The sequence below is a fragment of the Dasypus novemcinctus genome, chromosome 14 (assembly GCF_030445035.2).
Source record: "Dasypus novemcinctus isolate mDasNov1 chromosome 14, mDasNov1.1.hap2, whole genome shotgun sequence".
Taxonomy (NCBI): domain Eukaryota; kingdom Metazoa; phylum Chordata; class Mammalia; order Cingulata; family Dasypodidae; genus Dasypus; species Dasypus novemcinctus.
In genome coordinates, this window is record NC_080686.1 from 96,683,074 (window position 1) to 96,824,056 (window position 140,983).

Here is a 140,983-nt window from a genome sequence, read left to right on the forward strand (position 1 = left end):
TGTCAGGGTGCTGCACCCCACTGTCGGCTGACAAGTCTGCACCCGGTGACATCAAGCTCCCAAGACGAGGGAGAATAAGTGTGGTGTTTGCCTAAGGAGGACACGCTGACTGTGGTCCTGGGAGCCCAAGCCTCCAGCAAGGTGGCGCCGAGCCTGGGTGGTCCCAGACCTCTCAGCGGGGTTGTGGAGGGGCTGTGGGTGCACTCAGAGGGTCTTGGTAAGCTCTCAGCTCTGCTTCATCTCCAGACCCCTTGGGGCTTCCTGCTCCAGGCACAGCAAGTACTGGAAACAACCTCTAAGACAATGCCTATTATAAGTTAATGACTTGCCCATCCTCGGTATATTTGTGTGTAAAGGGATTTTGTGAATCAAACCTTAAAACAAAAATTCTGTCTCTGATGTCCCACCTAGAGGTGGGCTGATCTCTGATTTATGACTTAGGATCTTAGGGTCTAGTTCCCATCGGGTACCTATCAGCTGCTTGATGGGGAAATGAGTTAACCTCACTGTGTCTGGCTTCTCTGTTGAGAAATGATGGGGATAATCCCTGCCCGTCCTAAAGGAGAGAATTGTCATTAGAGTAAAAGATGATATGAAAGCGTGTTACAAGATGTGATTTGTCAAAAAATAAAAGTCCTTAAGATAATACCAGTGCGGCGGGCTCTTCCAGAAGGGCTCCATTAAGACATGAATGCACTCTCCTTTCCCCTTTGAACCTGGGCCAGCCTTTGTGAGGGCCTTGCAGACCAGGATGTGGCAGAAGTGATGCAACGTGACTTTCCAGGATGGGTTAGAAAAGGTGAAACCGTGCCATCTGCCCCTGGGCCTGATGTAGGTGACAAGATCTTAGACCTTCATCCTGAGCCCCATGCCACCAGTCGATTATCTGCAGTGGCTCTCCTAAACCTTCAGGGAGACAGGCTCACTGCCCTCCGTCATTTAGGGTGGTTGAGATCAGGTGGCCTGTCTTGTGGGTGGGGGAATAATCTCATGGGGAGGCCTGAGAGAGGAGAGAGGACTTAGGAGTAAAAAGAAATTATCTGTCTATCTATCCATCCATCTGTAACAGGCTTACACCATAGAGTGAACCTAGTCTAGTAGATTCTAGTTCCTCAACAACTTTCAAATTCTTCCTCCTCTCCTTCTTATCACTATGCATTCATTATTCATTCATTCATTTATTCCACAAAAATCAACTGAGCACTTCCCATGTGTCTGACCCTGTTCTGGGGATAAAGCAGGTAAAGCCCTGACCTCAAGGAGCTAAAGTCTTGGTGGGCACACAGAAGGGAGTACCTGCTCCTCACCTAGTTTGACTTCTTGCTCCAGTTCCCTTGAAGAGTCCCAGAACGCATCAAGACTGTCATGCCTCTAAGTGTCCTCTCTGCCTGGAATTCTTTCCCCACTCTTCTCCTGTTTTTCCTCACTAACTGTGACTCGACTCTCACTTGAGTCACAGCCACCCTCCGACCTCACACCCTGGCTGGACTAGACTTCCCTCTAATGTGGTTCTTTCCCCTACCCTTAATACTTTTCTTCCATGTTGATGTTTATCACATTTATTTTTATTTTTTTTTACTGCTTTTTATTTTTATTTTTTATTTTTTTTAATTATTTATTTTTAAAAATTACATTAAAAAAAATATGAGGTCCCATTTAACCCCACCGCCCCCACCCCCCACTCCCCCCACAGCAACACTCGCTCCCATCATCGTGACACATCCATTGCACCTGGTAAGAACATCTCTGAGCATCACTGCACCCCATAGTCAATGATCCACATCATAGCCCACACTCTCCCACGTTCCATCCAGTGGGCCCTGGGGGGATCTACAATGTCCCGTAATTGTCCATGAAACACCACCCAGGACAACTCGACGTCCCGAAACCGGCTCCACATCTCATCACATTTAATTAATCAGCTTTTATTCAACTGTCAATTCTCCTAGAAGCTATGCCTTTGTATTCTGAGCACAGTGCCAGGCAGAGAAGTAGGTATTACGTAAATGTCTATCGTATATATATATGTATGTATGTATGGACTGAAGAATAGATAGTCGGATGAGTTAAAGAATGGCTGGATGCTTGGATGGGTGGACAGATGGATGGCAATGGCTGAGGTTAGCCATCACCACCCTGTACAATCCACTGCAATCTAGCTTATCACTGTAAACTAGAAATCTTATCAGGTCACACCCATGCTTTCAGAGCTTCTCTCCTTTGCCTACTAAATAAAGTCCAAGCTCTTTGTCAGACATTCAATGTCCTCTGCAATCTTGTTTCTTCCTTCTTCTTCGGGCATGTGTCTCAGAGCCACCCAGCCCTGACTCAGCATCTCATCTCTAAGCCTCTACCTCTCTAGGCTGAAATTATACCGGACTCTGAAATGCCACAAACATGGCCCCTACTAGCATCTTTCCCATCTTTAAGTTTTGGCTTATCCTGCTCCCTCAACCTCAATTTATTTCTCCAGCAGGACTCTTGGTTCCATGTAACTGGTAAGATTCACATTTTTCAGTATTGCATTTGAACAAGACTTTCTTCAGGAAATCCTTCTTGCTTACCTTCTCCTACTCTCCAAGAACGGATCTCTCCGACCTTTGTCTCTCTGTTCCATCTAGTCTTATCTTTGCATTGGAAACACTTTGGTTTGCTCATTTGTTTCCCTTGAAGTGGCCTGCAAGTTCCTTGAGAATGGGGCTGCATTTGCTTCAGCTGGGACAGAGGTAGTGGACCTGGCAGAGTCTAGGTTTCAAGGACTGTGTCTAAGATGTCATCATCACAGCCAGCCCTCATTCAAGAAACAGGGGTGAGAGAAGTGTGGGGGGGTGGCTCTCCTGGGGGTGGCCAGCGGTGGGAGGGGGCTCCAGGCCCAGCTCTTAGATGTCCCTCTGAATTAGAGGGCAAGGGTCCTTCATCTCTGCAAGGCAGAGATTCACTGGCTGCCTGTTTCAGGGTCGATTCTAGAATGATAATCTAGAACGATCCTAGTTGCTTCTTTATTCCAGACTCCAGAGGCAAGACTCTATCTGCCCTTTCCCTCCATCGCCATAGAAAGTCTCAGCACTCAAGAAAACAGCTTGGGGCCTGGAGGCTCGGCCTGCTGGGAGCCAGGCAGCCCCGAGGCTGCTCCTTGGAGCCAGTCACATTGCCCCCTCCTCAGCCTCGCTGCCCCTCCTCAGGCATGTTGCCCCTCCTCAGCCATGTCTTCCCTCCTCAGCCATGTCTTCCCTCCTCAGCTATGTCTTCCCTCCTCAGCCTTGCTGCCCCCTCCTCAGCCATGCTGCCCTCTCCTCAGCCATGCTGCCCCTCCTCGGCCTTGCCGCCCCCTCCTCAGCCTTGCTGCCCCCCTCCTCCCCATCCTCTTGGCTCCCCTGTTTCTGGCCTCCCACTGAGGAAGGACAGAATCTGGGTGCCAAGTCTGCCTCGGGCAGCAGCCAGGTGGGCTGAGGCTTTTCCCAGAAGTCTTCCTGCTGTGCCAGCCTTCTCCTGGAACCCACACGGCCCACCGTGCCAGGCACAATTCTGGTTCTGCAGCCCCGACCTGCCTCTGTGCGAGCAGGCGGATTCCAGGGCACTGAGAGGACTGGACATGGGCCACCACAGCTCTGGGTCAGGCCTTCCAGGAGTGACTGCTAAGCCGTGCCCAGAGTCAGCACTTGAAGTCTGCGCCCGGGCTCCAGAGGGGCACAAAGCACAGCAGGGGGAAGTGTGAATGATTTACAAAGAAATGGATGGGCTACCCCCTCATTTGCTTACCCATCAAATTATTGAAGCTAAGAAATATAATACTCGTGGTTCTAGAAGGCCCTGGAACAAATTTTCGAGGTATCAATTCAGCTTCATGTGTTATTTAAAATACTTCTTACTCTCTGACCCATGAATTCTACTTCTGGAGAATCATAATAAAAAGGAAAAACAAAAACAAAACAGAGATGTGAACAAAGATTGATGTAGAAACATTATCATTGCGATGTTCTTTATAAGGAGAAAAAAAAAGTCCCACAAATGTCAAATATTGGGAAACCGGTTAAGCAAATTTTGGTAATTGCAAGAAAATTTTTCTGATGAAGAATTATGGGAACAGAGCAAAATGAAAACATATCTATACTGAAGTATTCAATAAGGATATATCTTTAAGAAAATGCCAGAATGTTATGCATGGTTATCTCTGTGGCTGGGGTGGAGGTAAATTTTTATTTTCTTTCTTATAATTATCTGTGTTTTCCAAAATAACATTATATTAACTTTATGTTACTTTTAAATCAGAATAAACGTAGGTGTTACTTGTTTGATTCACATCAGAGGTATGCTGTCTTGGTCATTCAAAATACATGCCAAGTGTGTACTCTGTGGTAAGCATTGATAAGGTCAACTTTGCAGAGAAAATGATGGCCTGGTGTCCGAGTGCAGGAGATGAAGCCAGCTCAGGACATGGGACCCTGGAGGAGGCGCCTGTTTTTAGAACAAGCAGCCGGGCCGGTGGCAGGCACGCCGGGGCCCGCGTGTGCTCAGCTGCCTGACCAGGGCCAGGGCACCCGGCTCTCCTCAGCCTCTGATCCACAGGTGCCTTCCCAGGAGTGACGCCAGGCCCCTCAGGTGGGGGAACAAAGCTGATCTCACCTTTCCAGGGTCCAGCCCACCCCAGTGTGACCGTATCTTAACTAATTTCCATCTGGAATTGTCAAGCCAGGTCGTGCGCTGAGGTACTGGGGGTTCATGAGGGCCTCAGTACAATTCAACCCCTACCACTACCTGCCGGGACTCCTCCAGCCACGGGGCGCTCCCTACTTCCAGGACGACGCTTCCCGCTGGGGTGGGGGGATCTGAGGGCATGGGTGAGGACAGCGGGGCTGGCTAGGGGAGAAAGGAGCTGGCTTTGACCCGCACCCTCTAAAGGCCAGGCACACAGGACGGCGCTTCTGCCAAGCATCTCTTGGAGTGCTCTCAGCCATCCTGTGAAGAAGGACTGCTGTCCCCCTTTTGTGGAGGACATGGAGGCTCCAGGATTTGGGGGCTGCTTGCTTGAGAGGCGGAGTTGGGGTGCTAAAGCCGGGGCACCTTCCGGGGTGCCTCGTGCTGCGTGGCACACAGCCCCTTGGGGAGGTCGGAGCCAATCAGCTGTGTTTATACAAGGCAGGTGGGGAAGCTGGGATCCTGGTTACTCATTACATTTTATTAAATGCTGATATCACAAACGCTGGTAAGTAGGCCAAGGGGAACTGAGTCACTAAAGGCCGAGCAGACAAACAATGGCCTTACTGATTAACCAGCCCCCGACCTGCTGAGGCTGCCAGCTGCTCGGTTAGCCCGGGGGGAGGCTGAAACCGCCACCCCCGCCGAGGAGCAAAGGCTGGGCTGCTTTCCTGGGCCCAGCTCGTTGGGAACCTTGAACACCAGAAGTGGTAGAGAGGGCCTTGACTTTGGCACCAACTCCTGAGCCTCTTACAGGCGCTGGAGCCGGGTGTCCTTGAAGGAAGGCTCACCCCTTGGGTCCTGCTGCCTCTGACGCCACGAGGCCCACTGGGCAAATGGGCTCCCCCCCCCACCAAGGCATTTCTTGGGCTTGTGTCTTCCCCCCCACTGGACCTTGACCTTCAAGCTGGCCTGGGATCAGGGTACAATGTCTCCTCCTTCCCTGCCTCTTCCGTCCTTAGGCCCCCTGCAGGGCTGGGAGAAGTGCCTCAGCAGAACAGGCACTGCAGCCCCTGCCCTCGGGGTGATGGGGGCACCTTTGGCTCTGCAGGGGGTGGCACTCAGTGGGTGTGGCAGCGTGATATTGTTTATGAATTCCAAAAAGAGACATTGATTATGTTTGTAAACTGGTCTGTTTCTCTGGGCATGATACCCTTTGACTGATTTAAATTCAAAGGTTTTACGCTTACTTGAACTGAATCACGATTAGGGCTATGATTTGACCTCATTGTTAGGGTTGAGTCCCCGCCCCCTTGATGGACTATATAAACAGACACTCAATCAAGAAAGCAGAAGAAGAAATACACAGAGGAATAAAGAGAGCTCCACAGACAGTGAAGAAGAATGAACTTTGATCCTGCAGCCCCAGGAAGAGATGAGCCATTCGCCTGGTCATCTACAGCTGACCTTGTGAAGAGAGCAGAGCAGCTGAGCACTATGCCAGCCTACAGCTGAGATGGGAAGAAGCTGGGCCCACAAAGCCTTTAGAGGAAGGCTGAACCGTCACAGATATTGTCCGCTATTTGTGACATGTGGCAACAGACTTTGGGTGAGAAAATACCTCTTAAGATACCTTGAGTTGGACTCTCTAGGGCCTCGTAAATGTAAGCTTCTACCCCAAATAAATGCCCTTTATAATGGCTAACAGAGTTCTGGTACTTCTCATCAGCACCCCTTTTGGCTGGGCATCCTTGCCCTTGGATTTTGATGGAATTTTGGCCTCAATTTTCAACCATGTCTCATCTCTTGGTCTTGGGTTTGCAACTGAACTTGCCAAGAAAGAGCTGTGTGACTTGGACAAATGACTACCACCTCTGACCCTCCATTTTCTCATAGGTACAAAAGAGCCCAAAACCCTCTCCTCCCAAGGCTGCCATGAGGATGTGGAGAAATGGTGAATATACGCCCAGGTCTCAATCAAGTCTTCTTGACCTTGGGGCAGGAAAAGATCTTTGGAAAAAAACTGCAGCTCAGATTTTGGCATCGTCCTGCTTTAAACCTTCCGGCGGCTTCCCAGAGCACTTAAAAGGAATGTCCGAGCTCCCTCAGTCTGTAGGAGCCTGTGGAATCCAGGCCTTGCCCCCTCTCCAGTTTCACCCACAGGCATCCTGCCCCAGCCTGTGTGGCACCAGCCACCTTGGCCCACGCTCTCTAGTGCCAGTTGAGGTCCCACCCTGGGGTGTAGCTTTTCTTTCTGTCCAGAATGCCCTTGCCCCAGCGACCTGAACAGCTGATTCCTTGCCACTCTCGAGGTCTCAGACCAATGCCTTTCTTCAGACAGGCCTGACTCGGCCACGCAAGGTGGGCCCCCAGAATCTCCTGAGCGCTACACTGTATTTCCTTCCTCACATTCCTATTTACCTTAGTTTCCCCAGCTGCCATAACACAGTACTACAAATGGCATGGCTTAAACTGACAGAAAAGTGTTCTCTCGCAGCTCTGGGGGCTAGAAGTCCAAAAAGGAAGCAGTCGGCAGGGCCACGCTGTCAGGGGGAATCCATTCCAACCCCTGCCTTCATCTTCGCGTGGGCTTCTGCCCTCTGTGTCTGTGTTCAAGTTTCCCTCTTCTTAGAAGGACGCCTGTCCTGTTGGATTAGGCCTGCCCTAATTCCAGTTTGCCCTCATTTTACCTAATTCCATTGTCAATGACTCTATTTCCAATAAGGGTCACATTCCAGGAACCAGAGGTTAGGACTTGGGCATATCTTTTAGGGGGTGCAATTCAATTCATCCCAGTTGCTGCTCTGCCTCCTCCTGGGCACTCAGCCACACCACACTTGCCAGCCTTTCCTGCAGCGAGGCATGGTCATGTGATGGCCACACCGCACCTCCCAGCCTTCCTTGCAGTGAGGTGTGGTCATGCGACAAGACCCTGGCCACTGGTGCACAGGGGGCATGAGGTGCTGCCTCTCCTCCTGGCTTGTGAGGAGCAAGGTTCTCTGTGTTCTCTCTCGCCCCGTGTCTGTAAGACCAGTTACAGAGGCTCTGGAAAGGACTATGAGTCTCTAGCCCGTGGTTGGGGCACAGGTGGGAAGAGCCTGCATCCCTGAATCTGGGGGAAACCACCTGCTTGGCATTTCTATGTGAGTGGGAAGTAAATTTCTAGTGTGTTAAGCCACTGAGATTTGAGGGCTTTTGGCCAACCTTGACATATTTGTATATTTTTGCTTGCTTGCTTATTACCTGTATTTTTCCACTAAAATACGAACTCTATAAAGACAGAGACTTGGTCCCCATGGTCGTATCAGCTTCTGGCACAGTCTGAAGGAACGAATGAATAAAATTGGCCTGACTCCCCTTTCTATACTCTTTGAAAGTCCAAAGCCCAACTCAAGGTTCTGTGCTTCGTGGGGGATTAGATTCAAGGACTCAGCGCTCCAGTTCTCTGCTTTCCTTTCTGCTGAATTAAGCAAGTTTATGGGTCATCTTGCTGTTTCTTTGATATTATGTTCCATCAGATGTGGGACTCTGTCCCTTTTTTGCAAGACAGACACATACCATACTTTTGTGTGCACAGGATATCTGACTGAGGTTTGTGAAAGGTAGAGGGGACACTCACCCCAAGCAATATACACAAGTTCCAAATGAAGTAAAAGAGCCCATTTTTAAATTCCGGGGACCATACCACTCCCCCATGCAGGCATTTTTCACTGCCTTTTTCCCACACATTCTGTTATAACTACATGCCTGTTTCTAGTCTCCTCTTCCTCTTCCCCCTCTCCTTTCACCCCTTGAGACAAATTGCATTTTTCAAAGATGATTGCAGCAGGATCTCCCATCTGATGTCACCCTCCACCATGTGACCTTGCTATTTCCCCTCCTCTTGACTCAGGACAGGCTTGTGACTGCTTCAACCCAATAGAGCACGGAGAATGTAATGGAATGTGACTTTGGAGGATGGATCACAAAAGGCAATCAATGCAGCTTCTTGCCTATTTGCTCTTGTGGTAGTTTGAGGCTTTAATGGACCCAAGAAAATCATGTCCTTAAAGCTAATCCATTCCTGTGGGTGTAAACCTATGGTAAGTGGGACCTTTTGATTAGGTTACTTTGGTAGGATGGGGCATGACCCAGGGTGGGTCTTAATCCTCTTGCTGGAGCCCTGAATACAGAAGGAGACAGAGAAGAAAGAGCCATTGGAGCTGAGGGAAAGCCAGAGGAGCCAGAGTCGAAGGCGAGGAAATCCAAAGGGAGAATGGAGAGACTAGCAGATGTGCCTTGCCATGTAGCAGAAGAGTCCAGGATCACTGGCAGAGAAAGCATCGCGTGATGATGCCTTGAATTTAGACATTTTTCTCAGCCTTGAACTGTAAACTTGCAATCTAATTAAGTCCCCATTGCAAAAGCCAACCCTTTTCTGGTATGTTGCATTTTAGCAGCCTACCAAACTAGAACAGCTGGGCCTTGCTTTTAGAAACCTGGGTGACATATTAAAAAGTCTGACTTCTCCAAGACCACCATCTGTAAAGAAGCTCAGATGACTGATGGCTCCATCCACTGCCTCAGTTGAGAGCCCATCTGGGAAAATGTGCAGCATCAACCCCCAAACGTGTGAGAAAAGATTCCCCTGGATGATTCCAGTCTCCAGCTGTTGAGTCACCCCAGTCAGTTAAGTCTTCCAAGTTGAGACCCCAGAAATCCCGGAGGAGAGACAAGTCATCCCTGCCGTGACCTCTCCCAATTCCTGACCCACAGAATCCATAGGTACGATAAAGTGGTGGCTTATGTCGCTGGATTTTAGGATGGTTTGCTGCACAGTAATAGCTCCTGAAATGTCCCTCCCTTGCTTTCTCAGTGCAAGAAATATTTCCTTCATTTCATTTTTCTTAATATTTATTGTGGTTATATATATATATATATACATATACATATAGTTATGTGCAAACTTGCCCATTTTAACCATCTTTAGGATAAATTCTGTGGTATTCATTAACTTCAAGATGTTCTACCATCACACCATCCATTACCAAAAGTTTTTCATCACCACAATCAGAAACTCTGCACCCATTAAGCAATACCTCCTCAACTTCCACCTCTGCCTCTGGTCATTTCTATGCTGCTCTCTGTCTGTGAATTTGTGTGTTTTAGGTATTTTGTATAAGTGGAATCATCCTATATTTGTCCTTTTATGCCTGGCTTGTTTCACTCAACATGAGGCCTTCAAGTCTCATCCATGTTGTAGCGTGTATCAAGGCATTGCTTTCTATGGCTGAATATATCCTTTTGCATGCACATTCTGGACTTTGTTTATCCAATCATCTGATGATAGACTCGAGTTGCTTCCACCTTTAGGCTATTATGAATAACGCTTTTATGAACATTGGTATACAAATATCTATTTGAGTGTCTGTTTTCAATTCTGCTGGGTATGTACCCAGGAAGGTAATTTTCAGGTCATATGGTAATTGTATATTTACGTTTTTGGGGAACTGCCAGATTGTTTTCCACAGCAGCTGTACCGTTTTACTTTCCCATCAACAATGTACAAGGGTCCCTGCTTCTCCACACCCTCACCAGCGCTTATTTTCTGCTTGGTTTTGTTTTTAACATAATAGCCTTCGTGTTAGGTGGTATCCTGTTGAGACTCTAATTTGCATTTTCCTAGTGGCTAATGATATTGGCATCTTTTCGTGTGTTTGTTGGCCATTTGTATATATTCTTTGGAGAAATGTCTATTCAAGCCCTTTACCCATTTTAAAATTGGGTTGTCTTTCTGTTGTTTAATTGTAGGACTCTCGTTTTCTTAAGCCTAACAGTTGAGCAGTTTCTTTTGCTGCCGTGGTCCCTGCCCCGAGGGTCTCCCAGGCTTTCTCGAGCCAAGCCGGCTTGCCCAGATATTTTCTGAACGAAAGTTCCCTTTAAGAGATGTACCCTGAGGACAGCAATTAAGATAACAAAGTGTTCTGTCCTTGCCAAAGGTTTGAATACTTGGCACACACGATGCTCAATTAATGTTAGTTTTTCATTTCACAGCCTTTGAACTTCTGGGGTGGTGGAAGATGAGTAGAAGGTCGGGATAAGGGAGAAACTTTAGGACTCCAGAAATATGCCTTTGGCTCATATTGGATCCAGCCTCTGTAGCAATCAGGGCCCAGCCCCCCTAATAGAGGGAACTTGACACAGGGACTTGGGCTTAATGTCGTAGAAAAGTAGAAGCCTCACATGTAGAGTTCAGATAAAATATAAAATGCCTGGTTAAATTTGATTGTCAAGAAGAGAGTGAATTGTTTTTTCCATGTAGGTCCCATGTTATATTTGAGAACACTTATACTAAAACATAGCTGTTTATCTGAAATGCAAATTTAACTGGGGATCTTGTATTTTTATTTCCTAATTCTGGATACCCTACTCACGGGGAACTAGGATGCAACCCAGAAGTTAGCAACGGCAGGGCTGGAGGACAACGGAGGAGGAGTGTTTACCAAAGTCCCGGAGATGGGGCTGCCTGTGGAACTGGAGCCATGGCTGGGGTGCCTGGTAGGGGTGCCAGGCAGGGGTGCCAGGCAGGGTCTGGGTTCGGGGTGATCAGCAGCCACTGTCGATATGCTACCTGGGACCAAGGAAGAAGGGAAGACACCACCGCTTCTTGCTTCCTCCTGCCTTCCAATCTCCCCCCCGGTGCCTCCCATGGGCTGAACCTTACCGGGTACCATTTGGTCAAGGAGTCTGGGAAATGCAGTCTGCAGGAGTCAGCCAGGCACAGTAGGACAAGGGCACAGGTACACAATATAAATTTCACTCTATTCCTGAAAATGCAATATCAGGAAATACCTAGAATTTTAAAACTTCATAGAAATACAGAAAGATTACGGATGATAAGGGCTTGGCAGGGGAGGAATGGACAGTTGTTGCTTCATGGGTGCAAAGGTTCCGTTGGGGGGGTCATGGAAACGTTTTGGTAAAAAGGTTTGGATGTCAGTGTGAGTTTAATTTATGCCACTGAACTGTACACGAAAGAGTGGTTAGAGTGGCAATTTTTATGTTTCAGAAATGCTACCCCAAAACTTTTTGTAAGTAAAAATTAGACTTCTAGAACCTTTTCTTAAGCCCTCACTATGCTTGTGTCACGGTGCTGAGCAAGTTACATATGTTACCTCATTCAGTCTAACCGAATTATGAGGACAGTGCTATTATTATTTTATTCGACCACTGGAGAAATTGAGGCTCAAATTAAGGAATTGGCTCCAAATCCCTCACCGGAAGTATGTGGCAGGGTTAGAAAGGGTGATGGGGGACAAGGAAGACCGGGGAGGTTGGCAGGAGGCAAGTAAGTCTCCAGGGACTTGAACTTACCTTCAGAGGCAGGAGAGGTTTTGGAGTCGGGAGGGGGCTTGGGCACAGCTGATTCCAGGGTGCCCGTGGTGGCAGGGACGGCAGGGGCCAGCGGGCTGGAAGGAGGGCCCCCACCCCTGCTCTCTGCCCCGGGCACCGCCCCGCCCCACCTTGGTCATCGCCTGCTGCTTGTCTGAGTCCCTGCCTCCAGCACCCCAGTGCTCTGGACACTGCCTTCTGGAATGTCCCAGCCCAACGTGACCCCTTCCACCGGGCCGGACTCTGTTCTCGGCCCTGGTGCCCTGCTAGAGGCCAAGGCGGGTATGCATGACCTGCTTTCCCCAAAGCCCTCCTGGAGCTCCCTCTGCGTGGGTCCTTCACAGCCCCAGCCGGGACATGGGCTGGCTTTGGGGCCTTGGGTAAGTCACTTTCCATCCCTAAGCGTGGAGTTGGTGGCCTCTGCTCCCTGGCTCCGTGAAAGGCCGTGAGAAGCCCATGTGACTGTGCGCAAACTCAGATTGCGGAATCGTCCCTGGGGACTCCCGAATGCCAGGACGAGGCCTTCCCCGGCCTAGGCAGTGCCCCCTCCTTGGCTCTTCCCTGCTGGCCTGAGCCTTGGGCCTTGGGGGGCTCCCCTCCGTCCTACCCTAGGCCCCCAGCTCTGAGAATCGTAGCGGGTGAGACCAGGAAAAGAAGGGGCTTCCTGCATCTTGTCACCCCCGACAGGTGAAGAGACCTGGGATCTGACGAGGGACAGGCGGGCGTGTGGCTTGAGTGGCCCGGGGAGAGCCCACGCCCCATTCTTCCCTCCCCCCACCTCACCGCACATGTTAAAGAGTGGCTCCCTCTTCTGTCAATCAACACCTCCCGAGGCCACCAGGCACCCAGGGAGACAAAGGACGCAAAGGTTTTTGAGGACTAGTTCCCCGTCCAATGAGGTGGACAGGACAGAGTCACAAGTCTGATCCGATGAGGCGTCTCTGAGGGGGCTTGTTGGGCTGGGGGGCTCCAGAAGCCGGATGAGCAATGGAGGGGGTGGGGTGCAAGGAGGGGAGAGGGGCCCTGCCCTCCACCCCGGGCTGCACAGGTCGTGGCGATTTCCCCCCGGGGCCAGAGAGCCGCGGCCACCACCCGGGCGAGCTTGTGCCCAGCAGGCGACGAGAGCGCCCAGGGCAGCAGGGCTGGCTCAGCTGGGCTGGACGTGGGCGCCTCGGGGCCAGAGGCCTTTCCCACCGCACCCGGCAGCTGATTTGGCTGGGGGGTCTGGCACCCTGGGGCGGAGCTGGGCAGAGGCAGACCCTGACGCGCTTGGCTGCCTCTGACGCTGCTCCCACCTCGGCTTTGCCTCCGCGCCAGGTGACAAGCCTTCCACTGTCTGCGCCACCGTGACAGAGGCCGGGGACACAGTCTCCACCTTTACCCGGAAAGTTCAGCTGACGAGGGGAAGCCACGTCCGTGTACCAGGAAGCTCAGTTTCCAGGACATGCAAGGCCACCGCTGCTCTATTTTTGGAACAATTCAACGGGTTCTGCTTTCCTTAGAAACCGGAGCGAAAGCCCTGCGGACAATGGGGGGCGGGGGCAAGGGTCCACGTTTCTCTCTCCCGGTTCCTGGTCCGGACGCCCCCTCCCAAAGGCCTGCCTGCAAGGTGCCACTTCAGAAGACCCCCTGCCTCTTGCCCCCGGAGCTGGACAGTTGCCCCGAGACGCGGCCTTGTGCCACGCCATGCTCTGGCCACGGGGGCCAAGAACGGGGCGCTTGGTCCCTCAATTTTCCCTCAAATCGGGGGCAGTTAGGGGATCTGCGTCCACTCTTTCTGCTGCTGCTAATACCCTGTGAGACTTTGAGCAAGGCTTTCAAGGGCCCCGGGCCTTGGTTTCCTCATCTATAAAATGGGAGTAACACCTCCCGCCCAGCGCACAAGATTCAGTGTACCAGCGGAGAAAAGGTATGGAAAGGGGGCTGACTTTTAACTCTAGTTAGAAAGAAATCAAGAGAAAAGTCATAGGCACTGTGAGCTTTAGCACTGCCTCGTTTGTTTAGCTATGTTCTAGAAGCGATGCGAAAACCCATACTTGTGCTTTACCGATTCTCAAGGGATTATAATTCTCACTTTAGAGATGAGGAAACAGGCCTGGAAAGGCCTTGCATGTGCTTTCCTGCCTGCCTGGGGCACTCTTTTCTGATCTCCTCTAGGTCAGCTGCTGTCCACCTGTCACCACCTCCCTGAGCCCCGATGTCTGGGTTCCAGACGCCGTCTACCTCGTGGCTGTGCTCTGCTCTCACCTCTGGGACGTGGCATCTTCTCCTCCCTCTGCCTAGCACAGAGGGTCTTACTGACCACCCTTAGCCTTCATTTTTCAGCTTAATTGGTTCTTCTTCCAGGAAGTTCTCCCTGACTTCCCTAGACGAGCTCAGGACCAGTGGTCCATGGAACTCTGCAAGCTTCTCCGGCCACGGCACTTGTCCCGCTGCCTTCTGATGTCTGGTTTGACTGTCTCCGCTAGGAAATTGCCAGGGTTATGTTAGAGCAGTGGTGTCCTCCCCACTGACGCGACCCTCTGAGCCCCATAAACTGGGGTCCAATGATTACATGTGGCCCCCGAGGCTCGCCTGGGGCATCTGAATACTTAGGAAAGACCAAAGTCATAAATTCCAGGAGTCTGCAGTCAAGACTGGCACGAGGATACCCATGGAGGCAGAGGGTGGGAACAGAGTCCCTTCCCTGCTGACCGCCCTCCACGCCCTCCTGTCCAGCCTCCTGGCTCTGACAGGCTCCGGCCGGCCCAGTCCAGTCACCTGAGGCCAGACCTGGGACAGCTTGAAGCCGGGCTGCTCCTGCCCCATCGGACTCGTCTCTAACAACAGCCCTTCTGGAAGTAGCAGCCCTGATTCCCGGCCCTCTGCCTCTGGCCCCGCTTGCCCTCCCAGGAGCCCACCAAGCATCCGCCTTGCTCTGTCAGCACCCCACGGGGACCTGGGAACTGAGCTCTCCATCCAGAGTGACAAAGGACAGCAGGGCCGGGTGCGTGGCCGCTCTCCAGGCAGCTCCAGGGCCGGGGGGTCGGACCTCCAGGAGAGGTGGGGAAGAGGCAGGGCTCCTTGCCTATTCCAGATGTTCCCCCATATTTCCCGGCCTCCCTTGCAGTGTGTTTGGATAATGCGGTTAGTTCTTATTGCTAGAGCGAATGGAAGTGGTGGGTCTTGACTCCAAGTGGATGCAGTGAAGAGCTAGCAAGCCATCTAGCTCCACCCCGTCTTCCCCATCACGATGACCTTCGAGGCCACAGGCTGAAGTTGGCAATGTCACAAGATGAAAGCAGCCAGGGAGCCCCAGCCCCCAAGTGAAGGATGGCCCAAGTAGGGGAATTGCCAAATGCATCCGACTTTGACACCACAAGAAACAAACCTTTGTTGTTCTGTTTTAAGCCCCTGGGATTTGGGGATTTATTTGTTACACAGCATTAGCTTCTCCCAACCTGACCAATACTGAGTCAGATCTGGTCTTGAATCTGGGCTAACTGCTTATTAACTGTGTGGCCACAAGCCATACCTTACCCCTCCCTGAGCCTCAGAGGGCTCTAATACTATCTACTTCAGGCAGCCTTGAAAGAACTAAAGGAGGAAATGCTGGTTAAATACCCGGCACAGTGCCCAGCACACACGAAGGGCCCAGGAAATGGTGCCTGCCATCTTGGCTTGAAATGGAATGTGTTGCTTAATACCCATTTTACAGGTGAGAAGCCAGGGCCCCCGGGGTCAGGATTTGTCCCCAGGTTCCGCAGCTAACAAGTCACAGAGCGCCGGGCGGGAGTGGGGAAGGCGGTGCCTGCTGAGGGGCTGTGGTGTGGCGAGAGCTGGGTCAGCCGTGCTCTGGCCACCGGCCACCACGTTTATGGGTTTCAGCGAGTGCACATTGTGGCTGCTCCCCGCTGGACCCAGGCCTGCTCTCCCGGCTGAGAGGCAGAAGTAAGAAGAGGTTCTCCTTATCTGGAGGGGGTGGACTTGAAAACCCCTGGGCGCAAGCTCCTTTTCCTTCTGACACACATGTGCCCTCTGCTCCTGTGGTTTTCAAACCTCCTGGATCCGACGTTGAGTGGAAGGAAACCTGGCAGCTGGTGGGACCACAGCGCCCTCTCGTGGCCGCGTCACGCAGCAGGGCGGACTGGTCCACGCTCTCGGCCAGGGTCGGAGTCAGCTTGCAACCTGGAGGGCATTTGCAGACCCAGGCCAGCTTCCCCGGAAGCATCACCCATGGCGCTCACCTGCAGAGGGGCTCGTCTGGGAGCCCCGTCGCCTTCGGAGGGAACAGGCATATGGGGATGTGAGCCAGGACCCGCGGAGCCAGCACCGGGACTTTCACGTCCTGGCTACACGCTGTCCTCGTGGGCGAGCTCCCTTCCTGGTCCCCTGGAGGAGCTTCTTGCAGGGCCGAGTGAGAGAAGGGTAGGCAAAGCATTTAGCAGCCCCGGGAGAGAAGCAGCACAGCTAGCGATGTGCTCCCACCTCCCGTGGGGCGTTGCCGCTGGCGGAAGGTCTGTCTGCCCCCAATGCGCTGGCGACCTTCCCCTGGCACAGACCGTGACCCCATCCTCTCCATACCCCGGGGCCCTGGAGGCCCTCAGTGCTTGTCAAAGACATGCATGAAGAACATCAGGGTCTCCCACAATCTGGGAGGCAGAGCCATCAGGAGATCATTGTTCCCATTTGATACGGAAGGTTCTGGACCCAGGCCTGCGGATTCCCAGGTCCCGGGGCTGCCCACAACCCAGCTGCACCCCCTCTGCGGGAGACTTCCCAAAGGGAAGAAATCCTCCTGCAATCTGCAAATCCGTACCAGTGGGGGCCACTGCTTTGGGCAAACTCTCAGGGAAGCTGGTCCACAAGTTCTCAAGTGCCCAGGGCCGGAGTTCTCAGAGGTCTAAGTACCCAGGGCCAGCTGAATCTGCAGTTCTGCGGGCCTGAAGTTTCCAAATGCCTACACCCCTTCCAGAAGGCTCAAGGAAGGACGAGCTGAACTGGTGACATCACCACCTTTATTTATAGGGTCTTCTGTGGGCCAGGGGTCCTGGCAAGAGGAAGGCTCGCTGCCCCCATCTTGGGAACAGTCCCCTGAGGCCGAGCAGCCTCTGCCACCATGTCTGTCTGAGCCTGCCCTTGCTCACTCCAAGCTGTGGCATCGGCCACAGGCACGGAGTCCTCGTTGGCCCATGCTTCTGTCTCTGGACTTCACACCCCCAAAATACGCTTCTCTGCTGCTCCTGCCCTGTGGCTGCAGGTCCTTTCCCATTTCCTGCCAATGCTGTCCCCTTGCCTTCACTCACGGAAGGTTTGGCTAGCTGAATCACCTGCTCTCACCCAGTTTTTGCACCCTTGGTGTCCACGTGGAGCTCACACACAGCACCTGGGCCCCCAGAGGCTGGATCTTACTTCCTCCCCTTTCGTTCCATCACCTGGAACAACCCCATCCTGAAACCCACTCACTCAGACGCCCCGTGGTGGCCACAGTCTTCCAGCCTACCTGTGTGCAAAGTGGCTTCTGCCACCAGCAGGACCTCCAGGCACACGCCCTGCTCCTTGCCCCTCCTGGGCAGCCCCCTCCTGCTGTCCTCCCACCCCACCAGCTTTGACTCCATGCCCCATCACCACAGCCACCCCCTTCCCAGGGGCTTCAACCCCCTCGCCTCGTGGCTCTTCCCTCCCAGCAAGACGCCGCCTGGATGAGGTCGGGGGTCCGGCTGCCCACCCCTGCACCTGGGAGGCCGCTGAGAGGAGTCACCCGGCTGCACAGGTGCCGCCCCCAGCTCCTCATCTCCAGTCCCCCTGGGCCGGCAACACCGCAGCCACCTTACCGCTCCTTCGGTTAGCTCGTGCCCATCAGCCGCATGCTGCCCATGCCCCCTCCTGCCTGTGGCCCCCCCAGCACGTCACCTCCCCTGGCCCGGGGAGGAAATGAAGCTCCCAGATGGCAAGTCCCTCGACCTCGTGCCCCCAGAGATGCCAGCCGCTGGGAACCCGCCCTGGCCTCCCACCGCCCCCTTGCAATGGAGGTGGGGGTCTGCACCCCCCGCCCCTCCCCGGGGCCCCGTCCACCGTCACCACTTCTCTCTCCCGGGTCCTCTGTCCTATCCTGTGTGCCTCCCCCTTTGTGGCATTTAAGGCTGTGCCAGGCTCTTGCACTGAGAGGTGACGCCCCCCTCAAATACTAGATCCGTGTCTGCTGAGACCAGCTCCACAAGAGGTTTGCGTGAAGCGAGGGCGACGCAGAACTGAGGAAATGAAAGGACAGAAAGAAAGACATGAGAGAGGGAATAAAGATGGGACCAGGGGACTCCCAGCTTCTGGAACTCGCAGCATCGCATTTATTTAGGGACTAACAAGCAGCTGTTTGCTATTTACTATAATAAGGGACAGGCGCAACACTTACGATAATAAGGTGCAGGTCGTGCAAAGTTCAAACGCCTTCTCACACAAACATTTTTTCGTGCTGACCAGACGGTGTTCCATCTAGTCGAGGCCCGGTGCTCCTAAGCCCACGCTTTTTGTCTGTGTTATGGAAACGTTTCAACTTCAAACCATGTGCCTTACTGTTTTCCCACAACATCTTTCCATTGACCCCTGCCCCCTGCCCCCCCACCCTGGCTCTAGCCCTCCCCCTCCTTCTCCTGGGCATCCCACTGGCCTTATACCACCACTCTTTACATTCTGGTTTCTTACAACTCAAATTCTGGTCTGGCCTCGTCCTCCAGTCCCCCGCCCCACCTCTCCCCACCTTGCCAAGGCCACCTCCTGGGGACAGGTGACTCCAGGAGGTCTCACTTCCCCTTGAAAGGATCCCTCCCAAAGCCCCAAAGTCCCCGCATGCCCTGTGGCCACACCCTGGCCTGGTGCCTCCTCCTTGGTCCCCTCCCCTGACTTCGGCGAGCCCCAGCCCCCAAGTCCCGTCTCTGGCTCCAGGGGCTCGCGTCTCAGGTACCTGGTGGGGGAGCCTGAGGAGGTGGGGGGAAATGGCCCTTTTGACTCTGCTCAGCCCCTCCACCACCAGGTGTGACCTGCCACCGCCAGGTGTGACCTAACAGACCTGAGCCCATTAATTCACCCTCTAGGTCTGTCTTTGCGGCAGGTAAGAGGCTTAGGAGTGAGCCGAGGCCCACGGGGGCTTGGGCCCGGCAGCGCAGGCCGGTGGGTGGCAGTGGGATTGAGTCCCGGGTTGGCCCATCTCATTTCAGGTGCTCACGAAACACGCTAGATTGGGGAGGGAGCGAGCAGCTGACAATCGGCGTCCTGAGAAGCAGTTTGCCGGGGCTTCGCCGATTCTGCGGGCCAAGGCTTCAGCTGAAGACCACCACCGAGAGACCCCGGCTCCTGGCACACGGAGGATGCTTTGCCATAGCCCCGGGCCCGGGTCTGGTCAGGCCCTGTGGGGGGCATTAGAGTGGGGGAAGGACGGCAAATGAATACACACTTGCCTTCGTTCCCACGGACGGCCATGGAGGTGGGAGTGTGAACTTGACCCCCAGAGGCCTTGGACAGAATGGACATAGCAGCCGGCCCTTCCCTGCCGCGCCGGGGATCCACTCCCCCATCCAGGCCTTGCTGCCGGGTCCCCTAGAGTCCAGGCCTTCCGGACCTCACCTGGCCCCGGCTGCTTGGCAAGGGATGTACCTGCCGGCAGATAAGATATACTTTTTCATTTTGTGATGCAGTGTTCCCAAGTCAACTGCTGCAGACCTGAGGACAGCTGGGGAGGCCCCGGGACCCCTGCCACCGGTCAGTGGCCCTGTGGCCAGGCAGGACAGCCACAGTCCAGGGGTGCTGGCTCAAACACAGGGGTGCTAGCCTGCCGCAAATCTCCCATCACTGCAGAACATCAACCATCCCGAAAGAGAGAAAAGAGGAGCAGCCACGTAAGGCCACATCTGCGAGCCTGGGGGTGGGCCCACGAGCCTGCGTCACTGGCCTTTCACCCTTCTGCAGGTTTTGCATCTTCACAAGGTAAAAAGCAATTGGAGCGCTCTTGCGCAAAAGCCCCTTCCAGCCCGTTGGGTCTGCGTGACGCAGTGGAGCCCTTGGAGCAGCCTGGTGTTCCTAGGAGTGCTTCCCTGACTTTTCAGGGTTCCCAAGGTCATATCCCACCTTCTGGGGGCGTGGAGCAGAAGCAGGTGGGCTGGGCCTCTGGGCGCCTGGATCCAGGCAGGCGCCCGCGGCTTCCTGAAGAAAGGCCTTCGGGGCCTCAGGACTCTGCCCTGGCGGCCTTCTCTCCTCCAGGGGCTTCCGCCTGGGAGCAGGTGCCGTGGCTGCACCGGGGCAGGGCAGCCCGCCCAGGTGAGCGCGCCCCGCAGGTCCCATAGCGGCGCGTGGTGTGTCTCCCCCTTGTGGCCAGGTACCCACATCGCAGCGTGAATGTCAGGCAACCAGAGCCAATTGGAGCCTGGGAAGGAGTGGGGCCTCCCGGGAATGGCGGGGGGAGTCTGTTGATTGATGCCATCGGGGTTCTGGGAGGTGAGGACCCAGAGCTGTGATTGAGGGGGGAGAGTAGGGGGTTCACAGCCGAAGCAGCAGCTTGCACAAAATGCAGGGGCCCGGAGACCCTGGAGCAACAGGGTCAGAAAGAGGCCAGGAGGGAGGGGAGGGGGTGAAAGAATTGAGACGGGCACACCTGCGGGCCTCCCCGCTGGCTGGCCGCCCCTGCTCCCTCACGTCCCGCGTGTCCTCAGCGCTAGCACGTACTGACGCTTTCTAGGGGCCAGGCCCCTTTCTAAGCCCTTTGCAGGTGGAATTTCATTTAATCCTTAAGGCGTGTCTGTGTGGTAGGTCATGACATCACCCCACCTTCATGCAGGAGGAGGTTGGGCTCAGAGAGGTTGCGTGACATGCTTACACTCACACAGCTTTATTAGGAGGAACCCAGGCAGCCTGGAGCCCCTGTGCTGACCTCGGCACCGTGGAGGCGCTTCTCAGGTGAACTTGGGAGGTAGTGCCTTGGCTGAGCCCAGAGTGAGTACCTACAGGCAGGGGAGGGGCCAGGGAGCCCCAGAGCGGGAGGGAGGCCAGGCCTGGGTGTGGACCCCGCCCCTGTCTTCAACTGGCTTGACATGCTCTGCATCTGTTTCCGCAGCAGGGCTGTCGTGAGAATTCAAGCAGGCCACGGGCAGGGAGGTGTTTGGTCAAATAGGAAGTGCCACACAAATGGGGAGGCATGACTGGTATTTAAGCTCATTTGACATAGCAGCTCCAATGCTGGGTTTCTGGATCTATTTAAAAAATCCCCAACGAGAGCCTTGTGCCAACTCTGGGCCAGCTTCGAGCCCATGCAGGGATGTGCCCATCTCTCTGACTCTACCATGTTACCAGGGCAGAGGCTGGTTCATCCCATGAATGCTCTGATCCACTGGCATCTACTGCCCCTCCTGAGATGCTTTCCCTCTGACGGCCCATTTGACAGGTGAGGTTCAGAGAGGCTAGGGGGCCTGCCGCCATCACACAGCGGGGAGAGGTGAAGCTGCGCCGGAAGAGGGGCCTCTCCGATGCCAAGGCCAACTCGGTAGCGGTGGGCAGGGGCCTCAGGAGGTCCTCGGACGACGAGGACAAGCACGGTTTTCAGTCTCGAGCTCCTCGGAGGGGCACGCCCACTGCAGAATGTGGGATGTCCTTGCAGAAAAACCACAAACACACCCAAACGATAAAATAGCTCTTTTTTTAATCACTTAGATTCAGATCATTGGAAATGTTGGACAATAAATAAAACAGAGCAGGGGCCCGAGGGCCGACTCTTGCTCACTTCATTCAAAATGCATCCAGATTAACGCTCAGCGGCAAATCAAACACTGAGGCGGGGGGCGGGGGGGGGGGCGGCTAGAAAGCACATTTTAAAACACCAACAACGAAACACACAGGACCGCAAGGAAGAAAAAGTGCTCAGGAAACTTTGGCTTCGAGAGTGAATTCGGCGAGGTGCTACAGCGATTGGGCAGCTGGAGGACAAATGGCATTTCTGCACCTGGTAAAAGCTGCGAGGGAAGGCGTGGCTTCCACACAGGCAGGAACCGGCCTCACTGGCGGAGGCTGAAAACAGGAGCTTTGAAAGCAGCTTGGAAACTCAGTTCTCTTTTAGTATGAAAAGATATGTTGGTAATGCCCTGATACAGATGCACCGTGAGAGCTGCTGGCCGGTCCCTGCCTTTTCCTCCGAATCCCCCTCTTCTCACAAAGGTGCCAAGTCACACCCCAGGGACAGGGGACAGAAGGCTGACATGTTCATGAGCAGAAGAGGGGGGCCGCCTGTCTCAACTCCTTTCAGCCCAGGCCCCAAGGGGGGACTTTGGGGACAGCCAGCTCACCTTGGGCTGTGACCACCTTAGCCGTGCAAGAGGGGCAAGGCCGGTTGGGGGTCCCTGATGGCCCCTGGCTGGGGTTCGGCGGCCGCTGACTGGTGAGTAGCCACCCAGAGGGTGGGCTCCCCTGGAGAGGGCGTTTTTCCTGCTGACCTTCTGGGGGTGAGCAAGTGATTATGTTTCCCATTTTTCTGTGTTTCTGGGCTGCCTTGAAGAGAACCGTAAATATTCTGGGGTGCCAGGCCCCCTTGGACGGAGCTCCATGGCATCACGATGGCTGGCCCTGGCTGGTCCAGGCAGGGAGGCCGCCAGAGCCGCCCGCTCGGCGAGCCTCGTCCCCCGCCTCACTGCCTCTCCACCTCCTCTTCTGGTTTCCATGTTTTATGCCCTCGTTCCTGCTCCCCGGCTTCTCCTGCTAAGCCCACCCCACGGGGCTCGCCGGCCAGCGCCGACAAAGCTGAGTTCCAAAAGGCGTCCACTGAAGACCTCTCTTCTCCACCCCGGACCCCGTGGGGCAGCGGAGGCTGCGAACCTGCCCTCCTTCCTCCCCTGACGAGCGGGTGAGAGCAGAGGAAGGGGACGCGGCGGTCCCCGGGGGGCTCGAGGCAGGGGCTGCTGGGGCAGGAGCTGGCTGCCATCTGGAAGGTCAGCCCCCCGCCCGCTGGGGGCCGCCCAAGCCTGGCCTGTTGCTGAGGTCCCTCGTGCCACCCCCGTCGGGCCCTGCCTGGGTGGCTTCAGGTCCAGCCCCCATCTGCTGCAGGCAGGGACCCGTCTGCCCCCTGCCCGGGGCCCAGGGCTTGTCCCTGAGGAGCGCTGGTCACGCAGATTGGACCCGGGGGCCTCTGCAGCCAGCAGGTCTCTCGCTCTCCTGCCCGCGGGACAGATTCCCGCTGAAAAGCGCCTGTCCAGGTCTTAGCCCCCTGAAAAGCGCCTGTCCAGGTCTTAGCCCCCTGAAAAGCACCTGTCCAGGTCTTAGCCCCTCCTCCCAGGGATGGGCCCCTTGGGCTTAAGCCATCACGCTTAGCTTATGTCTGGAAAAGGGCCCACTGCGAAGCCGACGAGACACAGAGACACGCGGGCTGGGGCTGCGGGGAGGGGGAGCATCGCCGCCTCCCGGGGACCAGGTGAGAAGCAGACTCCAGACTCCCCAGGTTCGGGGGGCGGCCTGGGGGGGCTCCGTGGAAGGCAGAGCTGAGGGGGGTTCTGCTTACACTTCTTGAGATGCAGGGAGGGGTCCTGCTGGAAAGCCCCATCTCTGCAGCTTACACCTGGGGCCTGTCAGGTCCTATTCTTGCTCGAAACCTGTTTGAATTTGGTACAACTGGTTCACTTTTGCCAGGTGCTGCCCTTCCCCGGGCCTGGGGTTTTGCCTGTGTGAAAGGGAAGTGCTCGTTGCAGTGGGCTGGGAGATGCCCACAGCTTTAATGTTCTGGTGGGAGGAAAAGGAGATGGCTGGAGCCCTGGCAGCCACCCCAGGCTGTATCCAGCTCAGACAGGGATGTGTTTTTACTTTGGGGGAACCTCTGCTCACTCAGTAACACATGAACAAGGGGACTGCTCACACTGAACCCCTTCATCCCTAAAGCGGCTCAGCTTTTCAGAGGAGAAGCACTCAGGAGTCAACACTGCCCTCTGCATCAGCATCCATTTGCCTCAAGGCTCATTCTTGGGATCAACTTGCCAACTAGCAAAGGTTTGCAAAGTACATTGGGTCAGGTACAGCAGTAAGTGCTAGTCTTACCAGGTCTATTTGGAATAATAACCTCCCAGCCATTTAGGGGCCTTTATTAGTCAAGAGTTTTGACTTTTGGGGATTTTAAAGCTGGAATCCTTTTTTTTTTTGGCTTATTTTGTTTTTAAACCACTTTCTGGATCCCAAACCTCTTTGAGACTAAAGGCTATGGAACCTCTCCCCAGAAAAATGCACACATGCAAACTCAGAATCACACACACACACACCAGCATGGCATGCAATCTCTGGGGACCCTTGAGCACTGCCTGAAGCCATGGGGGGCCCCAGATGCTGAGCCCCTGAGCTCCCAGGACTCCACTATCCCAGTTCATAGATGAAGACATGGAAGATAGCAAGACGGCGACCTGCCAGGGAGCTCGGGGGAGCCAATACCTGTGGGCCCCGAGCCTGGCACTCTGCCAGGAAGCCATCGCCCCTCCCCAAGCAGCGCTGGCCTTTTAGGAAGGTGCTTCATGGGGAAAGTGGTTTCTGTGATGACATTTCAATAACTAGAGAAGAAAATCCCTGACCTCGGGCCCCTGGACACCCACTCCACCACCCAGCCCTAAGGGGCTTTGCTGCACTTCGGAGATTCCTAGCCCGAGGCTGCCTTCAAGTCCATGGTGAGAAAGGTGGCAGGGTGGGCTGGGAGGGCTCCAGGGCACCCCACGCCCCTGCCAACCTGATGCCACAGGATTTCTCCCAGTAGGGAGTCCCCAACCCTAGATATGCCCCAAGCTCCAAGCCTGAGGATTCGGGTGAACCTTCCTGTAAGCGCCTCCCACCCCTAAGTGCCTGGGGGAGCCACAGCAAGCTTCGTTACAATTAAGCACCGGAACCTGCAGCGGAGCCACAGTGCACAAAGTGTCAGGTGAATTTTTAAAAATATCAATAAATAATCAGGAAGGCTAGAAAGGAAGGAAGAGAGCAGTGGGGGAGTGAGAAGATGAGGTATGACATCCCCCGCTCTGCCCGCCCTGCGCCTGCGGCCACCTGCGCCGGCTCCCGGGACGCCACGGTGCGGACCTGCCATGGAGCTGGGTGCTCGGGGAGAATGCCAGGTGCCGAGGCCCCCTGGGCGCTCCTGGAGGGTTACGGGCACCCAGTCGAGGTGTCTTTAAAAGTAAGAGAGGATTTTCCATGGCTGAGGCTCTCTGGACGGCATTGAGTGTCATCAGAGCTTTGTCCCAACTCAGGCACTGGCTCAGGAAAACAGGAAAGATGTTCCCAGCTGCTGGGCAAGGGGGGGGTGGTGGGGGGGGTTTGCCTCTCCCAAGTCGGGGCTTTGGCCTCCTCGCAGCCAAGGCCTGCGTCTCTTTCCCCGACACGAAGGCACGTGGAAGTGGTCAGACCTGCTCTCAGCTGTGGTAAGGATGACAGAGTGAGGAGTCAGAGGACAGCTGTGTGCAGAGGAGACGTCTCCAGGAGCCAGACACGCTTTGCAAGGTTTTGGTGAAGACCCTGGAGGTGGGAAGGCCTCTCCTGGCCACAGTGGATGAGTGGTGGGCAAGGAAGGGAAGGCAGGCTGACCAGCCCGGGAGAAGCCGGGCTTTGCTTCCGGAAGGAAAGGCATCCGTTTGCTCCCCATCCACGCCCCCGTGATCCCACCTGGCTCTGTCCTGGAGGTGATCCTCACTCAGAAACATCCCGGGGAGAATCCAGAGCTGGGGTCAGCCCTGGGGCCCCCGGAGGTGTGGCCTCTCTGCTCGTCTCCAGAGGGACGGTGTCTTTTCCATCAGGAAGCAGGAGTTTTCAACACAACCTGAGAGTTCTGGGATCGGGCCTGGCCCAGCATTTCCCCGTCTTCCCCAGTCCCGAAAGAGCAGGCGGGAGAAATTCTCTCCACCCGAGAGCGGTTCAGAGGCTGGCTCCACAGTCCAGGCAGAGCTCGGTGACCGTGCTGAGCAGAGGTGGCCAAAGTGTGGGGTGCAAGTGGCTGGGAGGGGCACCGAGGTACACCCCTGAGGCTGGCCCTCCGAGCCTCCGAGCGGAAAGGCTCTGGCAAGAGGCCGGGGCTGGAGATGGGAGCAGCCGGGTGGCACGCGGGTCCCTGGCCCCTCCCAGCGTCATCTCCCCTTGAAGATTCGGATTCTGTGGATGGACGCCAAGGTGGCCGTCACGTTGGACTCAAAGTCTCCATCGTGCACCCCCGTCTTGCGAAAAGCCCCTGCCGACGGGTTGTTCTCCCAGTAGTGGTGCCAGTTTCCTTTGCTGTCGGCCCCAAAGCCGTACAGGTCCACCTGGGGGGCAAAGCGCAGGTGAGAACTGGTCAGCGAGGCTGCAGCAGCGCCACCAAGAAAGGGGACCCGTGGGCATCCCGGAACCCGAGGCGACCATCCCCAAGGAAGCACAGAAGCCCGGCTGTAGGGGCTTGGTGACGCCTCAATATGTTTAAGTAAAACTCAAGTCCAAGTCCAGTCTCAAAACCATGAACCGATACGTTCCCGTAGCTGAAGCCAGCCTGTGGTGGGGTATTGGTCCTAACAGTCTGGCAAGTTACGACAGTGGGACAGGGACTAAATGACCCCCACCCCAACCCCCAGCACAGAGGAGGGGAACCGTGCCCCACGCCGCTGGGTATTTGGCCTGGAGAACGGAAAGCTCTTGACGCACGGGCTGGGCCTTGGGACGTGAGAAGATGCGCAGGAAGGGGCAAGGGAGGTGCTTCCGGGAGGAGGAAATGCTCCCTGGGCTGCAGGTGAGGGACAGACCGGGGGCCGGCGACAGCTCCGAGGCCTCTCTGGGCGGGACCTGGGGTGGCCCTGGGACATGAGGGCTGGACAGGGGGGGAGCAGGGAGTTCTACTTCTGAGGCAGAACCCCAGGGGCTCTGTGCCTGGAGGGCAGGGAGGGTGAGAGAGGCAGACGCCAGCGTGGCCCCGATTTCTGCCTGCCCGGGGTGACCAAGGTGGTGACAGAACCACCAAGGCAGAGGCAGGGGACCCCCCCACACCCACGTCCACTCCGCCCTCCGGGATCTCCAACCATGAGCCTGGCGGCTGGGGTGGGGACGAGCTCTGCGTGCCAAGAGGTGACCTGAGGCCCTGCCCGAACTCTGCGGCCCCAGCCCTTGGCCAGCACTGAGCAAGCCGCCCCTATCGCTGAGGGCAGCCTGGGCGACGGGCCTGGCCAGCTCGAGGGCAAGGCCCTGCGGGAGGCCCTTCGCAGGGTCACTGGTCCTCCATCGTGGTACAGAGTGGCCGAAATGCTGATGACACTGGGCTGGCATGCGGCCTGGGCCCTGGGGTTGTGAGCAGCTCTGCAGACGATTCTAAGGGCCACCAAGACGGCGCGATGCTGGTGACAGCCCGTGAGCACCTGCACCCCGGCTGCCCCTCGCCTGAGCTTCCGGCTGTCAGCCCCCACTCTGCCTCGGGAGTTCGCACAGCGAGTGGGAACTCTTGCTGGGCAGTCCTCCCCATGTCCTGACCACTTTCTCAGGGGGCATTTTATTACTCCCGATGCCCTCAGGAGGGAAGCACTGCAAACCCCACCATAGAGAAAGGGGATCTCGATTTCAGAAGGGAGGGGCCCTGCTGTGACCCACCCCCGAAGGCTGGAGTGAGCCCCAGGCCCGCCTGGCCCCACAGGCTCCCCTGCTCTTGGGAACGTGGAGGGCCAGTCCTCTTCCCCCCACAGCCCGGCTGGCACGGGAGGGCTGGTGGTGTACCTCATCACAGATGTGCAGCGAGAAGATGACAGAGAGGATGCCCGTGGACGGGTACCGCCCGTGGCCCTGCAGCCAGCTGTCAAAGACGTACTTGATGAAGGCTGGGTGGTAGATCAGGATCTGCCGGTGGACATAGCCATCAGTGAGAGCTGGCCACAGGTGACGCTGACCACTGATGGTGGGGGCATGGCCAAGAGCAAAAGGGACAGCCGCCCCCATGTTTCCTGGCGCTTCCATGCCAGTGGGAAGAGGTGGGCAATACCCTAGATGGCTAAGCTATGGGAAATGCTAGAAGGTAAGGAGAGCTCTGGAGAGGAAAAAGCAGAGACGCTTCTAAGTGCGAGGGGTGGGGGGTAGCAGGGAAGGCTCCTTGAGAAGGTGATATCTGAATGAAACTCAGGAGGGCAGGGATTGCAGACTGTGGCCCTCAGGGAAGGGGGTTCCAGGGGTGACACAAGGTCGGGGCACAGCACACCTGCCACACAGCCCCCACTCTACTTGGTATAAGGCCTAGGTCATCTCCAACCTTTAAAAGGACCCTGAGCTCTAGGGTTCCTTCTCCTTGGGTTACAGATGAGGAAACTGAGGCACAGAGGCTAAGTGATGTGCTCAGTGTGATGGAGCTATTGGTGCCCGAGCTTCAGGCCTGGCCTTGGTGCCACACCTCCTCCTTTTGTCATCCCCCCCCACCCTGCTGTCACCGACCCCCACATGGTGGCCCTGGTTCCCTGCCCCTAATTCTCTTTGGAGGCTCTGCTCCCATCAGGAACCTTCCAAGCCCTTCCTGCACAGCCCCCCGTCTCCCGCAGCACCTAGAGCTGGGACCCCAGAGCAGAGAGGGACGGCCCGGCTGCAGGGAGCCCTGCACACACTGCCTGTTCACAGCCTCCCCCACTGGACGAGCCCCTCACTCCCTCGCACCACCGCCCCCCCACCCCGGCTCACTCCACATCCAGTGTGGGCTCCTCTCATTGCCCCTCTGGGTTGGGGGGATGGTGTCCCCAAAACTACATCCAAGTCCCCACTCCTGGTCCCTGTGAATGCCGTTTATTTGGAAAAGGGTCTTTGCAGCTGTAACTCAGGGAGGGCTCTCAAGGTGAGATCGTCCTGGACTAACGAGGGGCAAGTGTCCTCAGCAGCAGAGGAGAGGACACGGGCACGGAGGGGAGGCCACGGGAGACGGAGGCAGAGAGCGGCAGGGCTGCCACCAGAGCCGGGAAGAGGTGAGGGAGGGTCCCCAGAGCCCTGGGAGGGGTTGTGCTCCTGGGGACACTGTGACATCAGACATGCTAGAACCATGGAGCATAAATCCGTTGTTTTAAGGCCCAAGAGTGTGGTAATTCCTTGCAGCCCCAGGAGACTAAGCCAGCTGGCTAAAGTGCCCCCAGGGCTCCCACCTCAGCAGGTGTGCACCTGGGATGAGCCCACAGGTGTGCTGCTGGCGGGGACTCACTTAGAGAACCCTTCTGCCAGTGTGTCCCTCCGGGGAGGCTAAAGGGGGGCGGGGAGGGGGCAGCCAAGTCCAGCAGCCGGGAGGTCCAGGGGAGCCAGTGCTTTCTGCCCCAGCGCAGAACCCCAAGCACGAGCTGGAGTTCCCAGAACCAGGGGCTGGGGCCTCCACTCACCTTATTCTTTTTGACTTTGATCCTGGCCGGGACTGGGACGTAGGTGCTGCAAGGAGGAAGAGCAGGGGTTAGCGTGCGGAGGGGCTGGGCTGCCTGGGCGTGCAGCTCTGCGGTGATCCCCACCATCCAGCAGCACCACCGCCCTGCCCGGCGACCTTGGCCACCTTGGAAGGCTCTGCTGTCTCACCCCTCCCGCACGGTGGAAGGCCATCATGGGGGATCCGCTCCCTGCCTTTCACAGGGCCTGCAGGGGCACCCCCAGTGGTGCGGGCGTGGGCCAATGGAGGCCTGTGTCTGCCCCCGTCTTCAGTGAGGTGACATGTACCCATCCCCAGTATAAAGGTGGGAAAGCCTGCACCTGCCTCCAGCTGCACCTGACTGCCCTGTCTTCCTGCTGCAGCGCTCCAGCAGAGGGAGGCTGCGCTCAGACCACGCCCTTGCCCAGACCACGCCCCTCAGGCCACACCCCCACCCAGCTGCCCCGCCCACCCCCCTTCTCTCCTCCCTTCTCCTGGCAGTGCACCCGGGGAGCCTGCCCCTATTCTCCTTGGGAAAACTGGGCCCAGCACCAAGAGGCTTGGAAATCGGGGCACTGAAGCCGTTTTTTCTCAAAACGAGCAGAGAGAAGGTGCAAAAAGAGTTAGGGACTCAGGCACGGGTCCTGGACGGGAGCCCTGGGTGGGCTGGGTCCGACCTGGGGCAAGCTGCTTGGCTGAGCCTCAGTCTCCTCCTTCAGAGAGGGGATAAGGAGAACGACTTTGCAGGGCTGGGGCGAGGACTAAATGAGAGCAAGAGAGCCAAGAGGCCCAGAAAGTGTGCGTTCCCTTCACTGGCCAGCACACAAGTCATGACTTCTGCTCCCACGGAGGTCCACAGCACTGCCCGGGTCACGCCCCTCCACAGGGCCACTGTACAGCTCGACAAGCAGGCCCCCACCCCAGAAGGGCCAGAGAAATAAGGACGGGGTCAGGACTAACACGGCCTGCACACTTTCCCGGGCATCTCCCCCCCGGAAGTGTCCAGGGTGTCTGGGAGCGTGGATATCCATAGGAGGAGGAAGGCTAAAGCTTGCGACATGTTAAAAGTGATGCAAGAGAGTGGGTGTAGCTCAGTGGTTGAGCCCCTGCTTGGCATGTATGAGGTCCCGGGTTCAATCCCCAGGACTTCCTAAAAAAAAAAAAAAGTGCTACGAGCATCTGCACGCCAAGGCTCACGGCAGCCCTGTTCGAGCATCTGCACGCCAAGGCTCACGGCAGCCCTGTTCGAGCATCTGCACGCCAAGGCTCACGGCAGCCCTGTTCACAGCAGCCAAACGGTGGGAGCAGCCCGAGTGCCCGTCGACAGGCGACCGGCCGAACGAGATGCGGTCCATCCGTACAAGGGGAGTTTTTCAGCCACAAGAAGGACCAAAGTACTGATCCTTGAAAACATTATGCTGAGTGCAAGAAGCCAGACACAAAAGGCCGGATATTGAATGATTGCTCTCTAGAATAAGCAAACTCACAGAGACAGAAAGAAGCCTGGATGTGACCAGGGTGAGGGGAGGGGGTCAGGGGATCACTGCTTAATGCAGACAGAGTTTCTGTTTGGGGTGATGAAAACATCATAGTAACAGAAGGTAGCGATGGGAGGGCGGGGGGCACATGACAGTGGGAACCATCCAGGGAGGCGGCCTGGGCAGGTAGGCTCGTGCTGCCCAGGAGGGGGGAGGGGAGGCATGCGGGGTGAAGGGCTCGGTGGGGGGGGGGCATGCTGGGGAGACGGGAGGCGTGCCCCGTGTCCCATCCTGCCACCTCTGGGGACCTGGGGACTCACTGGGAGATGGTGCCCTTGGTGGTGGCGCTGATCACCCACTGCAGGTCGGTGGTCTTGAAGGGGACCAGGACCATGCTGACATTCTCCCCGAGTTCCCTGAAGCTCTCGGGGTACACAAGGTGGTGGGTCGTCTTGCCTCCCACGTCGGCCTCGAATCCCGCGGTGGGCGCCCTGTTCATCCTGGAAAAGAAGGGAGAGGAAGACCTGTGCCGCCCTCCTGCCCGAGGCCTCGTTTTCTTCACCTGTGAAATGGAGACCATCGGGACACAGCTCAAGAGCTTCTCCCACCCTCTCGAGGGGGCCCGACCGGGGCCACAGGGACTGACCACCTGCCAGGTGCAAGGGACTGCCACGGCCGAGGGTGCACGTCACTGAGGCTGGGTGGCAAGGAGCCAGTCGGTGCTCCACACCCATTTTATGACGGAGGGGATCGAGCTCAGAGGCTGCCCAAGTGCTAAACCGGAACGTGGAGTCTGAACCTGACCCTTTGGCCATGGACATGCCCGTGGGGCATCGGGGTATCTGAGGACAAGCAGTCAGAGGCCATGGAAACAAGAGGCCATTCTAGAAGCTACCTGGAAGCTTGCCAGCCCCGCCCCTGCTTGGGCTTCTCAACCTGGGCCATTGTGCCCTTGGTTTAGCGAGTGGTGTGACAGGGTTACAAAATGCCCAGAAGACCTCTATGCATCTTTCTGGAATATCTATTTTACTTGGTGGTACGGGAAAATATATTTTACATTAAAGGCAAATATGGTTCTCTTATGGCCAAGATTGCAAAATGGGGATGAATTTTAAAGCTAAAACAAGAGTCTTCACGGCATTCTTGCCCTCTCCATAGGCCTGTCTGTGCTCGACTCCTGAAGCTGTGGCTTCTTTCCTTTGCCCCCAGAGAAGCATTCCCAGACCATCTCCAGGTGGGGAAACTGAAGCCGAGGGTGTAGTGAGCGGTCTGGGGTCCCCCATGAGCGAGGACACACCAGGACTGGATCTCGGACCTCCTGACCCTGAGCTGAGAAGATGCTTCCTCTTGCTCAAGGTGCCCCATGGGCGCAGGGCGGCAGGCGCGGGGAGAGGGCTGGAGCACTGACCTCAGCACAAAGTCATGGCCATCAATCTGCGGCCCGTACTGGGACTCCTTCAGGTTCCCGGAGTTGCCCACGACGGCACAGCGCCGGCAGCCCACCGACCCCTTCTGCAGCATGGGGTCCACGTTCCCGGGCACCACGCTGAACAGCTCCTTGATGGTGTCGTTCAAGTTCTTGGGCTGCTTCTCCCGCTGGAGCTTCTGTGGGCAGAGGAAGGAGGGAGAACGGGTCAGCCTGGGCCGGCCGCCCGCTGCTGAGCCCCGAGCTGCCCGCTGGACACCGTTTCAATACGCCGCTGTCCACTGGGCACCTCCCGCGCCCCTGCCCCCTGTTGGGCTCCATGCCCCAGGGCTAGCCGGGGAGACAGAAAGGAAAGAGATGGTGCATTCATGCTGCAAAGTGCCTCTCCCAGGCACTTGGGATGGTGAGACTGGCCGATAGGGGCCAGGCAGGTGAGAGGAGGGACAGGGGAACCCCCGCCCCCGTCCTCTGACTGCAACTGCCCTCTTCGCTGCTCGCCTGGTCTCAAAGGCCCTCCAAATGCACACGTCCCACGTGAAGTTTGTCACCTTCCCCCACCTGCTCCTTGTTTGGGGTTCCTTTCTCTCCGAATGGTCCCGGCACCCACCTAGGGCCACAGGTAGCACCCCAGTGGGCCTCAGATCCCCCAGCTCCCCCACACCTGGACACCTTGTCCTGCCGGCTCCAGGATCCCATCCTAGCCTGTTAACAGCATAAGTGGGGAGTGGGTGAATTCTCCAGCCGCTCTAGGGTCAGGCTAGATGACAGCAGTAAGGCTACCCGAGCCTTCCGTGGCCTCTGCTTCCCCTCCCCCCTGCCACCTCCCCAGCTTGCCCCAGCCCAGGCCTGGGGGGCTCCAGCCAGCTTCAATGGCCAGCCCTTTGCCAGGTGCACAAAAGCCTCTGATGTCTGCCTAGCAAATTCTTTTCTCCTTCTAAGACCTAGCTCAGGGGTCAGCTGCCCCAGGACACCTCCTGACAACCAGGTGGGGTCAAACACTGGTCTTAGCCCAAGGGTGACCATCGTCCTGCCTGCCTGGGCTTCCCAGGATGCAGGCCTTTCAGTGCTAAAGCCGGGAATATCCTGGGCAAATGGGGACAAGTTGGGCACTATTTATTCTCCCCTTGCACTGCCCACATCACCCACATCTCAGCAGGGGCTCTGGCCACGTGGTGTAGCGACTGCCTGCTGAGGCCCCTGCTTCCTCATCCAGGTGAAGCCCTGGAGAGCTTTCCTAAGAAGCACTGCATTTGGGAAGTGGATTTGGCTCAACTGATAGGGCGTCCGCCTACCACATGGGAGGTCCAGGGTTCAAACCCAGGGTCTCCGGACCTATGTGGTGAGCTGGCCCACATGAGGAGTGCCGTGTCACGCAGGGATGTCCCCTACATAGGGGAGCCCCACATGCAAGGAGTGCACCCTGAGAGGAAAGCCGCCCCACAGTAAAAAGCCCAGCCTGACCAGGAGTGGCACTGCACACACGGAGAGCTGACGCAGCAAGATGACGCAACAAAAAGAGACACAGATTCCCATGCTGCTGTCAAGAATGCGAGTGGACACAGAAGAACACACAGCGAATGGACACAGAGAGCAGACAATGGGGGTGTGTGGGGGTGGGGAAGGGAGAGAAGTAAATAAATAAATAAATAAATCTTTAAAGAAAAAGAAGCACTACATTCGACTCGGGGCACAGGCCAAGGGGTCACATCATCTCATCTGTACACGAGCAAGGACGCCCCGGGGGCCAGGTGCATCGAGTGCCCCACACCACAACGAGGACTTTGGAAACACACCTGCCCTCTAAGGCCCAGTCCCTGGGGTTGGAGCTGGGGGACGGGGCCATGGAGTGGCTGGGAGAGAAAAGACTGGCTAGCAGTGGCTTTGGCCATTGTCCAGGAGGTGAGTAAGTAACCAGGGTGGGTGTAAGGGCATGGCTGGGGCACCCGGCACCCATCTCCCATGGAAGGGATCGGAACGCCCAAAGGGAAGGCGCAGGAGCCGCGTAGGGCACCTCCCGCGAGCACCATGGCGTAAGGCCATCATGTCCGCCACGCCGCGGTGGCAGGCAGCGGCAGCCAGGCTGTTTAACGCCTGCTTCTGGGGGCTCGGCCCGGGCAGCTCCACACACCTGCGTGCGCGCACCTCCGGGGACCTTGCGCGCGTGTGCACGTCCTGACTCAGCAGGTCTGGGATAGGGCTGAGACCCCGCACCGCGTGGAGGTGTGCAGCCCAGCCCCCTGCAGGAACCCGAGCGGGGTCCCTAACCACTGGGAAGGGGTGCGCTGGGCCACAGCCCCTCGCCTGTTGTCACTACCTCTCCGGGCCGGGGAGCTCCGCAGGTGCATGCTGAACTAAGGAACAACACTGCGTTCTCGAACTCGTCTTTCCACAGTGTCTACCCAGCACCTGCTGCCTGCTTAGCCACGGAGGCCCCGAGTGAAAAGCTCAAGGACGGCGGTGAAAGTGTCTTGAGCGCACGTTGTTGGCAGCACCTGCGGGGAACGTGCCCCGCCGCCCGGCCTCCCTGGAACAGTGCTGACTCACTTTTTTTTAGTGACTTGCTTAAACAGAAAAAAAGGAAAGGAGCTTATTTTAATAGGAAGCCTCACACCTCTACCCTAGTGGAAAGCTGGGATTCCTTGGCATAAGTAAAAACCTGTAAATTCCAGCTGGATCCTCCTGCTCACCCACACAGGCGGCCCTCTGTTAGAAAGAAGATGGCCAGGGCAACAGAGGAGTAAGATAGAACACTGGTCCAAATTAAAGTCCTTGTGCTGAAAGAGAAGTAAAACCGATGCGCTGTTCTTTAACGCCCTGCCCTGGTCCCCCCACTCCGGGAATCTGGGTGTTCTAATCCTTTGCTGGCAGAAGGGGATACTGAGGCCCAGGGCAGGGCAGGGGCTCTCCTGATGGCAGAGTGAGTGCACAGAAGGCAGAGTCAGGGAGACCTCAGGCGCCATTCTCAAGATTACCATCCCAGGGTCCACAGGCTGGAGGAACAGAGTATGAACTAGAGTGGACTTACTGATATTCTACTAGGGAACTGTAGTGATTAGTAATGGAAGAAATTGTAGCGTTGATGTGGAGAAAGTGGTCACAGTAGCTGCTGAGGGTAGGGAGAGGGAAGAAGAGATATGATGTGGGGGCATTTTCAGGACTTGGAGTTATCCTGGGTGGTGCTGCAGGGACAGATGCTGGACACTGTATGTCCTGCCATGGCCCACTGGGTGGACTGGGGGAGAGTGTAAACTACAAGGTAAACCACTATCCATGTGGTGCAGCAGTGCTCCAAAATGTATTCACTAGGTGCAGTGAGTGTGCCGCAATGATGAAAGAGGTTGTTGATGTGGGAGGAGTGGGGTGAGGGGATGAGGGGGGTTATGGGGATCTCATATTTTTTGGATGTGACATTAAAAAAAAATAGAAAAGAAAAGATACTAAAAAACAAAAACGAAAACAAAAGATTAACTCTGAAACCACCCACTCACCACCATGGGAGACTGGGCTGGTTTCCCTGGAAAGGAAGATTCTGTGCTTTCCTCTGACTTTTGTAAATGACAATAAATGTACTGCAGTCTACTGGCATGAACACACATAAAGATGTTTAGGTTAAGGTCAAAGATGGCCCATGCCCACTTCCTCCCCTGACCGTTTCCAAGTACGGCTGATTCTTTATATGCACAGTCATTAGGCTCTATAAAGTCACTCTGAGCACCAAACCTGGTACCTGGCAGCCTCTGGTGATGACATTCATCAACTGGCCAATACATAGACTTGTTTGACACGTGTTTCTGGTTAAGGACTTTAATGTACGTTGTTGATTCTTAAGCGCTGAGCTGTGGCCAGAAGCGCTGTAACTCCTGTCTGAGCGAAGTGCATCACCTCGCCGTCTTCTAGCACTTAGAGCTCTGGACAGCTGGGCGTTCTACAGGGCGTGGGCAGCTCCAACAAGACAGAACCACTGATCCAGAAGGTCAGTAGCCCTGAGGTGGAGGAGCCTGCCCTGCCCCTTAGCAGGCTTAGCTCACTGCTTCCTTCACCAGACACTCATCTTTGGGAGGGCAGAGCCCTGCCATCCTGCTCACTGTCCCCTCCCCAGAGCCCAGCTCAGGAGATTAGCAAACCAGCGGGGAACCCAGATCTTCTGAGTCACAGCCTGGGCTGTAGGTGCTTCCAAGTTTCACACACATTTTGTATCCTTTTCAGGTAGGCCATAAACGCCTTGAGTGCAGGGTGTGCTAAGAGAAAATGCTGCACAGGAAAGCCTGCCTCTTGCAGGAAGGCCTCCCTGATTTTCTCAGCCTATGCTCATCTCTCTCTTCTTAGCATGACACATAAAGGACCTCAGAAGCAGGGGTCCCTAACCAATCTGTGGCCCTGAGCACCCCTTTCCAAGGGTTAGGGACCCCTGCTCCTGCAGCTTGGCCCCATTGCCCCAGCACCCCATGCCTCATTTAGCCTCAATGTTCTCTGCAGCTGCACATACGTTGTGGAGAAGCCTCCCCCGACCTGGAGTGCCCTTCCTCCATCTCCCCGTGGACAACCTGATGGCTCCTTCATGAGGAGCTCGGCCATCTTCTCCTCCGGGAAGCCTTCCTTGACACCCAGCCCCTAAGGAGGGGTTAGACGCCCCCTCTCTGTGCTCACCTCTCACACTGGCTTGGACCTGTCTGCTTTCCCTTTTCTCCTCACCACCTCTGCAGCCCAAGAAGGGGAAGACTACCTCCTTCTAGGCTGGGCATTGGGCATGCAGTAGGAGCTCAGCAGATAAAGAATGAGTGGATAGTTCCTGCTCCCTCTTTTGCATCCAATGACCAGAAGTCCTTCCAAACTAGCTCAGCTCACACAACTCCCCTGAGCAAACGTTTGCAGCAGCCTCCTGGAGACACAGAATAAATCACAGACTCTGCTCTGTGGTCTTAACTTCCCGAGCCCCTCGTTGCCCTGCCACTCACCCACAGGACCCCTGCCCGAGCTCCTCTAGTCCTCCAACATGCCACGCTGACGTGACCCCAGGGCTCTTGCACTCGACATCCTCTTGGTCTACAGCACCCTGCTCTGGATCTTTCCATGGCCGGTGCCCTCTCTGCTCATGCTGCAGAGCTGCCTGTTGAGACGCCTCTGCTGGGGACCCAATTTGCCGAGTTCACTCTGCCCGAGTTTCTCTCCACTTCCTCTTCCTCCGAGTGAACCCCTCTTACCTGTTTCTTACATGTCTCTCCCTGCCAGGATATCATTCTGTGAGAATAAGGACCTTGTCTCTGTTTGGCATCGCAGTACTTGTGGAGGATTACACAGTGCCTCCTCTCCCCTCAAAGGGCACGCCCACGTCCTCACCTCCCCACCCTGTGACTAGGATGTTATTTGGGAAAAGTGTCGTTAAGGCTCTCCAGGTGGGACCTTCCTGGATTTGGGGTGGGCCCTGAAACCAGCGAGAGGGGTCCTCAGAAGAGAAAAGCAGAGGGAGACATGAGACACGGACAGCCCGGGGAGAAGGCCACATGAAGAGTGACTGTCTACAAGGCGAGGAAGGGCAAGGACCGCCCGCGATGGCCAGGAGCCGGGAGAAGCGGCACGCGACAGGCTCCCTCCGAGCCTCCGAGAGGACCCGGCCCTGCCGCCACTTCGAGCGTGGATTTCTGGCCTCCAGAACTGCGCAAGATGAAATTTCTGCTGTTTGACACCACTACCTTGGTGGTTGCCACAGCAGCCCGGGAAATAAAGTCACCCCAGCTCCGAGGGGCACGGCGCCGACCCTGCGCAACCACTGGCTGTGGGAGCGAAGGCACGCACGCCTCGGGTCCCCTGAGCCGGGCCCCGCGCGCAGCCCCGGCCCTCACCAGCCACCAGCTGTACGTGTCCTCCTCCAGGAGCGCGTTCTGAGCGGTCAGCAGCGGCGGCACGGTCTGGTTGAACCTCTCGTCGAACCAGGGCGAGACCCCGAGCTCCCCGACACAGCGGGCGCAGGCGCAGGGCCTCTGCGGGAACTTCATGAGCTTCTTGAGGCTCTCCGAGAGCTCGGAGACCACGTGCCTGGGGAGCCAGGCGGTGGGCGCGACGGTGTGCGCGTAGTTGAGGAAGAAGGAGGTGAGGAAGATGAGGAGCACCAGGAGCGTAAGCACCTGCAGGCTCCGCTTCCGCAGGGTCACCATCGTGGGGCTCCTGGCGGGGGCCTCCCCGCGACGGGCTGCAGGAGCTCCCGGCGGCCAGGGAGGAGGGAGGATGGAGGCGCGATGGGGGGTGAAGGCGGGCGGCCCGGCCAGGCCTCAAGGCCCGCTAGGGCCCACCCCGCTCCCGCTGGCCGCCGGCCGCCCCTGCGTGCGGGCCGCCGCCCCGTGGCACACAGAGCCCAGGTGGGCGCTCATGCTGGCGGCTCTTCCCGGGGACCTGGGGTTGCTGCTTCTCTGGCGATCCGTGCAGCGCTGACGCTTGAAGCTCACTCAGCAACAGTGATTTCCTTCCGCAGCCAGCGACGGAGCAGGAGCAGGGATTAACCTCTGTGCCGGTGTAGGGTCCCACAGGAAGGAGGACCTCGAAGGGAGGGTGTCTGGTGAGGGGCGAGGGGCCGCTGTCTCTGCCACCCTCCTCCTGGAAGAAGGCCCCTCGAGCTGCCTCACTGGAGCTCTGTCTTTCCGGGCCGTGGCCGGCGAGGTGGCGGTTGAGAGCCCGCTCTAAGACGGAGGCCCCGAGAGCTGCCCACCATCTGCGGGAGAGGGGGAAGAGAACGGGGTGAGATCTGCGGCCTGGCCGGCAGCCCTTTCTCCCTCCCACCGCCACCGGGACGCATTCCCTGACGGGCCCCCAGCTGTCAGGTGGCCGGGTGGCCGTGGATGAGTCAGTTCATCCCTTTGGGCCTCAGGGTGTCAAATGGCAGGTTGACGCCTATTTTGCAATGCCACCAAGGGGCCCAAAGAGGGCCCGTTCATCTTTCTTGCAACCAGAACCTGGGACGTGCGAGCTGAGCTGTCAGTGCAAGTTTGTGAAATGCATCGGTGGCACCTGTGCACCGGGACGCAGGCAGGGGCTGCGCCCACAGTGCTTTCCTTCCTTTCTCTCTCCTTCACGCTCTCCTGGATCCTGAATTTCAACAACCGATCTGCCCCAGGCTCTGCCTTCCAGCTCTCTACCCTGGCCGTCAAGCTCTGCCACTCAACCGCAGTTTGGCAGGGCGGGTTTTAGATGGCTCGCCTTCAAATTCTGGTTTAAAAGCTACGTGGCCTTGGGAGAGCTATTCAGCTTTCCTGGACCTTGGTTTCCCTTTCTGAGAAGAGGATAATAAGCCCTCTGTTTTGAACTAAATCCGGTCTCCCACCAACACACGCTCAAGTCTTAACCCCAGGTCCATTTGTAAACAGCATCTTTGAACACGTTTGTAGTTACAGTGAGGCCCGACTCAATCAGGGTGGGCCTAAATCCAGTATCGCTGAGCAGGGGTTCTTAACTGGGGGTCCGTGAGCTTGAACTTAAGTCCAAAAATATATTGTTCTTGTGGGGACGCGTTGGTGCGGGCTTGATTTATTTATTAAATGCTACACCGTATAGTGTGGACTTAATAAGGGGCCTGTGGTTTTCTCCTGACTGGCAAAGGGGTCTGTGAAACAAAAAAGGTGAAGAAGCCCTGTCTTAGAGGAAACAGGACAGTGTAGGAGTGAGGAGGCGACAGGAGACAGGCGGCAGGTGACGGAGGCCGAGCTATGGATTGCCGGAAGCCCACAGGACTACGGAATTCAGAGGACGCCTGAGCCTGCTGGCACCCTGACTTTGGACATCTAGCCTGTGGGACGATACGTTCCTTTTGTTTAAGCCAGCCAGTCTGGCATTTTAACAGCCCTGGCAGAGGTACCCTTTAATCACACAGGGGCTGGGAAGATAAAATAGAACGACGTGCGCTTTCTCGTAGCTACTCAGAGGTCTCTCCAGTGGAGTTCCCTTGGTGATACAGGAAGGCACGCATATTCTTTCATGATCTGATAGGCCCCTGACATGACCGTGTGTTCACACACATCTATTTCTTCAGATTATCCTCAAAGGACTGGGAGCTAGATGCTTGTTTCCCATCTCGTCCTTGAATGAGGCTGAGACTCAAAGAGACGCGGCGCTTCGCCCAAGGTCCCAGGGAGAGGAGGAGGGCTGCTGGAATCCCATCCACAGTCCTCTGCTTCCGTTCACTGCCTCCCCACCCAGCCCCCTTGGGAACCTGGTTGGGACTGCGTGGGGCATTAGCCTGGAGGGGACAGCTTGTGCTGGACTTCAGCTCACCAGAGCTGGAGGGACACAGAGAAAGGGGAGTACACCTCATCAAAGAAAGCCATCGGGGACCCTCTCGAATGCCACAGTTTCCCAGACTTCACCTACTCCCTGGGGCTCGCCAGTTACTGTCACAGCCCTGCACTTGAGCATGCTTTCCTTGGAATGACTCCCCCCTCCATTCCTATTTGTCTCATCATTTCCTCAATGTGTAAAGCAGGGTATTTTTTTTCCAAGGAAAGTAAGGGTTGGAGTGGGACTGAATAGCTTTTAGTAGGAAACAACAACGGTGACTTCCTGGAAACATCCAACGTGTGTTTGGTGCAACCCCTACAGCTTCTGTATCTCCAAGTCCAAGCTCAAGGCAAAGTCCAAGCTCCTCAGATCAGCTGGCCAGGGCACCTCGGCCTGGCCCTCCTCCTGCTCCATCTTTCCCTTCTCATGGATGCTTGGTTCGTGTTTGGGACCCCGTGGGACCCCAGTATACACAGGTGCCCCTTCCGCCCTCCCCATCAAGAAGCAGCGCTGCCTTTGGAGTTGATTCACCTCCTCTGCTTCAAGGGCAGACGCTGGTTGGCTGGGCCAGTCCGAGGGCTCCCGCCGGCCTCAGCACGGCGACGGCCCCGGGGCAGGCATGTGTGCTGACTACGGAGGCCGAGTGAAACCTTGGCATGGGTGGGGAGCGAGGAGACCTTCTTTTGCTCTGCCGGGTCTGCTGTTTGGATGCAAAGCACAGGCCGTTCTGCTAGGTCCTGTGGCAGAGGCTCGGAGTTGAATGAGGCCCTGATAAATGGTGCTGAAACTGATCTAGCCAGACCTGCAGGCCACCTACACCTGGACTTTCCAGGTATGGGACGAATATGTCCCTATTACTGTAAAAGACAGATTACTAGTAACTGGAAGTACTTTTTCCTCCTGCCGTGGACTCCTGCCCACGGTGTCCCCACCGTCCAGAAAAGTGACCCCACCTCGCGTGGCCAGCTGGCTCCTCCTCGTTCTTCAGGGCCCCGCTGGTGGGGATTCCTGGAGAAAGCCCTGCCCAGGCCCGGGAAGTCTTAGGGCCACTCCTGGCCACTACGGTGCCTGGCTCCCCTTCTGGCACTCTTTACTTATCTGTCCCCTCCCTGGCCTGGGAGCTCCATGACAGTACATTCTCATCATCATGTGGCCTGTCACCTGACACACTCTCAGTGTCCCATGGCTGCTTCTGGCATGAAGGAACACTGAAATGAAGGGAAACACATGGGCTGATATCTGAGTCAGGAAAGCACAGGCCAAGACTTGGGAGATTTTGGGTCTAATCCAGGCTGTGTGACCTTGAACCAGTTATCTAACCTCTCTGAACCATTCTTTTAACAGGAAAACAGGGCTGATCATAGAGATTCCAGTCACTTCCTTGAGTGGTCAACTGATGACGGTCTGTCCATTCATCCAATTTATTCACAGGTCCCTGTGTTGGGCTCTAAGGGGGAGCTTCATGGGCACAGACAAGGCCCCAGAGTTCACGTGGAGGGGAGTAGCAGGGGATGAGACCAGAGAGGAGCCAGGGTGGGGGACCAGGTGGGTCTGAGCAGAGGTGTGACGGGATCTCCCTCCCATCTGGCTTCTTTGCAGCACCTAGAAGCCCAAGAAGCTCTTCCTGACTGTCCCCAGTGCCAAGCGCAGGGACAAGTTTATCTGCTGCTGGGCTGCATGGATTAGGGAAGGTCCTGGGTGAGATGTTAGGGCCTCCACAGCCCTGGCTCTGCTGAGGGACCTTAACGCTGGGGTGGGGTGAGAGCTGGGACAGAGGGCACGCATGAGCCGCAGAAGCGGTGGGACCAAGACGCCCTCTCCCGTGCAGCCTGGTTGCTGCATTTCTGAATCCGGGATGAACATTTGGATCCCACAAGCCAGCAGAGGCTTCTGGCCTGGTGTCTATTAGTGCTTTCACCAGGACTTAAAAACAAACAAAAAACTGCAGTGGAAAAGGAACTCACGCTACCCTTTCTCGGCCCCAGGGGAGGCACGAGGAATGTGTGCGTTGCCTGCGCTCTGGTAAGTGTGAAGCAGCCTGCAGCTCCTGGGGCAATGCCAGCTCTGGCTCCCTGCAGTGCAACCCGGGCCAAGACGCCACGGGGCAAGATCTGTGGTGCCAAGCATGCGGTGAGGCCAGCCACGTCTCCCAAAATCATGGGGGGAGAGGAGAGGGAGGGGAGTGGACAGGCAGAACGGCAGCAAGCTCCCGCCCAGAGCCCGGGAACTTTGCAAGGGGCAAGGAGCATGCGTGCAGGCTAGAGTCTATGGGGGTCAGCGGCACAAGGGAGTCAAGTCTTTCCTAAAGAAGGTTCTAATGAAGATAATCTGCTCTGTGGTTATAGGGGAAGGGGGAAAATGTCAGGCTAAAGAGAAGAATTGTTTCAAACTCCATTTTTGTTATTAGCAGGTTGCTTGGTACTATTCCACCCTCTAATAAAAAGCTGCCACAACTGTCTTCATGTGTTCCTTGCCTCACCTGGGTGAGGCGGGCTATTGTCAGGTTTGTTTCCCTGAAATGGGCAACAAATTCTAGGGAGCACAAGTGCCTTGTCTAAGTTCATACAGCGAGATGGTGGCAAAGTCAGAGCTACGTTGCAGGCCTCTGCCTCCTCTCGTGGCTTTCTATGCACTGATGGCTATTTGTTCTATTTCATTATCTATTATTTTCACTATTTCCTTTCTTGAAACTTCTTTGATTTTGATTTGCTGTTATTTTTTCAACTTCTTGAGATGAATACACCCTCAATAATCCTTCCTTCTGCTATGTGGAATCGATTTGCACCATATATTAAGTTTTTCATTTCAGTTATTGCATTTTTCAGTTCTAGAAGTCCTATCTGATTCTTTTTTTAAAAATACATGTTCCAGTTTTCTTGTGAAATTCTCCATCTTGCCATCAATCTTCTTAAACCTATTATTCAGTTATTTTAAAGATCATGCCAGATAATAGATAAAGTGCTCATTGTCTATTTTTGATTCTCTCCCTTAGGCCATCTGGCTTGCCTGGTAATTGTCAGCGCTGTAGAAGGCAACATTGTCAAGGCTCTGGAGGAGGCACCTCATGTGGGAGGGATCAGTGCTCCCCCCGTGGACACAGACCTTGCTCCACCGGGTGACCTGGGGGAGGGGGCTGCAGTTCAGTCCTTGGGATGGCCAGTCTATTTCTGCCTGCCCTCACACCTAGTGGGTAGCCCCTCTCAAAGGAAAGCCTGGGATGCCCGCCCAGGCCCCTCCTCCGAAACAGGCTCTGATCTCCAGCATTTGTCTTCCCTATTCTATGAGACTGCCCCCAAGTCAGCTCTCCCACCTGCTGCTTGCTGCTTGGCTTAGGCTCTGTCCCTGCATCTCAGCTGCTGGCAAAGGCCTTCTAAGGAAAAAGAGGAAGAGCAATGAGCTCTCTTCTCTGTAGTTCTCTTTGCTCTGGGGTCTTGGTCCTTCAGGCCCCAGCTGACCTGGTAGTTTTGGACTCCATTAAATTTTTTTTTTTTTTTTTTTTACTTCAGTCTTGTGAGATTTCCAAAGCCTCAGAGCTGCAGCTCTCTGCTGGTCCTCTGGACAGTTTTGCTCATACAAATCAGCCTACCCTTTGTGCAGGCAAGAAGCAGGAAAACTTCCCTTCTAGGAGGATCTCGGCCCCTGAAGTCCTGGCTGCCTCAGTTGTCCTTTAATGCCTTTGAGAGCTGAATTTTTATTTTATCCTGCTTTGATCGTTCTCCCTACGACAAACTGTCTGACACAGTTTCTGCCACTGTCAGAAGTGGAAACCCCTGCAGCTTTTGTTTGTCCCTCTGAGGTCCTGGGGCCTGGTATGATGTTCAGTCCGTATGTGGGATTTGGCAAACTCTGGGAAGAGAACGGGATCCAGAGAGGCCCCAAGTGCCACGGCAACCTCCTAACCCCAGCAGAGAGCGAAGGTGATGGGAGGGCAGGAAACAATCACTAGGCCCAAAGGGTGTGGCTGCGGCTCTCCCTGCACCACCTCCCAGCACCCTCAGACGCCAGCTCCAGACGCACAGCGAGGGCCTCCTGGCTAAGCCGTCTCGAGAATACCATGAATGCTTGAGCGCTTCCAGATCCTTCTGACCTGCGGAGACAGATCCTGCCATGTCTGACCTTTGGGGTGCAGGCTGGCTTCCTGTGGGGACTGGAGGTGGCAGAGAGTAAGAATTGAGGAATGAAGGCCCCCGAGCTTGTAACTGAGAAGGAAGGCTCTGTCTCACGCTGCTCCCCAGACCTGGCCTGATGACTGGACATTTACAATCCTTCTTATTCTGGTTCTGCAAAGCACTTGCCAGTGGATAGTGACCAACAGTTGGAACAAACCTGGACGCTCCCCATTGCTGGCTGTTGCCATGGGCGAGGCAGTGCACCCCTCTGATACTTGGTTCCCGGGCCACTCTCAGAATTACCTCCTGGCTTCCTGGCAGGACTGGGGGCCGCCGTGATCCTCGCATCTTCCTCTGCAGTCTGCGATACACAGGCATGGCCACAAGCCCTCTGAGCCTTTGTGCAACTCCGTGTACAGGGGAGCGACCAGAACACGGGCTTCAGGCTCAGCCAGGCCTGGTGTGGCTCCAGTTCAGCAGTTCAGGCTGCGCAGTGAGGGATGCTGGGAGGATGAAGTGCAGAGCTGCCTGGCACTCACTTAGGGGCTCAGACGTGGGAGCTCCTTCCATGGCCAAGTTATGGATGAGAAGACTCAGGGAGCAGAAGCAACTGGATTGAGTATGTACAGAGAACGGCAGGGCTGGCCTCCCGGCCAAGACCGAGGACTTTTCCAGACTTGGGATCGTTGTCCAAACCTCCCCTCCCTTCCTTTTTTCCTGCCTCTCTTCCTTCCTCTCCTTCTTTCGACAGTGACATATTACTGAGTATCTCCTCTGCCCCAAGCAGTTTCCAAGAAGGGGGCTGCCCTGTTCCCTGGGCAGAGGCCACAGGGCGGGGGCGCCTGGCTGGTCTCAAGGGCCCCCTTCAGAGAATGAGCCTAACGAGAAACCAGCGCACAGTGAGTCAGAGCTGGAGGCTCGCAGCAGCTGGGAAGTCTTGCTGGGGTGGGCAGGGCGCTGCCCTGCCCCGGGTCCTGCCCCAGGCCGCCTGTTCCTGGCCTCGGAGCCGGCAGTGGCACAGGGCCACCTCTCGGCCCGGCTCTGAACCCTCCTGGCTCCCTGTCTACCGCTCACTGCAGGCTGTCGTTCAGAAACCTCCCAGGAGAGGGGCCGGGGCCGTGCGGCCTCAGAGTCCACATGGTTCCGACCCCTTGGTCAAAGGCTCGCTCCGGGCACAGCAGCCCGGGGGCTCCTGAGGGCTTTGGGACATCTTGTCTCTTGCTGCTGGAGAGCAAGGGTCCCTTACCCGACCTACAGGGGCTGGCAGCCTGGCCACCCTTCCCAGCTTCCCCGGCCCAGCTCTCTGGATGCCATTGAGATCTGGCAGCGTTAAAAACCATCCCCCCTCCACGGAGCCCGCACAGCGGTGACATCAGCAAGGGCGAGGCCCTCCCGTGCACGGACGGCTTCCTCTCTGCCAGATCCTGTTCGAAGCACCACGTCGGGTCCAACAGCCTGAGCCCTCCAGAGTCTCTTGAGCTGGGACAGTTTGTCCTGCGTAAACCCCACCTCGAGGAGGCAGACACAGGACCCCCGCAATCTGGCCACCCATGTGAGGTCCCGCCGTTGGCAGGAGGTGAAGCTCCAGGGTCCAGCGCTTGGTGTCAAGGTTTGGGGTTCACGTGCCTTCTTCCCTGAGTCTTGGGGCCTGCAGCTGGAGAAGGGGGCTGGCCACGACCCCCGCCTCTGGGGTGGTGGGAGGAGGCGTGAGCGATGCACAGGGCTCGCCTGAGATGCCCGAGTTTGGGGTGAGCGTAAATGCTCCTGTCCCCCCTTCTGTCTTCTCCTGGTCTGCTCAGCTCGCCCCAGCCCAGCTCCACCCACTGAGTCACCCACGAAGCCGGCATTTGCATGCCCAAGGCCAAGCCCAGAACTGGGCCCTCTCAATGCATCCCTCCTCCCCCGGGTGAGGAGGGACCAGGTGTCACAGCGGGTGGACCCAGGTCCCCCCCAGAAAGCACCATCCAGGAGGAACCTGGCCAGGTGAGGCTCACCTGAGAGGTGTTCCCAGCCACCATCTTCCCATCACTCCTGGGTTTAGGGGTGGCTAGTCCCCCTTTGATAAAAACAGGCCCCCAAGGAACCCAGCCGCTCAGCTTGCTGCCCCGAGGACTCTCTCCTTCCCGTGCCTTCCAGGGGATGAGGGGCCAGGCCCTGCCGTGGGGCAGCAGCCCCTGATCCAGAAGGCCAGGCCACGGAGCCACCTCGGGCCTCACGACCAGGCCACATCTCAGTGCCTGGGTTCCTCCTCTGTAAAATGGGGACCATCACCCAGGCCTGCTCACCCCAGACTCAGCTGAGCTAACAAACGAACGGACAGTTGGCCCTGGCAGCCACTTCCCCAAGAAAGAGCCCTTATATTATAAGACTGCTATTTCATCGAGTATTTAATACACGTCAGAATCAGTGCTAAGGGTTGACCTTAATAAAGGATATTTGATATCAGTATTGATATTAAAACAATTTCACCCTGGCCTGGTATCACCCTTCCTTTGAGAAGTAAGAAGTGTGTATTGATGGCATGGTTTAGAATGGAGAGGAAAACACATTTGTTGAGTTGAAGGTCAACTACCAGATACTTTCCACCTGACATCCCATTTTATCTTGGTAACACCCTCGGATTTCGCCTCTCGCTCTCATTCAACAGCTACGTACGGGGCATCTGCTCTACAGCAGTCACTCTGTTAAGTGCTGGACATGCCATGGGTGGGGAAGTAAAATAACCCTCACCCTTGCCCTCTGGAAACTTAAAATTGTGGGGTGGGGGAAGGAAGAGGTTAAGAATCACCCAAAAATCGGAGAACAGCTTTTGAGGCGAGGAAGGAGAAGCCTTGGGCAGGCCTCCTGGGCAGGCATGATGGCCCAAGGCACGGGGACTGGAGACAGGACACGCGCAGCCCCCTGGCAGGGAGGGCGGTGGGTTCCAAGGCCTGTCCAGAGAGGGGGGTTCTGGGGAATTGGAGGAAAGAAGTGGAGAGCAGCCCAGAGGAGACCAAGACGGGGCGGCAGGGCTGGGCAGGCAAGGCCTGGGGCCCATAAAGACAGGGTGTGGGAGGCCGGCAGGCCACCCCCCAGAGGGCCACCCCATGGCCTGGCGCCCCCTGCCCATGTCTGTGGCTGCGGCCTTGCAGCGGGGGCTCAGGCCCCACACCTGTTCTCTCCTCCTCCTCCACCACCCTGTGCCCAGGAGACTGACCGCAGGGCACAACAGGGGGCAGCTGCTGGCTGTGGTCAGTCTCCAGTAGAAGCTGGGAAGGGGCTGAGCTCAGGCCCCACTGTCCTCTCCTCCACTGGCCCTTCAGCCCCAAGGCTGTAATGTCCCACCACTTCCATCCCCCAGGGACCCTCCCGCCTTGCGGTTTCCCAGCACCCTACCATTAATCTCCCCTCCACTGTCCTGCCGGGAAGGTGACCGTACGGTAGCCCCTCAGTCCCGCCTGCAGCACTGCTGCGAAGGGCGTGTGGACATGGTGCTCTGTGCAATTAGCACACCCTGGAGGTGTGCGCCCAGGCAGCCCTGCTGCCCACCCCAAGAACCAAGCTGCTCATCAGCAGCCCCCACAGCCTCGGGATTCGCAGGAAGAGGATACCTGGATACCCCGATAATGCGCCCTCCAGCGCCCCAGCTCCCCTCCCTGCCTCAGGTGGCACTTCTTTATGGAATCCTCCACCCTTGGCTCCCGCGGCTGTCCCGGGAACTCATCCAGCAGCAGGCTTTGTCCCTCTGGGCTCAGCCCAGGGCCCGTAGGGAGCAATTTAACGAGGCCCGACCACCAGCCCCTCCCAGCATCGCCTCTGATACTCAGCCAGGCCTGCAACAGCCAGCGGTCCCTGCTGCCCGGGGCTGTCCCGGGTGGTGACTTAGGTGTGACCACCTCCGGCTGGGCCCCCAGCCCCTCTGGTCCGATTGGCCCTGCCCTCTCCAGCTAGTTTGCTCCCTGCTCCTGCTCTTCTAGCAAAGTGGTGGCAACAATCCTGTTCTCCCAGCACCAAGGTCACAGGGGACTCTAGCCGCACGTGGTGGAGCCCCCTGCCCTCTTGCCCTCTACCTCAGTACTGATCTGGCAGCCCACCGTGTCCCCGTCCCGGACAGTGCCATCATGGAGCACAGCGTTTTGTGCAGGCGCCTGGCTATGGCGACCGGGCTCTGTGGGCAAGTCCCACTGGCTCTCCTTTGCAGACGCGGCGGCCGTGGCGCTGAGCAGCTGAGCTTTCCCAAGGCTGTGCTGCTCCGTGGGGACTAGCCAGGGTATGAAACGGGCAGTTTCAGGTCTTATGGGGGAGGAGGACTATCAGCCCCATTTTACAGATGAGGAGACCCGAGGCCCCTGGAAGAAAGCAACTGCCTCGAGGTCACGCAGCACGGAAGGACGGGGGCTGGTTCCGGAGCTTGCTCTTCCCTCCCTCGGGGACAGGCTGGGCCCCTGCAAAGCAGCTCCACACACACCTGTCCGTCCACACCTCCTCCCCCAGCACCCGCTCCCAGCGCGTGGCAGCCGTACAGCCGGAGAGGGGCCTGCGCCTCCAAGGAGGTGAAGCCAGGGTCCTGGTGATGCCCAAGGGACAAGCTGGGGGCCACCCAAGGAAGAGGGAGGGCCCCGGGAAGGAGGTGGCTGCTGGGATGGGTCTTGGAGACTCAGGGCTCTGATGGGGGAGAGAAGAGAGAGGCTGGGAAACAGGCATTAGAGCAGGTCCCCCCAAAGCACAGGGTGCACCAGTATGGAGAGCAGGAAGGCCTTCAGCCTGGCTGAGAGGGGCAGGGCAGGACGGCGGAACTCTTAGGAACGTGGACCTGGGATGACGGCCTTGGGCGGCCCCGCTGGCCTGTGAGCAGGGGACTGCGGTGACTGGAACTGGCCTTCCAGCGGCAAGTCCACCTCCACTGGGGCCTCGATTTCCCCGTGAGCTCCCCCTGCCCTGACCCTACCATTTCTAACCTCTGAGAAGAGCTGGCAGAAGCTGGGGGAACCGTCTCTTGTGACGGCAGAAACTATGGGAACCCTCTCTTGTGTTGGCAAATCTTGCGCTTTTGATGCTGGTACATCCTGTGGATCTTTTCCTGGGGAGTTGGGGGAAAATAAGGATTCCCTTGAAGCATGCTTCAGAATTGGCGGTGTGGAGAAGCACCCCGGAGAAACGTGCTCGACAAGGATTAGGGTCACGTGAGAAGGAGCTGGCTGTATTTTCAAAGTTTGAGTTGCACAAAAGGAATTTAACTCCACAAAACTCGTGTGTGGACTGAGAGGTGCTAAATGTGGACTCCAAAGACATCCGAACAGCATTAGAAGCATGTGACCCGACAAGGAATTTCAGGAGCGGCGCTGGATGTACACCCACCTGCCTGCAGAAGACAAAAGAAGTCCACGGATTTGGGTGGCGCTGGAGTCATGACGAGGAAAGATGGTTTAAAATGATTAATCTCCCCCACTCCTGCCCCGGGGGTCTGCTGGCTGGATCCAAAGAGCTTGTGTCTATGGGACCTGGGGTCTGCAGCTGAGACTAGCCAGGCTGCCCTGGCGCTTAAAGGGGAGCCCTCTCCCCAGACTCCCTGAAGAGGGGCGGGGGACACATCCCTAGTGATGTCTGAATTGGGGTTCAGACGGCAGCGTCAGCCTGGCTGCTCAAATGGCCAGAGACCCAGCACGTGACGAGGTGGGCATCTGCCTTGAGCCATCCCCCAAATCAGTGGGTGGAGGGGTGCCGCAGTCTCCGGGGAGCCCAGTCCCATGGGTGCCCCCTCAGGAGGAGCGGGAGGGCCACTCTCGTCACCGAGACCTGCCCGCTCAGCTCCGCTGCGCTCTGCACCCACGCCAACTTGCTGGGGCCCCTCCTGAGTGCAGCCCTCGGGAGAGGAGTGCGGTCGTTCCCACTGGACGGAGGGCGGAGCAGGCCACGGCGCGGCCTGTGGGCTCGGCGGCCGGAGCGGCAAGGGCTGGCATCGCGGCGGGGCTGGGCCCTTCCAGAGCGGCTGAGACCAGGGAAACAGAACCCACAGGAGATATCTGCAAACAGCACGAGATTGTATCAAGTTCTCTCACGCGACAGTGGGGACGCGCCGGGCCAAATTCAGCAGGACAGGCTGCCAACCAGGGGCTCCGACGGAGCTCCCCAGGAGGCGCTGGCTGTCTCAGGCAGGGATGGGAATTCTCTCTGTGGAAGCTGAAATCGCCTCCCCTTTGAAGGCCTTCGGCTGATTGGGTGAGACGTCACTCACTGCTGCCCGCGATCGCCTCAGCTGCTTGTAGCCGTAACCAGCCGTCTATGCCAGCGGCTCCCTGATGGTTCAAGACCATGAAATGCCCTTGGATCACAACAGCCCAGGGCTTGCCTGGCCAAACAACTGGGCACCATGACCTGGAGAGTTGACATTTTAGCCTTACCACACACCAGGCACCCACGCCGAGGCTCAAGGCGGAAAAGGAGGGTGAACAGGGCAGGCCAGGCCCACGGAGGCCCAGAGGACCCGTCCGGAGGACAGAGGCTGCTCTGGCCCAGACCCAGCACTGGGGACAGGGAGGCCTGGCACCCAGGAGGGCTGCACGCGGATGCTGGGAAGGTGGAGTGGTGACGTGCACTCCCTCACACACTGGCTGGGAACAAGGCGCTGAGCCGGCGCTTTTCCTAGGTCAGCGCATGTGATTTTCTCAGCAGCTTGGCAAGTGCGGTCAGACTTCTTTCATGATGAAGAAATGGAAAGAAGGAGCCCAGCTAACTGCTCCAGTCACACGGTGAGCCACGGGCCCAAGATTCAAACCCGATTTAAACCAGACCAGGAACGACACTGTCTGCGAGTGTTTGCACTTAAAGCCATGAGGGACGATGTCCAGGATGGAGAAGCACCCGAGCTGGAGCTTTACCTTTCCTACCCTGTGCAACCACCAATGAGGAAGAAGCGTCTCTGTGCAGCACTGCTTTGGCAAAGGGCTCAGGGAGGTTAGGCGACTTGCTCAGAGTCACACATCTGATAAGCCGCGGCTCCAGGGAGCAGGTGGACAGTACATCTCCCACAGGGTAATGTGGAAGGTTCCAGAGCCTCCTGCCCCACCGACAGCTTGCACCTGAATGCAGTACAGGGACCGCAAGCAAACCTGCAAGGACAGGCCGAGAGAATGAGGCCCCTGGTCCCTGCAGGCCTCGCAGACGCCCTGTTTCCTTCTCTATCAATCCTGCTAAGGGCAGACACTCACTGTGCAGCCTGCGGAGGGCAGTGCTGGAGCTGGTCTAAGAGCTTGGCGTCTGTCTACTCATCGAGTCCATTCACGTGCCCATTTCACAGTAAAGGGGAATGAGGCCCCAGACGTGAAGTGACTTGCCCAGGACCACCCATGTGGTAAGGGACTGGCTCTTCCCAGGAGCTCTCTGCCACTGACCCTGCGCCTGCGCTGCTCTCCCAGCCCCACCCCCCAGGCCCTCGCAGCTGCAGCTCACTGTCCGGCCAACTGAGGAGGTGAGTCGGGCAGGAAAGGAGCAAGCAGTGGGCTGCAAAAGAACGCCAGGGACAGGGACACGGTGAGACAATTGCTGCGGGGATGTAGCCGGCTTGCCCCAGCTCTGGCCCAGCCAGTCACAGGCTGAGTTCCCCGACCATCCCACGCGGAGCTCCCTCCTGAGGCTGGGGGCTGAGGACCGCATGGCTTTTTCCCTAGGCCCATCAAAGGGCCTCCCACTTGCGGAGCACAGCCTTTTAAAGACCTCTTGTTCTGCACAATTGATTTTTAAGCACAGGTGTTGCTTTACCTCTTCCAAAAATGCAGAGGTGAGAGGCTGGCTTTGAAAAGCTGGTGGGCTGGAGGGCCACCCTTGGGCCTTGGAAAGAAACTGAGGCTGGACAGGGAGGCCTGTCTCCCAATGCATCTGGGGGAGATGTAACATATGGCAAGAAAGCACCATCTCAGTTCTAGCTCTAATGTTTGGCCAGCTATGCGACCAGCTCATCTAGAAAATGGGCTGATGCAAATCCTTGTCTGTGAGCCTCCTGGGGTGATGAAGGGACCCCACACGTGGGCACATGAGTGGCCCTGCCTTGTACACTGCACAGCTCTCTCCAGGAACGTGGCAGAAGGTTGCAGAGAGGCACACGGTCTGAACAGGGGCCACTCCAGCTTTTCTTTAGCTCTGTCCTTTTGCCCTCTGATAGGCTGACCCTTTTGCCTTCTCCTTCCATCTCCTAAGGAGTGACCAGCGCCACTTCATCAGGGAGGGTGCGTTTGTGTGCATGCCTGTGTGTGGCTCTGTGAGCTAGGCCTACATATCAAACAGGATTGTTCTCAGTTAGGAAAACAGATATTTGTAAACCTAGAAGGTCGGATCATTTAGGGTGAGTTTGCTTGTCTGCTTTCTCTTACCAAGGCAGATAATCAACACATGGTCTTCAAATTCAACTTTTATTTACCAGAACGCCCACAGCCTGCCTGGGTGCCAGCTCCTCCCTCTCTTACAGGTACAATACGTAGGCTGACAGCCATGACCTGCTCTCTGAGCTCAGCAACTATCCAGAGCCAAAAACTTTCCGAAAATTTAGCAGAGCTTCCTGCCCTGCTCCACTCATGCTCCTCTCCTGCACAACACTCTCCGGTGATTCCTCCACACCCAGAAGGAAATCCAAGGTTCTTGGCCCACATGGACTGGTCCTGGCCTCCTCTCTGCCTTCACTGTTCACACCTTTTGCTTTGCTCACGCTGCTCCAGCCACACCAGCCTCCATGCTAGCCCTCAAGGAGGTGGAGCACAGGCTCTTTGCATAGACTACTTGTCCTGCCTAGGATGTTCTCCCCATAGACATTACTTAACTCAGGATGCTGGGTCAAATGTCAGCTCCACAGCGTGGCCTTCCCTGAACTCTGTGTGTCCCTGAATCTTATATGTCTGCTACCTTCTGCACTTTTCCTGCCTTGGCATTCTTTACTGCACTGATTACTAGCTGACATTATATGTTTCTGTGACTTTCCATGCAATTTAAGTTCCCTGAGCTCAAGAACTTTCTTTCTGTACTGTGTTCCTAAAATAGTGATCTCCTGTCATCTTTAACAACCACCTGCAAGGTAGGTATGTTTTCATTTTACAGATAAGGAAATGGAGAGTGAGGGAAGAAGAGTGATTGTAATTAGTGTCGGATCTAGGATTAAAACCCAGATTTTTTTTTTTTTTTGGTATACCAACAGATTGTTAGGAGATGCCCCTCCATGGACCTCTTGCACGTCTATGCATCTTTCTAGATAAGCAAGGCATGCAGGGCCCTGGCTTCTCTTTATCTGGATCATTTCTAAGTTGTGTTTTTAGGGACCAATTATGAGACATGAGGTAATATCTCCCTCTGGGAATAAAGAACAGACTTGCCTATTGTTGCCACAAAACAGGGCATTCCCCCAAGTCAGTGTTCCTGATTTTAATGCAACTCACTGCATGTGCAGGCATCTAAGTGGGTCCTGTGGGACTTGGGGGGTGACGGAGAACCCACACAAACAGGAATCTCGTGCTGCTTGCTGGGCTGTGAGAAAGCCCCTTGTCTCTGAGCCAGGGATCTTGTGTCTTCTGCCAGGATCCATGAATCACTAACAGGCTAACTTAGCTTGTAAATAGGATAAAAATCAAATCCCAGAACTTATACCTGTACTGTGCTATTTTCTACACACTTAGAGTCTTTTGTCATCATTAAAAGTGTCCTTGTTGGTGGAGTGACTGCCTTGTGCCTCCTCCTAGCAGGTGGACTTCACGTCGCCCTCCCCAGGGGCCCGTCCCTGCTCTCTCTTTCCTTCTCTCCTTCCCTGAAGTCATATAATGCTTGGATGTACTGGACGGTGTGGATCAGAAGAAAACTCAATTGGAATTAAAGAGAGACATTAGGTAGATTAGTAAACACAGAGCATGTTAAGCCAATGAATTTGGGGCTGATAGGGGAGAAAATGGACAGAATCGTTTCTAATTGCTTACATTTTTGTGCCCTCAACAGTGAGCTAAGCCAAGAGCTCTCTGGAGTTTGGCCAAAGGACAAAAGTGGTCAGGTAGAACTTGAACTGCCCTTGAGGGCACAGACTGTGACTTATTTCATTCTACCCCTTGGTACTGTGTCCTTGGCCTGACCCAGAGCAGACCCTCATGGGGGCTGGCTTAATAGATAGCAGGCAGACATAATCTAGAAGCGCTGACTGATGATGGGCCTGCTGGTCGACCCCTGAGCTCTGAGGCCCATGGCACAGGGGAGTTTTAAGTGTTCTGTTTGAGAAACTTTCATGGTGCTCACAGGCCAGTAGCTAGACAGAATGCTCTTCTGAGGATTCTTTTACCAGCTAAACAAGGTTCAGTTAATGAAGGCTTAGTAGGTCCTTTGGGGGCCCGGTGAAAGAGAGACATTCTGCTGGGCCCAGGAATGAGTTTCTGGCTCTGAAGCCACAGGGTTCAATGCCTGGAGCTCTTACTTGGCTACCCAAGGCAGGCCCATCAAGGTCCTGCTCCCTTCGCTGGGTGTGTCTGCTAAGAGCCAGAGATTTACCAAATCACAGGGATACGGACCCAAGACTGTCCCCTGCCCATCTGCTACCAGTCTGGGACGCAAAGGCTTGCGGATTTCAGCATTGGAAAGGACCTTAGGTATGGGCACACCTTCTTCCTTGTTGTTCCAGGTAAGGAAACTGAAGCACTGGGATGGGGAAGTGGTGTACCCAAGGTCACCCATTGATCTGAGGGGTTACCGAGGGTAGAACCCGGGATCCCTGATGTCCTAATCATATTCCTTCCAGCACACCTGGGCCCATGTACTGCTCCAAGGTCACGGCCCACTAATGGCCGTGCCAGGACAGAGCTGACCTCTGTCTGCCACACTTGCCTGAGGTCAATTCAAGATCACTGGTAGAGTTGCAAAGCTATTTCTTGTTCTTTTTCTGTAGTTTTTGATTATAGGCTCCTGCTCTGCTGGGAAAGAAGGGTCTGAAAGTGTCAATTATAGTATGCTGAAAATTCATAGTCCTGGTTCAAAAACATGTTTTGAGAATAAATGCAAAACAAGAATATGGACCTATTCCAGATGCCACCAAAGAATGAACTGTACAAGAAGGATTAAGACAAGTGGTTTCCTGGTAGAGATACACCTTCCTTCTGTTCTCTTCTACTCCGTGTGTTTTTTTTTTTGCTATACAACCCCCCCCTCCTGCCCCACAGGAGGTGACAGATGGTGGGAACAATGGTGATAAGCAGTAAAACTGTGTTAACGGGAGGTTGGGCAGGAAAACACTCAGAAAATCAAAGAACAGGATGGTAAGCCAAGCATGCCCTCTGCCTCAGGGCCTTCGTGCGCACAGTTCTTTCTGCCTGGGCCAGTCTTACCCCAGAAGCCATAACACTTGCTCCTTCATTGCTTCATGTTTCTGCCTAAATGCCCTTGCCCAAGAGGCCATCCCTGCCCACCCTAAGTAACTCAACGGACACTCTGTCCCCTCGCTCTGCTATATTTTCTTTGCAGCCTTAATGACGACATGCCACTTGATTGTGTACTGAAGTACTTGCCTGTCTCCTCCGACCAGAATGAAAGCTCCAGGAGAGCAGACTCACCTGCCTTGCTCACTGCCTCGGACACCGTTAGAGCCTCAGCAAATCCTTTTAGCCTGACTGCAGACTGAACTGGGACCGCCAAGTGTGCAAAGCCCCTGCTTCGTGCAGAGGGCGAGGCGGGGGGCTGCCTGGGACCTCTCTGGGCCTTGGTGTCCTCATATAGAAAACGGGATGACGACAATCGCAACCTTGAAGCAGCCCTGCCCACGAAGAGCCCGCTCGGAGCAGGGGTCTCCAATCCTCGACCTGGCGTTTGAGGGTCCGCTCCCCTGGCTGAGTGCTGCTTGACCCCCACCAAGACAGGGCTTGGGCCTGCAGACTTCCATTCGCTTTTGCCAGAACAACAAAACCCAAAATAAAACAAAACCACACCGTGTGTCTGCGCAGCTGTTCCAGAGCCGGGGCAAGCAAGGGTGCTTCTTGCTGGGCCCCGCTGCGGCTGGGGTAGGATGTGGGTGCACAGCATCGGGGAGGGGTCTCTCAGCTCCTGCTGGGGTCCACAGGGAGTCACCCTGACGTCCCTAGAGTGCTGGAGCCTCAGGGTGACTTCCCTAGGGCGGTGGGTGGAGCCCCTCAAACACAGGCCTCCGCAGGCCACGGAGGGCCCAGTCCCAAGCCCAGGTGGCCGTGTGGCTCTGGGTTTGTCCTGAGCAGGGCACTCGGGGGGGCTGCTGTTTCATTAAATACCACCCCTCTCGTTTCCCTGCCCAGTGGATCTTCCCTGCCAACCCAGGAAACTGCGTGACCTTCGGCCAAGGTCAATGCTGCCCCAGCTGGAAACCCACGGCCGAGGGAGAACCATGGCTGTATTTGGTCCATACCCTACTGGGTGGGTGGGTAAACCGAGGACCACGAAGGGAGGGGACTTGGCAAAGACCACAAAGCGTGACGTGCCAAAGCCAGGGCTAGACGCCGCTTTCTGGATTTCTGAACAAGGATGCTTGCTGCTAGATAGTGGTTTTTAAACTTCCTTATGATCTTAGCTTTCAAAACAGCAACCGAAAGAGACACACGCAGCCCTTGACCGGCTGAGACAAGGTGGGGTTCCCCAGGCCTGGGGCCTCCCCCACATACTAAGGTGGTTTGACCAGCACTGCCCTGGCAGCCACGCCCAGCCCGTGCAGGGGCCCCACAGCGTCACGCCCACTCCCCCCCCAGACGGGGCTTTCTCGGGCGCCTTCCAAGAGACCCGACCAAACGCTGAGTGAGGTCCTGTTGCTAAGTGAGGCTTGTCCGCTCAGAGACAGCCTTGAGGAAGCTTCTGTAAAGAAGCTGGTGGGTTTTGAGGATGAGGAAGAGGACAGGGTGTTCCTGGTAAAGGTAAAGAGAAGTGGCAGGAGCCACTAGGAGCCCACTGATGTGGTCACAGAGCCAGGGATGTTCCAAAGAGGGACGGCTGGAGAGTCGGCATCGAGTGGGGACACGACTGGATTGGGGAGAAGGTGCTGGGGTCTGGGCCAGGCCAGCGCCAGGTGGGACCCCACCGCCGCCACCACCTGCCTGCCCTCTGTCCCTCCACCATGCCAAGCGCCCTACATTCTGAATCAGCAGAGAAAGACACAGCCATCTGCTGGAGAGCCTAGAGAACCATGTAGCATAGGCTCTGCCTTCCTTATGGCTGGGAGCCGGGTGCATCGTGGCATGTGGCGAGCTCTGGTGACTCAGCAATGAACTGGAGAGAGGCAACCCTTGGTTAACGGAAACTTTCCAACGAGTAGAACATCCCTTTCCCCTCCTCCCCTAGCCAAGTCGGATTGGGAAGGACTCTCTTGCAAGAGTCCTGTGTTTATGGAGCACCTGCTGCTTCCTGGGCAGGGGAAGACATGGGGAGTGAGACGCTAATAAAAACTCGGTTTTCCGTTTAGGGAGCCCACACTGGTGGTGGAGACCGTCCTTTCAACCGGGTTTAAGGCAGAGAAAGCAAGGCAGTTAAGAGCACAGATTCTGGAGTCAAAGAGCTGGGTTCAAACCCCAGCTCTACCACTGACCAGCTGTGTGACCCTGGGGGAACTCTTGAGCCTCAATTTCTTTATTTGGAAGACAGGAAAAAAAAAAATATCTGGGCTTCATGCCGGGAGAGGGTGCAAAGGTCCAGTGAGAGGGCACCTGTGACGTGCTTGGCTCAGGCCACAGTGGAGAAGGGCAGCCTTCCTGGGCAGCCCGTGTGCAGTAAGCACGGCCCTGGCAGAGTCAGGGACCGGGGCTCGGGGCATCCTTGTCCCAGGCTGTAGAAAGAAAGCCTTGGACTGCAGAACCTCTTCCTGATCTTTTAAAAAAATTCCTGATCTAAAATTTCCCCCTTGCTGATAAAAAAAATTCTAAATGATGAGTGCTGGCCCCCAAAGAGCATCACGCCAAGACGGAGTTAGCAGGGGGCCGGAGGAGGCCAAGAACTTCTGCTCGGTGCTCTCCTCCCCTGCCCGGCTGGGCTGCTTTTAGGCGGGAGGCTTGCAAGGCCACCCAGCTTGTGGCTTGGGCTTTTAGATCTCAGCTGGTGGAGCCTGTGCTGAACAAACAGCTCCACCTGAGCAAGGCCAGCTGGGGGAAGTGGCATGAATTAGAAAGGAAAGAAGAGAGCAGGGTGTTTGAGGGCTGTCCTCAGGTCCCACATGGTTATGGAGAGTCTGGGTGCCAGCTGGGAGAAGTGGCATGAATTAGAAAGGAAAGAAGAGAGCAGGGTGTTTGAGGGCTGTCCTCGGGTCCCACATGGTTATGGAGAGTCTGGGTGGTCAGGTCTGTGAGCGGCTACTCAAGATCAAAAACCACCGGGTCTCACAGGTGAGACTCAGAAAGTTCTCCTCATGGCCGTCCACTCCAGCTGTGTCATGCGGGGCTCATTGTGGTGCATTGGTGGGGAATGTAGTCTGTGGGACAGGGTTTTGGGACTCACAGTCAATTTGGAGTTTATAACATTTTAGTATTAGAGAGAGATTGCTCTGAGTGAGCTTTATCATCCCACTTTACAGATGAGGAAACTGAGGCACAGGGAGGAGAAGTAACATGCAGAAGGCCACACAACTCATAATAGACAGAGCCAGAGCAGATGCAGGCATCTGGCTGCAGAGCCCAGTGGCTGGTGGTCAGTTATCATGCTCTGGGGGGCTGCACCTCTCTGCACCTTCCATGTTGGGTTCAGCCGGGAGACTTGCTTTGGCCAACAGAGTATGAGAAGCTACGATGTGTGGCATCTCTTAACAGAATCTGACCGTGGTTTAGCTCTGTCGTGAGAAAGGTAAATCCCAGATAAGGACAACTTTCAGCAATGACCTTAGACTTAAGAAAACACACGGAAAAGAGCTGAGCCATAACTGCCCTGCGGTTGGCCCAGAGCCCACTGATAATGTGAGTGAGAAGTAAACATTGGTTGTAAGCCACTGAGACTCAGGGGTTGTTACGCAGCGCAAGTCATGGGCCTGGGCTTCCTTTTGCAGTTATTTGATCCCCTCTCAAAAAAGATTGGATTTTTAAGAACGGAGTAGGTGTTCAGAAAATCTGGCTTCCAATCCAGGCTCTGCTATTCGTCAGCTCTGTGGCCATGGAGAAGACACTCCACCTTTCTGAGCCTCAGTTTCCTCATCTGCAAAATAGGGATGGCACACGTACCCACCTCTTGGGGTTGCTGCAAGGATTCCAGGTGAGAACTGATATAAAGTTCTCAGCACAGTGCCTGATACACAGCAAATGGCCAGTACAGCTGGCAGTAAGGATGACGACGGTACAGAGGCTGAAAACGGATGGGGCAGTGCGTGCTCTTTCAACACATCCGGACAGCAGCAGGGTGGTGGCTGCCCAGGAAGAAGCCAAGTGTTCTCTCGGCCAGACAGTGTGGGAGATCTAAATTCCATGGAAGGAGGGGCTGGGCTGGCTGCAGGAAGTTGGTGTGGGAAGGGCAGAGGGGCACTCAGTTCTCAGGAAAGGAAGGCTGGCCACTCCCAGCCCCAAAACGCAGAAGCCTAGACAGTGTGGGACGACCCCTCTCCGCCTACAGATGAAGAGCTGAGGCCTCAAGGGACGCGCCTTCCCCCAGGCGATAGAGCAGGCTAGCATCAGAACTTGGACGAGGCCTGGTCTCCTGGGCCCAGCCCAGGCATCGGCTCTCCTGCCTCGTGCTCTGATAGGAGGAAATGAAAGGCATTCCTTACGCTGGCCTGGAAAGCTGGCCTGGAAAGCAAACGTCAAGTTTCTCTACCCTGGTGGGTGGAGTTCCCCAAACTCAACCCAATTTAAGCAGCTTTGCTGTGAGTCACTCCAAAACGTCACCCTCCCTTTCTGGGAAAGGCATCCAGCCCATCCTTGCGCTCACTGGAACTGGAAGGGGAAGTGGGGCAGTGAAGCGTAAAATCAACTCAGGGCACAGACTGGGAGCTGGTGGCATCTAGGTTTGCCTTTTAGGTCCTTGTCTGTTTGTACCCCAAGCCCTGCAATAGGCAGCATGAGGGAGAGTGGGGGCGGGGGGGGGGGGGGTACAGGCTCCGCCCCCAGAGCTGCGAGTTGAGAGTAGAGATGGATGAGAGAGGGAGAAGGGCCTGGAAAGATGGGGAGAATTCGGCAAGGCAAGGCTGAGGGGAAAAATAATTTCAGAGTCTTGCAAGGTTAAGTTCTGAAAGGAAGTGAAGAGGGTAAACATCTGTTTTTGCTGTTTGGAGGAGTTGGTTATGGGCAGGGAGTGGAACTGGAGAGACCCTCAGTTTATTCATCCACAAAACAGGAGAAACTGATTCTTTCTCCACAGTGTCCTAGGGGTGGTGACCAAAATGACACACATGAAACATCCCAGAGAGCGAAGGCCCTGCAGGTACATCTACGGCTGCACTGTCCGATGCGGGAGCCACTTCTGCACACTACAGGAGCCAAGGCAAGGGCAGCTCTCGTCTTGGACTATCCTCTCTAGGATGCACAGAATGACTGTAGGTGAAGGAGCATTTTCATCCAGAAAAGAGGTCAGGTTTGCTTACTGTTCGGAATAATAAGATTGTGTCTCCCTCCAGGGAAGCAGCTAAGTAGGTTTGCTGACAGCCCATTATAAAAGATCAGGGTTCCTCAACAGCAATCAAGCCCCTGGGGCTTGGAGGGCAAATGGAGCTGCCGTGCACATGAAGCTCAGGCTGCCGGCTGTGCTGAGAGAAACACATCCCTTGTCTCTGATCTGGGAAGCTCATGTCTTCTACCCGCATCCATAAAACTGGCTGGCCAAACCGCCAGCTTGCAAGTAGAGCAGCATCTCAGGCCTTTCACGGTTTTTCTTTACAGCTCTTAGCCACATGGGGCTATTTTTAGTTGAGATCAAATGAATTAAGAAGTACAGTTCTTCAATTGCACGAGCCAAATTTCAAGTGCTCGGTAGTTACACGTGCCTAGTGGCTACTGAATTGCTCAGTAGAGACAAAGAACATTCTCATGCCTGGGAAAGCTCTATTGGACAGTGCTGCTCTAGTGGGTGAGGGCACAGGGTATGGGGGCAGCCTGGGTTGGGTTTGAGCCTTGGTTCCACTATTTCTGACTATGAGATGTGAAGTTACTTAACCTGAGTTCTTTTCCCTCATCTACAAGATGAGAAAAACTGGACTGGCTCACAGGGTTCTGGTGAGGATTGCACAAGATAACACATACAAAGTGCTCCTCGCAGCCCCGGGCACGGGGCCAGGGCCCCCTAAACAGGAGCTAATATTTTTAGGTGTTAAGCAAATGCCAGTGTGGTGGGAAGTGGTGGTGGGCAGCACTGAGAGAGGGAAGCGGATAGGAAGGGAAGGAGAGTGGCAAAATACAGAGTGGCCTAGAAAGCCAGGCCCAAGGAGTGACGTTACCCCAAAGGCAGTGGAAGCCTCAGAGGACTCGGGGACCAGGGTGTGGAAAGAGAGGAATCCAGTAATTCAATAGAATAAATCCGTTTGCACGCTGGGTTCTGCACCCTCCAGCCAATCTGATGTCTGAGTCAGAGCCTGGGTGACAGAAGGAGAAAGGAGGGTGTTTCCATCCTTTTTGGAGGGATTCAGTTTTTCACTTCCACAATTTATCAATGGGAAAACCATGGAAAGGGGCCCTGGTTTGACTCCCTCTTTGCTCTGCTCCACGGGGCTGCAAGGAGAAAGAGCAAAAAGAAGGACGCTGTGTAGTGAAGCCTCTTCTCTCCCAGCCCAGTTCCCCGAGGCAGGGAGGGAGGGGAGAGCTCGGAGGCTTGGGCCCAGAGGACTTGGGTGCGAATTCCGACACTGCCCCTTTCCAGCCTGAGGGTGGGGAATTTTAAGGCAGCGAGCTGTGGCTTGGGCCCCGCAGACACGTGCAGGGTAAGGCCACCACTTGGAGAGGAGTCATTGGGAGATTATGATGAGATGGAAGCGCAAAGCTGCCGGGGCACTAGGAGGACCCATGGCTGCTTCTTTCTCCGGGTGGCCCAGAGGCAAGCAGGAAACACGAGCTGCGCAGAGGGGCAGGGGCTGGTAATCGAGAGACGCTGGCCCTTCCCCAGGTAGCAAATTACTCCGAGTGAACCTTGGAGTCCCTTCACCTGGAAAGGCAGGTTTCAGGTTTTCATTTCCTCGGGCAGGGTCAGGCTAACTGGAAAGGCACCGGGCTCCCCGAGAGGCAGATGCTGTTGCCCACCCCCCACCAGAGTTTGCCTTATCGGGCTGGAGCACCCACCCCTGCTAACAGCTCCTTTCTCCAGGGATCTGCCCCTAGCCGACCGGGAGCTGCCTTGTCTGGGGAGCCGCCCGCCTCCCCCTCTTCATGCCCCGTCATTCTCGGCAGCCCACGGACAGGGACCGAGAGACATGGGGAGTCCCGGAGCTTGCCAGCATGTGGGACCAAGCCCGTGGCACAGTGAGCCCCAGGGCTCCCCGTGGGCTCAGGCTGAGGCCGACTCCAGCGGGAGCACGTCCTGCTGCCCCTGCCCTTCTCCTGGAGCCCGCCCTCTGTAAACCCTGTGCCCCCAAGTCCCTGCTGGGAGCACCGAGGCCCCCGGGTGAGGCTGGTCTGAGCAGGGACCACCAGGGCCCACCCGCCTCGGAAGCAGGGCGCTCTCGAGCTGCAGGACTTTCTCCAGAGCAGGGAGGCTGCTCAACAAACCCCTGGTCCAAACTCTTGGTTCTCTAATGAGGGACCAGCAGGAGGCATCGGTCACTCAGCAGAGGCTCCCTGGGCCCCAGGAGGTGCCAGGCTCTATTCTGGGTGCGAGTGATGCCACAATGAGCGAGACAGAGGCCCTCTCCTCCCGGAGCGTAAGGTACCCGGAACAAAGCCTCAAGTAAAAAACAAAACAAAAACAGAGCAGGTAACGGTACACACGCTTTGCACGTGATGGTGAATTACAGGGAAGGGGATCCCAAATGACTTGGTCATGCGAAGACGGAGCGAAGAGGGCCAAGTTCAGCAAGAGGGGACAGTCCACGCAACCCGAAGGCGGACGTGCGCGTGGCTCCCCAGGAGGCCGGGGCTGCAGGCGAGCTGGTGAAAGGGATAACTTTACAAGTGAGCCAGAGAGGGGGCAGGCCTGGTCACGTCACCTCGGGAGGGCAGTGACACGCCACCCGCCAAACTAGCGCAGGTAAAGGGCTCTTCACCGTTTCCCTTTCCAGTCACTTCTACAGGCTAAGCTCTGTCCTCGGGAGACCACACCACGCCTCCCCCCCAGGGCTCCCCCAAGAACGTCCTTCACTTTGATCTGTCAATGCTGAAGACTAAGCCTCGTGATAAGCTAGCCAGTGGTCTTTGGAAACACCAGCTCCGCTTTCCAGAGCGTTTCCGTGGGCTGTAACGTGCAGGCGCCCTGCAGACACATGGGCACGATGCCATCGGCCCCCATCTCATCCCACATCAGAGGAGACACGGGCTGGAAAAGCTGGGGGAACCCCGAGACGGACCTAATCGGAGAGAATTAAGGCCCCGCATGAGCTTGCAGAGATGACTGCAAAGGCAGTCCAGTTGCTGGTAATTTTGTTGGGTTGCCTTAAACACTTGGACCTCGGTCTCCTCCTCTGTTAAGGGGGAAGGCTGGGAACAGCGAGAGAGTGGATTTAAGGTGACGGGCAAAGTCTGAGCCCAAGTCCAGTCTTCTTGTCATTCCTGATAGCATCGCAATGTGACCAGACTTGGTGGCTCTACCGCTTCCTCCTGGAAAGCCACCAGAGAACAGAGTGAAGTCCAGGGCCAAGCCCATCGCTGTGCAAGGGCAGGGAATGAAGGCCAAGTCTGCGGAGGGAAACTTCCACTCTTTTCCCTTAGTCCTCACAGGGTGTGAGTCACATAAATAACCAATGACCTTTTCAAATAGGATTTTAAGTGATAAACGGAAGTGTTGACAGCCACAGCAGAGAGAGGGCAAAGAAGCATAAACCCTTGTCATCTTTCCTCTTTAAATCCCCAACATTGTTCTCTGGTGCCTGAATTAAATCCTTTTGATACGCTTGCATATTTTTAAAAAGATTGACAAACACATTTTGAAAATTCTCATCAAGCCAAAGCTTGCTAAGACCAGAAAAGCAAGGTTATCTGTGCTTGAGGACTTGAATTAGCACTGTTTATGGGCAGGTGCAAGCTTCGCTAAAGCACCACCGCTTAATGTTATAGGATTGCTCTAGCACATCCTTAAAACACAGAAGGGAGATTGTTTTCACTGAACACCTACTATGTGCAAGGTACTTGCATTCAATAGCAGTTGACGTTTACTAGCTTCTTATGTATCCAGTTCTAAAAGCTGTATATGAATTAAACCATTCAGTCCCCCCAAACAACCTGTTATTAGGTGCTTCACTGCCACCCCATATTTCAGATGAAGAAACTGAAGCACAGAGAGGTGAAGTCACACACCCACTATCACACAGCAAGAGGATGGCTGAGTCAGTACTGGAGCCTGGTCTCCAGGTTCTGGAGCTGATGACAAGAGCAACACATTATACCCCTAAATTACCTTTCTGCCACAAACTTATACAGTTACATATAATCATCTCCATTCTGAAGAGTACATTGAGACCCAAAAAGGTGAAAGGGCTTTCCCAGGACACACGGCCACCTGTGGGTCAACACGGGGTCTGGACAGCCCTGAGTCCCACCCCCGTCCCGTCCCTTTTCCCAGCATGTCCAGGGCCGGCCAAGCTATGGGTGGGAGGTAAGAAGGGCGGGGCTGGGGGAGAAGGGAAGGGAAGCCCTTCAACGCTTCAGTGCAGACCACCCAGTGCCCCTCCTTGTCTGTCCTCTGCAAAACCCGTTTGGGATGGGAGTTCATAGCTAACGTCGGCGATGGGCAAGGTGCATCCTGAGCGCTGCGCCGGCTCTAGGCAACACGTTCAAGGCTGGATCAGCAGGAAGGCGTCGAGCCCCTGCTCGCTTTGTGTAAACTTCGCGTGTGATTACTGAGGATCAGGCTGACGGCCCAGCCCTCGGAAGGGTCCAGATGCGCAGGCGAGGGGTCTGGGAGGGAGGAAGCCGTGGGATGTCCCTGGGGTCCCGCTGGCGGGGCGGCGAGGCCCGGCTGGCTGACCGGACGTGTCTCTCGAGGCCCCGTGGGCCCGGGCCGGCACGCTTTTTTTCCAGGTCGGCCGTGAGAGCGGAGGTCGGGGTCGCTTTACCCGAGCCAGGTGGCGGGCCACAGAGGGGAAGCAGCTCCCCAGGCCGCGCTCCCAGGCCGGCTCCCAATGCCCGCACTTGACCTCATCCAGGAAAGGGCAATGGGGTGGAGGGGCCTTTCAAGAGGGGGCCAGAGTCCACTCTGCATCACTCCCGTGGGACGGACATTTCCTGATGGTGGGCAGCGGGCCAGGATTTGCCCTGTGCCCAGTTCCCAGTTAGGCTTTTATCAAACCATTCCAGGGTCATTTTTAGCCACATAGTAGGCTGGACGGTCCCAGGGATGAGGGCCCGAAGCCCCAGCCCTACTTTGGACTCTGCCGTGACACGCTGTGTGGCTTTGAGCAGGCCACTTTCCTTCTCTGGGCTGGTGGAGAGGAGGCTTTCGGGTGGTGGGCTACACTCCCCAGTTTGAGACTGAAGGACTCGTGCTTCACGCCCCCCGGAGTCATGAACTGACTCCCAGGGGCCCCGGGCAAACCTCCAAATTCCCTGTGGCTCAGTTTCCCAGTCCATGCAAGGTGGGACAAATCAGAGGCTATGGAAACGGGCCCTGCACACATGGTTTGTCTCTACCCTACAGCGCTTGTCAAAGATACAAATTGGCTGCAACCTTTAAAAATCAGAAAACTTCACATAAAAATTTGAACCTCTGCCTTCTTTGAGAAAGGGGAAGCCCAGGAACCCTGGGCTCACATTCCCAACAGAGAAAATCCCCTGGTGCTGAGCAGTAGCCATCAGTTTTCTGGTTAGCCACAGGCCCCACCACTCCCTATTGTCACCCAGCCCTCTTTACTTCTTCCTACGTCCCACTTGGCGCCAGGGAGCATGTGAAACTATGACTCCTGGATGGAATGGTCTGAAGCCTCCTCTGCCCTGACTGTCCATGACCGTCCCAATACTGTGCACGGGCCACTGGATGCTGCCCTGCCATCCGGGGTCAGACGGTGGAGGGCGGCCAGCTCGAGCCCGAGTCCTCCAGGGCCAGCTCCCGCCTCCCTGCCATAGGGAGAGGCCCGGCCTCTGCAGGATCCCGAGGCCGAGGCCAGCGGAAAGTTGATAGCGTCTGCAAGGCAGCGACCAGCCAGCGGCCTCTGCCGCAGCCTCCTACGATTACCTGCACCAGGTAATGCAGGCCCTGCTTGGAAACCTTAGAAAGGCCCCTGCCAGGAGGACGTTTTCCTTGGTAAATTCCTGCTCAGAAAATTTCAGGGTGGCAAGGGACTTTAAAAATGCATCTGGATCCACCCATCCTCTGATGCTTACGTCTCCTCCAGCAAGGCTGACCTGCTTTGTTTGAGCGCTTACTATTTGCCCAGCACGGCTCAGGCCTGAGAACACAAAGATAAACCAAACACAGCCTTCCCCGGGAGCCCTCCTGGGCTGTGGAGGCCAGTCGGGTGACGAGATGATGACAACACAAGGGGCGTAACGGCTTTGAGACCCTAAAGGTACCAGTTACTCGGCCACATGATGTGCCAACCACTTTGCAGGTGAGAGCCCCAAGGCTCAGAGAAGTCGGGGCCCTTGAAGGGGGCTGCACAGCTTGCAGGTGCCGAGCAGGCTTCTGTCCTAGCAATGGGCATCTCGGGCCAGGCTTGTCAACACCACCTTAGCCTGCTAGGCTAGGAGGGCAGCCCTGCCCGGGGGCACAGTGGGGAGGCCTGGGACAGAGCCTCCTCCAGGGCAGATGTCGTGCACGCCGAATCACGAAGCACAGGTAGAAGAGGGGGCAAGCCCAGAGTGGGGTGGGGGGACGGAGGCCAGCGAGGCCAGGTTGAGGGCGGCACACACACAGGTAAACTAAAACACGAAGCAACAAGGCTGGATGCCCAGCAGCCTGGCAAAAGTTAGAAGGCACTGGGAGGCCAGGCTGGTTAGCTCTCCTGGGGAACTGTCTTGCAGTATTTGGGCAAATTACACACAGATGTAAGTTTGCTCTTGGTGAGTGCCAGAGCTATCCACAGCAGCCAAGGAAGTACCCAGCAAAAGGAAGGAAAGTTCTGCATTGGGACTAACGCCCACAAAGTGCTTAAACCAGCACGGAGCAATGCTTCTGTCACAAAGCCAGGGGGGTAGAGCCAGGTCACAGATGGGACAAAACCAGAAACCACCTCCAAGAGTAACCTGGGAAATACCTGCCAGGCACACAATCAGCACTAAAGAAATGTGGTCAAGCACTGTTACTTCTAACAAATGTGTTTTGGGATAAGTATTTGCTGGATGCCTGCCATGGGCCAGGTCATGTTCCCAATGCTAGGGCGGTGGCAGGGAACAAAACAGGTGAATGGAGGGGAAACTCTGGGAAGAGAGCGAGAATCAACGAAGAAGGAATTGCATCATAGGTTGGGTGCTGATCAGGCCAAGGGGACAGAAGGCAGGGGAGGGGAGAGCAGGGGCTGTAGGGCTCCAAGCCTGTGTGCGCCCCGTTTGGGTGCCTCCTGCTGAGTCTCTGGTGGACTCCGTCCTGCCGGAGGCAGCCTCCTGGGTCCTGACACCTCTGCCTTCCTAGTGTTCCTTCCTGGCCCGAGAGGTGTCACCAGGAAGAGGTAGAGCCCACCTGGTACCTTCCCCTCCGAGTCAGGAGAGAGAGGGACCGCCGGGTTGACATCCCAGTTTGGCAGCATCACCAGCCCCTGCAGAGAAGGGCTGTTCCTGCCTGCTCTGCCCCAGCACAGCCTTCGGGCTTAGCAGAAGTACGTTCACAAGGGGCACCCCAAGCCTCAAGAAGTGTCCCTCTGCCTCCACCCAGAAATCCCCCTTCCAGGAATGGAGTCTAGGGAAAGGCTCGACATGCAGGGTTTTGTGCCCAGTGATGTTCAGTCATCATGTTCTTTTTCATGGCCAAATGCTCGAGAGGTCCAACACGCTCTGCCTGGAGGACACTGTTAGGTGAATTATAATACATTCAAATATGTTGTAGGATGGAGAATACTGCATCACAAACAATGCTCATGAAGAATTTAAAATAACCCACAGAACTGTCTACTATATGGTTAAATTGAAAAACACAAAGGTAACAATTTCAGAATCCTACTTTCCTTCCTGCATGGTTTAACTATAAAGAAAATAAAACACAGCGTAGGGCGAGGGGCAGGTGTCGCTCAGTGGTGAGCGTGTACTCAGCATGCACGAGGCCCCGGTTCAACCCCCATCACCTCCCCCCCCATATAAACAAATCAAAATAAAAAGGATGCCGCTTATTGACGTCCTGTAAAGAAAAATCAGTGCAGGAAAATATCCTAAAACGCTTGGTGTGGTACTTTCTGGGAGAGGTGGTTCGGCTTGTTTGTTTCCTGCTACCCTGGGTTTTACACTTTTCTTTCTTTTTCAGAGTTTCTTTGTATGGATCAGAAAATAAAAACTACTAGAAAAGTAAACCAAAAAATGGAGGCACTGTTAAAATCTTCTCCGGCTCTCAAATGCCAGCTTGGGAGACTGCCCCTGTGATCTTAGCTTGAGCAATCTCAAAGCCTTTGCTTAATGCCCGCCCCCCGGCCCCCCACTGTGTCATTGCAGGATTTAGGATTTCATTTCTGGAGGCTGAGGTCCAAGGCAGAGGGGGAAAAATAGGAAGTGATACAGGAAGCCAGCAAGAGCAAGGCGAGGGCCGATGGGAGAGGCTGCAGGCCTGGCAACATTGAAAAAATAAAAGGTATATAACAAGAGCTTGCCCAGATGGGGCTCAGGGACACTGGCCCCAGATTCTGAGGCTCCCCAGGGAACGGGCCTCTGAACGGCCCTCTCACAATCCCCAACTGAGAAAACTGCAAGGCTTAAACTGAAAACTCCCACCACCTCCGCCTCCCAGGCCCTGTCCCTCCCCCCGGGGCTCAGAGCCTTCTTTAGAAAGCACGACATAGACATAACAGCAGCTTAGGAGGTTTAGCTCCCTGCATGATCGCTGGGGGAACGTATCACAATGCCCATGTCACAGCGCAAGAGCTGAGGCTCAGAGAGCTCAACCAACTGGCCTGGGGCCACACAGCTGCTGAGGGACAGAACAGGCTCTCTACCGCACACTACAGCTGGCCCATGGGCCCCCAAGCCCTGGGTTCCGATCCCACCGGAGGCGCTCGGTGGGGTGGGCTCCTGGTGGTTAGTGTAACCTCCAGGAGACTGGGTTCATCTACAACCTGGGGACGAAGCGCCAACCGCCTTAACAGGCTCACTGTACAGCGCGGGGCCCTGAAGCACGTGGCGGTATTGACCTTGTTGACCACTCTGGCACCACTGTCCGGCCTCCTGTGGCTTCAGGGGGTGCCCCTGGCGCGGTGCCTCCTCCTTACCGCCCCCATGGGACCAGGAAAGGGTCTCCTCACGTCTGTCCAGGGCAGAGCCCAGTGCGGAGGAGGGGCTGGAGGAGTGAGCAGGGAACGGAAGAGGCTGGGGCGGACCCGCGAGAGGAAGCCTGGGCGGACCCGCGAGAGGAAGTCGGGGCGGCGCGTTGCCAGGCTCTGCTGCCGGGCTGGTGGCGGCGGCTTCTGGCCAGCTGTGCGCAGTTAGCCTCTGATTCCAAACAGCTGGGGCCGCTGGGCCGCCCGCCCCAGGAGCCCAGAGGGCAGCACGCGCCCCACCTTCCGACTGGTGGACAGGGGGCTGCCCAGCTCTCTGCGTGTGTGGGGGTGTCACAGCCTTTCCTGGGGTGTCCAGGCCTCCGAACACCACCACCCGTGGGCACCTGGGCACGCGAGGCATTCGCCGAAGGAGAAGAGCCCCTCCCCGGCCCCGCGCACGCCTGTCGCAGCACCCGTGGCCGTGGCAAGCACACGCGAGGTGGTGGAGCCTGTGGGTTGGTGCATGGACTCTGAAACTGGGACTCCTGGGTCTGAATCCTGGCCCTGCCCAATTCTTGCTGGACACCCCTGGGCAGGCCCCTCTACCTCTCTGTGCCTTGGTTTCCTGCTCTGTACTGTGGGGGTGGAGAGATAAAGCTAGCACTGGGCCCTCCCTCAAAGGACGCCGTGAGGGGGGGGGCCGAGGCAGGGCCTCAGCCTTAGTGGGAGGGGCCAGTGGCGATCGCGGCGGGGGTCACAAGCAGCCCACACCCGCCATCCCTCGGGCCACCTGGAGGCCTGCACTGGGGTCAGCACCATCCTCAAAATATACCAGCTGAGCCGCTTGCTGGGGGGGTAAAGTGTGTGTGTGGGGGAAGGGGGGTGTTGGAAACAGCAGCAGCATGTGCTGGCAGGCCCCCAGGAAGGAGCGAGCGTGGCCCAAGTACAAGCCAGGGGGCTGGTGGGGGGAGCCGCGGGAGCTGGGCTGGGCTGCCACGTCCTCGGTGCCTGGATCTCGGGGGACCCCGGGGCAGCGGTGCAACACACAGTTTTCCGCAGGTGCACCGGGGCCGCCTTGCCGTTCTTTATCCTCCCTCTGGCTCCCGGGGATTGGCGGGACGCAGAGGGGGATGCTAGGGGCAGGGAAGCACTTGGCAGTTTGGTGGGATCCAGGGTGGATCCAGGCCAGCCCGAGCTCCTCAGGCTCCCAGGGCCTGCGCTGGGTCTGCGGAAAGGATTGCTGCTGGTTCTCTGGTACCCAGCCGGGGCTCACTCTGCACAAAGACTCTGACCACTTCCGTCCTTTCTCTAAGCACGGTTGACAAATGCACTCAGGCCACTGGAATTGTATGGTTGCTTGTTACACAGCAAAAACTGACTGATACATCTTTTCTGCTAGATTGCACCCCTATATTTTCCTCTGGCTAACCCTCTCAGCTCGGGCAGAGAGCCTGGACACAATAATAAAACCCCTACATCTTCAGGTTCCATGAGTTGTTATTATCACAGTGTGAAACACAGCAAGGATAAGAACTTGTCCAAGGTCACCCGGCTCATAAGTGACAGAGGCAGGACACAAACCCAGGCTGCCTTCTCCCCCGAGCCACAGGCAACACTTCCACTTCCAGGCGACGACGTCACCGTTTTGCACACAAGTGGATCCGCCTCTTCTTTTGGGTCTCACAAAGGCACCGGGAGGCCTGAATCGGGGCACTCTCCAGAGCTGAGGACTACCCTCTGTGCAAACACGATGACAAGTCTACCCAGCTCAGGGGTCACCCAAGACCCTCAGTCTCTCGGTGCTCATCACCAGCTAGAGTCTCAAGCCTGAGCTCCTTCAGGTTGTTCTGGATCAGGAGAGGAGGCAGAAAAGATTTCCCAAGCCCCCCAACTGCCCGGAGCCCCAGGTCCCTGGGGAGGCTTCCTCAGAGGGCTCATTTAATCCTCCTTTGCTTCCTCAAGCTATTGTATTCCTTTTCACCCAGACGTCTGTCTAAATGCTGTGGGGCCCCCTAAGACACAATTACATGGCAGAGAGAAAAACTGAAATGAATCCTGGGACTTGCAGGCAACAGAGAAACCACGGCAAAACCCTGCAATTACAGGGCAAGAACAAAAAAGTGAGCTGCCATGGCCCACTGGGGGGAAGAGCCCGAAGTGGCTTCCTGGGGGTTGAATAATGCACAGGATGACGCCAAAGTGGTCGGTGGTCCCTTACAAGTGGAATGACTGGAGTTTCCCAGCTTAGCGCAGGGGGTGGGCTGCTTCCGTTCCCTGGTGGAGATGAGGTGAGGGGGCCGCGGGGAGAAGCGGGGACAGGAACCCACATTCGCTGAGTGCCAAGGGCTTGGTGGTGGCTGGATACTAAAGATACACCATCGTCTATTCATATCTCACAGTCAAGCCTGTTACCACCAGCCACCAGAGGAGAAAACAGAGGGTCAGAGCGGTGAGGTGATGAGCCCGAGTCCGCATGCACGGGGCACGCCTACGTTGTCACCTCCTGGCAAAGGGGCTGCTGTTTTATTTTAGATATATTATCACATTAACCTTTCAAAAAATTCATTGTTAGGATTTGCCCTTTTAATCACTTTTAAGCCCACAAGTCAGTGGCATTAATTATAGTCACAATGTCAGGCTGCCAGCACCCCCAAAGCTTCTTCATCTGGCCATGGCGGAATAGCCAGAAGGGGCTGCTCTTTAACAGAGGGCAGGGTGAGAGGTTTCCTCAGTGTGGGGCGGGGGCCAGGGCAATTTGGCCCTGTTGCCCCCAAGTCCCGAGCAAAGGGAACGAGCAGGCGGGTTTCAGACGTTGCTTCAACTGTGAATGCTGCGTGATTCCGAGCAGATTACTCTGACTCTCTGGGCAGTGAGGTCCTCGTCTGGAAAAGGGGGATCAGGTGGTGGGGTGACTTTGAGTCCCTCTGGGCCCCTAGGGCTCTGAGTTCCTCCTATTGCAGGTCTGCTTGGCATGGAGGTTGGGAGCCAGGACCCCAAGTCAGACTGCTGGTTCAAACCCCGGCTCTATCCCTTGGGCCGCTGGGTGATCTCAGAGGAGGAGCTTTTCTGTGCCTCAGCTTGCCCACGTGTAAAGTGAGGACATGATCCTAGCCACCTCCTGCCAGGTTAGGAGGTGCATTTGCTACAGGAAGGGCTCAGGGAAGTTGGCCTCAAAGGCGGGGAGGGGGCGGGGCCGCCGGGAGGGGGCGGGGCCGGGCTCCAGCTCTTGGGTGGGGAAGGGGCCGCATCAGGGAACCCAGCAGCAGGGAAGAGTTTCCCATTTCGCTGTGGCTACAGGGCAAAGCGACACAGGTGGAGTCGGGCTAGTTTCTTCAGCCCCAGCCCCTGCCCTCATGGGATTTAGCATCCAGCGGAGGAATTTGGCTGGTAACTGCCAGGGAGTATGCCCAGCTCCAGGGAGAGGCCCCGAGACTGTAGGTGGCCGCCTGGGGGCAGGGTGACAAGAGACCTGGCACCGGGGGAAGGGCTGGGGGCTGGGAAGGACTTGCAGGCAGAGCTAGGCCTTGAGAGGTTGGGGGCCGGCCTTGACCACAGGGGTAGCAGGTCCCCACGGGGGTAGCAGGCATGGACCTTAGGACCACATGCTGTCCCACTGGGCCCACGTGCAGCTGAAACCCACGGACAGATCAACTTCCATCTGAAGGTGGACGTGTGAGACGAGAGCACCTCTGGGGTATCACAGGAGCCCAGGGGAGGTGCTCCAAATCCAGGGGTGGGTTCAGGGCGGCTCCCAGAGAAGGGGAGGCGGAGCAGCTCGAGGCGCAGAGAAAGTCACTGGAGAGCGGCGAGGAGCCACCCTCGGGGCTCTGTGACCCCCAACACTGACGAGGCTCCAGGTGGCCTGCCTGTCCCGCCCCTGGGTCTCAGCCCCCCTTGCACCTGGCTCCCTTGGTGGGGCTCCCTGAGCTCGGCCGCTGGGATCCAGCAGGCGCCGCCCTCCCACGAGAGTGCTGGGCCAGGGCCGAGGTCTCCCCCGGACCCCCTGGGCTGAGGCCTTGCCTCCTTCCCCTGCTTACCTGCCCACCCAGTGGGCCCCGCCCAACAGCCCTGCAGGCCCACATCCTCTCCCACCACCCCTTCACCGGCTGTTTCCTGCTTATCTTCCTACACCCATGAAGAGCTTCCAGGAGGCAGGTTTCCAGGTGTCCCCAGGGCAGGCAGGGCCCTAGCCACTGGTTTACGGAAGCATCGCACCTCTCTGAGCCACGCTGGACCCCAGAAGGCACTGCATCCATGATGGCTCAGGAACTGAAGAGGACAACTGGTGGGGACTGACAGAGCAAAGGCGACAATTCAGAATGTTCCAGCAAGTGTGACCTCGGGGCCTTGATGGCAAGGAGCAGGCAAAGAGAAGGGAGACATCCCTTTTGAAGAGACGGTCCTGCTTCCTTCCTAGCTCCAGCTTTGTGAACGAATGACTATTTTTCGATGACGGAGAGAATGCACCTGCCGGTGCTGCTTCTGGTACAGCCCACACTGACAGCGTCCAGACCCAAAGCTCAGGCGAAGGCTCTCGGGGGTAAGACCCCCGGCCAGGCCACCGAGCCCACCAGGAGCCGCCCTCCGCCTCTGCGTTCCTTGAGTCCTGCTGCCTCTGGGGCCAGGGGCCGGGGGGAGGAATCAGGCTACAGGGCTTGACAGGAGCCCATCGGGGGCCCTCAGCTGACCTCCACTGTGTCCACGGGCAGTCCCGGGACATCACGGGGCTGCCCCTTCATTCCCCTCACTGCGGCTTTTAAATGTTCAGATCCTTAGAAATAATATGAACTGGGGACAGTTTTCTTCTAGTACCTGAATGTTTTAGATTGAGCATATGCATAGGATTACTCTTATAGAGCATTTAATGGTGCCAGGCTCTGTCTAAAAGGTTTATACATGGTAGCTCATTTAATTCTAATAATCCTACGTGGATGTAAAAATCCCATTTTACAGAGGAGAAGAGCGAGGCTGCTCACTTGGTTGCAGGGGGCAGAGGATGTGACCCCAGCGAGCCTGGCCTAGAAGCCCCTTTCTCAGCAACTCCACTGAGGTTCTCAAAGCTCTCCAGTGAGTCCTTGGGGCCAAAGCTCCTTCCACGCTCCTACTGGGGCTCTCTTTCCTTTGTCACCCTCATTCTCTCCTGAGCGTGCAGGGGAGTTTCCCAACCCAGAAGACCTGGGACTTCCTGACAGACCAAATGCACAAGCAGACACGAGGCCCCAGGTGGCTTCCTGTATGCCAGGCAGTGCAGAGATGGCCAGAAGTGTTACACCATCCCACTCCCCTCAGTAATTTTTTTAAAAATTATTTTTCACAAAAATGTTCATTATGTTAACATGTGAAGGGTGGATTATTGGTCTTTTTAAATGAAGTCATACATACGTATTTAAAGACTTTCTCAATCTTCCTTTCTAATCTGATACATAACAGGGGTCCGTGGAACAGAGAGTTTGGGAACTGCTGCGGGAGGCCACATGCCATGTGCCCCTCTGTGCCAAATGCCCCCGGTGTCTTTGAAGAGGGCCCTCCTGGCAGTTTGGACAGGACGATTCTTCCTGCTTAGCATGTCCCATGCGGCAGGATCCCCAGTCCCTGCCTGCAAGATGCCAGCAGACTCCCTGGCCAGGGGACTGCCGCACGCCTCCCAGTGGGGAGGGGGCTCCATTCCTGGCTGAGAGGTGTAGCCTTGAAAGGAGGTCACTGCTTCCTTCCTGCACACTTGCTCCCTCACTCCTTCGTTCCCACAGTGGTGCATTCAAACAGCTGTGTACCTGGCTAAGTGCGGGGCAAGTGCCCAGTGAGGCAGGGGCTTTCAGGGACTCCTGGGGCACCAGGCTGGGGACACAGCTGATGGAGCGATAGTAAATGATTTGCCTTTCTTAGCTATTTTTTCTGCTGAGGAACTACTTGGTGTGATGGTGAAGTTCATGGCCAGGTTATGGTATCCAGTTGTTGGGTCAAGCAAGCACTAGCCTAATTGTTACTGTGCTGATGTTTTGTGCATTTAAATCATCGGTTGATTGCACCTATGCTGATTACATCTACAATCAACAAAGGAGCCTGCCTTTAGCAATGAGAAAAGGTTCATCCAATCAGCTGAAGGCAAAAGAGGAGAAGTGATGATTTCAGCAGTCAGAAGGGAGAAGTTCCATCTCGACTTCAGACAGCCAGCTTCTCCTGGGGAATTCATCGAAAACCTTTATCGGGATTCCTGATTTGTGGCCTGCCTATGGAATTTGGACTTGCCCATCCCCACAGTCACATGAGCCAATTCCTATTTTAAAAATCTCATAATAGTTACATTATATATATCTCCTCTTGGTTCTGTTTCCCAGGAAAAACCTAATACCTAATCCATGGCTCCGGATTTCCATTAAATGCTGGAAATCTGGGAAACCCTGGGTTTCCGGAATATGGGAATTCCATATTCCATGCACTCTGAATTCTGTGGAGGCCTGCAGTCCTGTGGGGCCCTGTGGCCCCTTCAAAGTCCTGAGGTCCACGAAGCCCTGGCAACCAGGGCAAATGGTCTGTAGAAGCTGCAGACACCCAGCATTTCAGGATCCTTGTCTGTGCTAGAGGATTCTTGCCCTGGTAATTACCAGCGTCCCGGTTCTACAAATGGACTTGCAATGAGCCCCAGGGTCCTGACCAACCCACACGCAGCCCTTGGAATTCCTTATTTTATCTCCCCCACCCCCTCATAGCACATGAGCCCCCAGAAATGAGAGAAATGAGGACGGGCTCCCTCTCATTTCAGGAGCCAGTTCCTCTGAGCTTCCTGTCCCTTTGCTGGTGTCTCGCCCCTGCCCTCCCTCCTTGCTCCCCACAACCTGGCCTTTGGGTCCAGGTGAAAGTCCACTTGCCTATCACGTGGTGGATGACCACTGCCTCCGGCCTCTGCACTGGTGACCTCTCCCAACCCCAGCAGGGATCAACTCCCGAGCTCTTCGCCTCCAGCTTCCCTTCCTCCTTTCACTCCACAACCAACTCACAATTGGTAACAGGTGGCAAGAACCTTAAAAACATTTCCGCTCTCTTGGGACCTTATCCCAAGGGCATTGTTCAGATGAAGGGAAATGTTAACAGCAAAGAGATGTTCAAGGCACTGCTGTTTGTAACCATGATGATGGTGATGATATGCACTGACATAGAGTACACATAAATGTGCATCAACAAGGAAGGTTCAGTAAAACGGTACTGCTACTTGATGACAATTACACAGCCATATTGTATGGCAATCGCTTAGTGCAATTCCAGAACTGCTTCCAGAGTGGCCTCTCCTTGGCCCAAGCATTGGGGATTCAGTGGGGATGAAGATGGCCCCTGCCCTCAGAGAGGTCCCAGTCAAGTGACTGCCGATCTGCTGTGGTTTTGAAGTGTGGAAATGGATTCCATTCTATTTAATGAAAATTTATTGAACATATGCATCTCCCCAGCCCACAAGGCCTTCCCCTAATTCACTTTTAGGGGAGGGTCAGTCCTCCAGCACAGAGGTATTTTTATGCCTGTGAGAAAGTGTTTACACAAAGACCATTGAGCAACATGATGACCACATGTCTACTCCCCCCACGGCCCCTGGACACGTAGGACCAGGACAGATGCTTGCCAAATGGATTGCAGACAGTGTCCCTGCCCTCCCTTCCTTCCTCCTCCCCGAAAGGGCTGTGGGCTCTTTTGGCAGGGTGTGCTTTGTTCAACAGAATGTGAGGCATGCAGGTCAATAAACACAGGTTCTCTGGGGAGACACAGGCTGAGCTGGGAGCACAGGGCGAGCTCCGTCCCAAGGGCAAAGGGCCGTGAGCCTTCAGAAATGTGATCCTCTCATTTTCACCAGTCCAAAGGCTGGGGGCACGGAAGGCTAGCTGATGCCTCCGGTGGCTGAAAAAGAGAAAGAATCCTCTTGGGCTTCCTGGTCTGTGTCCCGCCCGGCCAACTGCCCGGAGCGGCCGGACTGGCTCTGCGTGGCTGAGTTGGACGGACAGCCTGTGCCTGCCTTGCGTGATTCATCCTCAGCCCTCGAGATGGAAAGGGGTGCCTGGCACTGACGGGGGGGGGGCGGTCAACAAATACCTGGGAGGAGCGAAGCCCGTGCTCCTGTTCCTCAGGGGCTCTTGGTCTAAGGGGAAACAGCGTGGTCGGCTGAATGAAAGCGAGACACATGCATAGGGGTTGGGAGGGGCAGAGGAGTTCTGGGGCTGAGACATAGTGAAAGAGGGTGGGGGATGCGGAGGCCTCCCAGAGGAGGCAACACTTGACCTGAGTCTTATAAAGAAGGAAGGAGGCAAGGGAAGGGTGTTCTAGATGGAGGGAGAGGTATATGCAGACCACACGTTCAAAATCCTAGAGCCGTGGCAGGTGCTTCATTTGGAGTGAATGTTACTTGTGGTGATGAGAACACAGGCTACAGCTCTGCCTTTCTCTTTCTCCCCATCTCTCTCTCTCTACTTTTATCCACAGCCTTATCTGTATCTACTTCTCCTGCATATAATACCAGCTCTCAGGGGTTACTAGGTGTCTAGCAGCACTCCAAGCATTTTTGTCTATATTAATGTTTTAAATCCCGCAACACCCCTATGAGGGAGAAGCACATGGGGAAACTGAGATAGAGAGAGGCTGGGGGGCTTGTCCAAGGTCACGCAGTAAGCAGCACACGCATGAGTTGAGACTACGTCATCAGTTTTCAGAGTTCACCCTCTTAATAGTACTCAAAATTGCTCTGATGTGTTTCCAGTTCTCTGTTACTGAATTCTAGTTTCATTCCATTATGGTCAGAGAAGATACATTTATGATTTCAATATTTTTGAATTTATTAAGACTTGTTTTGTGACCTCACATACGGCCTATCCTGAAGAACGTACCATGTACACTAGAGAAGAAGGTGTATCCTGCTGTTGGGGAAAGTGTTCTCTGTACTCTGTTAGGTCTAGTCAGCTTAGACACAGGGGTTCATAACAAGGGGTCCGTGCGCTTGAATTGAAATTCAAAGAAACATTATTCTTGTGGGGATGTGTTGGTGCACGTGTGCTGTATTATTCTTGTGGGGATGTGTTGGTGCACGTGTGATATATTTGTTATATAATACATGTATAGTGGGGACTTAGTAAGGGGCCTGTGGAACAAAAAAGGTTAAGAACCCCTGGATAGGGTATCATTCAAGTCGTGCATTTCCTTATTGATCTGCCATCCAGAATTTCTACCCCTTATTGAAAGTGGTATATTGAACTCCCCTAATATTAACGTAGATTTGTCTGTTTCTCCCTTTAAATCTGTTACTATTTGTTTCATACATTTGGAAGCTCTGCTATTAAGTGCTTATATATTTATAATTATTATGTCTTCTTGTTGAACTGACCCATTTATCAATATGTAGTGACCTTTTCATCCCTAGTAACAGTTTTTGGCTTAGTCTATTTTACCTGATATTTGCATAGCTACTTCAGCTCTTTTTTGGTTACTATTTGCACAGAATATTTTCTTCCATCCTTTCACTTTCAGCCTAACTGTGTCTTTGAATTTAAGGTGAAAATTTTGTAAATAGCATATAGTTGGGCCATGTTTTCTTATCCATTCTACCAGTCTCTACCTTTTGAATGAAGAGTATAATCCATTTACATTTAAAGTGACTACTGAAAATGGAGGACTTTCTTTTGCCATTTTGCTATTTGGTCTTTGTTAGTCTTAAACCATTTTTTGTCCTTCAATTATTTTGATAATGCCTTCTTTCATATTAATTTGATTTCTTTGTGTTGTTCCATTTTAAGTTCCATCTCATTTCTTTCTGTATTTATTGTTCAGGTATTTTCTTTGTGGTTACCATGGGGCTTAAATTTAACATCCTGGATTAATTCTTTCTTAAGCAACTAATAGGTCAATGAAGAACTCACAAGGGAAATTAGGAAATATTTTGAGGCAAATGAAAATCAAGACACAAGTCATAGGATGTGGCAAAGGCAGTGCTGAGAGGATAATGTACAGTTCTAAATGCTTACATTTAAAAAGAGGAAGGATTTTAAATGAGAGAACTTACCTTGCAATTGGAGGATCTAAAAAGGGGTAACAAACTAAACTCAAAGTGAGCAGAAGAAAGGAAACAACAAAGATTACAGCAGAGAGAAATGAGACAGAAAAGAAAGAGAAAATCAAAGAAACCAAAAAATTGGTTCTTTGAAAAGATCAATAAAACTGGCAAACCTTAATCTAGACTGATAAAGAAAAAAAAGAGAGGACAAAAATGATTAAATCATAAATGAAAGGGGGGACATTACTATCAACCCCACAGAAATAAAAAGGATTGTATGCAGGTACCATGAACAATTGTATGCCAACAAATTAGATAACCTAGATGAAATGGAAAAAATCCTAGAAATATACAAACTGCCTACACTGACTCAAGATGAAATAGAAATTGAAGAGGAGGGAACATGTTCTAACTCATCTGTAAGTCCAACATCACCCTCATATCAAAGTCAGATAAAGATACCACAAGAAAAGTACGGCTAAATATCTCCCATGAATATAGATGCAAATATCCTCAACAAAAGATTAGCAAACAGTATCCTACATCAGATTAAAAGAATTATATACCATGATCAAGTGGGATTTATCCCAAGTATGCAAGGATGGTTCGACATTAGAAAAGCAATCAAAATAAAACACTAAATTAATAAAATGAAAGAAAAGACAAACCACATAATCATCTCAATTGATGCAGAAAAGGCATTTGACAAAATCCAGCACCACTTCTTGATAAAAACACTTAGAAGACCATGAATAGTAGGAAACTTGTGCAACCTGATAAATGGCAAATATGGAAAACACACAGCTAACGTCCTAGTCAATGTTGAAAGACTGAAAGCTTCCCCTCTAAGATCAGATACAAGATAACGATGCCCACTGTCACCACTGTTATTCAAAATTGTGCTGAATGATCTAGACAGAGCAATTAGGCAAGGCAAGAAAAAGAAATACAAGGCATCCATGTTGGAAAGGAAGAAGTAAAACTTCTCCTATTTGCAGGTGACACATCTTATATATAGAAAAATACTGAAAAATCCACAACAAAGCTACTAGAGCTAATAAATGAATACAGCAAAATGTGTGTGTGGGGGCGTTGTTACAAGATCAACAAGCAAAGTAAGTAGTATTTCTATACACTAGGTAATGCACAATCTGAAGAGGCATTTAAAAAACAATTCATTTTCATTAGCTAAGTATACATTTAACCAAAAATATAAAGGACTTATACAAAGAAAACTACAAAACATTACTAAAATAAATAAATCAAAGAAGACCTAAATAAAAAGGAGGGCATTTCATGCTCATGGATTGATAGACTAAGTATTGTTGAGATGTCAACTGTAGCCAAAGCAATTTACAAGTTCAACACAATTCCAATCAAAATTCCTACAGCCTTCTTTGCAGAAATGGAAAAGCCAATTATCAAATTTATATGGAAGGTTAGGGGTCCTGAAGAGAAAAACTCATCCTGAATAAGAGAACAAAGTTGGTGGACTTACATTTCCCAATTTTAAAAGTTGTTAGAAAGCTACAGTAATCAAAAACAAAAAACAAATAAACATAACATGGTATTGACACAAGAACAGATATATAGATGAATAGAACTGAAAGTTCAGAAATAAACACTAATATCTATGATCAGTTGATTTTTTAAAGGTGTGCCAAGACCACTCAATGAGAAAAGAATTAGGCTCTGCAACAAATATGGAAAACTGAATATCCACATGCAAAAGAATGAAGTAGACCTCTGCCTTACCCAAAATACAAAAATTACCTTACAATGGATCAGAGACCTATATAAGAACCAAAACTATAAAAATCCTAAAAGAAAATGTAGGGAAGAATCTTCAGGACCTTGTATTAGGCAATGGTTTCTTAGACTTTACACCCAAAACATTTCAATGGGACCACATCAAAATTAAAAACTTTTGTGCCTCAAAGGACTTCATCATCAAAGTAAAAAGACATTGGACACAATGGGAGAAAATATTTGGAAACCACATATCTGATAAGGGTGTAATATCCAGAATGTGCAAAGATATGACTCAACAAGACAAATAACCTAGGTGAAAAAAAAAAAAAAAAAGGCCTGAAGTCTTTAATAGCCATTTCTCCAAAGAAGAAATGCAAATGGTCAACAAGCACATGAAAAGATACTCAACATCACTAGCCATTAGAGAAAAGCAAATGAAAAATACAATGAGATACCATTTCACACTCACCAGAATGGCTACCATTAAAAATATGGAAAATAACAACTGTTGGAGAGGATGTGGAGAAATAGCAACACTTGTTTATTTTTGATGGGAATGGAAAATGGTGCAGCCTCTGTGGAAAATGGTTTCATGGTTCCTCAGAAAATTAAGTATAGAATTATTTACCATGTGACAGGTAATCCCTCTGTTGAATATATCATGAAAAGAACTGAAAGCAGGGACTCAAAATGATAATTGCGCACTGACATTTTTCATAAAAAACGGGAGCAAAACCATGTGTCGATAGACAGATAAACAAAATGTGGTATATCCCTACAATGGAATACTATTGAGTCATTAAAAAGGACTGAAGTTCTGATACATCTGACAACATGGATGAACCTTGAAGATATCATGTTGAGTGATGTAAGTCAGACACAAAAGGACAAACATTGTATGATCTCACTGATAAGAAATAATTAGAATAAGGAAATTCAGAGAGTCACAAACGAGAATACTAGGCCTAGGGTGGGCTAGGGAATGGGGGTTACTGCTTAACTGGTACATAATTTCTGCTTGGGGTGATGTACAACTTTGGTCATGGATGGTGGTGACGGTAGCACAGCATCGCGAATGTCATTACCATCATGGAGTTATTAATATATATTTGATGTGGCTGAAAAGGGGAAATGATAGGTTTTCTGGATATTACTGGAAGAAGAATGTTGATAAAAACATAGACTACACAACACAAAGATAGAGCCCTAATGTAGACACTGGACTACAGTTAATAGCATAACTTTAATACTACGGTTCCATTATTGTAACAAAGGTACTACACTAATGCAAAGAGTTAGTCACAGGGAAAGCTGTGTGCATGAGGAGGGGTATATGGGAACATGCTGTCTCCACGATCCTTCTGTAAACTTACAACGTCTCTAATAACCATAGAAGAGTTTTATATAAAAAAATTCCTCTGTGATTAGCAGAACGTGGGGGCTGGGGAAGAGCCCGGGAGAGCCGAGATAGTTCTTGGTGGGAGCCAGGTCCTGGCGAGCCTTGCCCGTCCTGCTATGGGACTCAGACTCTGTCCCAGGGCCTAAGGCACCTTGGACAGGGAAAGGACGAAGGACCCAGCTGGGTGGTACGTCGTGTGAACACGGGTGATTTATAAATGCTCCACTGCTTACCGGCTGGGCACGACTAGAATGAAGGTTCGTCTTTGGAAAAACACTCCACCCGTGGGCTTGGCTTCTGGGAGCAGGTAGGAAACTTCCGTGTGCATGGTGGCTTCCTTCCTGTGACACTCGTGCCATCAAGGCATCTTGGCCTGGCCAGGGCTTGCTTCTGGAATGTCCCCCATTTCTTGGAAGACTGTCCAGAGCTGAGAGGCAGGGACACCCTGGCTGCTGTCACAGCTCAACCAATAACACACGTCAGTGTGGCCCAGCTATTGGTAATCATCATCATCACAATATTGATGGGTCTGTCGTTTATTCAGCTTTCACTATGGGCCAGGCACTGTGCCCAGTTTGTGGTTTGTCTCATTTCATCCTCACAAACGCTCTATCTCCTTTTTACAGATAGGGAAACTGAGGGTCAAAGCAGTAAAAGTGCTGCCTATTTTTAAAGACAAGCAGTCTCAGCAGAGCCAAGGCCACAGCCTGGCAGTCCAGCTCCAAGCACTGCTCTCGCGATCCCGGAGCCTCGCGCCCTCTCTCCAGCCAGGCGGTCCACCACGGCTGGGTCTTTGCACCTCCAGGCTCACTGCTGCTGGCTGCCAGGGCTCGGCTGGCAGGTGTCTGACCTTCCTGGAAGACGGTACTGACACGGGTTATGACTGCAAGGCCTCCCGACAACCGTGAAGAGCCCAAGTCCACGTCTGTGGGTCCCCAAAGCTGGTTTTACATAAGACAACAGGAGTGGGGAGGGCTGGATCTGGGGGTACTGGGGATCACTAAGGCTGCTGGATGGTACGTCCAGCACAATAGGGAGGGAGAAAAGTGCAGGCAGAGCGATCAGGCAGAAGGCTGAACTGGAGCGTGCGAGCAGAAAGTGTGTTTGTGCTCTGTGCCCGGCATCAGGCACTTAAACCCGCAGTGAGAGCCCGCTGAGCAGAGGAGCGGCGCGAAGGAGCCTGTTACAGCTGGCCAGGAGAGGTACAGCAGGCTGAGAGGCTCCACAACAAGGTCACTACTTAGTTATATTGTTCTAGTCCCCTTGTCTTATATGACTAGTCGGGCATTCCACCTTCACTCCAGAGATAATGGCCAAAGCACTTGACCGTGCTGGTAAGAATTCCTGGTGCAGGTCACACACACACTGTTCCATTCGGGACCTATATTCCAGCCTTCCTCCTGGCCATGGTCGTGCAGGGTGGCTCCGGCAGATTGCCATAAAGATCTCAGGCAGCAAAGATCACGACCAGGCAGGACCACAAGTGCACTGGATTCTGGAGACAGACTACGTGCATCCGAACCCCCACTCCTCCATAAACCATTCGCTGTGTGACTGTGAGCAGGTTACTTCACCACTCTGTACCTCGTTTCCCTCCTCTGCAAAAATGCAGGAACCTTAGGGAGCCCTACACAAGGGTTTGCAAAGGTCCCTAGCACTTGACGACTTTTTCTGGATTTCTGGCTATATCCTTAGAATGCAATCCAGGAAGTGGGATCACCAGGTCAGTCTAGATTTGTTCGGAAAGCACCTTTGGAAATCCCAACAGTGGGGTTTCATTCCAGTTGTGCCCACAGAATCTTTAGCTCTATTTCATTAGCCTAAGAAGAGGTCCCAGAGATCCTGAAAGGCAATTTCCCTTTCCTGTGTCACCCCGGAATTGCCACTGCTGCCCCTTCTGCCACGTGTTCATCCAGCCTCTGGCAGGGAACAGCTCCTTGTTCCTAGGTGACCCCTACCTTCCTTGCCTCCAGCAGAGAAAGCCTAAGGCCCAGGGCCCCTCACTTTTATTTTAGATCCATAACTTGGCATTAACCCCAAATTGTGTAAACTTGAGGCTCACAGAACCTGGAACTGCATCTGTGCAAACCCCTGAATTACCTCGTCTGTTTCTCCCATTCCATCTTCAGCATCTTGGGACAGAGCACTTGTCTTATTCACTGTATTTCCCCCAGTGCTCAGCAGGGCTGGGGAGGTAGGGGACACTCAGTGAGTGCCCGCTGAATGAATGAATGAATGAATGAGTGGGAGGGAAGGAAGGACGAACACAGCCGGGCTCGAAAGCCTCTCCCTGGCGCCTGCGTGCCTTCCTCGCGGCTCTTTTCCTGCAGATCTTACCTCTTTTCCACCTGACTGCCCCCAGCCAGGTCTCCCCTTTTCCACGGCCACAACCCAGGCCCTGCAGCTGCTGCTCCGTCCTCAAATGTTATAGCCGAGGAAATGCCACCACTCTCCACCACTCTCCATTGTAAAGTATAATGACTGCCAGGAAGTCCTCTTACCCTATCTGAATTCCTTGGCTTGCCTCCCTTCTCTGGACCAGCTGGTAACGTTTCTTTCTTTCTTCTTTTTTTCCAGAGGAAATGGCTAAGTTCTGAGGGAAGGGGGTCATACATGTAACCCTTCAAGTGTGAAGGGAGGCAGCAGAGAAAAACTAGCCTCCTGGGGCGGGGAGGTAAACAGAGCCACTGCTCCCCTCCACCCCTCACTCTTCCCTCTCTATCAGCAATACACTTTGGTGCCATAAACGTCTCCTAAGAGAGACCCCCAAGCCCCCACCTAACATCACACCCTTCCCTGACTCCCCGCCAGCCTGACCCTGTCACTCTCCATCTCCTCCTAACACAACTGCAGCCATCATTTGTTATATTTTTATCTTTTTTCTCTTGTTTGCTATCAGAACTCCCTATGTCAATGGTCTTTTTGCCACTCCTCGAGTGACATCTGGCACACACAAGGAGCTCAGAGATCTCTGTTGATGGCTGCGTGCAGCCGGCATTTACCCAGCGCCCGCTCGGCGCCCGCCCTGCGGGCAGCTGGGGTCCCGCGTGTTTACGCCCAGCCCTTGGCGGCCCCCCCGGGAGAAGCCCACTGCAAGAGCAGAAAGGCCACCTCCCCGGAGGCCTCCCCGGAGGCCCCCAACTACGTCCTGACCGGACTGAGCGTAAACACCTGAGCAGCCGCCGTGGATTCCCAGAGCCGGCAGCCCCGCACAAGCCTCAGGAGCTGCACACGCAGCCTCAGCCCGCACTAGGCAGGCCAACAGGCGGCTCCCGGCTCCCGGGAGGGAAGTGCGGGGCCCTCGAGGTGACCTGGCTCTCCTGTCGCCGGTGCCCTGCGGGATAAACCCACCCTCCGCCCTCTGTTCCTGCTTCCCCTGAGAGCGCCGCGCCTCCCTGGGCCTCCTGCGCTGCTGCCGTGGCTGGAGTCCCGCAGCACGCGGCCGCCCTCTTTACCAGCTGTGCAACTTCTCCGTTTCATTTCCAGACTCTCCGTCCTTGGGCTCCCCTCTGCTCTTGGGACCCCGGCCTGTGGGCAGTGACATCAGGAGGAGGGGCCTGGAACCAGGTCTGGTCCTCAGCTGGCGCTTAATAAGCCCGGGGCTGATGACACTGGGGACGTAAAACGGTACAGCCGCCTGCACCGGGCATCGTCGGAAGGCACCGCTTTCTGAGAGAGGATTTTTTCAGAACTCAAAAATGACTGACCTGCAGGGGCTTTCTGAGAAACGGGTCAATGAAACATACCCTAGAGACCTGCAGACAAGCAAGAGCTGGCTGATAAACCAGTTTCTGCCCAGTAAAGACAGCTGGGGGTCTCGGGCAGGTGGCATCTGCTCCACCTCAGGGAGGGGAGGGAGGCTGGAGACAGGGTCCACCCCAGGGGCAGTGGTTCAATCAAGCATGCCTATGTGGTGGAACCCCGATAAAAGCCTGCGCCCCTGAGGTGCAGGTGAGTCTCCCTGGCTGGTAACACACACCCCATTGAAGAGAGCCTCCCAGAAGCTCCATGTGTGAGGCGCCCCGGCCCCTCCCTGTGCCTCTCTTCTTTGGGCTCCCTAGCCATCTGAGTTTTTGCTCTAACGTAATTGTTATCGTAGGCATTGGAATTTCCTGAGTTCTGTGATTCATTCTGGTGTACTGTCAAACCTGACAGCTGTGGGAATCCCCGAATTTGCAGCCAGTTGGTCAGAAATGAGGATGGCCCTGGGAATTTCCACACTGGGGCTGGTGTCTGAAGTCAAGCCACTTTTGTGGAGCCCGTGCCTTATTCATGGGGTAGTCAGGGTCACAATTGCCCTGCGTGGAGGTCTGAAGGCGAGGGATGGTATCCTATCAGTGTTAACTTTCTGGCTTTGGTAGTTGTTTTGTGGTTAAGTAACAGAATTTAGCAAAGCAAATGTAGTAAACTGTTACCATTTGAGGAATCTGGGTAAAGGATATCTATTCTTGCAACTTATCTATAAATTTATAATTATGTCAAAAGAAAATAATTGAAAAAAATTTTTTAATTTAAAAAAAGTGTTCTGGGTTAATATGAATGAGAGAAAGTAAATATAATGCTTAACGTAAGGAATGGCACAGTATATGTGTCCAATAAATGAAAACTATTATTATTATTAGCAGAGCAGTACATAATAAGCCTGAAGTAGATAGCAAATATTATCACCGCTATCCCCATATCATGAGCATCATCTTCATCATCATGTGCTCAGTTCTAAGACAGAACTGAAAAATTACTAGTTCTTCTGACAGTGTCTATGTTAAACATCACTTCTGAAAGTCTGTTATGGAAACACCTGTTGACAAGGCATCCCGCATTCACCTGGCTTGAAGTCCACTCAGAGAAGCAAGGGGGTGGACGTTCTCTGGTCCCAATGTCTAGGACCTGCCCAGAGGTCTCATCAGTTGACTCTCTGCTTTGTTTTTGATAGTGTGTGGGCAACAGAAAGATGAGAAAGCCCATCTTAATGTCCAACCTGGGGCCTTTTTCCAGACATGCTGACCACTGGAAGCCTCCTCTCTGTTCCCTCTCAGGACTCATCGATGATGACTGTGTGTCTCAGCGACCAGCCCTTGCCATTCCCCAGTGCACACTGGTTGTTTGCCAAGTTAGAGCCGCCTGTTATGACCCCAACCCCATCCCATCAAGATGGAGGGTCTATGTCCAGGCTACAGCTCTTCCCACATGTCCACTGCATAGAACCATCTGAGCCTAGTTCACTTCTGAGATGTAGCAAGTTCCCAATCTTTATGTTTCTTGAAAGAATAAACGCTCCTTTCCCTCTGACTTTTCTCTCCACTCTTCCTCATTCTTCCCAGGTGCACGTGTGCCATATCTTTAGTTCATTATCTTCTTCTCCTTGTTTCTTATCTCCCTGGGCTGAATCTTCAGCCACCAACCCGAACACTGCGGTCCTTGCCTCTTGCCCTTTACAGATGGGCCCACACTGCACCTGACCTGCCTGTGAGCACTGAAGCGATCTTTATATCGACAACAATCTATTTACATATACAAAACTAATAAACCCCAAGGCCCAGGTAGCTCAGTTTCTCCATGGAGTCACATATAGAAACCACAGGTGGAGAGCCAAAAAGGAATTCTTTAAAATTTAAATAAATAAAATAATTCTATCCTTACCTAAACACACGCACTGGTCCTCACTAACAGTCACAAAGAAATGCACCGCACAGATGCACCTCCCTTCCTTCTTCCTCCACCTGTTTGCTCTTATGCCCACACTGGGTTAGAGATGGGCAGAGCGAAGGCTGGCAAGCCAGGTGACTGCAGTTCTCCAAAGTCAGTTTTCTGCCATGGTGGCAATGTTCACCGTCTGTGCTGTTCAAAGTGGTTGCCACCAGCCACATGCAGCTTTTGCACACTTGAAATGTGGCTGGTGCAACTGGGGGACTGCATCTATAATTTTATTTAATCTGCACAACTTAAATTTAAAAAGCTACACAGAGTGGCTATGTGTGTGCAGCTCAGTTCCAGAGCAGGAGTTGGCAAACCTTTTCTGAAAAGGGCTAGAGAGCAAATATTTTAGGCTCTGTGGGCCACAAGTCCCCTGCTGGAACTGTTCCACTCTGCTGCTGTGGCACAAAAGCAGCCAAAGGCAATATACATATGCAAGCGACTGAGCGTGACTGAGTTCCAATAAAAGTTTATTGACAATAACAACCCGGGCTAAATTTGGCTCATGGGCCGTAGTTTGCTGACCCAACCAGAATGTCCTTCCCAGGTCTTCTTTGGGAGGTGAGGCACTTGTCATAGAAAGGCCTACCCCAATCCAGTTTTTTGTTTTTGTTTTTAAAATTTTTTAATTTCTTGAAGTACATCACTCATACATAGACATACATAAACAATAAGTGTATAGTAATAGTTGTGAACTAACAAAACATCTATAACATCATACAGGACTCTCATACCTCACCCTACCACCAACACCTTGCATTCTTTTTAGACATTTTTAACTATTGATAAAGAGCATCGTCAAAATTGTATGGGACCCCTGTACAATGTTACGCATGTTTGCTTTGTAGGTTCACAATTTTTACTATACACTTATTGTTTATGTTTTGTCCTGTTTTTTTTTCACCAGGTTCATGAGCACTCAGAAGGCTTTCCCTTTAAGAAAAAGAGTGGAAAAGAAAAAGAAAAGATGGAGAGGCGGCTCCATCAGGCCTGCTCAGAGAGCAAGTATTTGCCTTCCAGGGCACTCCCTTTGCGTGGGATATCTCTGGGAGAGCAGGTCAAGTTACAGAGAGACCAAAAAGCAAAAGGGAACATCTCTCCTTCCAAGTCATCCGAGAAAGAATCCGGAAAAGGCCACCCAGCCCTGGCCGCCTCCCACCTGCGTGGCGACATTCCTTAGTCACTTACCTCAGGAGGCTGAGAGACCATCCATCGCTGGTCCTCGAAGGCAAGTGTCCTGGAGAAGAAGCTCAAAGCACTGGCTCCTCACAGTCCCTGGAGATGCTAATTGCTTCGCGTTGGCATTTCCAGTTCAGAAAGTTTCCGTCTGCACATGGTACTCGCTGGAAGGAAAGAAGAGGAAAGTTGAAATCAATTTAGTTCATCCACTGTCTTTTAAAGATGGCACAAGATAATTAAAATGCATTGACCTTTGTCCACTGACTCACTCAATTATTTACACCAAGTGGTTTTTTTTTTAAAGATTATTTTTATTTATTTCTCTCCCCTTCCCCACCCCCCACCCTGGTTGTCCATTCTCTGTGTCTATTTGCTGCATCTTCTTTGTCTGCTTCTGTTGTTGTCAGCGGCATGGGAATCTGTGTCTCTTTTTGTTGCATCACCTTGTTGCGGCAGCTCTCCGTGTGTGTGGCGCCATTCTTGGGCAGGCTGAACTTCCTTTCAGCCTGGGCGGCTCTCCTTACGGTGCACACTCCTTGTGCATGGGGCTCCCCTATGTGGGGGACACCCCTGCGTGGCACGGCACTCCTTGTGTGCATCAGCTGCTGTGCATGGGCCAGCTGCACACGGGTCAAGGAGGCCCGGGGTTTGAACCGCGGACCTCCCATGTGGTAGACGGACGCCCTGGGCCAAGTCCGCTTCCCCCAAGTGTTTTTTTTTAAAGAGCCCCCGATTCTGTTCTACACATGGAGCCAAATGCTAGAGACAGGAGGGTGAAGCAGCTAGAGCTCTGTCCCTCAAGGAGATCAGACTGGCGGAGAAAACACAGACAGACAGAGACTTCAGGGAACTATGATACAGGCACGTGGACTGTTCGGGAGAACGAAGGAAGGAATGACAAACTCCTTCTGAGAGAAGAATCTGAAGAGGAGCAGATATTTTTAGCTGCTACTTGGTTGAGGTACAAGAGAGATGCTGGCTGGCAAAAAGAATAGGGTTGGGAAGCGTCTCCAAGGAAGAGGAGAAAGAAGTATGTTAAGACTTGAAAGTGAAAATCCTGCATGGAGGTGGAGGACCAGCTCTGCGTGGGGCATTGGGTGTGGGGTTGGGGTTAGGATGCCCCAAGCACAGGCCAGACGGGAGATGGTTCTTCAAGACTTGATCTGAGAATAAAAATAAAAACCGAGGCTGTTGGAGGAGCCCTTCTTGGGCCCCCAAGCTGAACAGAGAGGCACATCACGGTCAGTTTCTCATCAGATCCTCAGGAAACCGCTAAGGGGGTCCATTTGTTATCCCCCTATGATGGACGGGTGACTGTAGCGTGGAGAGTTTTAGCGGGTGAACTTGCCCGGATGGCAAAGGCGGTAGGACGATGGCACTGCACCCCCTGTCCACCTTCACCCTGGGGTGGCTACTGCAGATGCTCCCTGGCGGACCTCCTTGCAGGGTGGGTTTGCTTCCCCGCCCATTAGGAGGGGTGTCTCTATTCCCACCTTTTGCAGCTGAGCTTGATCACATGGCTTTCTTTGGCCAATGAGCTAACAGCAAATGTGACACAAATGAAGGCTTAAAAAGTGCTTATATATAGGGCTTGCCCCGTTGCCCGTGCTGCTGGAAACCATTCTGTAGCCATACTAACAAGCCCAGGCTGGGCCCTGGGAGGATGAGGAACAACACGGAGGGAGGCCTGGGGTGGCCCCACCGAGGCCCAAGACTTCCAGAAGACGCCGTCCTCAGCCTCCCAGCCCCCGCGCCAAGCTGCCCAGACCAGAAGAAGTGCCGTCATCCCCCAGAACTGGAGAAATGATAAATGCTTACTGTTTTAAGGCACTGAGGTTTGGGCTGTCAGTTTTGCTGAGAAAGCAAACTGATTCAACTATCAAATCCTCTTCACACTGCAGTGGCGAGCGAACCCGATAAACCTGCCTGTTAGAATGGTTTGCCTGTGTTGGTGATTGTCAAGAGCTGATGAGCGCCAGAACTAAGGCGAAGTTTGGGTGAGAGGAGGAGTGGGAGATTTCAGAGCTCCTTTGGATGTAGGATTTAGCGGCTTATCTGAAGCCTGATTTGTCAGAGGGCACCTGGCTCGAGATGTCACTTGTGGAGTTGACAATAAACAGATCCCTTTGGAGCGCGTTGGTGGGGCAGGATGTTTACACGGAAGACACACAAACATGGCCAGAGTCAAAGCAGGGAGGGCCCCAGATCTCAGGGAAGAGAAAGCTAGAGGAATGCCGCGTCGTGGCAGGAAACACTTGCTTTACTGTCCCTGCGGTGGGAAATGAGAGTTAAGGTGGAGCACGTGTCGCCACGCCACAGGGTGCCATTGCCACCGACTCCAGTCCTTGTAAACTGCAACCTCCCATCGCTGACCGCAGCATCCTCTTCCCCTCCACGCCTGAGTACTCCCCGCTCATCCTTCAGATTTCAGTGCAAACGGCGCGTCTCAGAGACGTCTTTGCCAAGCCCCCAGATAAGGTTAGGCAATGCCAGTGTAAGTTTCCAGAATTCCCCGCACTCCTGTAGAGCATTTCCCACTAGACTTAACTCCATGGGGCAGGATCAATCCGCCCTACCCACTGCTGCACCGTCTCCACGGGAGAAAGCCCACTGGGATTTCTTGAATGAAAGAACGGAAAAAGCAACTCCTGTGCCACTCCTCCAAGGTGCTTTTTCAGTACATCCCCTCCCCACTCCCGGCTGCTGCGGTACCCTGGGATAGGCGTGGCTTTCTTTGTGTATCTTCATTCATTCATTTATCCATTGTTCTTTGATTCAGCAAGAATTTACTAAGCACTGGGCATTGCCCTCTTCCTATTGCTTTCAGGAGGCTGAGCCCCTTGAAGCAGGGTGGAGAGGACCCGGGGCTATGTGTTATCATTAGATTCTCCCACCCTTACTCCCATTGGATATTGTGTGGACACATGACTGTTGAATAAATGAATGAATGAATGAATGAATGGCTGAACAAGCAGGTGAATCCTGGAGTATAGTTGGATGCAGGTGATTCGTGCCTTAGCAGGGGCCTGTAATTGAGTTTGGGTGTGATGCATGTCATGCAAATCACTGATAATTATCATAATGCAATAGCCTACATGTAGACATACATACACAAACAAACATCCTGCAATTGTCCCATACCATAAGACATAAGGGGGGAAATCTGCAAAGTCTATTAAACGCGGAGCCCTGCTCTCAATGCAGGCTCAGGTCCCCGACTCCACAGCCTGGCACAGCGCTTCCCCCCAGCCCCTCCCATACCACCTTCAAACGGTCTGTCCACCTGGGATCTTTGGTTAAAGCCTAAGGCTCTCCTTGGAGCAGAGTATAATTCTGAACCAGCTCTTTCATTCGCCTTGAATTGGCTTTTTTAAAAACACAGTTAGCAGTTGCACTGGATTCCAAACCCCAAACTGGCACGCTTGCGTAAGCAGGGCTTTCACAGGCCATGGCTGTGGCGGAGGTGCTGCGCACCTTTCACAGGCTCACGTTCTCAGCTTCTCCGGTGTGTGCCGGAGCGTTGGTTGCAGAGAAGGTAATGATCCCACTGCCTTCCAGTGTTTATCCCAGGACAGCTTAATTAGCTACTAGTACTATCCTGGCTTTCATTTTTAACTGGAGCCCTGGAAACCTTTTCTAAAATGCCACAGCCCATCTCTCTCCTCTGCCACCATGCCTCTTCCTACAATCATTCCCTGTTCCCCCAATGCTTCCAAGCTGGCTTCCAGTGGGGGGGCAACTAAACTCTTCCCACAAACATTTTGAAGTATATTTACACACACAAACCATACAAGGAAGACCAATCAGATGGAATCTCCATGTTCTGGGAAGTCCAAAAAAGTTCACGTGATTTTGCAAGATGGTAAACAAGGAAGAGGCTGGCACGTCAGTCCCACATGGCTGCTAGGCAGCGCAGGTGGACTGCGGGCTGGGCCTTTTGACCCTTTCCACTCCCAAGCTGACTTCCTCTCATCCTACCTCGACCCACTTGATCCCCCTCATTTCTGTCCACTCGATGGACAGCTACTAGGGACCAACCCAGGCGCAAAGCTGGATCTCCTAAGCTTCAACAAGGAGACCTGGAGGTGAGAAAAACATCTACCAACTCTAGCTGGAGCACAGAAGATTAGAGCAAATTCCAGGCCAGCAGACCGCGGTGCTGCTCTCTTGCTCCTGTTCTGGACCCACAGTCATTCCTTCTTTGCCTCTTGTAGTGGATCCACTGTCCACAGCCCCCTCAGGCCACCTGATGTTCCAAACTTCTTCTGGGCAATAAAACACAATAAATCTCAGAAGAGGTTTTGTCCCCTGGTTTTGTTTCTTCTCCAAGTGGGTCAGGGGATTGGAAATAAGACTCTATATCATTCCTGGAGAAGCAGAACCAGTTGGCTTCATAAATCATAGCTTTCCTCTCCAAGCAAAAATGATCATCTGAATAATTGTCCACACTGGGCCTGCTGAAAAATGCTGCTGCATTTTTAAATGACAGGAATCTTCTCTCAGGGCGCCTAGGATCATATCTTGTTCCAAAACCTGGGACCTGCTGCTTGCGGAGACAATTAGGGGAGGCAGGGCAGATCGTGCTATGTGATTTTAGAAAACCAAGCTAATACTCTCTGAGTCTTAATTGAGCCATTAGGTAAAAGGGAGGTTTCCCCTGCTTCAATTACTTTGCAGGGCTGCGCTGAAAAGTAAACATAAGAGTAGTCAAGTAAGAATAGCAGTAGCGATAGTAGCAGATAACATTTCAAGAGGCTTACCAGCACCGTGCTACACTAAGCCCTTTGCACCAGCAGCTCGGCTGAGCCTCCTGCCAGCCCTAAGATGGGGAGACTGTTATTTTCACCATTCTGCAGATGAAGAGGTGGCAGCTTGAGCCGATTAAGGAGCTCGCTCAAGGTTGTACCCCAGTAAAGACTGGAGCGTGGGTGATCACCCATTCCCTAGCTGGTTTCCACTGTGAAGTCCAGGACTGAAATGCAATTTACTTCCCATCGGCATCACTGAGCCGAGCGCTGTGCTCTGCCCTGGGAGGGACGACAATACACTGCCGGGATCTGCCCCAAGGAGACCTGGACACAGGCCGTGACATGGGCACGGGGAGACCACACCGCTCTGTCCCCAGCGGAAGTTCAGTGCGCGTGTGGGTGGTTCTTTAATCCGAGTTCCTATCCAGGGCACGATGATCACAAAGAAGGAGAGTAAGCCCGAGGCTGCCTGGCCAGGTCTGTGCTGAAAACCAGTGACCCGGAGGCGTGAAGGCAAATACGGCAGGCGAGCGGGGGACGGCGAGAGGCCTGGACAAGGCTGGCCTCAGAGCTGGGGTGCCCAGCGGGGCCGCCGGCCGGGCTTCCTGTGGAGAGCTGAGGGCGGAGGTCCCGGTGGGAGCCCCCCCACCCTGGCCAGTGCCGCGGGACCAGGGAGGCCGGGCGCAGAGGCCCAGGGGCCCCTTCCGGGGCTGCTGCACCTCCTCTCTAGAGGCCGGGGGCTGAGGAAGCGGGGGCTGCTCTGAAAATGAAACAGGACTTGGGGCAGGAAGCTCAGGCTCGTTAGGCCAGGAAGGTGGTTTCCTACCTGTGTACTTGTGACCTCCCTCCGGAAGGGGTTCAACAGGTTGGCTTCCTCATAGCAAAGTGGAGTGTTACCTCAAAGGCGATTTACTGGCTGATTTACTAGGGAGCCCAGGCGCTTCTTGTTGTAAACAGCTGCCAGGGATCCGGGGTGGCGCGGCTGGCCGCGCACTTGTGTTTCAGTTGCATGAATTCATTCCAGCTTTACAGCAGCCCCGAGGTCAGCAGTCTTACCCCACTTCACAGATGTGAAAATCGAGGCTCCAAGAGTTAAGGAATTCGCCCAAGGGTACACAGTTACAAATCAGCACAGGTGAGGTTCGGGGCTGTCTTGAACTCAAAATCCCAATGTTTGTGCTCATCAGCTTTTACACTAAGCTGCACCCCAAGACGGAGCCGCAGGGCTGACGTGACCTTGAACCCCTTGCTAAGAAGCCCGCCCTGCTCGACCTGCCCCGCTGTCATCCTGCCCCGGCAGTGTGGCTTCATGAACGGATGTGGCTGGCCGAGCTCACCCCGGAGCAGAGCTGAGACCATCCAGTCCAGCCCTCTCTGCCTTCAGCCCCAGCAGGGGAGCCCGACACCGCAGGAGCAGAACCCCTAGAGCCCAGCTCCTGCTCCCACAGGCCTCGCCCTCGGGCCTCTCCAAGTCCAGCTTCTCTCATGTGTAAAGTGGAGAAGACGACACGGCAATGGTGACAACGAGGAAGAGAAAGAAGAGAGAAGAGACAATAGAGACATACCCCGCCTGGTCAGAAGCAACAACACAGGGACATGGCAAATGGCCCTGCCACTGAACGTTGTCTAACCACTGGGCTGCCCACTGGGTGGCGGGGCCCCCCTGACCTCAGGGGCTAGATGAGGAAGGCAGGGAGCGCCCAGCAGCACTTGGCACACGCATTCCCGAGAACCCTCTCTGCTAGCAGGGCGTCTGGGGCAGTGTGGAGCCCCAGCAAGCAGTGCAGATGAGGGCCATGTGGTCAGGGGGTCCCTGGGCACCTCACTCCCCCTTCACCCTCTCTCAGGACCGGCAGCCTGGAGGCCTCGGCTTCTAGAACAACCTCTACAAGTGGGTTGGGAGACGGCCTACCGAGGGAACGCCCACAGGGAGCCTTCCAGAAGGATCCGTAAGCAAGGCAGTGGAGATGCCAGGAAGAGGGCCCTGGGGCCAGGCTACTCTCGAGCAGGTGGCCTGGAGGGGCCGGGAGGACGGCTGCGGAGCCCGCTCCTGGGACCCGCTGACTCTCAGCGGACGTGGAGGACCCTCCCTGGGGGAGCACCTACTGTGCGCCAGGCCGCTCTCCAAAATTTACCTTCACAACCATGCAGGTGAGTTCAACATCCATTTTTCAGAACCTGAACTAAGTCACCCGGCTGCTCGGGGGAGACGCCTGGGCACACAGTGGCCGGGCCGGGCACTTAGAGGACTGCGGGGGTGGGTGCCACGAGTGTCCAACCTCTCAACCTGACAAGGGGGTGGGGTGGAGGGACGCAGAGGGCTGAAGGCCAGAGAGTGGACACTGCAGTGACGCGACCGAGGAGGCCCAGGATAAACCAGGGCCGCGCCCCCTGCCTGCGCGGCCTGGGCAAGCGTCTCCCAGGACGTGCCCTCCCCACACCTGCCACCCCTGGGCCAGTTCCGACTCAGGCGACTTTTTTTTTTTTAACACATTTTTAAAAATTAAAGTTAAGAGATCACAAAGAACATTACACTAAAAAACATAAGAGGTTCCCGTATACCCCACTCCCCATCCCCACCCCCATCATTTTTGTAAATTGTATTTTTTGAAGATACATACATCACAAAAAAAGTTACATTAAAAAAAACATAAGAGGTTCCTGTATATCCCCCACCCCCTAACCGCACTCCTCCCACACCAACAACCTCCCCCATCACTGTGGCACACTCATCGCACACGGTGAACACATTCTGGAGCTCTGCTGCACCATGTGGATAATAATTTACCCTGTAGTTCACACCCTCTCCCAGCACATTCAGTGGGTCATGGCAGGATATATAAAGTCCAGCATCTGACCCTGCCATATCATTTAGGACAACTCCAAGTCCCGAAAATGCCCCCACATCACATCTCTTCTTCCCTCTCCCTGCCCTCAGCAGCTACCGTGGCCACTTTCTCCACCTCGATGCTGCAGTTTCTTCCATGACTAGACTCAGGAAACTTGAACAGAGCGACCCCCAAGTGCTGCGCCAAGCCCACACACGGGGTCCCTCTCCCGTGGCCTGGAGGACAGGAAGCCGAGAGCAGAGGAAGGGCTCTCACATCGCCGCTGGCGCCGCCTGAGGAATCAGGGCACTTCCTGCAGGGAACCCTCGAACTTTCCCAGAGTCGAGCTCTGCAACCTGCCATGGCTTTCTCCTCACCCCCCGCGGCCTGGTGGGGCTTTAGAAGTTTTTCTTCCTCCATCTGAAGTCCAGAAGGTTCCTACTGACTCACTGGCCTGAACCCCTGAGGCTGTTATCTCTACAGTCATCGATGGCTCCCAAGTGCTTTCAGCTATCAGGCTGGGAATCTCACCTTCACGTTCCATCAGTACCCTCGTACGAGCAGTTCTCAAACCCCCGAGCGATGAAGCCAGAAGTTTTCTCCTCCCCTGCCAGCGCTCCATTGGGCTCACACTACCTCCCACCTGGCCGGGCAGGGACTTTGGATCCTATCCCTCCAATCCATCGTTAACAGAGGCCAGGCTGCGTTTCCCAAAATGTGGGCCTGATTAAATCCCCTTCTGCACAGACAGAAAGACGCCTTGATTGCACCTCATCACTGGAAGTGCCCAGGGAACTTAAGAGCCACAGGTTGGGGCGTCAGCTTTTCCCTCTGACACCCCGTCCCCCCATCACAAGGCTGGGAAGGTGCCCGGTACGTCCTGTGGGCTTCTGCCACCGGCTCTACGCCTGCTGACCGGCCACCTCCTCTGTCCTCACTGCTGCCATCAGAAGACTGCCCCCAGCCCCCCACGGCTGATCACCTCTTCTCCGGGGCTTTCCCCATCCTCCCCCTTTCATTTATCTGACTTAACTCCCACTCAGAAAGATGGGTGGTGGCATCCCCAAAGCACAAGTGGGGAAACTGAGGTTCAGACATGAAACTCACTTGCCCTGATTTACACAGGTGACCCGGCGACTCCGGAGGTGGTGGGTGCTCTCTCCAGAGCCCCTCCCATCCTTGCTGCCCCCCAGGGCCTCTGGGCAGGAGGCGCCCCTGGCCTTCCTGTCGGGTGGACTGAACCGCCTTCCAAGGAGCAGGACGTTGGCACGCTCTGCTGTGGGGCCCGGCGTGCGGGGCGTGTCTGCCCAGAATTGTGAAATACGTGCCTGTGTGCTTTCCAGTCAACGCAGCTCGGTTAAGGAGGCTCAACTACACGCATTTCAACTTTTTGTGGGCGAGGGGAAAGACGAGTAAAGAAGGGGGAAAACAAAGCAGCAGCGGGGCAGGGAGGACCAGGAAGGGAGGACAAAGACGTGTCTCCCGGTGACCGTGGAAGCCCTGGGCCGCGGGGGCAGAGCCCTTCCCTGCTGAGCTGGACGCGCGCCCTCCACGGCTCTCCTGTTTCCAGCCCTCTGAGATGGTCCGGGGAAGGAGGAACTGCTGTTGCTCCGGCCTCTTAGCTGATACTCGGGAACAAGGGAAGGGATGTGGGAGGGACTGGCAGGAGCCCTGCTGATGCCATCAGTGGAGCCAGCCACACTGGCCCAAGCTGTCCAGATCTCCCTCGGTGTGCATGCGTTAGCAGGTGACCGCGGGAGGGGGACCGAGGAGGGCGCCACGGTCCCCGACTTGGCCGCTTCCAGCCTGGGAGGCCCTAGGGCAAGCGGCTAGCTTCGATGGGCCTCAGTTTTCTCCATGGTAAGGCCCTGGCAGACGTGGCGCCCTGCAAGCTTGAAGGCCGAGCGCAGAATGCCTGGCACAGGCTAGCTCCCGGGCGGACACTCAGGAGTGGCTGGGGGACGGGCAGACGCCAGAGGTCACAGGATCGGCACAGGCCGAGGGAGGTCAGCGGTCACTGCGGGGGACGCGGAGTTGGGGGGGTGCCCTGCGGATGACGCAGAGGTGCTCGCACGGTAGAAACGGGCTGGTGGCTGCAGCGTGGCATGGGGCGGCCCTGGTCATGGCCGCTGCCCTGGCTGCTGTGTGTGCAAGGTGGCCCAAGAGGACGGAGGAGAGCCCAGTGTTGGAGTCGGCCTCGGGGCCAAACAGCGGGACTGGCTTCCAGCGTGGTCTGCCCGCTAATGGTGGAGCCTGGCCCTCGAGCAGACTTCTTCGCTGTATTTCTGAGGTCACACACGCATGTCTAAGGTCTCAGGTGTCTCTCTCCTGCCTCTGATGTCCAGCAGCCATCCCTGGCTTCATAAGCTCAGGCACCTTTCCCAGCCTTAACACCTCTTGTCTTACATTCAAGACAGCCCTCCTCCTCCAGGAAGCCTGCCTGGGTTAGGAACTCTGTGTGAAGAAGAGTTCTAACCCACAGAACTGCCCAGAAGTCAAAAGGCTGCTCTGTGGGCTGACAGCAACCCATTATGGGGAGCATTCAAGCAGACCTGGCATCACCGCACAACAGGCCAGTCGAGAGAAATGCTGCTTCGTGGGACGCTGACATAGAGGGTTTTAGGGTGAAAGGGGATGGTGACGATGATGATGGGGGTGATGGCGCTGATGCCTCGCCTGCAGCATTTATGTAGCAAACATTTATGGAATGCACGGTCTGTGTCAGGGGCTGTTCTACGTGCTTGCCAAGTCCTCACTCAGTGCTAAGAGATAGGCACTCTCCACACTTCACTGTCCACATTTTAGAGATGAGGAACCTGAGGTACAGAGAGGTTAAGTAACTTACTTAAGGTCACACCGCTAGGAAGTGGCAGAGTGAGGATGTTTATTGAACAAATCAATGAATGGCTCAGTGGATGAAGAACTGAAGTCTGGGACTGGGAGAAGTTTGAGCAAGGACGCTGCCCAGGTCTTGCAAACGCTAGGATGTTACAAATTCTTTCTTATTGCACTCTATCGAAACACGCCACCTCTGGAACTTATCATTTAGATCCCCCAGTCCTCACCCCACCCGGGAACTGTCACAGCTTATGAGAGAGAAAGATAAAACCTCCTCTACTGCATCCAAGGGGCAGGGTCTGATATTCACAACATCTCCATGGCCACTACATTTTTTCTGCTTCTGTGGCTGTGTGCCAGGGTCTAGATGTCAGTTTAATTTACAAATTCCTAGAGTTTGCTCAGCCTAGTTTGTTCTGTGTCCTAGGTAGAGACAGAAAAATAGTATCAGGCATTTTGTGGGAACCAATTCTTCAAACCTATCTGAAAGGTGTGTTTCTCATTTGAAGTTTCTATTAAATAATGGGATAGAGCCCAGGCTTGCTGTCTGCCTAATCGTCCTCTTTCGTTTTAATTTCCTTTTTGCTGAAAGACTGAATTTTAAGATTATGCTTTAGAATATACCCCACAAAAACATTCTTGTTTGTGGCAGCTCATATGTTTCCCAAGCAACCGTCTTTATTCATCACACTCTCCACCAGGTGGTAGGATTAACAGTGTTTTCAAGTAAGACCAACAACAAACCTTTCTCTTCATTGTGAAGGTGTTATTAAAAGGGAATTTTCCAACGCGGCAACAGGGACTTCCACTCCTTACCGTGCTTGGAGCGGGTGGCCCCCAGGAGGCACCTATTCAGGGAGTCGGGTGAATTCACATGCCAGGTTCAGCACTTTGCACTCAGCCTTCCTGCCTCCAGGCCGGTCACCGACCCCTTCCCAGGCCCCTCGGCCTGCCCCAATGCCCAGGCACCACGGGGCTCTCTGAATTCCACTGAGGCTGGCACTCCAAAGGAGGAGGGCTGCGGTTAGCTGTGCAGGACTCAACGTGGGGCTCTAAAAATCAGTCAAGAGGCCAAAGAGAACCGGGCCTTAAAAAAAGGTGTTAAGGAAAAAAAGGTGTTAAAAAAGGGTGTTGAAGAATTTGGGTCCATTGCCACAAGAGGACATGGGTGGGTGGGCCGTGCGCGCCCTCCCTGCCCACCTCCTGGGCTGTGGTATGTTTCAAATCTGAACCTCTTAGAGGAGGGACGGCTCCCCACTCATCTAGAGACATACAGGATGTCACAGTGTGAGGTCTGAGACCTCGGGCTTTGGATAGAGATGGAGGGTTATGAACTCCAGCTCTGCCGTTTTCTGGCTGTGAGACCTTGGGCAAGTGACTGAACCTCTCTGGGCCCCATTTTCCACACCTGTATAAAATGGGATTAGAAAACACGTCAAAACACTGATTTGCAGGGATCTGCTACAGAAGAGGGATCTAACCGTAAAGTAATGAAGACTCCTGATGAGGGAGAGGGAGCCAAGCCAGCCTAGCTAAGGTAGGCTGACCAAGTAGTAGGACCTGGACAGATGGTGACCCGGAGACAGGTCATTTGGAGAGTCCACGCAGCCCCCACAAACTCCCCAAGTTTTCTACCATAAACTGAAATGTTCTTTGACACCCTACCGACGACAGCATGCTCAGAGGGCCCTATCCTTTGTTGGCTGCCGTTCATCAGTTCGCCCCCCAAAAAGGCACAAGGAGCATTCCAGCTTCCCCGACTGTCTGCAGTCGTTTCCTGCCCCGTCGCTTACATAACTGGTTATGCCTTTGTTTCTTGACTCTGACCCCATGTACCAGCTGACTCCCTCCCAGGTGAGGGAACCATTTCCAAGCAAAAGAACCCAACAGGGGGCAAATTATCTAACCCCACACCCCTGCGCTGTCTGTTGACAGCTCGCTCACTTCTGCAGGTTCCAACCTGGTCCTGCCTCCTGGCTCTCGCCATCAGCCCCTGGGCTCCTGGGCTCCTGGGCTCTCCCGCTAGGTCTCGCCTGCGGGGCTGAGCTCTTGGGCTCCCTGATGCAAAAGCGGGTTCCGGGCCAAGCCTGTTCCTGGTTCTGAGCCATCTGTACCTTTCCCCTGAGCCGTGATGTCATTGGGGTGGCTGTCCTTTTGACTCCACAAACCGACGTTGGGATCTAATCAGGATGCGGAGACCCCATGTTTGCTGTGACTGTCCTCGGGCCCCTCCAAGCAGGGGGCGCAGGGTGGGGAGTGGAGATGGCAAGGCTCTGGGGAGGACAGGACGAAGGAGAGGCCTGGACCTGCCATCTCCCAGTCTCAGGACCTGCTGGTGATGGGTCACGTCTGCGAGCCTCGGTTTCCTCAGCTGCACAGTTGAGGGTGGGGAGGGGGTGAGCCTGGGCACGGCATGATGGGGCTGCTAGGCTGTCGGAAGGGCAGCCCATTCCTTCCCCAGGATGCCCCCACTGCACCTGGGGTCACGCAGACAACCGGGGAACAGAGGCCGTATGATCCTGGGTGAGCCACTTTCCCCTCCGAATCCCCATTTTCACCTGAAAATTGGGAGGATCCCGGTCCCCGTGCTGCAGGCGGCACTGGGGTGCAGGCTGGGTGCGCCGAGGCCGGGCAGGAGTGCCAGGTCTCCAAGGTCATGCTGCAGATGGCACTGGCGTGCGGGCTGGGCGCGCCGAGGCTGGGCAGGAGTGCCAGCTAGGTCGGGGCCGGCCGGGTAAGTACAGCTCCAGCAGGGGCAGGGGGCAGGCGGGGGCAGCCCTTCACTACTTGGCCAAACCAAGTCCAGGGATTTATTTTGGGCTCCCGTCTAGTCTTCTAAGGAAAGGGTTTTGCTTCGTTTTGTTTTGGTTTTCACTGAGCCTTTTATTTCTGAAAAGGTAAATGCCCAATTTGACGGGGGTAAGTCTTCCGTGTGGAGTTGTTTTAGGCTTTCAGAGCATGAAACAATATTTTGGAGTCATTCCACCCTCGCAGGGAGAGGGGTCACCGGCTCGGCTTCGCCTGTGTTTTCTTCAGTTGGGTTTTTTTCAAGAGCTCTCTGCTAAGTAAATATGCATGAAGGGAATTTTTAGCCACTCTGGTCTATTAGTTCAATGTGCATTCAAATGGATTTTTCTTAATGTAGCAAAATCTACTGCAATGCTATCCATTCTGGTTTGATATTTCTTTTGAAAGGTATCTGGTAAAATGCAGAGAAAGAACTTCCTCTGCACACCCAAATGTCAGGTTGCACACGCAAATGTCAGGACTTTCCAGAATCGTCTGCGACCCCTTTTTTAATCCTGCCAAATAACTTGGAACTCACGCTGTATTCCTCTCAACTTTTCTGAACTGCTGGATTTGATTTTTAACTCATATCTTATATACCTTTATTAAGGGAATCAGAAAATACCTGGTGAGACAGTTTTATGAGTTTAAGAAAGTATGAATTTTTTCTCTGAGAAAAGAAAAAACCACATAGATAGATAGATAGATAGTCCACAGCTCTGCAGACTAATTGGAAAAAAAGGCCTTTTAATGTAGGAATCCTCAAATAGCAGCAGGGTCCTAAAAGAACACCAGGCGCCCCCTCCCCCCACGCCTGGACATTGACCTTCTCAGGAAAAACTGCGAACATTTGTTTAGTGATTCTCATGTGCCAGGATCTATACTAAATCCCTTTATGAATACACTTGTTTATTTTTCACATCACCTGAACAAAGTAAGCAGTATCACCCCCAGGGCAGTATCGCCCCCACAACAAACGAGGAAACTGCGACTTGGAAAAGATAAGTAACTTATCAGGGCCACAGGCGAGGACACGACAAGCCTGGGATGGAAACCCAGGCAGTGCTCAACGTCCACGCTCCTGTGCCTCTTAGGGAGCTGTCATGGATAACCGCGGGCAGGTACCTTAACAGGACTTTTCTGGTACCGAGGGCAACAGAGAAGAGCAAGTTAAAGCGTAGGGGCTCTTCCCCCAGCTGTGCCGCCCAAGGCGGGTGGGGTTGTCAGCTGGCCATCAGGAGAGGACCCGCCCCGCTGCTGCAGTTGCAGAGGAGATAAGTGTGCCCAGGCCCGCGGGTCCCCCTCCAGGTCCGCCCCGCACAGGCCAGGCCCACGGGTGCCCCTCCAGGTCCATTCCACGCAGGCCGGCGGTTCCCCCTCCAGGTCCGCCCCACGCAGGCCAGGCCCGCGGGTCCCCCTCCAGGTCCGCCCCAAGCAGGCCAGGCTCATGGGTCCCCCTCCAGGTCTGCTCCACACAGGCCCGTGGGCCCCCCTCCAGGCTCGCTCTGTGCAGGCCAGGCCCACGGGCCCCCTCCAGGTCTGCTCCGCACAGCCCCCTCTCCGTCTGCGCGCCTGGGGGCCTGGGGCCTCCGCCGCAGCATCCCTGCGCTGGCTGGAGCTAACCCTTCCCCCCCCCCCCCCCCCCCCCCCCCCCCCCCGCTCCCTCCCGCAGGCTGAGGGCGGGCTCTGCCTGTGCCTCTGCTCCCCGGATGTGACCGGCCCAGCAGATCCTTTCCTCCCATCTCATAAACACCTCCTTTAATGCCTTCCCCCTCACTCTGAGTGTGCTGGGTCCTGCCGGGACCCAGAATGAGCCCCTGTAAAAGATGCTTGGCTCTCGGCTTGGCACACACAAACCGCTCAAAGAAGTCGACGCTGTTACAGGCACTCGAGGTCACTGTCACCTGCCTCTTCCTGCGGGCCCCACAAGTCCCAGCAGTGGCCGTGGAGCCAGACCCAGAGTCATCTCCAAATCCAGGAAACGGAGGCCCGAAGAGGTGAGGCGGCTCCCTCAAGCCGCGGGCCAGGGACGGGTGGAACGGGACCAGGACGGGACCGCCGAGTTGTGCATGCTGGCTGGGGGCCTCCCTGCCCGGGACCCCCTGCAGCTCCAGGAGGCACCCTCGCGCCAGGCTCTCTCTGTAGCAGCTTCCTGGGTGTCAGCCAGGGCGGCCTGAGCTGGCTCCAGGCACCCTCAAGGCCAGCGCATCACACCCTGTGGCCCTGCCAGGCCTCACACGGAGGCCCGATCGGGCAGGCCAGGGGTGCTGGAGCACCCTCCGCCAGCTCAGCACCCCCACTCCCTCTCCAGGCAACAGCGGCGGCTGCGGGCCTTCCCTGTGCCACGTTCTGGGCAGTCAGAGGCTTCGCAGGTTTGCTCAGGCCCCGGGAACGAGGCCAGCACGCCATGCCACCAGCCCAGCCACCCGGCCTCGCGCCTTCCAGGGTGGTCAGGGACATTGGAACCACCCCTGTATTTTGAGCTTTCCAGAACTCTCCACCTTAGGTCAGCGCTTCCATTTCCCACAGGCTCTGTCCCCTAGCGGTGGCCCCACTCCAGCATCTCCTGGCCTGGCTTCTGTCCCACACAGATTCCGCTAGACTGGACACCAGGAGGCTCAAGGACGGGGTCCCTGTGTGCTGCTCCTCTGAGCACCCCCTCGTTTCAGCCGCACAGGGACCTGGGCCCTGCACCCCTAGAACGTGGCTGTCGGGGGGAAGGCACTCGTCACACTTGCTCAGAGCCCCCCACTCACACTCACACGGCTGCAGGAGCATCCTCTGGGGTCTCCGGGAAAGCTCCCGGACCGCTGCCTGCTTGCCTTTGAAACCCGCCTTCCCTCCTCGGCTGTTTAAATCTGAGATACACGATGAAGACAGAATATTAAAGACGAACAGTTCCATTGCATTTTTTTAAGCCAAAGCAGAGCAGCCACGTCTCTTTTACTCGCGGTCAGTCTGGGGCCCGTAGCCCTTGCAGGCTCACCCAGGGCAGGGACCTGACCTGCAAACTGGCCGAGCGGCCTCAATTAATCCCACTCCAGCCAGAGATCAGGACGGGAGTGGCACTGAACCCCTAAAATTGCCAGTTCCCTTACCTCTTCAGAACCACAGTCAACAGACTGAGGACCAACCAGTTATTTTATCTTCCTCTCCCCTCACGCACAGGTAACAAGCGCTTTCTTTTCCATACCTAGACAGTCAAGAATATGCTGCAGCTCTCCTGCACTCTGCCTCGGACCCGAAGGTGCTCGGGCTTTGTCTCTTCAGTGAATCCTCCCCTGGGTCCCGCCAGGCAGGGGAAATGGCTCCCTTTTTGGTTCCAAACTTATTTCTATAACATGCAGAACAACACAGCTCTGGGACCTCTGGGTGGACAGGCAGACAAAGGTCCCACATTCCTCCATCTCCACATCCCAAGCACATGGTGGGGTGCCTGGATCATAACAAGAGTCTAAGAAACGTTGGCTCCACTGAAATCAAAGTAATCCAACCAAACAAAACACGTGAATAACTGACGCACATACACACGCCCCCCTTGGCTTTCCAAGACTATGCTGGTTTCAAACAAGACACAGAGGCTGAGGGGTATGGAAGAGCGCGTGGTTTGGAGAAGGGGCACGTGAAAGGTCAAGCTATTTGGAGTTCATGGCACCAGGGCACCAGCCAGCCACAAGAGTCTCCACCACCCCACTCCCCCTCCGGGCCTCCATATTTTTACCTTAAAATGAACAGTGTAACAAAATGATTTCTAAGGTCGTTTTTAGCCCTTTGAAGGGGAACAGAGTGGGCCCTGGGGCCGTCTCGGTGGTTTCTGTTTGCAAAGTGCACCATTTGGGGGTTCCCGCAGGTGCACCATTTGGGGGTTCCCGCGGATGCACCCTCGGCGCTGAGGGTTCAGACCCCAGAGCCTGAAAACTTTGGGGCCATCTCTAAATACCCGGCACTGAGAGCTGTCGGGGAAGGACTTAGCCAAGGGACTGAGGGCTCCGTGAGGCTCCGGCAGGTCCTTAGCTTGGAATAGGGGATGCTCCCCCCCCCAGGCCAGGGCAGTCTGCGGTTGCCCCAGAGGACTGAGAAGAGTGAAAGTAAATGAGGGGGTCTCTTCACAGAGAAAGGCTTTAAGGGACTGTCAGTCCAGCCTCTCAATTTGCAGAGGGCAACTGCCACCAGAGCCCGGAAGGAAGAGTTTGCGTGCCCGGGGGGGGGGGGGGTAAGGGGGGGGCCAAGGCCACCGAGCACTGCCACTGGTACTAGAATGCAGGCTTTCTCAGGTGCCTGAGCCTGGCCTCCTGCAACCGAGGTAAAGCAGGAGAGCGCTCCCAGCTCCTTAGGACTGCGAGGCAGTGGGGCTAGAGTCCCACAGCGGGGCGCACAACTATGCAAAGCTGTCAGCCTCATTCTAGGATTCTCCGGGCCCAGGCCCTTCCCTTCCACCTGCAGCGCGATGTGTGCTTAGAGCCCTCCGGAAGAACAGGATGCAGTCTGTCTATTTCTTGTTTGCTTTTGGCGGCGTGGGAGGCAGCCGGAGGTGAGGGCCGTGGTTCCAATCCCATCCGGCAAAGCCCTGTCCAAATACAAATCCTCTGAGTCAGCAGCTCTAGGCCCAGGAACTGACTCAGGCCAAGGTTAACGGACCAGGGGGTTTCAAAAAGCCACACTTCCGAGAGGCCCCTTTCAGGGGGCGGCCGAGACAGTCTGCTACAGGGTGGTGTCCTGGCTCGGGGGGCTGCTTCGAGACAGGGACTGAGACTTACCTGGCACAGAGGTCCACGGTACCCCCCAGGACCCGGGCTCCCTCCTGACCTGGGCGCGGGCCGTTTCGGAGCGGGTCCCCAGGCTGCAGGAGCGGTGCTGGGAGGCTGGCCAGAGAGGTGCCCGGCCTGAGCCTCCAGGGCGGGACTCAGCCTGGCCCCTGGTCACTTCCGCTTGCCGGGGCGGAGCTGCGCGGAGCAGAAGCCACTGCCCCTGCAGAAACCCTCTGCCATCACTTCTGGCAACACTTCCTGTTTTTCTCTCTCCCCCCAGGGCTCGGGTGGGGCGCTCTGGCCTGCCGGCCAAGCGAGGTGAGGCGGCCCCTCGGCTCAGGCCCATGTCCCGGCCTGGCCCCAGCCGCGCAACCTGGACAGCAACTGTGGGTCTTGCAAAATGCGGACACAGCACGTGTCAGGACTTGTGCGACTGGGGAAGGCAGGGGAGGGCGCCCCCGTGCGCATTCTTTTACTTATGTATTTGGCCCAGACCTTGGAGTCAAGGCATGCAGGGGCATCCACACGCACTATGTGCAGTATTTACTGTATGCAATGTATCTGTGAGGTGGTAGTAATGGTCCCATTTTACAGACAGGGAAACTGAGACTATGAGTGCTGAAGTCTCACGCCCAAAGACAGCGAGAGGAGCCCAGATGGTGGGAACCTGGGAAGAGTTCACCCCCCTCCCACCTCCCCCAAATCCAGATCCAGACAGAGGCATGGACATGGATATGGAAAGAAAGGACATGGGTAGAATAATGAACTCTGGTCAGTCTTCTCAAGCAGCCACTGGATTTCAGGAAATGTCTGGGCTATAGTGTTCAGCAACAGGAAAGCGAGGCGCCGGGAGGCGCGGTCAGCGGCCCCAAACACCCTGCCACTGGCACCCCCTCCCCACCGCAGAGCCCAACGGCCATTCCCACAGCAGCCGGCAGGGGGCAGTGCACCTTGTCTTTTGGGAGGTTTGGGGGCGCTCTCCGGCAGCTCCGGGGTAAAGCAGGAGGCTCGGCCCGCAGCTTCCAGGCATCTGCCCAGCGCAGAGCCTAGCGCGTAGTGGGTGCTCCACGGCAGTCTCGAAGCCTGAAGGGCTTCACTGAACAGAGGAGCTGGGGTTCAGTTGTGGAAGTGGGGAAGGGGAGGAGGGCGCGGCCTGGCTCCTGCTGGCCTAGAGGCATTTTCAAGACCAGCGTGGACACCGACTCTGTGTACTGCGCGTGGTGGCAACCGAGGAGACCTTCGCTCACTGCTCGTTCCCCCCCCCCCCCCGGCAAGTACACACACGCACACACAGCCGCGACGCCGGGGTGGGCGCCCGCTGTCTCCCTGGAGAACCATCTCGGCACAAACACGCGGGGCCTGGGAACTCGGGAGGAGGATGAGCCAAGAAAGGCGAGGGGTCCCCGGAGGCTCTCATGTGAAAGCCAGGAGGATAGCTGACGCGGCGGCGCGGCGAGAAAGTCACTGCCCTGAGGGCCACGGCTGTCTCCCTTTGCGGGACCCTCAGGGCCCACGGGACGCAGCGGCCGCCCCAGCCCCCACCCACTCGTGCGCTTCTGGGCGCTCTCCCTGGCCAGGCGCCCCCCGCCAGCCCCACGGGCGCAGAGAGAGACCCTCGGGTAGGAGGGAGGAGAGACGGGGCTCCGGCCAGCGAGCAGAGCCCCGGGACCCGGACACCCTTCCAAGAAGAGCGGAGCCGCGGGGAGGTGAAGGCGCGCTCGGCCAGGGCGCAGCCTCAACCCCGATCTCAAGTTCAGCCGCGCTTGCTCCCGCAAGGTCACGCTCAGACACGCTCACTCCTACTGAACGCAGGAGCTCCAAGTTTGCGCCACGGTCCGGGTTCAGAATCTGGCTCGACTCCAACCCCGGCGCGCTGCCCCCTTGTCATCGCTCGCTGACCACGCGCGCTCCCAGAAGGGGAGGCCCCGGGCCCTCGCAGGTCACACACGGAGAGGCACAGACAAGTTGCTAACTTTTGTCAGATGATTTCGCGGCAGCGGGGGTGTCTAACGGGGCTGGGGCGGACTCGGAGTTTCGAGCGGCCACTAGCATCACCTCTACCGGGCTCCCGTTCGAGAGCCGCCCACTGTCGGCCGCGCCAGCTGCCCCGTTCCGCTCGGCAACTTCTCCCCGGTCCCGGAGCGGCGAGGACCGGTGGCGTTCCCGGGGCCAATGGCCACCTCCCTGGTCTGCGCCTGCTCGCCGCGGGTTTAGAGGCTCGATTCGATTGGGGGTGCGTCCCACGTCCGCTCCGCCGGGTCCCCGACATCCCGGCCCACGACCGTGGCTCCCCAAAGTGCGCCCAAGTCCCGCCGCTCCGCGGGGTCTCCTTCCCCGGGCGGCCGGGTCACCGCTCCACCATCCCGCGGCCCCGGCCCGCAGCTCGCAGCCCGGCGCGGGGTGCAGTGTCACTGAGGCCGCGGGGGCCGGGACAGGCGCCCCGCTGAGCTCCCAGCAGCTTCTCCAGCCCCGGCTGAAGCTGAAGACCCCTAAGCCAGACCCTCCTCTCCAGCCACCTTCGGGTCTACCTCGTGGGTCTCCCTCGCAGCGCCCGAATCGGGGTCCTCAGTGCCACCTCGGTGTCACTCCCTCCGCGTCTCCTCCCCCCCACTTCTGGTCCCGGCCACACACACGAAACTGCCCGATCCCCAACTCGGGCGGACAGAGCTCTCGTCGCACCCCCGCGCACTCGGGGTCCGCGTTCGGTTCCGAGCACTCACTCACCGCGGCTGGCGACGCGCCGGAGTTCCCCGGGTTTGGGGGCCGGGGGTGTCGCAACGCTCGCCCCCGGCCAGCTCACGGCGCCCCCTCCTTCGGCCGCGCCTCCTCCCCTCCTCGTCCTCCTCCCTCCGGTCCGGGGTTCTTTGTCTTTGCAAAGTGTCGAAACTGTCTGGCGCGGCGGGGCTCGGCGGCGGCGGGGGCCGGGCGGCGGGAGGCGGCGCCGCGGGAGCGGGCTCCCAGCACCTTCCCCCGGGCGGCGGGCAGGGGAGGCGGGGCGCCCGGGAGGGGCCGCCCCGGCCGGCCGGGCCCGGGAGCTGGGGCGCGCCGAGGGGCGGGCGCCTCCCTGCCGGCCCGCCCACGCCCGCCCCTGCGCCCGCCGCCCCCACCCCGGCCTCGGCTCGGCAGGCCCGGCCGCCGGCGGCGCGCGAGCCCCGGGTAGCGCCACGGACCACGTGGACCGCGGCGGGCGCGGCGGAGGCCGGCGGGGAGGCGCCGGAGGCGGCGGAGGCGGCGCGGAGGCCGGACCGCCGCCCGGAGAGGGGCTCCGCGGGGACAGCTCCGCGGCTGCCCGCGCCGGGGCCGCCGCCCGCCGGCTGGCAGGGCTCGAAAGCGCGGCCAGATGGCCGGGCAGCCGGGGGGTCAGCCCCGGGGAGGAGGCGGCGGCTGCGCGCGGAGGAGACGTGGCCACGGGGCCCGGAGGCCCGCGCCGCGTCCACCGGGGCAAGAAGGGGCCGCTGTCTCGGGCGGCGACCGGGCCGAGCCATCGACTTCCTCTAGGGGTGGGGGACTCGCGGTGGGGTGCAGGGAGCGGGGAGGGCGGAGCGCGGGGGTCCGGGGGCTTGGCGAGGCGGGGGAGCCGGAGCCGCAGAGGCCGGCCCGCGCCCTAGCTCGTCTGCCGCTGGTTTGGCTCTCGGATGGGGCGGCTGCCACGCTTTCCAGAAGCAGGGCTAGGGCGCGGCGGCGGAACCCCGGCCAGGGCCAGCCCGAGGCGACCTGGGCTGGGACCTGGGGCTTTGAGAAGTCAGGTTTGCCTTTATTTTGCCCTCTGTCTTTTACGGTTGGAGCAGGGGTGGCCGAGACTTACTTTGCGGAATGGCCGGGTATCCTGGAGGCCGAATGCTGAGCGCAAGATTGAAAAGGGAGTTTATAAAAAGCTGGTTTTACAGCTTCTGTCCTCTGGTTGGGACTTCACCTCTTTCCCAACTTTTCTGCGGAATGTTTAGAGGGAAGGAGGCATGGCTTGGCCTTAGGGTCAGTTAATTCTTGCAGCTTCCTTTTTGCTCCAGTAGGAGGGCTCAGCCTTGCAGTGGAAAGAGAGAACCCTTTCATTCACCAGAAGGATCTTTACCATGCTACCTGGAGCAGACTTCTGGGTGCAGGTCCTGCATGGCTAACTCATTTGATGAGTGATCTTGAGCTAGTTACTGCATCTCGCAGTTGACTTAACTCTGTGCCTTGGTTTCCTCATCTGTGAACATGGATCTAATAATAGTGTCTATTTCATAGGGTGGTTGTGATGATTAAATGAATGTATACATGTCAAACCCTGCAAAGCCTACTTAGCATAGAGTAAATGTTCAATAAAAGTAGGCTGTTAGCCATGTACTTCTCCAGGCCTCTGCCCACAGCAAGGAGATGACCTGCTTTAGAGGATGGCTAGCCTTATCAAGGAAGACTTTGGGGATTCAGGAGAGAAACAGGGAGATGTTAAGAGAAGAAAGAGAAAAGAGAAGTAGTATGAAAACCAATTGAAAAGGGGGGTAGGGGAACAAAATGAGAAAAGCAGTTTTTAGAAGGGGAGGTATGATAGTTAATGAATAAGTCAGGTTGGCTAGGTTATGGGGTTCGGTCCTTTGGTCAGGCAAGCCCTAGCATGATTGTTATTGTGAGAGTATTTCAGTGGTAGATTTGCCTCTGTAAGCAGTTGATTGCATCTACTACTGTTTGCATCTACAGTCAACAAAGGAGCTTGCCCTCAGTAAGGTGGGAAATCTCCTCCTTCAATCAGTTGGAGGTCTGAAAAGCCAGAACTGAGGATTTCAGTAGTCAGAAAGAAGAATTTCTACCTCAACTTCAGTCCACCCTCTTCTGCGTAATTCAACCTCACCTTCTTTTTTTTTTTTTTTAAGATATATTTACTTATTTATTTCTCTCCCCTTCCCTTCCCCCCACCCCGGTTGTCTATTCTCTGTGTCTATTTGCTGCGTCTTCTTTGTCCGCTTCTGTTGTCAGCGGCATGGGAATCTGTGTTTCTTCTTGTTGTGTCATCTTGTTGTGTCAGTTCTCTGTGTGTGCAGCACCATTCCTGGGCAGGCTGCACTTTCTTTCACGCTAGGCGGCCCTCCTTACGGGGCGCACTCCTTGCGCGTGGGGCTCCCCTACGCGGGGACACCCCTGTGTGGCACGGCACTCCTTGCGCGCATCAGCACTGCGCATGGGCCAGCTCCACATGGTCAACCTCACTTTCATTAGAGTCTCCAGCCTGCGGTCTGGCCTCTGTATTTTGGACCTACCAGTCCCCAGGTTGCATGAGCCAATTCTTTCTAATAGGTCTTTTTACGGGTCTTATTAAGTCGAACCGCATTATTAGTTATTTATATTGTTAAATGGCTCCATTTCTCTGGAGAACCCTGACTAAGACAGGAAGGGAAAGGGGAAGAGAGATAGACCAAGGCTTGTGTCAGAAGGAGAATTGAACCACAGAAAATCCCCCAGACAAACAGAAGCCACTCAGCTCTGCAAAATCCTTCCAGGAGGCCCGCTAAGACGCAGTCGGAGGCCTGCGATCTAAAGTTTTGGGTTTTTCGTAACTTGTGACTTGCTCTGAAACCTCCTGCCTGACCCCATCAGGCCTCCCTGGGGCTTGTTTCAATTCGGGGTGGGGGGAGGAGCAGGGGGCGGTTCAGCCTGCCTGGAAGCATCTTGTGGGCTTACCTCTTTCTGAGACGAGGGTCAGGTTGTGCACCCTGGTACAGGGGCACGGGAGAAGAAAGAATTTTCCTGGTAGCCTAAGCTACTGTTCCCTCCAGTAGCAGCACTTTGCAGCAGGGAACCACCTAGCAAGGCTCACGCACACACTGTCCTTGGAAGCAGAGCCCCGAACATCTCCCAGGTAGACTGCAGGAGAATGCCATGCAGGAGAGGTCACCTGCTTACCTCCCAGCAGCCACTGGCCACGGGGCCGTGTGGATTTGCATGTATCTCACCACATGGGGTGGCCGCTCGCCTTCTGACCTGACTCTAAGGTCGCCATGGTCAGGAAGGCTTTGGGTTTGGTTCCCTGCCAACTGCAGCACCCACCTCCCTGCTTGCCACATGCTCGCTGCTCAGGAGAGTTGCTGAACGAAGGAAGGAAAGTATATCGTAAGAATCAAATAAGATGATGTAGGGGAAAGCACTTTAAAAAAATGGAAATACTCTTCTATGGTCAGACCTATGTCCTAGGAGTTCTGTGAAAAGCATCAGATTAGGCAAGGGAGCAGCCTGAGGTCATCCAGTGCTCACGCTGTGTCGCCGAGAACCGAAACCAGCTCTCGGTTTCAGCCGTGGGCTCTTGGCATTTCCCCTGGGTGATTCCACGGTGAGAAGGAAATTCATTATGAAGCAACTCTGTGATGAAACACGCCGACATCATCGCCCGGGCCATAGAGAAAGATGTAGGGCAGGTGCAGCTCGCGCGTCTCGGACGGGTTAAGCCAGCCAGCTCTTTCTCTCATCCGCTTCCTCTCGGTTCTAGCACAGTTCCTCCCAGGTAGCCTCTCTCACTGTCCCTTTTGTCCAGAGGAGTTGTAGCATTCCATGAAAGCAGCCTCCCAGCAGCCCTGGACGGAGTCCAGCAGCCCACATCCGGGCTGTGTCAGGGCTGTGCGAGCGTGCATTCTTTGTCACTCGGAGTGTGTCTCCCGACAGGCCTGCCAGGGAACAACTGGCAGCAGTCATCACTGGAGTGTCTGCGCAGCCGGTCCCCCGGGGGCCCTGAATTTGGCGCAGGGCTCGCCGCCACCCCCACATGTCAGAGCAGCAGCAGAGCCCTGGGTAGTAGTGGTTAAGGAGGCTGATTTCAGCCTTTTGCTGCCCCTTTTCTTGGCACATCAGAGTGCAAAGATCCTAGTGGCTTCCCACCCCACCTCGGCGGTTGTGCGGGGAAGAGAAGGGCTGTCTCATCTGTGAGGGGTGCATGCAGAGGCTCTACACGTGTCTGGCCGAGGTTTAACTTGGTGCTCCCGGGGCTCTGAGGAACTGGCTCACATTTCCTTAAAGAGGGGGCTTTGCACTGGAGGAAGCAGAGGACCAGGGTCCTGAAGCGCCTGCCTTCACTGAGAATCTCGAGGACGTTTAGGCCAGCGGGACTCTTGAACTGTCCGCATGTCCACCCGAACAGCCGTGACAAGCCAGATGATTTGTCTGGGTCAAGCATGACCACCCTATTTTTTCTAGAAATTGCTTCAGGAACGAGGGATTTAACCCCTGTTTGGACCAAGAAGATAAAGAGAGAAACTTATTTGAGTCTTCTAAGAAAGATACTCTTAAGAGTAAGCTGTGGGAAGCCCATCTTTCTTTCCATCAGGATATGCTGTAATAGCTGGACATCCTGTGGCCAAGGGGGAAGTCATATTGGGGACAAGTAGGTTCAGAGCCCTGATCACACCATACCTGAAGCCTATCTGTACTACCTGTTGTGTGAGCCAAAAAATTCTCTTATTTAAGCCACTTTAGGTCATGTTTCTGTTATTTGCTGTCAAACACTTAACTGATACACAGCTACAGCTGGGTTCATTTTCCTGAAGCTCTCCCCACCCCCACTCCCAAACTCAAAACTTCAGTGGCTTCCCTTGGTTTAGGGAACTAAGTTCCAACTTCTGAGCCTAGCAGTAAACTCCTTCTTTGTGTGATTCCAATCTGTGTTTCTCACTTGTTTTCTTCCAGGGCTCATCTTTACAAGCCCTGTATACCATGTATGACTCAGCCCTGGTTGAATCACATGGTGTTTTGTCCTCAAAACCATCACAGCTCCCCTCTTGCTAGATTCAGTAGCAGCCGTTATGGGGCTCCCTGACCCCCCAAAGTGTTCAAAAGTCCAGAGATCAACCTTGGTGCTTAGCAGTCACCCGAACTTCAGCAGGGCCTTCCACGGCCCTAAGCTGCAGACCCCGGAGGACCACGGCTCCGAAGCATCCCAGCCAAGGGGCCAGCCTCCTGGGTTGAGCCCCCTTCTCACCCCTCTTCAGGGGGCAGCCCTTGTGGGGCTTCCGTTCTCCATAGCCCTCGGAAGCATGCCCTCTCCCCTTCCCCTGCCAGTGGGCTTACCCTTGATTTCAAAGAAACCGGTCTACAAGCAATTTCTTATATTCCCTCAGGGTGAAGTTCTTGAGGCAAGAGAAGAGCAGGACCTGACTCCAGCGTTGAAAAGGCAAAAATGGAAAGATGTAGGGGACAAAAAGCACAAATTAGTACTTCAGTAAACGTCCTTCCATAGCTATGTTCTGTACACATCAGCTGCTTCATTCTAGAAAACCCACCGTGAGCTGAGCTTGGAGCCTGCTCGCTCCCTGGAAGGCTCGGATGCTGTGTGAACTGCTGGGGACGTGGAATTGGACAGTTCTGTCCTCAGAGCACCCATCTGGTGGGGAACGGGTGGTTGCTTGTTATTTTAGCACATTTGGGCTGCATGGTGACACGGTTGCAAGTTGTGTAGTGAGATCACCGCGGGGTTCGCCTTTAGGAGGCCAGGCCTTTGGGGTATCACAGTGAGTGAGGTGTGTGCAGTGTGTACGACGTGCAAGTTCATCGAGTCTCTGAAACCCGTAGGCTAGGTGGCGGGGTTCGGGCAGAGTCGTATGTGGTGGGGGTGGCGGTGACTCAGGCAGCGCTGTGGAGGGGGTGTGCACACTGGGGCAAGGAGACCTAAGAGATGTCAGGGGTCTCACCTAAGGAAGTAGCTGAAGCCTCGGAAAGTGGTAGATGAGTTTAGAGCAGGTGACACAGATAGAACAGGAGGAGGGGGGAAGATATTGTTACACTGTCCCCAGTATCCATCTCCTGCTTTTTTCTTGTAGAATCACGTTTCTTTTTTTAACACACGTGGCATGCCTAGAGCAGTGGCAGTCATCTTTGATCATGACACCAGCGCAAGAACGATGGGGTTAAAAGATAGAGCTCTCGATGCCCGACAGCAGTGCAACCAATGCCAGCAGCTCCTGATCTAGGAATCTCTTGTTTTGTGAAAGAGATTCAGCATTAATACTCAGACTCACCTAAGGTACCATAGTTCATTTTGTGGGGGTTGTTATGTGCAGCCCAAGTGCGACCCTAACTGATTGGGTGGATGATGGCAATCTCCAAAAAAGGAGTCCCCCAGGAAGGAGGAGAGCAGAGGTGTACCATTTTTAAATGGCCTGTCTCACCTCCTGGGGAGCATCCAGTTGCAGCTTATTCCAGTTACGTATTGCCGCAAAACAAAACACCCCAAAATTAGAGGCGTAAAATAGTAGATGGTTCCTTCTGCTCAGGGACTCTGGGGTTCAGGAGTTTAGACAGAAACCAGGAGGGATGGCTTATCTCTGCCCCCCGAAGTCTGGGAAGACTTGAAACTGGGGGTAAATCAAGTAGCCTTGGCCGGAGTCACCCAGAGACCTCTTTGCTCTGGGACCAGGCGAGGCTGACCTGAAGGCTGGCCTGGCTGGAACCTCCACCAGGGCACTCCCACCTGGCCTCTCCACGGGGCGGGCTCCTCCAGGCAGGGGGGTGAGTGCTGAGAGGGAGCACCCCGAGCCTTCCACGACCTGGCGTCCTGGGGAACACGGCGCGGCTGTGGTGGGCTTAGTCACCAGCCGCTGGAGAAGGGCTCTAGAGCCCACCTCCATGGTCACAGGGTGTGCAGCCAGGTTTGAAAAGCCACGCGCAGTTGCATTTTCAGGGTTGGGGGACTGGGCTGGATTCCCCCAGGGGCAAGCAGCCACAGGTGGTGGTGGAGGCGGCTCGTGAAGGAGCTCACCTGAGGCTACTGTGGAAACTAGAAAGAGGGCCAAGGACAGAGTCCTGAAGGCGTGGTGGAGTCTCGGCAGATGTTTGTGGAAATAAAAATACCTGGATTCTGTGTAGAACCTGCCCCATTGGTGGTCTTTGATCTGCCTCTAAATGAGCACAACTGACAGGGCCACCTGGAGAAAGGAGCCCACCACCAGTTCCCAGACAAGGACCCCGTCGAGGCCCCCTTCAGAACCTTCAGTGGGTATAAGGATGGCTCCTGGAGACTCTTCAGAGGCAAAACCCCTCGGCCTCTGTCCCAGAGATTCAGGATGCAGTAGACTGCGGTGAGGTCCAGACATTGGCCTTTTTTTTTTTTTTAAGATTTATTTTATTTATTTCTCTCCCCTTCCTCCCCACCCCCTGGTTGGTTGTTTTCTGTGTCCATTTGCTGCGTGTTCTTTTGTCCGCTTCTGTTGTCAGCGGCATGGGAATCTGTGTTTCTCTTTGTTGCGTCATCTTGTTGTGTCGACTCTCCATGCATGCTGCGCCATTCCTGGGCAGGCTGCACTTTCTTTCACACTGGGCGGCTCTCCTTACGGGGCACACTCCTTGCGCGTGGGGCTCCCCTACGCGGGGGACACCCCTGCGTGACAGGGCACTCCTTGCGCGCATCAGCACTGCTCATGGGCCAGCTCTGCATGGGTCAAGGAGGCCCGGGGTTTGAACCGTGGACCTCCCATGTGGTAGATGGATGCCCTAACCACTGGGCCAAGTCCGCTTCCCAGCCGTCGGCCTTTTTAAACAAGTTCTTTCTGTAGTATGGCCGCAGGGACGGGGAGGACTGCGCCGAGAGGCAGGACAGCGCTCAGCCGTGTAGCCCAGTGGGGTCCAGAGCGTGGGTTTTTGCTCAGATTCCCTGGCTTCCGTTCCTGGCTTTGCTGCTTCGTAGCCTCCTGCCTTCTGGCAGCTGACCTCGTCTGACATCAATTTTCTTGTCCGTGCAATTAGGAGGATGAGGTAGAGCAGTGTTTTCAAACTTTCTTCCATGGGACCTGAGGGCTTCCACCCTGTGCACCCACATGTGCTAATAAATTTGGAAAATATTCATCAAGTATTTTGCTCTGCCAGGCCAGTGGCTGGATACCGGGGATACAGCTCAGGTGTGTGCCTGCTCTCAGGGAGCTGGCGTTGGAGCAGGGGTGGCCAGGAGTTACACATTCGTGAATAATCATCATTATGAAAAGTGCCTCAGTGGAGAAGTACCAGGGGGCATGAGGTGGGATGAGAGAAGGAGCAAAGGTGGCTTAAATGACGTGCACCTGCTTCCACTTGGGTGGCCGTTTGGACGAACTGCCCCAGATCTGAAGTCACTGGCTCAGGTGATCTCTACGGGTCCTTGCGCCTGGGAACACCTTGTGCCTTTATGTTTTTCTATGACTTTCCACGACTCAAGCCAAAATAGGCAGAATGCCTACTGGATTTGAAATCTCTGCAGTACCCCCAGGTTAGCATCCTCATTCTTGCAAAGAAATTGTGCGGCCCTTTAGAGATTGAATGTGTTCTGTATTCTGGCCTTTCGACATGTAGAGACCAGCACCTGGACCTGGAAACTGGGAGAGAGGAGGAGAGGGGGAGCGGCCGAGTCTCGAGACCAGAGCGGGGCTCTGGACCGGGTGTTCTTGGGCAGCTCCTCGGGCGCCCCGGGCAGGCTGCTGAGGCCTTCTGAGCCGCTGTTTTTCCCCTGCAGCGTGGGGATCACCGTGTCTGCCTTGCAGAGTCACTTTAAGGAGGGGTGTGCTAGACATGCAATCTCAGCTCCGTGCCAGATACTTAGTAAGCGTTCCAGAGATGGGGGTTATTATTAATTTAAGTGTCTTTCTTCTGCATATTATATTCGTCAACATTCCTGCAAATGTTTTATAAATGAGAATGGAAAATTACATGGTTTGGGAGGCCAAATATCAGGGCTCCACCAGGCCACTGCCTCCTTGGGAAGAAAATCCTGTCGTTCCCTCTTTTAAAAGACATACCTTAATTTTTACTTTTTTATTTTTTTGCTTTTGCAAAGGAGAGCAAACCCCTCCCCCCCAAGTAAAACCAAGTCTGTGTATCCAATTTTGGATATAAGATGTCTATGTTTGAAAAGAACAAAGGTGATGTCCTTGTATGTTGAAAATAAATAAGAGGTCCTGAAATCGTTTCTCTGTTTTTTTAATAATTTAAGAGGCTAACTTTACTTGAGACTAAACCTGCCATCATTTTTTCTTTTTTCTTTTTTTAATGGTTAAAGCAGTACAGAGAACACACAAAGGAAAGGGTACCTTTCTCTGTGGTTTGTGGAGTGTCACCTGCGTGAACAAGGGCAAGACGTGTTTAGCTTGCTTCCCTCTACGATGGGCATGTCGGTATCAGCCTTCTAGGACTGCTGGGAAGGTCAAATAAGGTGATGCATTAAATGGGCAGTGTATATAGGAAGTGCTTAGTAAGTTAGCTATTGCTATTTTTATGTGCATCAATTTACCAAACATTTTGGTGCTGACTTAAATATGTTAAACTGCAAACTCGTATGTAAATTACTGTTAGCTTCGTACCTTTAATGACCAGCATTTAAACTCCCAGACGCAGCTAGGGCCACATGGAGGCCACATCGGGAGCTCTGACCTCAAATTTAGATGTGGTTTTAATCTTGGTCCTGCCACTAATCTTGAGTATGAATTTGGTAAAATCATTTGAATTGTTAGTGTGAACTCAGGACTGTGGTCTAAAGACAGATGTGGGGAGAAGGCTGGATTCAACCAGGCAGTAAAGCACCTGGGCAGGAAGACTCCCACGTGGGGTTCAGAATTTCATCTACACAAATCAGGTCATAGTGTTTAGAGCAGTTAGGTTTAGGTTTGGCTGCAGAAAACTCAACAGTGGCTTAAACGAGTTAGAAGTTAATCTCTCCCCTTTAAAGCACCAATAGACGGGGCTGCTATGACGGTCAACAGTATCAGGAACCCAGGCTTCATCCGCCTTCCCGTTCCACCTAGTACATTCCATGCATCCTCAAGTTTACCCCTTAGTCCAAGTTGGCTGCTCCAGCTCCAGCCATCAAATCTTCATTTCAGATATTCTTGGACATAAAAGCATAACCTTTACCTCTAAAGCAGGGGTTCTTAACAATTTGTTTTTGAAATTCAAAAAACATTCTTGTGGGGACATGTTGGTATGGGTGTGATATATTTGTTAAACAATACACAGTATAGTGCAGACTTAATAAGGGGTCTGTGGTTTTCACCTGACTGGCAAAGGGATCCGTGGAACAAAAAAAGTTAAGAACTGTTGCTTAAGAACATTTTTTGAAGATTGCCCTCCCCATTTCTGCTTACATCTCATTTCCTAGGTCACCCTTAGCTGCTTAGCTAAAAGGGATGCTGGTACAAACAGTCTTTATTCTGGAGACACATAGGTTGAGTCAGGGATTGTCTTACTACAAGAGGGAGGAATGGACGTTTGGTGATAAGTAGCACTCTGTTGTAGGTCTTAAAGACCTAACTAAACTTAGATCAGGGACAAAGAGGGCAGAAACTAGTTCCACCTGTAAAGTGAGGACTTGTAGTTGCTTATTGCCATAGTAACTAGAAAAAAAAAAGACTTAGGGTGTCCACCTGTGCTAAAGAAAAAAATTGCCCATGCCCCTCTGATGCTGTGTTCTGGCCCAAAATCTATGGCTGATAAACTCAGAAGGTCAGGAGGTACTTGCCTGTGATGTTAAGACAGCCGTTTTGTCTCCTGGTGGTAAGTGCCTTTTCACCCTGGGAAAGTTTAGTATATGTAAAGATGGGAAAATAAATTATAGAAATAACACTTGAGGGGAAATTCAGTATATGTCAGGTAGTTGAAGTGCGTATAATGGAAAAATGTTTTTTACAAACTAGAGACCGATTGGTTTTATAATCCCAATTTAAAATGGAGTTTTATTTAGAATTGTAGTTTCTCATTGAAAATTTTAAGGAAAATATTAGAAAATATACCATGCTTGATTGTTCAGAAGAACCTGAGAGCCACTCTATTTATAAGTTTAATTTATGTGATTTAATAGACATTTGAGTACTTGAGAAGGCTTTTGCTTGCATATCAGTTTTAACCTTGGAGGAGTTTTAAGGAATTGAGTTGTTATCTGGTCTCATTGTTGAAAGTGATTTAGGTTTCTTTCAGCATTGGATAGGAGATCCCTGAAAGTAATTGTTAAAGTATACACTGTGCTTCTGTAGATTTGTACATTGAATTCTAAGGCCTAAGCATAACTGGATTTTTTATTATTTCCTTATTAAGACATTTTAAAAACAGACCTAAATGATTTTTTCCTATGCACAAAAGCAGCCCTCATAAACAATAGTTTTAAAAGAATCTCTTTTCTACCTTTATTCATATACAAAATGGGAGGGGGTGATTTCTTTTTTTTGTTTTAATAGTGGAACTCGTTTTTTGGTTTGGCGGACCCCATGTTTGGTCTTTGTTTTCAGAAATGGCTCTTCCTTTTCCAAGTTTGAGGAAACTGTTAGTCAAGGGACCTCCCGTCCTCAGCTGCAGGGGGTGGCAGGTGACCACACTAGCCCTATTGTTAGAAAGAAAACTGCACCTGTAGCAAATCAAAAGCTCACCTGATTGTGGAGGAGAAAATACTTTTAACCATCTTGCAAGAACGGGCACACAACCTGGATAAAATGGCCGGTGCACCAAACAGCAAGAAACACTGACATTTATACCCTAAACCTAACATGCAGGCCCCGCCCCTGTTCAGCACTGATTGGGTACTTCAGGGGTTACAGCCTATCCCAGGCGTCTAACTAAGTTCCCTCTCTTAGTCGCTGCTCCCTCGTTCTCTATACCCCGTGGGCTGGCTGGGCTCAGGGCTGTTTTCACTCCTGGTGCACTTTTCAAATTTGGCTCCATTGTCACCATTGGCCCCGCCCCCACTTCTCACCATTGGCCGTTCTGACTTTGACCCCGCCCCCAGCACGCATCATTGGCCCGCCCTCCTTTTGTTGCCACTTTTCAATTTCCTGGTGTACCAAAGCTGCTGGAACCCCTTTCTCTCCCTCCTCAGTGGCAAAGCCAGCTCTGGCTTCTGCTTTGTGAAAATTAAACTTAACCCTTTCCCACAAATCCCCCCCCTTTACTTTTAGACTCTTTTTTTTTTTTTAAGATTTATTTATTTATTTAATTCCCCCCTCCCTCGTTGTCTGTTCTCTGTGTCTATTTGCTGCGTCTTGTTTCTTTGTCCGCTTCTGTTGTCGTCAGCGGCACGGGAAGTGTGGGTGGCGCCATTCCTGGGCAGGCTGCACATTCTTTTGCGCTGGGCGGCTCTCCTTACGGGTGCACTCCTTGTGCGTGGGGCTCCCCTACGCGGGGGACACCCCTGCGTGGCACACTCTTTTAGTTTTCACAATTTAGTTTCTCAAATCTGCTGAGAGCCTCCTCACATTCTTCATCATAGAGATCTTTCTCTTTAAGGGGTACAAGTGGTTTTGCTTGTGCTGTGTGGGCATCTGTTTGGTTAGGGCCATTTCAATGAGTTTTTGAGCTGGCCCTTGGGCACACAGGATGATGCAATATCCAACTGCTGTGAGTACCCCAGCTGTGATAATAAGGGAAGTCAGGACAGACAGGGTCACTCCTTTCCATTTCCAAACCAGCTCTCTAACCACCCCATGAGTGGGTTGTCAATGCCAGAATTTTGTGCTACCTCTTCAGATAAGCCTGTTATATCTTTCAAGACTTTGGTGATAGTCCCATCTGGGGCCCTATTATTGGGGATGAAGGTACAGCAACTACCTCCAATCATAACACAGACGCCTCCTTTTTCTGCTAGCATCATGTCTAGGGCTATCCTCTTTTCCCAGGCCATTCGGCTAGTAGCATCCAACTGTTCTGCTATTCCCTTAACCACATCCCTAGTGTAAGTGATAAATCTTTGTTGATTATAATATATATAGTTAATCCAATCCACATTTTTATTAACGGTGACCCACCAAAACAAGAATGACTCAAATCCTGCAGCTATCTGATTTATAGCTTTAAATTCATTAGGGACTCCCTGGGGAACTCCTATACTATCTAGATAAATTCGGTCATCAAAGGAACCAAGTAAACTTCTTATTGTTCTCTTTCCCTGGCTTTGTGTTTCTTCTTCTTTTTCAAATGCCAAGATAAATGGGATGGTCAACTGAACCAGAGCACAGGTTCCTCTCCACTTCTCAGGTAACACTTTTTGGAGGATGCCCTTTCTGCAGTACCACCAAAGGTCTGCTTGGGGTATGGCCAAACTGGAGGAATTGTGAGTACTATCCTCATTCACATCCCATACTGTGTACACAAGGCCATAGTCCCAAGGTCCTGGAGCCCTTTTCCCCACCTAGAGAGATAGGCAGAGGGACTTCCTGGACCAAGGCTGGAAGCTGGTATGGCTTTGATGTTTCCATTTTTTGACAGGAGGGAAGAGAGAGGAAAACATACTACAATTTTCACCAGGAGTAGCATTCTGGAAGAGGAGTATCATGCACTTAAACTCCCTTTCATGCTTTTCCATACCTAGTAGAAAGGGCAGGATATGAGCAGTGGGCTGGCCTGTTGAACAAGCACACCAGTTGCTTTTGTTCAGACTCTGGACTCTATATTTGACCCATTCTACCCAGGCATTTGCATCCCTGTATCCTGTCTCTATTTCTGTGATTTGCTTTACGTCTTCTACTTTAAGTATCCTGACTGCTTTAGGATCATTCTGCATCGGGGAACTGGCCTTTGGTGGGTTTTCCCTTGGTATCTCTGAAGGATTAGCTGGAGAGGATGTTGTTGACATCATATCTACAGAGGGAGGAAGGACTTGAATATGGAACCTCCCTAGAGGATCTTTACCTGTAACATCTGCTCCCATTCCATAGACTCTATCAACTACTTGGTCCCTGGTGCTGCTCCCAGTTTCTAATTTGTCTGCCTTCTTAATAGTTATTACTACTGAATTGCACTGAAGAGTTTGCAGCCTGGCAGGGTATTACCTTTATAAAAGGTTTTTAGCCTTTAATGGCCTTGAACTTGGTGAGACCCATCCATATTCATGGTCCATCTCTTATACTGGGTAGTCCACCATGCATCATCCCAGGAGGGGCAAGGGGGGGCTTGACTGTAACCATTCCCTATTGGCTCTGGGCATAGGTATTTATTTTCTCCACTCAGCCATCGCTGGTGCTCCAAATTCCCACAGTCCATTACTTGGAAGGCATCAAACAGCACAGTCTGGAACTCCAGACCTTTGGTTATATTTACTATTGATTTAACGGTGTTTGTCATGGCCTGAATCTCAGACATCATAGTGAGTATAATTATTCTCATTTTCAGAAACTTTAAATCCTTCATCTGCTAGTCTCCTAAGGCACTAGACAAGGTGGATACAGGTAAAAGCCTTCTCTCTAAGTGGAGTGATATCTTCCCACAAAGGGTCCAGCCTTTTTCTGCTGTCCAGACTGTAGTCTCAGTTGTCAACAAAACTTGATAGGGTCCTTCTGAGGTTGGTTGAAGTTTGGACTCCTTCCAGACTTGATTAGGACCCAACTGCCGGGTTGGTATTGATGGACAGTGAATTCAAGAGGCGGGGTCTGGGCCAGCAAACCACGATGCCTGAGGGATGACAAAGTAGAGGACAAAGCCAGTGTATAATTCTTAAGGAAGAGATCCTTCAACTCTAGGGAAGGGAGGTCTCCAGTCCTCCTAGGAAAAGGTAAGCCAAAAAGCATTTCATAGGGAGAGATTCCCAGTTCTTTCCTAGGGGCGGTTCTAATCCTCAGTAGGGCTATGGGTAAGCACTTAATCCAGGGTAACTTTGTTTCTTAGACCAAATTAGAAAGATGCTTCTTTAAAGTCTGACTCATTTTCTCCACTCTCCCTGAAGATGGTGAGTGCCAAGGTGTCTGGAATTTCCACATGACACCCAGGCTTTGCATAATATTCTGGAGTACAGGGGAGGTAAAGTGGCTACCATTGTCTGGGTCTATATTTTCTACTAACCCATAATGAGGAATGATTTGTTCGAGGATAATTTTAGAAGTTCCTGATGCTGTAGTTGAGACCAGAGGATATGCCTCCACCCATCCTGTCAGATGATCTACAATAACCAAAATATACTTTCGCTGACCCATTGGGGGCATTTCAGTGTAATCAACCTGAATGCTCTGGAATGGCCTGACGCCCAGCTCCTGTTCCCCTTGTTCTTGCTTCCTTAAGACTTTGTTATTGACCTTTTGGCAAATTATGCATTGTTCACTTATTTGTTTAGCTACAGTATAAAGGCCCATATATCCAAAATACTTAAGAACCAGATCACACATGACCTGTACCCCCCAGTGACTCCCTTGGTGTTAGACTGCTAATGCATATCTCATCACTTGTTTATTCAGCATTTGCCTGCCCTCCAGGAAGAGCCACCTCCCTTGATCATCCAGGGTCACTCCTAGCTGCTTTAGCTTTTTCACCTCCTTTTTGGAGAATGTGGGGACCCTGAACTCTTTGGCAATGGAGGGTATCTGGATCATCAACTTCAAAGGGCAACTAAGGGAGGCTTCCCTAGCCTCCTCATCTGCTAACCTATTGCCCTTTGCTTCAAGCATATGACCTTCCTGGTGTCCATTTACATGCACCACTGATATTTCCCTGGGTAAAAGTAGATTGGCCAATACTTGTTTTATTAATTCTACGTGAACTAGCCCTTTTCCTTTGCTGTTAATCAATCCCCTCTCTTCCCAAATTTTTCCAAAGGTGTGACTACCCATAGGCATACTTGGAGTCCGTGTAGACTGTACCATCCTTTCCCTTTAATAATTTGAGGGTTTGATTTAATGCATACAGTTCACAGGTTTGAGCTGACCAGTCATTGGGCAATTGGCCAGCTTCTTTCACCTCACAAGTTAGTCCACCACAATTGTATAGCCACTGTGCCTCCTTCCTTCTAGGACCCTGGAGGACCCGTCTAGGAATAATTTTTCCTCCAAGTGCAGGGGAAGGTCCCTGAGGACAGATCGAACTAGAGTCTGATACTCAATCACGTCTAAACAGTCATGCTCAGGAGCCTCCAGTTGGTCAGGTTCCTTCCAAAGGAAGGAGGCTGGGTTAGGCTGTGGTCTGTTGTCAGTACCAAGTCATTTTTCCCATTAGGATAGCCTCACACTTCAGATTTTGGGAATCAGTCAACCACCTTCCAGCTTTGTGAGACAAAATCATCCTGACCTGACTAAGTCTCCCCCAAAAGTCAGCTTCCTGCTCTCTTCTACCAGGAGAGCAGTTGCTGCTACAGTGTGAACATATCCAGGTCATCCCCTGGAGACAGGATCCAAAATATCGGAAAGGAAGGCTGCAGGTCTCCTTTGACCTCCCCAGATTTGGGCCAGAACCCCCAAGGCTGTCCCTCTATCTACTGTAACGAACAGGTGGAAAGGCTTCTCGAGCGAAGAGAGGGCTGGAAGAGGAGTTTGCACCAATGCCTGTTTGAGCCTCTCTAAAGCCTCTATCTCCTCCTGAGAGCTTACACCTTCATTCTTAAAGGTATGCTGAAGGACAATGGTCACTCTTTTGTAACTCTTTCCTGCTGGTTAGGGCCAGCAGGGTTGGCGGAAGACGGCTATGGCACCCTGGGTGAAACTGGCTGAAATCCCTGTATGGCTAACAAGATGGAAGAAATAAACTTAATTAGAATTTTGAGGATATAGCATAACATTGAAAGGATACTGGGCCACAAAAATAGAAAAGGTCAGGTGCCTAAAGGCTGCAACTTCTCAAAGTTGATGGGCTTTATTTTGCAGGTTTTCATCAGAAACTGGTTTTTAGGTCCTGGGTGAGGAAAGGTTACGTATAGACTATCTTGAAGGGGTTAAGCTGAAGTGGATCACAGCCACCTTGTTTACTGTTTCCTTCCTGGTGGGAAAATGCTTAGCCCTGGCAGGATGGCATGTGGGCTTGCCAGTCCTCCCCAGGATATGAGTGGGACAGGTTTTAGAATAAGGGCTAGGAGAGAGACTTGGCTTAAGCATGTTCATTAACTACTTAGAAAATAAAGTTTACCAGGACCTTTTAACATGTTCGATAGCCCTCTGCATGTGATCTAGAAAAGATATCACCATAATCATCAAGCAAATATCTAGAATAGGAGAGATATAGGTACAGTACTTAATACCAATCAATGCACTAATGAATGCATAAGTTTCTTATTGAGTTGCAATTAATAGATCTAAGCTCCAGGTTTGCAACACCATGCAAGTTTGTCTCTCCATGGGAACAGCCCATAATGCCAATTGTGTTTAAGTTCTACTCACAGTCCTCTGGTGACACTTGGTATGTCCTTCACACAGCCCGCATGCTGTCACACCATCGACCCGAGAGAGAGTCTGGGAAGGTAGCCTCTGGTATTCCACTGGCCTGGAGCGCAGCGCCCTTCAGCACCATGGCGTTTTTACTTCTACACCTTCACTATGACAACATTAATTAGCAAGTATTTTACTTCAGCAATACAGATGCCCAATGGAATCAAGATTATCTTCCTTTACTACCACTTTAATATGCATTGAGGTGGCCTCTGACAGTTTTTCCTGTCTGAAGCAACTTTTTGTTACTCAAATAAATACAGTTTCTGTTTAATAATGACTTACTGGGATTAGCCATTCAAACATTTTAGTTTAAACATTGCTTCTACAAACTTCTTATAACTATCCATAACCACAAAGGTAATAGTTGCTTCATCTCAAGATAAATTCCACCTTCACAAAACACATTCCCTTAATGCTACCTTCAGCAATACCTTCTACCACTTGCCATATGCATTCAAGTTTTGTCCTCCATACTTCCATCCCGATTTTATGAAAACCAGCTATCTTATCTTAGGAAAAAAACACATTCTTTTAAACAAACTTATCAAATTTTAGTCAGCACTCCCACAAACCTTTTATGCCTTTCTTTATCTACTTAAGTGTCATATCCCTCATTCTGTTGTGTGAAAAAATAATAAATTATTCTTCTCAATTTAGGCATTTCAAGATTTCCATACTTTATTTATTAATATAAATTCCTTTTTTAATTTTTAAAAAATTTTAGCCATTTGAATAGAACTCTTTTAAGAATTTTCATTGTCAATTTAATATTACCACCTGGAGGCATTAAAACATACACTGAACAAACAGAAAAACACAAAAAGAATGAGGAAAGCAAGGTTGGCACAGAGCCAATCCTCATCTGCCCCCTACTTTGGCCAGAATACATCAGGTGGTCATTTCCTTTCCCTTCGTCCAATCATTATGAGTCCATGTTCCAACATCCTCCCTAATGGACTATCTGGAAGACTGTCCCCGGGGGGATCCTACAGATACCCTCTCCCTGGTTGACTGACTGCCTCTATTCCCCATTCAGAGTCTTGTCTGGGCTTCTTTCAAGCCCAGACTCATCAGAATTCCCCCACCTCCAAGGCAATACTTAATAGTTCCTTTTCTTACCTTGGCCTGTGCACAGGGTTACTTGGTTGTTGAGAGGCAGGCTTTCCCTTCCCATTTTTTCATCCATGGTTGGCAGATCTAAGTGTCTGGTCTCAGGTCCTTGCAGCTGTCAGAAGTGGGTCCCCCGAGGTGGAGTCTGAGACCACTCAATCAGCGGGGCACGCCTTTCCCTCGTCCAACCTGGGGGTCCCCCTCCAAAGTTTTGGATCCCAGATGAGCCCCCAAGATAGTTAAAAAGAAAGCTGCACCTGTAAGAAAATAAAAGCTCACCCTATTGTGGAGGAGAAAGTAATTTTATTAACCATCTTGCAAGAATGGGAGCACCACCTGGATAAAATGGCCGGTGGGCCAAACAGCAAGAAACACTGACATTTATACTCTAAACCTAACACGCAGGTCCCTCTCCTGCTCCCCATTGATTGGGTACTTCAGGGGTTATGGCCTATCCAAGGCATCTCAGTTCCCGCTCTCTACACCCCAGCTGGCTGGCTGGGCTCAGCGTCACTTTCACTCCTGGTGCACTTTTCAAATTTGGCTCCATTTTCATTATGGGCCCCGCCCCCACTTCTCACCATTGGCCCTTCTCACTTTGACCCCGCCCCCAGCACGCACCATTGGCCCGCCCTTGGTTTGGCGCCACTTTTCAAATTCCTGGTGTGCCAAAGCCGCTAGAACCCCTTTCCCTCCCTCCTCAGCGGCAGAGCCAGGTCTGGCTTCCGTTTATAAATATTAAACTTAACCCTTTCCTATACCCTCATCCTTGCTACTTTGAAGAGACTTCTTTAATTCCTCCTACTTAGATCATTGGCCTTTACCTTCCCGCTTCTTATTTTTTAGCATAATAATTAAGAGCACTGATTCAGAAACCAGATTTTTGTGTTCAAATCCCACTTCTACTGCTTCCTAGCTGTGTGACCTTGGGTTGGTTACTTAACCTCTCTGCGTCTCAGTTTCCTCAGCTCTAAAGTCAAGATAATACCTAGTCACTGAGTTTCCTTTCAATTATATGAATGAACCATGAAGCCACATCTTTCCACCGAATTCCTTTAAAAAAGATACGGTAACATATATATAATAAAATGTACCGTCTTAAATCTATTCTTAACTAAAGGGTCTGTTTCTGTTGCTTGCAACCAAACTTCCTGGTTGACACAACCCAGTGTACAAAAAGAGCTCTTGAGTGCAGGGAAGGGGACTCAGGCCTTGCCTCCTTGGCCTTCCCCTGCTGCCACTGCAGCCTAAGATCACTTCTGTGGACCAGGGGCCCCCATGTGACACAACATGGAACCCAGCTGGACTTGATGACGGCAAAGCCCTCTAGGTTGAAGTGTGACAATTCCTTCTCCACTTACTTCTGTGGTCCTGGCTCAGAGATTCAGGTGCCCGCTCTCCCCTGTGGGATAAGGTGACATCCCTTCAGTGTGGCACCTGCAGATGTCCTGGGCTGCCCCGGGCTGCCTCTCCATCCCAAATCCTCTTCCTCTTCTCTCCCCATCACATCGTATGTTCCAGCAGCACTGACGCCTGCTCTAGCCTCTTCATCCCAGGCTTTCGTCTGCCTCCATGCCTTTCCATGTCTCCTCCCTTCAGGTGAGAAGGTCGTCTCAGCCCCTCCTCACCACCTTGCCCACCTGGGCATGCCCACTCATCCTCAAGCCTCACACATTTTCCGCCCTGGAATTGCCTCTGCTTTCCGCAGCAGGTTTGCTGAGTTGCTTCCCCTACCGCCCACTGCACCTTGTCCTAACCTGTCTCAGCGCTCACCAGGTGTGATCTCCTTGGGGGCAGGGCCCCTGTCTTTCAATCGTTCTGTGCCTGCGGCCAGGTGAGCTCCCGGCATGGCACTCACGCACCTGGGTGTTTGCTGAGCCCCGTCTCCCCCCGACCACATGGCCCCTCTGGTGCCTTTTATTTTATTTTTTTTTTTTATTTTTTTAAAAGATTTATTTATTTATTTATCTCCCCTCCCTCCCCCCCCCCCCCCGCCCCACTCGTCTGTTCTGTGTCTATTTGCTGCGTGTTCTTCTTTATCTGCTTCTGTTATTGTCAGCGGCATGGGATTCTGTGTTTCTTTTTGTTGTTGTTGTTGCATCATCTTGCTGTGTCAGCTCTCTGTGTGTGCGGCACCATTCCTGGGCAGGCTGAACTTTCTTTCACGCTGGGCAGCTCTCCTTATGGGGTGCACTCCTTGCGTGTGGGGCTCCCCTGCGCGAGGGATACCCCTGCGTGGCATGGCACTCCTTGCACGTGGGCCAGCTGCACACGGGTCAAGGAGGCCCGGGGTTTGAACCGCAGACCTCCCGTGTGGTAGATGGATGCCCTAACCACTGGGTCAAGTCTGCTTCCCTCTAGTGTCCTTTATACCTGGCTGTTAGAGAGCCATCCTACCTGTAAACTGGTTTTTGGTGTAAGTATTGCCTCAATATCTGCATCTGCTCTTAAATGGATGTCCCGTGAGGGCAGCCTGTCTTCCTTTTTCACTGTCAAGTGCCCAATGCCTAACATGAGTGACTTAGAAAGGTGCTGAAATGAACGTGCATTGAATGGAGTAATAAATCTGTCCATTCACCTCTCTGCACAGCTCTGAGTCCAAACCCACTCTGACCATCAATAAAAAAGGGATCTTCATCCAACAGAGGGAATGTCATTTTCGACTCGCCCCAAACCCGAAGAGCTCTCCGAGCTTCCCCGAGAAGCAGAAGCAGGTTACTTGGAATCTAGAAGTCAGGATTTGGTGTCGGATGAAATGGTTCTGAAACCCGGGAGGGCTGAGTCTGGTCCTGTGATAGCAAGAGAACACGTCAGTGCCACTCTCTGGGGACCGTGTGACAATGTCAAAATAAAAGCACAGCAGATGCCATTTACTTGGACTAAAGGAAAATGTTGGGAACTGTTGCAGAAATGAGGCCAAGCCAGGGACATGATCTTGAGGGTGCTTGTTCCTCTACCGTAACTGTCCCCCTCCCCCGCCCTGCGCCGTCTCCCAGCTTCTCCTTGCCTCCAGACTGCCAGAGGAATGCGAAGCCTCTGAATATCTCCCATTACCATTCTCCTATGAAGGCAGCCAAAGAAATCATTACTTGTTTATTTTATGCAACTGTTCCACAAAATATGAAGTGTTTTATAGGTAACACAATAGCATCTTGCAAAAAAGCAATCAAGTAAGCAAGTGTATTAGTCAGTCAAAGGGGTGCTGATGCAAAATACCAGAAACTGGTTGTTTTTTATAAAGGGTATTTATTTGGGGTAGGAGCTCACAGATACCAGGGCATAAAGCATAAGTTACTTCCCTCACCAGAGTCTATTTGGAGCAAGAAGGCTGCCGACGTCTGTGAGGGTTGAGGCTTCCTGGGTTCCTATGTTCCTGGGGCTTGCTTTACTCTGGCTTCAAGGTTCCTTCCTTCCTGGGGCTGCCTTCTCTTTTCCTCTGCGTGCTGACTTCCCAGGGCTCCAGCTTAAGTCTTCAGCATCAAACTCCAACATCAAAACTCCAAAGTTGAAAGCCCTCAACTCTGTTCTTCACTGTGCCTTTTATCTGTGAGTCCCCACCCACCAAGGGGTGGGGACACAATACTCTAATCATAACTCAATCATGCCCAGATCAGATTACAAGCATAATCCAATATTTCTTTTTGGAGTTCATCAGTTATATCAAACTGCTACAGCAAGCAACCAACAAAAAGGGTCATCTAGCCAAAATTGAGGGGAGGCTCCAGTGGCCACATGGAAACCTGTGCTGGGCACCACACCATGTGCCAGTTTAACATATGGTCCGGCAGAACTAGGGAAATAAATGACGAGGACAGATGACTTCTAATCCACTGTTTTTTTCCCTCCACATTAGTGTTTCGTTCCTTCCCCAAACCCTTTTATCACAGCACAAAGACAGATCCACCTATCAAAGCTCCTGTCCTGGGCCATTTGGCAAGCGTCACCCTTACCATTTGCATCAACCAGCAGACAGCAAGGGGACCCATTCAATAACCTAAAAATGGCCAAGGTTGCGACCAACCCTGTATTCACACCATCAGCACCAAAGGGTAGCGATCCACTGTCATCCTCGCCAGCGGGTCCTAGAACAGACCACACTGCATGGTGGGGATTTTGAGTCGATTGGACCCAAGTTTGTATTCTCAACCTATAGCTCACTCTGAAGCTGGAGACAAGTTCCTTGTCCTCGTCTAGCCTTCTTTTCCTCATCTGTAAAATGTGGGGGAACTCACAGCAACCTCGGAGAGGCCTTGGGAGGATGCAATGACATAAGGTATGTAAAGATCTTAAGACAAAGGTGCGTGATTCTCTTTAGTACCTGGGTTCTCTGTAGGCTAGCAAAGGTCAGAACTGGGCAGATACCTGAACATAATTACTGCAATCATCTCATTTTATCACTAAAGAAACAAGACCAGGGAAATGCACTGCATGCAAATTTAGGGGAGAGGCACTTGGCTTGTCTAACAAACACGTAAGTAGTCCTTACAATGCACCAGGCATGTTCTCTGCATCTTAGACATTTGGCTCAATAGGGATTATTACCCATGCTTTACCGATGAGGAAACTGAAGTTCAGAGAGGTTAAGTAACTTGTGTGACTTGCAGTTGATGGAAGAGCAGCGCAAACCCAGGCAGTTGAGTCCAAAATCTGCAGTGAACTGCTGCACTGGTCTTGCCCGTTAAGGTCAGCTTGCGTCTTTACCCCCCATCTACAAGCACTCTCTCCTCTCTCTCTCCCTTTCGCTCTATCCCTCCCCCTTCTCCCCTCTCACTTTAGCCTTCCCAATTTATAGTGATGAGGAAAGAAATTACTTTCTCTTGGAATAAGCCTGTCCCAGCATGGGTTTCCTGGAAAGTAGAGGCTGAGGAAAAGCTCATGAGCTTCTGCCTCACTTGGGAGAACAACTCCCATGAAGCTGGAGAGAGAAAAGGGGAGGTCCGCGGGGAAGGAGGGTGAGCTCCTGAGCTGCCTACCACTTGCCGTCAAGCACGACCGATGGCTCCATCTCGTGGGATTGCCTTCCGAGAGGCTTGCACATGCTTGCACCTCAGGACAGGTGCCCCGGGTGGGGAGAGGAAGGGCCCACTGGCTTCTGCATCCCATTGATGGAGGCTGGCTCCGTGCTGTGAACTCCCCCGCACATCCTGGGGCTGCGGCCATGTAACCCTCCTCAGCATCAGCAGAGAGACCCCTAGAAGGTTCCCAGGAGTGGCTGGCCAGAGCCCAGGCAGAGCTGGGGTACAACAGCAACAGCTGGGCTGAAAAGAGCCCAGGTGAGGCCGGGAGGAGCCGAGGATCACGTGGGGCGGGGGTCAGGTCCACCTGCCTTGTAGAGATGCTGGGACCTCTCAGCATAAGGGCCTGGCCAGGGATTCCCAGTCCATCATATTTTTCCCAATTCCCTTTGTATCCCAGGCCAGTTGTCTCTGGAATTTGGAGTGGGTCTCTTAATTTCTTTAGCCCTCGCTCTTCCACTTAATAAATGGGCTATTATGAAGATCAAAAAAGATAAAGAACAGACAAGGGACACATCCATGAATACATAATGAGTTAAAAGAAATGTCTAGTTTTCCCTATTTCAAACAGCATGCTAGAGCAAGGGCTGCCTCGGAGCCAGCTGGGAAGGAAGCCCCCACTACAAACTTGTGAGCCATCCAGAGTGGCTGCGCAGCCCCGCCACACCGTGGCCATGCATCTGCGAAGAGAATGGGAGCACAAACCTTGTTCCCTAAGCCACCAACAAAGACTTTCACCCCATTTATGGACAGCTGCCCCTGCCTCAAGACGGCATTAGTAGATGACTAACACTCCCTTCTTGGCTTTGTTGACATTGATGCTATCTAACCCTTTTTAAGAAGTCTGAGAGTACAGGAATAATTAGCATTGAGTTAGCAGCTGTTGGGGGCCAGGCACCGTGTGACTGGCATGGTTGGCGTGTGCTGAACACTTAGCCTGCACCAGGTACTGTCAGTGCTGGTAAATCACAGATCACGTTATCCTCACCGCAGCCCTGCAGAAGACATGTGGGTTTGAACATCTCAGTTTCACAGATGAGGAAGTTGAGGCTCAGAGAAGGGAAGTAACGTACACACAGTGGTCTAAGGTGGCTTTGGATCAGATGGTCTGGCCCTGGGTTCATGCTCAAAACTTCCACTGGCTGCCCTTAAGGACTCATCGAGGCACTAAAGTTTTGGTATTACCCACCCATTTTCTAGAAGAAAGCAGAGGCTCTGAGAGCAACTCCCACGACCACTTTACTCCATAAAGTACGATCCGTAAACCTTTTTTCAGCATTTCCCATGGTCTGGCAAAGCAGGATGTTGTGCAGCCACCATCTGACCCCGGCGTTTTGACCCTGCTGTTCGTGCAGCCTGAGCTATTTGCTCTGTCAGTGGTGTGGACGCTTAGAACAGAGCTTTCCAGTGATATGAGTGAGAGAGAGGCATGACATTAACGGCGGGGCAAAGGCCAGCTAGCCAAAGGGAATTGCTCACCATTTTCTTCAGTATTAACTTAAAAAAATAAATTAAAAATGATTAGCATTTTGTACAATTTATGATGACAATTTCTGGAAGAAATTTTTAAAAATGACTATAATGGCTAACTTGATGGTGGTAAAATTTAGATTTGTGAAATCTGAGGAGAAAAACTGGGCTTGGTTGGAATGAGGGCCACAAGAATATCCCAGTGAAAATCTGATATAAAAATTTAAAAAATGATTGATGAGCCAATTCTTTACTATAAACTTCACAAGGGAAAGAATGATCCTGATTTAAAAAATATTTTTTAGCATGTTTCAAATGGAGTTGGCAAATAAAACTGGCAAAAGTTTGTACTCTCTGGAAAATTAATCAAGGAATTAAATTGACTTAATGGAGAAAGCTCTGGAAAATAGTTACATTTCAGATATCCATCAATGTTAGTGTTACTCTGATTAAAATGTGGATTTAAATATCACAGAGTCAGTAGTTCTTCAGGATCAAAACTCCAGGGCAAAACCATTCACAGGGTCTAAAGAATGAGGTCAAAATTATAGGGTATGGGGAAGCGGCTGTGGCTCAATCAGATGAGCTCCCGTCTACCATATGGGAGGCCCTGGGTTCATGTCCCAGGGCCGGCTTGTGAAGGCAGGCTTGCCTGCACACCTGGCCTGCAGATGCCACAGAGAGCCAACTCAGCAAGGTGATGCAACAAAAAGAAGGGACACAAGCAAGAACACAGAAGAGCCCACAGCGAATGGACACAGAGAGCAGACCAAGCAAGCCACAAGGGGGGAGAGGAAATAAAATAAATAAAATACAGACACAGAGGAATATACAGCAAATGGACACAGAGAGCAGACAGCATGCAAAAAGCCACAAGGTGGGGGGATAAAAAAAAAACTAATAAAAAAAATTATAGGGTATGAAGATGTCCATCGAGGCATCCCACGGGCAGGTTCAACTCATCACCTGCCAGCTCCAGCCCCTGCCCACACCAAGCTCATCCTACTCCTTGCATCATTGTCAACGATCACAATAGCTGAACATCTTCAGGAGCGGACAGTGGTCACGCTTCTTGCTGTTCACTTCCTGCTGACATCCCATCAGTCCTCAATCCCCTCCCACCACCCCCGTTCTCCTTTCCATCTCTCTGCCACTTCCTTGGGCCCAGGTGACACCATCCTCTCCTCTGGGCAATTGCAGCCAACTCCTGGCTCGTGAGGTTGCCTTCAGCATTTCCCTCTCCTACGTGCCATCAGGACTCATTAGGTTGAATTGTTTGAAATTGCCAGTGTTTTCCTGTTTCTGATCTGTAAACACAACAGTTCCGTGTGGTTCAACCTAACAGATGGCATGTCTTGATTTTAAAATGTTAGTAACAAGTTCAAATCAATTCAACACTGTGTGGTCAAATACAAATTCAAATACAAAATTCTGCAGGCAGCCTTGGACCCCTGGGCTGCCGAGTTGCAATCTTGCAGGATGTACTGCCCAGCCAGGCTCCCCAACCCCACCCATTCCCCACTTCTACCCTCGGTTCCTGCTGCTGGTGCCTGGAAAATTACAACTCAAAGCCTGAATCTACCGCATTCCAGTTCCACGACCCTGAACAAGTTATCTTTTCCTCCCTGAGCCTCTGGGTCACCTGCAAAAAGAGGGAGAATTTCCTTGTTTATGAGGTTCTTGTGAAGAGCTAACTGGACCAAGTGTGGGGAAACTCCTAACTCAATTGCAGGCATTTAGAGGAATTTAGTCAGTGCCCGTTTTTCTCCTTTCCTCTTCTGAACCCCAACAGTGATTAGTCTGCAGCTCTTCTTTATGCCTTCCAAATGCCCCCGGCCAAAACACGCCTCAGGCCCTTGGCACTTGCCTGGGTGGTCAGCACACTGGTAATGTTTGTCATGCAATGCGTCCATCCTCTCCCCGAATTATCCGAGCATGAGGCTTCGGGTTTTACGTCTTTGTAATGGCCCCGGGGCTTAGCACAGTTTCTGACATAGGCAGGGGCTTAAAAGATAAACGCCTTAAGAGTAAATGGGTGAACCAGAGACTACGGTATTTTCCTGGCCATAACAGGAGCTCAGTGATTCCTTAGTGACTCGGGATTTGACTTGGTTAGATCTGTTGGTGCCTGAATTGATCTCCAGGAAAACACAGTTGGGAGGGATTGTTTTTAGCCTTTCCGTGTTCAGTTCAATTCCACAAACATTTAATAAACACCTGCAGTGAGCCTGCAGTGGGGAAAGCCTTGTGGTTAGCCCTGATGAATAACACATGGCCCTGCCCTAACTTCTGGGCTCGTTGCTCCAGGTCTGCAGAGTCCTTCACAGATTAGCCACTGGAGGAACCTTCTTAATTAAGGACGTTTGTCCCTGTCCTTTGGCCAGGCAGGCTGGGAGGTACGGGAGGAGGAGGGTGTTTGTCTTCCAGGTTCGCACACTCGTGCTTATGCCCGCTCTCGCTCACACACGCGTGTGCATACACACAATCATTTCCCAAGTTTAAGAGGGAGCAGCCTTATTTCAAGTATCATGGACACAGTGGGCCCCCCGCCCCCTCCAGCTGGGGTTTTAAAAGAGTCTTATGACTATTTAGTTGCAGGTTCGCAATGGAACGGGACTTTTCGAACCAAGGCCAGGTCAGGAGCAGCCTTCCACGTGCCCGACGTGCTTGGGGCTGACGGAGCCCGGGGAGCTACGGGGCCTCGGTGCTACCTCTCCTGATGGAGTCCACCCTGTGGTTCCAAAGGGCAGCCGGACGATGGAGTCCCACCAGTTACCTTGAAGAGCAGGTGCAGTGGGCGGGGCAGGGGGCAGGCAGGTGGTTGACGCAGATGTGTCTACCTCCAATTGTGACCAGCCACCTCCAGATGAGCCCGTGTGATCTGATTCACTGCAAACCACTTTTCGGGAGAGAACTGGAGTTTCTGAGGGATTGCCTGAGCTGCAGGGATGAGTATGGAGCTGAGCTCCCTCGTCTGTAAACCCACTAATCTTCTGACACAGAAGTGCAGTGAGGACTGAATCAGACAATGCATGACAATGGCCTGTGGTGGACAGAGGGCACAGGGAGGGCATGCCTTCCCTTTCAGCTGGTGTAACTTACCTGAAGTGCACCTGTCCCAAGTGCAGAGCTCAGGGACTTTTCCCATGTGTGTGATTCTGTATTTAGAAACAGCGCCCCACCCTGTGCGACACCCCAGCACGCCAGCAGGCTCCACTCTGGGGATTCTGAATGCACAGCTGTCTCTCCCCTCCTCCCCTCCTTGGAACACCCCTTTCCGTTCCAGTCTCTCTTCTTCTAGCTCCCAAGGTATGGGGAAAAGACCTCTGGAGTGTTGCCTTACATTGGAAAACAGAACTTGACTAGAAAATTGCCCCCGATTGGTTTCTGCTCTTGATGCTGTTAGGACTATTTTCCCTGGGCGCGTGCTGAGTAATCATCAACAAGACGATGGCCATTTATAAAGAATGTGAGAAACTGCCTTTGCAGGAAGTCTTACAGACACAGCACCCACTGCCCAGGCCACGGTCTGGGAAACCTCTTCCCCACGTTTCTAGAGCAGCCTCAGAGGCTGCAGGGCTCGGAGGGGACACAGTCAGCCAGCCAGCCTCCTGGAGCCTGGGGTCCCCATCTGTAAACATAGGAAGTCATACCTGCCTTGTCCTTCTCTGCACTTTAAAGGTGAAAGTGCCTACTCGCCAAGATCCCCAGCCCAGCCACCTCCAAATCATCAGAGTGGGGCACAGTTAGCACATGTGGAGTCGCCACAGAGTTAGAAAAAGATGAGCCACCCGGGTGCAGCCCCAGAGGCGCCCAGCTGGGGAGAGTGTGGCCCCTCTGTGAGAAGAGCCCCCACCTTTGGAGAGATATGAGGCACCCCACTTGGCCAGCAGCGGACATGCTGGTTCATGCCCTTCAATGCACAAATCGCCAAACTGCACGTGGTGTATTTTTTTTTTTTAAGATTTATTTATTTATTTAATTTCCCCCCCTCCCCTGGTTGTCTGTTCTTGGTGTCTATTTGCTGCATCTTGTTTCTTTGTCTGCTTTTGTTTCTTTGTCCGCTTCTGTTGTCGTCAGTGGCACAGGAAGTGTGGGCGGCGCCATTCCTGGGCAGGCTGCACTCTCTTTTTCACGCTGGGCGGCTTTCCTCATAGGCGCACTCCTTGCGCGTGGGGGCTCCCCCACGCGGGGGACACCCTTGCGTGGCACGGCACTCCTTGCGCGCATCAGCACTGCGCATGGCCAGCTCCACACGGGTCAAGGAGGCCCGGGGTTTGAACCGCGGACCTCCCATGTGGTAGACGGACGCCCTAACCACCGGGCCAAAGTCCGTTTCCCATGCACGTGGTGTATTTTGATTCTAGGGTAAGTTGTGGAGGACAGAGGTCCCAAAGGCCGTGAGTGTCCAGTTCTTAGGAAAAGGAAGTGGAGTATTGTTTGGCCATCAGGAGGAAGGAAGCTGTGGCGTGGGTTGTGATGTGGATGAACCCTGATGACAGTATGCTGCATGAGACAAATCCAGGCCTAGAAGGACGCGTGCTGTGTGGTCCCACTCAGGTGAGCTACCTAGAAACAGCAAATGCACAGAGGCAGGAAGGAGACGAGGGGCTACCAGGGGACGGGGAGAGGAGGGGGAGGGCTTGTTGCTTGGTGGGTATAGAGTATTGGTAATCCTTAAATAAAACTAATTTCAAAAACACTTTAGGACATTTTCCTGCAAAAATTCAATTAAAGGTAACTGAAAAAAAAAGGGTAAATGACCCCTTTAGACATTATTGCAATTTATGCAGAGGTCAGTAAGCTATGATCCATGGAACAAACCCACCTATGGCCTATTGTTTTTTATGGGCCACGAACGATGGTTTTCGTATTTTTAAAGCTTTGTAAATAAAAAGAAAGAAAGAAAAGAAGAAGACCATGCACTGGAGACCTTATGTGGTCCATGAAGCCTAAAGTATGGTGGGCTGCACCTTTACGGGGGGAGTTTGCTGTATTAGAGCAGGACCGAAGGAGCAGCTCACACGTACCGATCGCACACATGTACTGGGGCACTTCGCGGATGGCCAGTAAGATGGGTATCCTTGTCCCTGTTTTCCAGATGAGGAAACTGAGGCTTAGAAAACATAAATAATCTGAATATGGTCACAGAGTTCTTTTTTTTTTTTTAAGATTTATTTATTTCTTGCCCCTTGCCCCTCCCGCCCCCCCCGCCTGTTTTCTGCTCTCTGTGTCCATTTGCTGTGTGTTCTTCTGTGTCTGCTTGCATTCTTGTCAGTGGCACTGGGAACCCGTGTCTCTTTTTGTTGC

General features: G+C 53.8%; 1 protein-coding gene and 1 long non-coding RNA gene across 4 annotated transcripts; one reads left to right on the top strand and one right to left on the bottom strand.

Moving 5' to 3' along the window:
- Positions 1 to 21,645: 21,645 nt before the first annotated feature.
- Positions 21,646 to 111,897, bottom strand: ST3GAL1 (ST3 beta-galactoside alpha-2,3-sialyltransferase 1). 3 transcript variants are annotated; one of them, XM_058276078.2, is made up of 8 exons: positions 111,800 to 111,897; positions 90,055 to 90,209; positions 38,089 to 38,951; positions 32,231 to 32,427; positions 31,143 to 31,322; positions 29,328 to 29,373; positions 27,703 to 27,822; positions 21,646 to 26,273 (listed from the first exon to the last, which is right to left on the bottom strand). In XM_058276078.2, exons 3-8 carry the CDS (start codon positions 38,398 to 38,400, stop codon positions 26,100 to 26,102), a joined length of 1,029 nt encoding a protein of 342 aa, XP_058132061.1. In that variant the 5' UTR covers positions 38,401 to 38,951; positions 90,055 to 90,209; positions 111,800 to 111,897; the 3' UTR covers positions 21,646 to 26,099. The 3 variants fall into 3 exon arrangements, with proteins under 3 accessions (XP_058132061.1, XP_071064150.1, XP_004467642.2); XM_071208049.1 differs by lacking the exon at positions 111,800 to 111,897 and adding an exon at positions 110,719 to 110,860; XM_004467585.5 differs by lacking the exon at positions 111,800 to 111,897 and adding an exon at positions 108,004 to 108,177.
- LOC139436435 (uncharacterized) lies at positions 111,247 to 119,879 on the top strand. Its single transcript, XR_011645702.1, has 2 exons — positions 111,247 to 111,740; positions 116,073 to 119,879. It is a non-coding gene; the product is annotated as an uncharacterized lncRNA (long non-coding RNA).
- Positions 119,880 to 140,983: the final 21,104 nt, after the last annotated feature.

Coding starts and splice junctions, on each gene's coding strand:
- ST3GAL1 (XM_058276078.2), bottom strand. CDS start 38,400: ATGGTGACCCTGCGGAAGCGGAGCCTGCAGGTGCTTACGCTCCTGGTG. Junction 32,428..38,088: donor ACACGTACAGCTGGTGGCTG/GTGAGGGCCGGG, acceptor CTCTGCCCACAG/AAGCTCCAGCGGGAGAAGCA. Junction 29,374..31,142: donor ACCAAGGGCACCATCTCCCA/GTGAGTCCCCAG, acceptor TCCTCCTTGCAG/CACCTACGTCCCAGTCCCGG.